This window comes from Dipteris shenzhenensis, chromosome 4 (genome assembly GCF_047967505.1).
Source record: "Dipteris shenzhenensis isolate YYH24624 ecotype China chromosome 4, Dip_SZ_1.0, whole genome shotgun sequence".
Lineage (NCBI taxonomy): Eukaryota > Viridiplantae > Streptophyta > Polypodiopsida > Gleicheniales > Dipteridaceae > Dipteris > Dipteris shenzhenensis.
This window is the reverse complement of record NC_141599.1, coordinates 53,946,993-54,091,171: the sequence shown is the minus strand read 5'-3', so window position 1 is coordinate 54,091,171 and position 144,179 is coordinate 53,946,993. Positions and strand designations below refer to the sequence as shown.

Below are 144,179 nucleotides of genomic sequence, written 5' to 3'. Positions count from 1 at the left end.
ACCTTGCCTCTTGTCCACGTGTGTTTGATGAAGTGGTTGTTCCATGGGAGAACATCGGTTGGACAAGCTTGTTGAGGCACATTTGGATACCAAATGGAGTGGTTGTCCTATAGATTGCAGCCGCCCTTCCCAAACGGAGGGAGGTGTGCTTACGATATAAAACGAGGAGCAATTACGGTTTGAGAGCGTTCCTCATCATCTGCACAAAATTGACGACGGACTTGCAAGATGTTTGGTAAGAAGGATGGTGATTTCCTTGACACGGTTCCAACTACTGAGTCCATGGACACAGAAAGTGGGAATTTTGTGAGAGGTTGTTTTCCAATGTACATACAGACAATAAATGCAATCGTCATGCATGTTACAGTTTCTTGTGTTATCTTCTTGCCGTTGTGATGAATCTCTGCACCGTAACCAAACGCTACAATCCCAGACCATGATATTAAAGGAGTCCCAAGTGACCGTGGTTTTTGTTGTTGGTTTTCCTGTGTGCAATCTCCAAAGTAATCCAACGTACTGAAGGATTTTGTGACGTCTACATTTCAAAATCGAGATCCCAAATTCATAAACTGCTGGTAATCGTGGCACTGCATTGCACGATTATGTACTGCTACTGCATTTTGTTCTCTCTCCAAAAGTCTGCGCTGGTGGTTGCTTCTTTCATTTTCTACAAAGTTTCGCCACATGCATTCCCAAATTCATAAGCTACTGGTAATCCTGGTGCTACATTGCATGATTATGTACTGCTACTGCGTTTTGTTCTCTCTCCAAAACTCTGCGCTAGTTGCTTCTTCCATTTTCTGCAAAGTTTCGCCACATTTTTTTTTAGACATTCATATTTGGAGGATCGTTTTGCACGACTAAAACAATGGATTGACGAGCAATCTTCAGCCAGTGCGAGTCCCTTGCTTTGTATTTGTGCACTCTGTGGCTCCTCACCTTTACGCTTCCTCGCCTAGAAGGCATCTAGCATATTTTTCCTATTACACCACATAAGTCTAGCAATTTCCCGCAGTCCCCTGTACCATTCCTTGCAGGAGGCTGAAGCATAATAGCTCACTGACGTAGCCTATTGTCACTGAAAATCTCTGAGCAGCATTTCGAAAACGCGGGCCGCCGGAAGATCTTTATACTTGCTGTCCATGTCCAAAACCCCTCTTGGCTCTACTGCTTGCACTCCTTGCAATTAAACGTTCATACGAGAAACTATGTAACTTTCCACTAAGAATCTCCCCAACTTTGCACTACAACTCTCTCCCTAATCCCACTTTCAGAAAGTACGAAAATTTAAATACGCCAAACGCTACATCTCCCAAACCACTAAGACAGCATTATGCAACCCACCCCCCTCTAACATATTATGCTCGGCTCTTCAAGCAAACATCATGCAATTGTCTCTTCAACTAAGTGAACCCAAATACAAACGAAACAATCAATCCCTTACATCTTGTGAAACGATGTTGTAGATACAAAGGCAAGCATGTATTTATTAATGTTTGCCCCTCCTTCCAACTATAGAAGAAGGAGTGCTTAAAGACGAGGACATTGAAGAAAATGATGCAAACGTGCATGATGTACCAACCAATTCCCGAGCGTTAGTCCCATCCAACCATAAAGTTGGCCAGTCGAATTCACTACCCGTCTTGAAAATAGCCGAGTTGTCAAAGTATGCGAGCCATTGTTTTGCATTCGAGGGCCGTGGACTGGCAAAATACGAGACGCACAGAGCAAAGGATGCTCCATATGCCACATACATGCGTGTAGACTTTACTGACTTTGAGTGTGATGAGACAATAACACTCCATGTACCTCACAACTTCGTTTTCTAGCTGAAGGAGTTTCTAGAAGTTGATGAGTTTTATCGAGTAGAAGGGCCAACTATAGCAAAGAAAAACGGTGGTGAGGGTGGAACATGCGATGTAACCTTGCACGTCGACGCAACTAGTGTCCTTAAAGCTGAGCCATTTGATGGAACTCTTCACCTTGTGCCAGAGAAGACCATCAATGTTTATGTTCCTTGGGTTGTGCAGCAAATGCAAACTGGGAGAGTCCCATTCACATCGGTAATGGAAACGCTTGCCTTCGTTGTAGTGAAGGTAGACCTAGACATGTCAGCCACTGAGCAAATGATAATCACAGATGGTCCAAACCCAGAGGACCATGCCACAGTAATCCCCGCCCATGCAAACCTTTGTGCAGTTATGCAAGAGTGAGCCTACTGCTAACAGTACTTGGTTGAATGTAGTTGACATGCATAGCAGATCATCGGAACATTTTCTCTCGCCTGATCCAAGAGTTCGCTAATGGCAGTGTTGTGATGTACGTTGCCCGGAATATCTCATACATGTGTGCACGGCATTCATTGGCCCTTTTTTATTTTACGATACTCACAAAAGTACCCGAGGGTAGACTATGAACAAGGCTCCTCTCCGCATTTGCGCACCAAGTTTCTGACTTAGGTTATGATCAAAAGGTGATACTAGCCCGACAAATATCCTTCTTTTCGATTTGGGAAAAAATTATTGCTGCACCTAAGCTTTGTCATTCTAACCCAAGTATGCATGCTATCCATGGCTACAGGACAATGGTGTGCTACAGGTTGTCGACTTGAATGGGCCTTTGGTGGAGTTTCAATGTGCAGGATCGCGTGTCAGCCGTGATCCCACTCACACTTTCTATTACTTGTGTGGAGTCCCGCAACAGGACTTTTGTCGATGTGAAAATCCATAACGGTTGTGTGGATGATGTCCTTTGCTTGCACCTCCCCTTCATCGACTACTATACACACAGCGTTGCTGCAACTAGAAGATTGCTCCTCGACCGATGCCCCTCTAGCGATTTTACAATCAGTTGCACTGGTTTTGTGACAACGTTTAACTCCGGTGCTTAAGTCATCCGGTTGCTGAATGACTTCTTGTTGCATTCACCAAATCCACTTGACATTGTAAATAATCAAAAATAAAACCTGGGGAAACAATGTACATATTAGTTCAACATTGAAGCATCGTATTAAGCTTGCAATAATACAAAAAACTTTGAATTGTCTCCTCCGTGCTATACTTGTCAAGCAATCAAGATTTAGGTTTGCATCCATAGACTCTCCACACAAAAAATTTGAAACGTTGTTAAGTTGCCTACATGACCACTTGCTCACCACGAACCAAAGCATTGCACATCAGAAAGTCTTTTTGGCAACACAAACATAAGAAGACAAAATCCACTAGTAGCTGTAGGGTTCCCTACTGCCATCGGTGCATAACAAACTAGGAAAAGCCTTTCCCAATGGGTGATAATTCGCACGAAGCAGACAAGAAGTTTGACATCAACAAGTTCGACCTTGCTTGGGACATGGAATTCATCAATGCAAATGAATGTTGCACAAACTTGCTTGTTTGCTTCACACACATTTTAAAAGGACAACCACATGAAGAAGTAACCCGAATTTGGCATGGGCACCTCCCTCAAGTTGAGGAGCATTTGCAAACAAGCAATATACAACAAGACCCCACACCACTGTGTTCTACCACTCCTTCCTGGCGACCACCTGAAAGTACACACAACCCAAACAACTCAAAGGAGCTATGGCATGCTTGCATCACCAAGGCTTCACAAGCTTACGGCATCCACTTTAAGGTCTTGCATTGGACTGGTGCCATGCCTCCGGAGGTGGTAGACATTGGGCTACCTACAGCAAAGGCCCAGCACGAAATATTCATAAATTACTGCCACGACCCCCCTAGGATTCTTTCGTTGGTTCCCATCACAAGAAAAAGGACATACACAACTTGGACAAGAAATGATGAGGTAGAACTACGTGTGCTATTGCAAGAATCCACGGGGCTACCAACAGGAGAAGCAGCAAAGTATTTTTTGCAAAGAAGGCCTAATGCAAGGTATTCCGTCCATGCAGTTCGCGACAAGATTTACAAAATTTGGGCTTCAGTGCCAACAGCACCCATGGCTACAAAAGAAGTGCCTCGTCTGTGAGATCCACTAATAGAGACATCCATCCCCACTGCACGTCAATGCATGGGGCAAGTACCTAACACGAAACTAGTGTCACAAAGCCATAAAAGGAAACAGGGGAAACCAGATCCACAACGTGCATACATGGCAAAAATTAAAGATAGCCCAAGCTTCCTGTGCAGATGTTGCAATAACCTAGGTTTCCATGCGAAGCTCCAAAAACTCACTCGGCCAAAATTGGCCCTCCTCCACAATGTTGGAGTGGACCTTGCTGACGAATTCATCAACCAGCGGTGCATTTGCTCTAATTGCTACAACCAAGCATGCCGACAGCTAACACCAAAATTTTCAACATCGTACATGCCCCTTGCAGCGAAGAGCCCATACACAACCACTCTCAACCGCATCAAGGAAAGGCTAGTTGCTATTCAAATACCTTTTGTGCAGATTCGGGAGTTGACATATGAAGGGCAGTACGGCTTGCATGGGAGCATTATAAATGTTTTTGCAGATGTAGATAGGGCTCATTGTTGCCAAGATTCCTATCTGAGAACGCTACAGTTTTGATCGCCATAAGGAGGCTTCAATATGCACATCACTACATGAGCAGCCTGGTGCGACCGATGACAACCATGCATGCACTGCATGAGCTCTTGCAAAAACCTCTTTACAAAGACATCAACATTGAAATGAACCCATTGTGGTTGTCACATATTATGATGCTACAAGCTGAGCATGAACAAGACAAAGCACATGAAGGTCCGAACATCACAAATCCACAGCAATGCGAGCTAGCAACAAACACCCTGGTGCATGGCATATACACTAGCCAACAAGTAGTCAACTACCAAGACAAGCCAATATCTATTGCCCCTTTAGAAGGCTTCTCGCCCCACTAGGCCTTTTTAAAGATAGGTACTGCGAGGAGCTCGCTTTCCCAACACTATTCTATGGGGAGCCTCGTGCATACAAAGTTCCCGGAAGAACAAGCTACCAAGAGATTGCAAAGTGGGAGTTGCAACATGTGGATAGGCATTTCGCTACATGCATTGATAATCTTTTCTTCAAAACAATGAAAGTTCTTGTTCGCCAAGTTCTCTCTTTCACGTGGGTGCACATGTGCAAAGGCCAACTATGAGGCTCAGTGATACAAGCCAAGGATGCGCTCGTCGACACCAACATAGAGAGGTTGTTACAATCAAAGATTGGATTTTGTGACTTCACATGCTTGTGAACATTAGCTGACTACAAGCATCGCCTAAAAAGAGAACTGTTTGCAATGATAAGGCAACTCGGACCACCGACATTCTTCGTCACATTCTCAGCTGCTGAGCGGTTGTGGGAGCCTTTGCTTGAATGCTTGGCGAAGGTGCAAATCTTCCACATGTGAAGTTGCAGGAATCCTCAACAAATGAAATTCACAACATGATATATTTTGACCCCATCACAACAACCTGGTACTACGTGCACAAGTTCCAGGCTATGAAATGTTTGCTAAGGAAAGACCCTAACATAATAGGCCAAGTTACAAACTTCTTCTTTGTCACTAAGTTCCAAAATAGGGAAAACCAACATGACCATGGCCTGTTATGGGTTGGGGATGTGCCCCTCCACCGCTCCAATGATAACAAATCCATTGAGGATTTCATTGACAAACACATCACAACAGACTCTTCACTTCTTACCCCCCTACATAAAGACATACAAACACATAGACACAAGCGTACATGTAAGAAAAGAGGAAAGCTATGCAGGTTTAGTTTCCCATGCCCATTGATGAGCACGACAAGGATTCTTGAGCTGACAAGAAGCGATGAGGACTTGGCACCACACAAGCCCAAGATGAAGGAAATATCAGATCTACTTTTACAACCTTCCACACTTGCAATGGGCTTTGACACATTCCTTCGCACACTAAAACTAACAAATGATGCATACCTACTTGCACTGTGCAGCAAGCTCTCTGAGCCAATGGTATTCTTACATAGGAACCCCATCAACATTTACACTAACAATTTCAACAAAAAAATAATAGACCTCTGGCATGCAAACATAGACATCCAATTCATTCTCAACCCTCATGGGGCAGCATCTTACTGCACATCATACCTCACCAAGAATGATAAGGAAACAAGCAACGCTATTCGAGACGCACTGAAAGCAAGCACACAAAACAATGACCCAGCAAATGAGCAAATTCGCAAGGTTGGGAATGCTATACTAAACACACAGTATATTAGTGCACAACAAGCAGCCTACCTTTGCCTGTCCCTACCACTTACTAGCGCAACATGGCAATTTCGTTACATTAACACCAGTCCATGTGAGGAATGCACGATGCTATTGAAAAGGCATGCCCAACTGGAGCACGACACCCCTATAACACAAAAAAGTCTAGAAAGCACGGGCGCATTATACGCTTTAACAATTACAACAAGAACAAAGACCCAAAGAATCACTACAAGGAGCTGTGCTTGCTCTTCCTTCCATTTCAAAACCATGAATACCAACTCTCTAATGAGCATCCAACATGGCATGACATGGACCATTCTAATGCAAGTGTCATTAATGCAAACAAAGCAACTTCATCCACCACCTCGAGCAGGCGAACATACTCAACCAACATGAGCATAGCACACAACAAAGACAACATGTTTGACCTTGCTAACGAGATGGACCTCCGCAAAACACCAAACACAAAACGATCAAATCAACACAATGGCCCTGCAATTATGCCAAAAGACACATTCCATTCCATTGTATGAGCCATGAACAAACAACAACGAGCAATCCTTGATGAGATTATGTTAAAGAAAATGTTGCACAAGAACCATGTCTTCCATCTTTTCTTGTCTGGGGACGCTCGAACAAGGAAAACATTCACACTACTAGTACTAGTACAAGCCCTCACTCGATTCTACTCTCACAAACAAACATCTAATGTAGAACTACCAAGGGTTTTGCTCTTGGCATACACAGGGAGAGCTGCACATGCAATCCACGGCATGACCATGCATGCGGCATTGTAGCTTCCTTTGCTAACATCATCCTACACCTCCTTATCGACAGAGACACTACAAACACTGTCTGAGCAATACAAAAACGTAGAGCTGCTCGTAATTGACGAGATATCATTGGTCAACATAAATATGTTTGTGGTTGTAGACATGCGCATGCATGAAATCAAGCATAACCATGACATGCCTTTCGCGGGCGTGGATGTGCTGCTTTGTGGGGACCTACACCAAGTAAGCCCAACGAAGGACTCATGGGTCTTCCTAGAAAGAAGCACAAGCACAACACTGCTAGGTTCATTTTGGAGAACACACGTGCTATACTATGAACTACGCACACCCATGCGACAAACAAACGAAGATTTCACATGACTCCTCAAACAAGATAAGGATTGGGATGAAAACAGAGATAGATCTAGAGATGCTAAACAAAAACAACTTGCATGACCCACCGCAAAAACACAAAGTACCACACCTATTCTACACAAACGTGGCAAAGGATAAACACAACGAGTATGTGTTTGAGACGCTCGACACAAAGCCACTGATCTACAAGGTGATAGACACTAGACACAAGAGATGCTCCAAGGGTATAAAAATACCATCAGACACTAGGGTCACAACTAGCCTTCATAGTGAGCTTCACTTGAAACCAAGAATGATAGTGGAGATTTGCTCGGGAAACCTAGACGTTGCTGATGGGATTGTCAACGGTGAGGATGGAACATTCAAGGGTGACAACCATGGCCAACAACAATCAGTCCTTTGGATAGAATTCCCAAACCCACAAACAGGGGTGAAGACACATTCTGATAATAAAAAACTTTTTACACCTAATCTGCCACGATCCTGGACACCTATAGTACGGGTTACATGTGAGTTTCAAATAGGCAAAAACCACTTGAACACAGTCACATGCACTCAGTTCCTAGTATAACCAGTAGCTGCTCGAACAATATATCAATCACAAGGGCCAACAATGGACAATCTTGCATTCGACCCAATAGGAATCAAAACACATGGACTCATCTACATTGCACTCTCCAGGGTTCGCAACCCCACAAACCTATACCTACTGGCATGGCTCCACAAAGACCATATCAGAGTGGACCCACCAGTGTAGCAAGAGATCGAAAGACTCCGCAAAGAACGTGCATGGACATTCGAGTGCAAGGACTTCGACAAGCAAACTTGTAGTAATGGGACATTACAGTCGCTCAACACAAGATCAACCGTCTTGCACGCAGACAATATCCTATGCTACGAAAAAATGATGGGCGCAACGATACTTTGCCTACAAGAAACAAGGCATAACATGGCAAACCCATTAAAAATACCACGATTCTCATCAATAACGACAAACAATGGGCTCGGCCTTGCATCATACTACAAGCCCACAGTTAAACTACAAAGAGTCAAGAAACTCATGATGGAGGGTTGTGAGTGCTTGCTAACAATATTTCACACCAAAAAGGATCATGACGTCACCATCTTGAAAATCTACAAGTCTTAAAAAACAGCAACTTCAATCTTGCTCTAGACACTCCAAAACATCCTGCAACACATCCCCAAAGAAATAAGCACGTACATAGTGGGAGACTTCAACATACATTTCGAAACACAATCGAGGGACACAAGCTGACTACAAGATTTCATGGACCACCACAACATGCAACAACTAATGACAATTCCAACAACAATCTACGGCTCCACAATCGACCACATCTTGACCAACACAACAAAACAAACACCCAGCGCATCATCATCTTTCATATACTGGTCTGACCATTCCTTAATAATGACAAACCTTGCCAACAAATACGACAAATAAACACAACAACAACACTCCACACAATCACACCATCATCAAGAAACAAAAAACATTGTACAATAGGCCCCCTGGAAATTTCCTTGTTAAGACTTTTATCATTACAGCAGGCAGCCTAGAGCGAAGTTGCCCTTTTCATCACAATCTTACAGATTGATCTTCAAAAGATAAATAGTGAGGGTTTTGAAAAGCAATCCTTTCATGTTTCCCTTTTGGATAAAAGCGGCCCTTGTGCGCTTCATCTCACAGGCATTAGATGAATGGTGCAAATTCTTATTTTGTGCCACGATAGAGTGAGTTTGTATTAGATACTTAGTTTGTATATTATGCAATTTGCACCATGATTTAGGAGAAAGGATGTATAGTTTTCCGCAGTGCAAATGGTGATCTTTGCATAAACCAATTTTTGGAAAGCCAGCGAGCCCTGGTCACATGTGTATAGGCTCCACAGGGACCTTATAGACTATCTCTACTTTCACAAAAAAGGGTTCGACATTGCTCTCATTACTCTAGGGTCTAGCGACACTTACTAGTAGGAAGCAGTAGCAAACATTGTAGGTCCGTGGGCAAAGCTAGATAACGACAGGCAGGCATTGCCACTCTAGAAAAGGCTACTTCAAAGCTGGCGGCACCATGGACAACGAGGAGAGGGGAAGGGCGGCAACCTTGAGTTTCGAGCGACTGTCAAAGGTGGAGTGAAGGTAGTGATGGAACTGGAGAACAGGAGGGGAGAGGAACTGGGGGGGGAACTGGTGTATATACTAATAAGCAGCGCACGAAGGAGGCAGTGGAAACTGAAGGAGTTAGGGGAGGTGTGAGGAACCCAAGCAGTTTGAAGTGATCGAAGGCAATGGCAGGGTACGTGCTAAGGATTTGGAAAAAAGACAATCGATCAATTAAGATTTTCTAAAACGCCCTTCAACTGAACTGCAACATCAGTTGAACTGCTTTGAGGCAGGTTCCTCAAAATTTTCTTGCAGTACTCGATCAAAGTGAGGCTACGATTGTGGTGGTTGCTGATGATGGCGATGCAACTGTTGCTGATCATAATATGGAGGGAAAACAGGGTTGGGAGGAACTACAACAGAAGGGCTGCATTCAATGTGAGGCTCAAAGTGGCGAGTGGAGGGTTGAGAGAAGGGAAAGGAGGGTTGCGACAGGGTTCGAGAGCAGCAAGCATCAGACCAAGGTGAGGATAGATAGTAATCGAAAGCTTGTACCTGTAATAATTATGCCATTCAGCTCCAAACAAGAAGGCATAAGTAGGAATTTTCCACAAACATATATCTTTGTCCATTCCATTTGCAAATTCAATGCAAAAAAAGGGATCACGATTTGAATACGGATTTGATATGATAAGCCTTGCAATCACCCCATGCTGCGTGATTGGTAATGTTGGAAATGAAATCTAGGACTTGAGAGGTCGATGAAGAGAAGAAAAGTTTCTTTTGGGAACATGCAACCAGGTTGAGCAACCTAAATGACTTTTGGTGATTCCTTCATTAGAGAAAAGCAATCCTTTCATGTTTCGCTTTTGGAGTTTCCATGATAAAAACGGCCCTTGTGCCCTTCATCTGGTAGTATTACCCCAACCACACAGGCATTAGATGAATGGTGTGAATTCTTATTTTGTGTTGCGATAGAGTGAGTTTGTATTAGATACTTAGTTTGTATATTACATGATTTGCACCATGGTTTCGGAGAAAGGATGTGCAGTTTTCTGCAGTGCAAATGGTGATCTTTGCATAAACCAATTTTTGGGAAGCCAGCCAACCCTGGTTGTGTATAGGCTCGATAGGGACCTTGACTATCTCTACTTTCACAAAAAAGGGTTCGATGTTGCTATCATTGCTCTAGGGTTTAGCGATACTTACCAATAGGAAGTGGTAGCAAACATTGTAGGTTCATGGGCAAAGCTAGATAACGATAGGCAGGTGTTGCCACTCTAGAAAAAGCTACTGTCAAACCTGGTGGCACCATGGATAACGAGGAGATGGGAAGGGTAGCGACCTTGAGTTTTGAGCGACTATCAAACGTGGAGTCGAAGGTAGTGATGGGCTAGATAATGACAGGTGGGCATTGCCGCTCTAGAAAAAGCTACTGTCAAAGTTGGTAGCACCATGGACAACGAGGAGATGGGAAGGGGAGCGACCTTGAGTTTCAAGCGACTGTCAAAGGTGGAGTCAAAGGTAGTGATGGAAGTGGAGAACAGGAGGGGAGAGGAACTAGGGGGGAACTGGTGGATATAGTATAAACAGCATGAAGGAGGCAGTGGAAACTGAAGGAGTTGGGGGAGGTGTGAGGAACCCAAGCAGTTTGAAGTGATCAAAGAAGGTAGTGGCAGGGTATGCACTAAGGATTTGGAAAATCGATCTATTCATATTTTCTAAAATGCCCTTCAACTAAATTGTGACATCGGTTGAACTGCTTTGAGGCAAGTTCCTCAAAATTTTCTTGTAGTACTCAATCAAAGTGAGGCTGCAATTGTGGTGGTTGTTGATGATGGCGATGCAACTGTTGCTGATCATAATATGGATGGAAAATAGGGTTGGGAGGAACTACAACAGAAGGGGTGCATTCAAATTGAGGCTCAAAGTGGCAAGTGGAGGGTTGAGAGACGGGAAAGGAGGGTTGTGACAGGGTTCAAGGCCAGAAATGTAGGGTTCAGAGCAGGCATCGAACCAAGGTGAGGATAGATAGTAGTCTAAAACTTGTACCTGTAATAATTATGCCCTTCAGCTCCAAACAAGAAGGCGTAAGCAGGGATTTTCTGCAAACATATTTTTTTGTCCATTCCATTTGCAAATTAAATGCGAAAAAAGGGATCGCAACATTTGAATACAGATTGATATGATAAACCTTGCAATCACCTCTCGTTGTGTGATTGGTAATGTTGCAAATGAAATCTAGGATTGCAACCAGAACTTGAGAGGTCAATGAAGAGAAGGAAAGCTTCTTTTGGAACATGCAACCATGTTGAGCAACTTGAATGACACGGTTGGTAGTTCCTTCATTAGAGAGAGTGAGGGCATGACTTAAAGGTTGTAATCAAAGATTTTAAATTCCTAAGGTCCACTTTCTTTTTTACAGAAGATAGGTGCTTGGAGGAAGGAGAAGACAAGATGAAGGAAAATGTATGCATGGGGAGGGATACGCTCATAGTGGGAAGGAAAGAAATTGAAGCTAGGTAAGCAATGGTGATGGTGATGGCATTGGCATTGGTGATGGTGATGGTGATGGTGATAGTGATGGTGATGGTGATGGAGCAGCAGAAGGAAGAATACAGTGATGGAACATTTGGGATGAAGATGGGATCCATTCTTTGTGTACACCTATGTGAACAAATCCAAGATTGGAGGCTTCTCTGAACAGAATTGTACCTGCTGATGGGATTCGATTCCAGTAGAGTTTAGGAGGGCATGTGGTCGATTTTATGTGGAGGGCAGTAGCCTCCATCACAGTATAGAAGTCCTTCACCAAAGCTGAATGAGGCAGATGGTTCTTAATAGATTTTGCACTTTAGAGGGCTTATCACGCAGGCAAATCAGACGTGACTAACTCCTTGATCTTGTGAAGCTTAAGCCTGAGCCCTAAGCTTGAGCCCCCAGCGGATGGAGATAGTTGCTTCATCCCTAAGACACCCTTCCTTACTTGTAATAGCTTGATATTCTAATGCATCTAGAGTGTTGGAGAGCCTTCCCAAGTCAAAGCATGGTACAAATAAGAAAGTGCCTTTTGAGCATGGAAGGGCCACTTAGATGGTGTGCATATGAAACCGCCTTCGTTTGTTTCACCTTAGAAGCTCTACTAACTCTGTGCTCAACCCTTTTTTTAGGACCTATAATTGCTTATCTTGCTCAACTCATAATAGTCGGGGGGGTGTGTGTGTATACCCTGTGTATACATACATATTCCATACATATATATATATTTATTTATTTATTTAGTCCTTCCTTGTCCCTATAGTTACTTATGCATGGTGCTTATCCTATGGTTAGTTATCCTTATCCCCATAGTTACTTATGGATTGTGTTTTGCCCCGCTCTCACATGTCACGTTTGGCTATATATATAACACTCATGACTTACGTAGATCCCCCTAAAATTTATATTTTTATCCCTTGTCCCTTTAGTCTCTTTAAATTTGCCCCCTTTCAAAAAAAAAATTGTTTATTTAAATTTTCCCTTAATTTAGTCTATCCCCCCTTAATTTTTCTAGTTTTGAAATTATGTATATATTGATTTTCTTTTTTCTTTTTTTCTTTTTCCTATTAACATTTATAATTGTAGATTTATCTAATTCACTTTGGTTACTTATATACATTGTTTTACATACATACATACATACATATATATATATATATATATATGAATAATTTATTTTTTCTCAAGCATTTTATACTTTTAAGTCATTTGATTATTCCTACTCTTTTAGCTATCTCAAATCATTCCTTCTTATTATTTTCCTTCTTTATTTATTTCTTTATGTCTTACCTATTTTCCTCTCTTAATGTACCCTATCTATATATTAATATTTGGTGTCTTTTAAAGATGACATTAAATTCCCTTCTCATTTAACTATGTTAATTCGTTTAAAAAAAGGGGGTGTGTACAAACCCCTTTTTATGTTAAATTACATGGCGTAGCGGAATAGAAACTGAACAAAGAATAGAGAGTACATAGCAAACTGGAGAGGAACAAACTTTTCCTTCAATACTGATGTAGTACAGATGATAGCTCCGTCCACCCGTGCACTCCCACAGTGGAGCTTAGATGGCGATCTAGACAGATACTAGGTGAAGAGCTACTAGCTGGAAGATTTGATCTAATCTGAGCTGATTTGAACCAATGGACTGGGGAGGTTACCTCTTTATAGCTATGAGGGTAGTAGTCAAATCAACGTAGTCGGTGGAGTCGACTAGTCGACCTAGTCGATGGAGCCGACCAATCGTCCATGGAATATTCAAGGAATATTCCCTATACGGTCACCCCTAGGCCCTAGCAAGAATAAGGGGCTCCCACACAATCACCTTTCTACCATCAGCAGTCTCACTGAAGACCTCATCTAACATGCAAGTCAAGATCCATCCAGTGTCCCGGGCTCACACATGGCTTCTCCTCATATGGGGGCCTTACAACTTGAGCACCTTGGACCACTGGTGGTTACTACGAGGGAGGGGCATTGAGCATATCTAACATTTTATTCATTTATGCTTAATTATTGACTCGTTATTAAAGCTTTAAAAGAGGGTGCCGATGTTTCTCTCCTTGTTAAAATTTTCTTTTTTTACTTAAGTGCCTTTCATGGGTGTGGATTACCCTCGGATTACCTCCAATCTTTAATACAATTAAGGGTTGTGGATTAACCCCCTTCATGAATTATTTTTTTACATTCATTTTTTAGAGTGGTCAACCCCTTCATTAGTTATTTGTCCTTAAGGGATGTGGTGAACCCCCCTTCTTTAACTATCCTTAAGGGATGTGGATTACTCCCCTTAATTAATTAATTGTATTTTTCAAGGATATTGATTACCCCTTAATTAATCAATTAATTTGATTAATTCACGGATGTGGATTACCCCCTTCTCTTTAATGTGTCTTCACATTTGGGCATAGATTACCCCCTCATGAATTTTGTCATTTTTTCATAATTCTTTAGAATCTATGGGAATGTCTTTGTTCCTAGGTAAAGCAATAAAAAGCCAGGTAGCACAGGTATTAACTGTCTTCCCAAATTAAGCTTTATTGTTCTAGCATATGGTTTATTTGGATGGTGGTAGGTAAGTGGACCTTGACCTCAGAACCAGGACTACCTGATGGATTCAACACTTTGTACTATTTTTGGGTTCCTTTGTCAAAACCAATATTATTATAAATTCTCAATTTGTTGATATTTGTGCAAACTCTCAATTGGTTACAACTCTCACTTTAGGAATCTCATATATTTTAATCATTGTCTCATATATAACAATATATCCAAATAATGGAATCAATTGTATGGCTTATTTATTGATGGAATTTTAAAATCTGAACACACACATTGATTTTCCAACTAACCTTTGGTTGGGCTAGTGTCATACAATTAATTCACATTCATTGGATAAATCTTTGGGGTATGTTGCAAATTTATCCAACATCCCTATCCCACCTTTGGGTACACAATGCATCCTCTCCTACTTCAAAGGTCTTGACTTTCACAAAAAGCTTCCATATTTTGAGAAGCAAGGAATCCATGAAAAAGCCCCCTTATGCTTTCTCTATCACCTCTATTAATGATTGGATTTTCCTCCTGCTACAATCTAAAAAAGATAAAGTTAACTTCCTGGAAGCCAAGAAAATTACTTATTTCTCTACCCCTCATTGACTGTCAGCAGGATGCACTCAATCTTCACTTCTACTTCTCTACACTTCCCTTTATAGTGAATAAGCTTTTTTCCCTTAATGGTCTCCCCTCAATCCCCCTTGAAATAACTCTCCAAAAATTATCAATCGTCTCTTAGACTTTGACAACCTTGATCATAATGAAAAAGAAGCTATTGCCTCCTTAAACTCCCAACCTTCTGTAGCCTCCTCTTCTCCTCAAAAGTCTTATCTCAAGCATTCTCAAGTGTTATTCCTCTCCCCCCCCCCCCCCCCCCCCCCGTAAACTTGAACTTGACTCCATTACGTTGGAGCATAAACTATGGGATTTCAACTTTATCAACCATTGAGCCCCTTTCTCGATTACCTCCTTAGTGCTCTTCTGCAGTTTTCCTCCCAAAGTGGTAGACCAATGCAAAACCCTTGCTCTACAATCCAAACATCTTTTGTCCAATGACTTTTCTTTGATCTATCCCAAGTTAAGCTTTCTAATGTTGATTCTCCAAAATGCTCTAATATTGCCTTAATTGCTAGAACTAAAGGTCCCATTAATCAAGACAAAGTTCCTGAACTCAAGAAATTTTTGAAGAATTGATGGAATAATTTTAGACATTTTACGAAGTGCCAATGCAAAAGATGTGACCCTAATTCTCCATGCTTATCCTCCATCATTTGGCTTGACCACTTGTTATGGTTTGTGTTCCAAAATCTTTCTAGCTTCTTCCCCTTCTCCTTTGGACTTGCCTTGATTTATGCTTTCATTGGTTTGGTTGCCTTGTTCCCCTCAGACTCGGAATCTTCCACTCTACTCCCCCAATACTCTATTGCTTCGTCGACTCCACAACACTACTATTGCCAATATGGATTTCAATACTGATGGTGAACAAGTAAGATTCATTACCAAAAAAGCTAATGATTTGTCATTACTTAATAGACATAAAAAAATATCTAAATGGTTTATTCATCTTTTTTTTGTCAACAAGCTATTTGATTTTATTTCACTAGAAAAGGTCTTTGTGGAAGTTTTTGATAGATTTGAGATTAAGAAATCCTTTTCTACGTTTAATATCAGCTTTGGTTGGAGATATTCCAAAAATTTGGCTACAACATTCTACAAACCTTTGGATACTTTTATAATTTCCAATGGAATCCATGTCTTGCATTTGTGCTACCGCTAAAAGGTTTTAACCTTTTATGTAAAACTTTAGTGACTTTGGTTCCCACGTATTATCAACTGACCCCAAGCTATGTAGACACCATGTTCTCCAAGACTTTATGAAAAAAGGGCCTTAACCATATTCCCTCTATCTCTGAGTGAATCCCTATCTTGTTATCAATGAATTATGTTTGGCATGGTCCAAACTTTGTAATTGGATGTGCATCAATACCTCTTTAGACCATAATAATTTCATTAAGGAAATTGTCCATTAGGACTTTAAAACCATCTTTCCTAACCATAGGTTTAACCAAAAACCTTGGTTCTTTGACCAAAATATCATGGATGAAGTTGAATATCTTAGTGACCACCTCTATATCTCTAGGTTTGATGTGCAAAAAATTAATAAGACTTGATGTAAAACAAAGACTTATGTCTCCTGAATTCTCACTGACCCTTGTAATAGAAAAAGAGGTCTTCGAAAGCATAGCACTTTATTCATTATCTTATAAAATTTCTCTCCCTTCCAAACTTACTTCCCCTATTTATTGGGCACTTATAAAGTAAATAAAAGTGCTTTTAGATGGCTTACTATTGCCCATAACTACATCTTCTCCAATATTACTGACATCATCACCAAGCTACTTAAAGCTCTTCATTGTGGAATGCAAGAGTATAATGAAATACTTAATAAAGATATTTGGGTCTTTACTCATATTTATACCAATGCCTATTGGATTACCCACAATCAATATGACTTCCTGATCAATCTACCAAAACATATCTTCTCAGTTTTGACCATTGACATTATGCCTTGTTATGAAGCTATTCCTCACCAAGGAAGTAATAGACTTAAATTGACTCTATCTAAAATTTTATCAAAATTTTACAAACATCTGGTTATCTAGTTTCGAAAATTCTAGGAAACATTTTGTGCTTACTAAGAAAAATAAAGAGTGTACTATTAATTTTAAAGATTTTATTAATCTTAACCTCTTTGTTTTAGACAATTGTTTTACTAAGCTTGGTGATACTATCTTTCTACAAGCCAAAGGAATCTCGATGGGGTGTTCTTGTTCATCACTTTGGTAAAACTTATACCTTGCTTGGTTTGAGTTACAATTTATTCTTAAATTATCCAAACTTAGAGAAATTCAAAAGCTTAAAGCATTTTATCTCTCATCTTTATTCATGGGTGATTTAATTTTTATTAATAATGATGTTGTTGTGAATTTTCTTTCCTATAATAGGTCCATTGACCAAGCTGACCCAATCAGTATTTTTATTAATAATGACTTTGATGTGAATCGCCTTTCCCATTATAGGTCCATTAACCAAGCTGACCGGATGAGTATTTACCCATTGGATATCATTGCTATCAAACCCACTTATGACACTTATTTTATCAATTATCTTAACACTTCAATTACACTTTTGAGACCTTTTATTGGAGACTATGAGACATACCTTTTGGAAAAAGATAATTTGCCTTGTATTAATGTCTCCTTCATCCATGTGCAGGAAATAGACCCAAAAGTTGTGCATATAAAGTTTGTGTGTCGCAAGTATTGCCCCTTATTTGCAATGCTTCACTTTGTTCTTACACTTATATAGATTTGGTTGGGCTAATCGGCTTGTTTGCTAAAAATGGATTCAATCCTAACTTGATCACCAAAAATCTCCTTAACTTCTTGAAAAGGAAGACTTTTCTTGGATTACACTTTGGGGTTATTGCACTTATTAATCTCTTTGGTGAGGGGCAATCTCCACATGGTGGCCGTACCCCTCACCATGTGGTCTTACCCTCCGGGTTGGGGGTGGACCCCACACACACACACACACACGTGTGCATGCGCACGTGTGCATGTGCACATGCACACACACACCCACACGCACACACATGCACACACAAAGAGATATGCATGTATAAACACACATATAGTTTGATATACACGTACACACATACATGCGCACGCACACACATGCACACAGAGGTACACACTCACATACACATCTATTACATAACCTTAGAAAATTGCACACACACAAATTATTTGTCTCTTTGTACATAAGATAGTCATATCCATACTAGCATGCATTAATTTTTTTAATTGTCATGATTGCAGGGAACTATCTCATTGATGGAAGAATGACACATGATGGCTACCAATATAAGGGCTCTTCATTTTTGTTTGGGGTGTAAATCCTTTTTTGTAGCTTCTTCAAAATATTTTTTTGGTTCCCACTCTTAATGCACTGATTCCTTTTGGTACCTTCAACCATTTTCTAATAAAGTTGGTGGTTGCCCCTCTTTAATCTTATATTTCATGCAAATGGTAGTAAAAAGGCTTCCCTCCCCACTTCTTGAACTTAATTCCCTGAACAAAAATTTTAGAACTCTTATAATTTTCGTATGAATATAAGATTTTATCTTCTCCCCCCCTTCCCCCCTCATTTATGAGCTTTATCTTAATATTACCCCCTTAATCTTTTTCTCTTTAGTAATTGATGGCACACCTTTTTTAATTTAATTTGTATAACTTACCCCCCCCCTTCCCAAATTTCTCCAACTCACTACTTACACGTATAAGTGCACATCTCCTTCGTATCCTTCATGTACCTCATAATTCACTTAACTACCTCCCAATGCCCAACTAACAACTGCCACTGCAAATACAATGTCTTGTCTAGTAGCTATCATAGCATACATAAGACTCCCAACCATTGATGCATAAGGAACCTTGACCATCATGGCCCTCTCCTCATCTGATTTAGGACTAGCTGCGTGACTCAGTTTCACATATGGAGGTAATGGAGTACTTACTTCCTTCCCCCGCTCCATATTGAAATGCTGCAACACTTTTGTAACATACTCCTTCTGTGAAAGCCAAAGGAGTTTCCTACTCTGGTCACGCCTGATGCGCATACCAAGAATATGACCTGCAGGTCCCAAATCCTTATGACATGTAAAGGCCTCATGCAACTTGGCCTTTAATTCATCCAGCTCATAAGTGTTCTTGCTAGCCAATAGCATATCATCTACATAAAGTTCTAGGAGTATCAATCTATTATCCTTAGCCCTTTTATTGTAGAGGCAGTGATAAATCTCATTCCTTCTAAAACCTTGGGATCGAATGAAAGAATCCAACTTTTGATACCATTCTCTAATATATTCCTTAAGGATATAGAGACTCTTTTTCAGCTTGCAAACCAAATGCTGTTTGCCCTTTTCTTCAAAGCCTTCCAACTGTACCATGTAAATTTCCTCATGCAGATCCCCATGCAAGAAAGTTATCTTCACATCAGTCTACATAAGCTTCATATCCTCTACTGCCAAAAGTCCACATATGCATCTAATGTGTCCCTCTTCAAAACCAAAGAGAAGATCTCATTAAAGTCCACACCCTTCTCTTGCTTGAACCCTTTAGCAACTAAATAGGGCTTGTACTTAGGCACATCATCACCTATGACCTTCATCTTATAGACCCATTTACATGGCAATGCTTTATTTCCATGTGACAAAGAAACCAAGTCCCAAGTCTTATTCTTCATGAGTGAACTCATTTCTGATTGCATAGCATACTCCCACTTGCATTGATCCTCGTGTATCATAGTCTCTCTATAGCAAGAAGGCTCCCCGCAATCAGCAAGCATCACATAGTCTGCCTCTAGAACAAATCTATCAAGCGGTCTAGACATTCTAGTTGATCTTCTCAAGGGCATTTCAGCTTGTTATCCCACCTGCATATTTGCCACATTTGGCTCATCATTTCCACCAATAGATGATCCATCATCTACCCTTGATTGTGTACCTATGGGAGTACCTGGTGGCACCATTTCTTGCACATTCGATGCATGGACAGCTTGCTATCTATCAACATATGTGGGTGATTCACATCCTGGAAAGTGATTCTCCTCATTTCCGCATCCCTCATGGGTGTCTTATGCATCTTCTTCTCATTGAAGACTACATCATGTCTTTGTATGATCTTCTTGGCTTCTGGATCCTAGAGATGGATAGCCCATCTCTCCACTTTCACCATAACCCAAAACGATGCATTTCCAGGACTTAGGATCTAGCTTCTTTGAAAGCTTCCTCCTTTGGTCCGAAAGTTGAATTGTGAGTGTTTTCCGGGGCTAGAGATGTGTGAGTATTTTCGGAAACATTGTGCTAGAAAAGGTTCCTAGGATTGGTCCCCCTTGAGAGTGGAATGTGCTGGTGCAAACAAATCATCAATCAAAGGTCACGAGTGAAAGTTATGAGCAAATTATTGTGAAACTTAGGCCATACAAGAGTGCAAATTAACGAGTTATAGGAATGCCAAAATGGTTTGTAATGGGCTAAAAAAATACTATGTAGCGTGGCATTGTTTTGTTTGAAATTTTGGTTCAAACTGGGTTCAATTTGGGTCCCAGATGGGTGACTTATGGAGGGTCAAATTAATGCCAAAATTAGGCCTTTTGAGGAGGGGGTCTTGTCCTTAAGTTTTGATGTGAATGTGCTTAAACTTAAAGAAACTAAACCTAACTTAGTCAGTCTAACTAGCTAAATAACCTAATGATCCGATTAACCTAACTAACCTATTTATCCAATTACTCTAACTCGCCAATTAACTCAACTAACCTAACTGTTAATTAATGTAGACTTGGTTAATCTAACTACCCAATTAGTCCAACTAACATAACCTAAAATACCCCCAATTAACCTAACCTTTAGTTAATATAACCTAATACTAACTATAGTTAGCATAACCCTAACTAACAATTAACATAACCTAGCCTAGCCTAACCTTATTGTAGTTAGTGGGTCGGTTAGGGTCAGGTTTCAAGCTTTTTTTTTTCGCAAATGGTGAGTGGATGGCTAGGTCATCGCTACGAGAAGGGCTCAAAGCAAACTCGACGATGAGGATGGGAGTAGGGTGGTGTTCGATGGAGAGGGAGGATGGTCTTGCGTAGGGCTCAAAATTTGGAAGAGGAGGGAGGCTAGATGTGGAAGAAGAAGAATGAAGGGGTGGAGAGGGTTTTTGGCCTGCCATGCATAGGCCTTCGTGAAGGTTGTCGCTTTGAGATGGGAAAAATAAAATTATTGTTATTATTTATGCTTTGTTACATGTTAGTTTGTGGTTGGTGCACTTGTTGGGTGGATTCATTGTTCTTTTGGGTGTTTGAAATTCCCATTGGCTGCTCCCAACGTTGACAGAGAGTATTGATGATTCAGGATCCCCTCTTATGACTTTTGGGCCATCCACAATTTCCCCTCTTATGACTTGATAGTTCATGGTGGTTTGTTTTCTGCACACACTTGCATATGTCTACTTTTTACTTAAGATGCTAGTCTCCCCTATAGTAGTGCCAAACGTTGGCTCTATCCCACGACTTTCATAGATGAGTAGGGTGTGCAATGTTCTGAGGCTTTTTGTCACCTAAAAATATCTTGATTTTGTCGTTTTCATAGTATACATGTAGCTTAGGACCTTGGGTTGTATTTCGATGAGAGATGTAGGCTCAAGTGTGAAAAGCAAACATTGTGCATGCTTGTGTGAAAGGAGCACTCATCAACATAGTTGGGGGAATGAAAGCTTTCGCCAAGGAACACTCATCAGCATAGTTGGGGGAATGAAGGCTTTTGCCTCCATTGGGAGTTTTAAGGTTTAGAAAGAGTTTTAGGGTTCAAAAGGAGGCTTTAGAGTTCAAAAGAAGGTTCCAAGGGTTAGAAGGGGCTTCAAGGTTCAGAAGGAGGTTCAACGCTAGAAGGGGGATCCAGGGTCCAAACTACAGTACATGTTGGAGAACTCATCTACCTCATAGATGTTGGAGGTCAAGGGTTGAGGAACTAGTCTAAGAGTGTAAGGGTTTATTGGAAGCATAGGAATGGGAGAGAAGGAAGGTGTATGAACATGGGGGTGGGTGAGAGAGAGAAGAAGGGAGGAAGAGAGGAAGGGGAGGAGTTGCAAGGTTGGGGGATAGGGGAGAAGGAGGCAAGGTTAGGACATGCTTTTGGACGCGGAGTACAAGGGAGCATGGACACTTGGAGACAATTCCATATAACACCAAAATAGAACTCCCCAAAAAGTGTGAGCTTCATGCATGTTGGATTGTTAAGAGAGATTATTTCAAGCCTTATGTAAGTACAAGTGGAGCTTTGCTGCTACTCCACATTCTGTGCTACTTGAGTCCATGTTGACACAGAGTTAACAAAAAGTCTCATCTCCTCTTTGTGGTCTTCTCCCCACTCTCTCTTTCAAGTACGTAGCACTTGTCACTCTCTAGCTTTAGGCTATACATGATCACTTTTGTTCAATTGTGCACTCTTCTCAAGTTCTTGACACCCACAGCATCATTAAGATAGAAACCTTCATGGAAAGTTGAGTCATGTCCAGCCAAACTCTTGTGAAGGACTTGCCCTTCTTGCCCACAAAGTAGAAGTCTCTTGGCCTTGTTCTTGTAGTTGTGACCTTACAATCCTATAAGTTGTATCCTTGCTAAGAGGTATCTGAAAGTTTGGAATAATGTAAGGGGATAAAGAAGGCTAAATGGATAGGTGATATAATGATGAATTAACTTCACATTGAAGGATGAATTAACTTCACATTAAAAACAAGATGAAGAGGCTAGGTGGTAGATCCAAAAGATAAGCATCATCATAGACATGCTTGATGATCTTAAAAGGTCCAAAGCTTAGGGGTTGAAACCTTGTCATGAGAAGAATCCTTTAATCTTTCTTTGGGAAGATGGAGATAAACCATGTCAATAACTTCTTAGTGAGCACTTTGTTTACTCTCATTTGGCTAGGTGTAGACACTTGGCTTGCTCTAAAATATTATGCACCAATTAATATCAAATAAATGCTTGGAGAGGGCTTGGAGAAAGCTTTTCTTTTGGAGAAATCTCAGGCAGCTTTAAAAGAGTTGTATTTAAAGGTTGGGGCTTACATGGCCATATCCATAAGGATTTTTTAAGAATGTTTTTATTGCAAATAAAATGTATCTTTTGTACTAAAGTTGCTTAGAAGCATCCAAAATGTACAAAATGCATTTTTTAAACCGATATTTGGGTATCAATTGACCAGTGCTATACTGCACAGTATATTTATACATGGCATGGTGCATGCAGAACACATTGCATAATGAAGATATAACCACATGGTGTCATCTGGTTACATTGCACAGTGTTTCTAAATACCACACAATATATAGACATGTGATGACTACCACGTGTTTAGTTTTTGATGCTTTTTGGCACATGTTCATGGTCGCTCCTCATTGGCTGGGGACACCACATAGTATAACAACATACCATGCAGTATAGTTGGGGTGGGTCTATAACAAACGCGCCCTTCATATTGCAAATATCCCGCTCTGCAGATTGCCTTTTTGAATAACTATTTTCGATGGGTTTTCTATGTTTTTTAAAGGCTTTTTTTCAATTTTTAGGTTGTCAACTTGCCCTTCTTGCCCACAAAGTAGAAGTCTCTTGACCTTGTTCTTGTGGTTATGACCTTACAATTTGACAAGCTGTATCCTTTCCAGGAGGTATTTAAAAGTCTAGGATAATGTTACGGGGTAAAGAAGACTAAATGGGGTTGAAATCATTTGAGACAGGTGATTATAATGATGAATTTCACAGTGAAAATAGACAGAGGAAGAGGCCAGGTGGTAGATCCAAAAGATAAGCATCATCATAGACGTGCTTGATGATCTTAAAAGGTCCACAGCTTAGGGGTTGTACCTTGTCATGAGAGGAATCCTTCAATCTTTCAGGTTAATGTTTCAAAGTTGGCATGATGGCTCGCTATTGCTAGTCAAATTCACCTCAATTTTATCCATTGTATATGTATTTTATGTGTGTGTGTGTGTGCATGCGTGTGTGCACAAATAGAACCGATTGGCTTCCAAGTGATGGCGTACTTTGGCTGGTTGGGTCACATCATTTACAACCTTCCCAACTAGATATGTGATTGCTAATGCTGATCTAGACATATTGGTTGCGTGCTACTGTTATATGTTTTTGTTCTATTATACCATCTTGATAATGACCTTTTGCATGATAAAGAAATTAGATTATGCAGGCTGTAGGGTTTAGACCATTGTCATATATTTGCTATCATAGAGTTTTGAATATAGATAGCTATTAGTGGTTTGATATTTGAAGGTGTGAATTTTTGTTCATTGATTTCATGAAAAATTTAAATACTTTGCATGCAAGATTAGGAGATTGATTCATTTAAAGTTTAAATATTTTAGTATTTATAGCATTACGACAATTGTGTTGCAACTTGCATGCAAAGTAAATACTTTTGTAGTGTGTATACTTTTTATGTTTCAACTTCATTGTTTAGACGAGATCCAAAACTTGAATATGTTGCATGCAGCATCACGACAACTGTGTTGCAACATGGATAAATGTACATGACTATTTAATATTTATGTAATGTGTCTAATTGTAATCATTTATGTTTTATTGTTTACACCAAATCAAGTCCCTATCGAATTCTTATTGCATGCTTTACAACCATTCGAGATGTCAACCTGGGATAGAGAGAGAGAGAGGAGCTAAAGTTTGAGATTCAGATGCTTGTTTGTCAGTTGTGAACTTAACATATTTTTAGATTGAAAGGTGAGGATATTTAGGGTATCACATCTACTGAATATTTGCAAGATCAGATGCAAGACAAGCTCTCTGAAACCATTTACAATGCTTGGCTAGGATGTGGACCAATGCTAAAGTCTAAGGTGCATGACATAGTGGAGAATTTCTTACCCTGAGCATTGGGAAATGTTATTGGACAGTTAAAAATAGTTTAGAAAACTTGAAATATAAACTTACCTGTCAATGGACTAGAGATGCTCAATTGATGGATGGCCAAATGGAAAGAATCAAGAAGTTGTGTTTGAAGTAAAAATGCAAGAGAGAGAGGAGAAGTAGGAAAGATGAGTACTAGTTCCCTCATCCATTTGACCTGGATGGCTAGTGCGGCAAAGGCAAACATTGACCCTACATAGTAGGGGGGAGGTCATGAATTGATACATGCATGCAATTTGCCGACTTATGTTCATGCAATATGCACTTCCCATTAGTAGTAATGCAATTTCATGAACTATATGAAGGGGGAATTGAATCAAAGGTATATCAGGTACATGTTGGGTGTGCAAGCTTTTAGACCCACAATGTCATATGCTGGCAACAAAAGTAAGTGCAACAATGCCATAGTGCCGATTGCACTAAAGATAGAGCTAGCGATGATTGTGATGCACAAAGCCATGTGTCAAGCCATAGGCTACACACACGACCAAGAAATTTGGTGCATTGGTCCTTTCTTTAATGGAGGTAGTATCATGACATGTTAGCATGTCTTCCTACCTCCTTTGGATCATGCAACAAATGCATGAACACTAGAAATCTTGGAGAAGATGCACGCCTGGATTGGAATTCTCTGCTCACTAAGATGCAAGCATGAGCATACACTTTCTTATATTGCTGCAATTGTAATTGCATTGAGAGCACTGCATGAGCAGGGTTACACACACAAATATGAACACTTGCAATTATCTGTTGCATTTCATAGGGGATGGTATTGATTGGGAAAAGAGTCTACATTGGACAGAGAGTAAGTCGTACAATATCCTACATATGCTTCCCCGAACAAATATCCTTGGTTTACAGCAAAGCTATGTGCAACTAATGCACATTCAAAACCCAAGGGGGAATGGTTGTATGGTTCGGATTGCTATGCTATAGGTTGGTTATTTAGAGAGCTAGCCAATTTCCTCATAGATTGTGCAGACACTTGAAAGACACTATATATACACCATCTACAATCAAGCTCCTGATGGATATGCAAACGGCTCCATGCAATCCTAACAAGAAGGAAAGAGCTACAATGTATGATATTCTAACAAGATTTCACATGCACAATGTAGCTGAGAATGTCGCAATGTGACCCATAGATCAGATGAACACTTGCTTTTGACATTGTATATATTTGACACCATGTGTCTAGAATTTTGACAGGTTTTGTAAACTTTTCAAGTTCAAAGTTGTACATTACTTTCTTGTTCAATTTCCTTTCACGTATGTAGTATGTCTAGCACGGTTTAACTACACTTTCCTTAACGTTTTTCTATGTGCAACATTTTAATTGTTTGTTTAATTTGATGCTTTTTGCATTTGTGATTAGTCAACACAAGCTGTTTATGAGGCACAAGACAAAGTATTCGAGCAAAAGTGCCATGAGACAATTAATGGACGTGGCTGATGCAACCTTACAACCAACCAGGATAATAGAGGCACATGCAATCGCATAAGTGAGTCTCTACCACAACCTTGAAGGCTAGAAGTGGGGTCACATTAAAACAGTTGTGTGTCTAACAAGGAGGTAGAAGCCCTACGGTCCAAAACAAGTGTCGGCCATGGACGATGGCCTAGCAAGAACCATAGCAATTGTGCCATTCATGAGAATGTTGAATATATTTTTGAGATGGTGTATTCAAAGAAGCCACATAGTGGCACTATTCCAATGTACCTTACAAAGATATCATACGTGAAGTTTGTGCTAGGACATTTCGTGGACTTCACTTCGTACGGTTGAACACATGAGCAATAATGCATCACAATAGTTGCACATACTGTGGAGGTAACGCTGCCTAGGGTAGCTTCACTGCACAAACATTGAAAGTCTACTTTGAGTGAGCGAATGGAAAACATGTTATAAAATGCATTGCGTTTTTTGAAGGAATTCAAAAGCAAAAGCATGTTTATATATTAAGAGTTATATTGAAATTTCCTTACTTGTGTAGCCTCAATGAGTTATAGTGACTTATTCTACAGACGCATGAGCCTAAAAATGTGGAGGGACAACAAGTTGGGTAAGGTGAGCAAGGTCCAGGCCCCCTAAGAGGAGATCTTGCCTTCCAGCCTTTCATGATTCAAGATGTTATTTTTGAACATGGGTGGGTGCTGCAAGACAATGAACAGCTATGTGAAGAAAAAAATGGTTGAATTCGTTGCTTTCACAGACCAAACAAAGGCTAGATATAGAGAATGCATACACAAAGCAATGATGGATTGTTGTCGCTTATCATCAACAAATGCGAGATGCGCAAGCCGTGCTGCAGCACATCGAGCAGGGGATAAGGTTGCAGCATTAGATCCAAATTTTGTAAGTCTTGCTATGTGAAGGCCCACTTCCATTACTTACATTCAAGGTGGGCCGTTGTGTTCGATATGCCAAGATTGATTCGATACAGCCATCGGGTACTATGCTCTCCCCTTTTACCATAGATTTCACTTGGCATGCCTTGTAAATATTTTGAAGGTCAAGGACACATGTGCAACATGCAATATGCCAATGAGATGTTAGTTGTATGATATTCTTGGCATTGGAGCCATGTATTTAACTAATTCGAGATGAAGGTTGTGAATCTAGATGGATTTGAAAATTTTGGGTATAAAAATTTGGAATATGTACATGACAGCTTATTTTATTTTGAAATACAACCCATTTTGTAAACTTTATGACATTGAATCTATCAACTGTTATATTTTTGAAGTCGTGCATTTGCACATATCTACTGTATCATAGTCTAGGGGTGATGATTGGAATCACATCTGGAGAGGGAGGATGCAAGGGGTGCAAAGGCAGCATCATGGAGGATAAACAACAGACCACTCTATGTATGGTTGCAACATCCTACCATCTCTTGCATTGAAAACATGTAAAAGGGAAGCGTGGGCGATCTCTTCAACAACATATCTCTTGCATTGAAAGAATAGATTGATGAAGCTTTTATGGGCGTGTAAATCTTGCGTGAATGTATGAGTACCAATTTACATGCAATAATGAGTGTATGGTTCTGCTAAGCAAGTCGCAATGTATATACACACACATATATCTTTGCAGAATTCATGTGTAAGCCACAAGATTTGGAGTTTCACTCATGCTTAGGAATTAGGAAACGATTTGTGGCTTCAATCATGTCCAAGAGGATGTTTCTTTCCAATTTTGCTTCAATCAATAGATGGCTCCATCAAGTTGTTGCCTAGCCATGGATTCCCTTACCCTCTTCATGCGATTTTTTGTGCAAATGCTTTGCCCCTCTATCAATCTCAGTGGTCACTCATCTAGATAAATCATTGAGTAAAGTAATCATAAACCCAAGTCAAGCAGTGCCTATGGTTGAGGGGGTCTTGGAACTTGAAAGTTTATTTCATGCAATTAAAGCCATTTTAAGATCCAACCTTGAGACCCAGTGAAGTGAGTCTCTATTGTAGACGGGTCATGCTACTCGTAATGTTTCAATTGGAAGTGTATTTACAAGTAAAATGTTCGGTAATGTTGCTAGTAATTAAGTGTTTGGAAGTGTTATTTGCAATTGGAAGTATAGAGCATATGTTTGAATTGCAATTTTGCAAGTATCAATTGCAAGTATCAACTGAAAAATTTTAATAACACACTTCACAAAAAACTACTTTTAAATCACTTAATGAAAATGATAAATGCTCCAACATTTTCACATTGTAAAAAATGCAATACTCTAAATGCGTCATATGAAACAAGCCACTTTTAACATCTACTTATGCAATGGTGCCCATGTTTTGAGGCATCTCAGGTTCTATTTTCAGTAGCGGTCATTACCGTGGGACCATGATTTTATTCTTTAAGGAGAGGTTTTGACGTGGAGCAATTTTGGAGGTTTGGGAAGAGCAAGGGGTAGCTTCGTGGAGGTTCGGAAGAGGTTCCTAGATGTTCAAGAGTGGAGCAAGAGGAGTGTTGCACTATGACACATGGTGACGAGGATAGTTATGCTATGACATGTCCTGGGTGAGGCCGTGATTGCACGCAGAGGCGCCAACGTGACATGTGAGTCATCGTGCGCCAGAGTGCCAAACTGCTAGATTGTGCATTGCACAAAGACTACGCGGCCCGCTGAGTCCTCGTGCGCTAACACGTAGACACGCTAACCCACAAACGCGCTAGCCCGCAGATGTACTGACGCCCAAACCTGTAGACACGCTCACACGTTGACACGTAGAGACAAACAGTGCCAGACGCTGCCAGACTGCACGACACAGGTAGAGAGAGGGAGTAAATGTTGTTGACATGTAGAGAGAGAGAGAGAGAGAATACAATATTATTTATATATATGATATATATATATATATATATATATATATATATATGTTTTATATATATTGTATATATGTATATTATATATATATATATATATATAACACAGAATACAATATAATATATATAAACTATAATTAAATATAATATATTACAATATAATATATATTACAAGCACAAAGGTATCTCCCCCTCCCTCCCTCTTTATTTCTTAGCCTTTCCTAAATGCCCTCGACAATCATTGATGTTAGGCTTGGGAGATTCAATCACAAGGGGGAACAATATAGAGGTGGTGTTCTGTTGTTGCTTCCTAACCAAGCTTTCACTTTTAGAAAGGGGTTCCTTCAACAAACTACATCAATCTTTTAAGGTCATCTTCCAGCACTAGCGAGCTCCCATTTTTTAGCCTTTGTTTAGCACAGTTGCAGAGTCTTGACAAAACTAGAAAGATCACCACAACTTCCTTCTTGCTCCCCCATATAACAAGGCAAACCATGAAGCAATAGAAGTCAAAAGACCAGACTAGCAACTTTTGGTGATGCTGTCAAAGAAGCCTCCTTAGCTGTTGGATCTCTACCTGATGGTGATTTCTACAAAGCTTTCATCTATCGCAAATGGTGATCCCTACAAAGCTTCCATCTATACTTACTCCATTTGTTGCACCTTACAAGCAAAGTTTGTCACTAATTCGTGGCTTTCTGTAGGTGCTTGATTTTCAAAAGAAAGCTGGAGATGTTGGGTTATATAGAGGAAGGTTGATGGTCAATTTGTGGAAAATTTATCCACGTTAGAAGTGATGCGTGTGTACAATTGTCCAGAAGCTGGTAGAGGGTCACAAAACTCAGCAAGTACTAGATATTACTAAGTTTCCTACCAAACATCCAAATTGATAACAATGAGATGAGCTAGGGGTCTTCATTCAATTTGGAATGTGTTTTGCTGGCCATTTGTAGTGCTTGATGGCATACTTTCCCTATTTGCACGTGGTGAGACGAGGTGATCTTTGGCGCATGGTATGAGACCGTCAACTTGAGGCACATTGGCAGATGAAAATAGAGATGAATCATAGAAAGTGGCTGACATAATTGATTTCTAGAAGCTCCATGAGACGAGCTAGGGGTCTTAATTCAATTTGGAATGTGTTTTGCTGGCCATTTGTAGTGCTTGATGGCATACTTTCCCTATTTGCACGTGGTGAGACGAGGTGATCTTTGGCGCATGGTATGAGACCGTCAACTTGAGGCACATTGGTAGATGAAAATAGAGATGAATCATAGAAAGTGGCCGAGATAATTGATTTCTAGAAGCTCCAAATCCAAGCAAGCGATCTTGCTATTGGAATCATCTCCTCCTACTTTTGTTGTTTTGGTAAAGCCTTCCTTTGGGTAAGATTTTTGCATAGATGAACAGGTAGAAAAACCTCTCTCATATGTAAGCTTTTTGGTGAAGCCTTCCTTAGCTTTTTGCATAGATGAACAAGCAAAAAAACTTTTATAAGGCGTAGTGCTTCTTGAGACACTACTACTCCAAAAGACGCAATGCATCACTTCCAATAGTTGTGTGCATGCATTGTTATGATTTCCTTTAGCTCCAGTGAAAGGTATTTGGTGCTCATATTCAAAGGCACATTAAAGATATTAGCTCCCAGTTCCGAATGGCCCAATCCCAAGCTTTATTGTATTCACCACTGGGATACATTCAATCTAAGAGTCTATTTGGTATTTTGCTGAAATCATGTTCTGTAGACCATATGCACATTGCAATTGTAGAGATATTGGGGTTTTAATTCGATTTGAAAACTGATAGCAATGAGATGAGCTAGGGGTTTTAATTCATTTGAATCATGTTTTGCTAGCCATTTGTAGTGCTTGATGGCATATTATGGAAAGGCTTATAAAGTGGTGTAGAGGGAGGTTGATTGAGCCATTGGCAATGAAAATTCTCTTAATCTCAAAGCGAGAGTCTAAAAGCTTGCATCAATAGGTTCCCTTTTGATGTGACAAAATTAGAGGCCTTCTCTTCTCAATCTCTATTTTCCTTATTTGTGACTTACCATGTGTGCCTCACCATGCATGGTTGTAGCATTGTGCTACCTTTTTTATTAAGCTGCCAAAGGATGAGAAGTTTCTTTGCAAACTATTGATTGCTGAATTGGCAAGGTCATTTACATGCTTATTGCCCAATGAGACACGTTCTCTTGCTATTAATCTCATTTTGGATTCATAATTTTTATTGGTAATTATTCCATGTTGCCTGAAGGACAGTTATATTAAAAGTGGAGTATTGTGAGAGCAATATTATTTGGAAATAGCATTTGATGTAAAAGTACCTATCATAAATTTGATATTCTTTTAATTGATTTGTGATTGCAAATCAAAACTCGCTTTCTTTGCAAGCTCTCACTCATCTCATCCATTTGCAATGGCGGTATCACTCCCCTTTTTCCTTCTCATCTTAGTTGCCACCCTCGATGCCGCGTCCACCTCCTCTTGGGCGCATCTCCTCCGTCAACATCACATGGCCACTCATTTAGCTGAATCATTGAGTAAGCTGAGCATAGAGCCAATCCAAGCAGTTCCTACGATGGAGGGAGTCTTGAGACTTGAAATGCTATTCTTGAAATTAAATGCATTTTAGATCCCACCTAGAGACTCGGCGGAGCGGGTCTCTAACCTATCATAAACGGCTCATGCTACTCGTCTACTTTAACCAGATGTTCTCCCCCTCGTGATACACCATGTGGTATGTCAATCATACCATGCAATATCATGTAGATATATTGCGCGGTATTGTCACAAACCATGTGGGGTCATGATATACCGCGTGGTATATTTACAAAATATAGTGCGGTGAGTTCAAATACTGTGTGGGGGTCGCCTATAGTCGATCTCAATAAAAAACTCAACTAGGTCATTTTCAATCGCTCCAGGTCCAATATAAAAACATTTCCAACGTTTAAAAATGCCGTTTTAAACCAATCGGTTTCTAACTCTTGCAAATCCCTGCATATCCAAAGGAAGAACTAATTGGTAGCCATAGGAACTCTAAAAAGTCTTTGGTAGCCATAGGAACTCTAAAAAGTGTCTTGCCTATAGAAGGGTGGGAGACATGATTATAGGCATGCTTCATGTAAGGCAAATAAAAAGACTCTTGCCTATAGAAGAGTGGAAGACATGATTATAGGCAAGCTTCATGTAAGGCAAATCATCATCCCAAAGCTTGAGCTCATGTTGGAAATATATTCTTATCATTTGAACCAAGGTATGATTTACAACTTTAGTTTGACCATTCAATGAGGATGCCATGTAGTAGAATGCTTAAGAGAAGTGTCTAGGCTTTGGAATTTGTATCACTAATAGTCACTAATAATGGACCGAAATTGATTGCTTGAGGGAAGAGCATGTTTTATCAATGGCAATGAAGATGGCCATTTTAAAAAACCTATCAACCACAATCATTATACAATCATGTTGCCTTCGAGTAGAGGAAGACTTGAGATGAAATCCATGCTGATGCACTTCCAAGGCATTGAGGGTAATGAAAGAGGCTGATATATAAAATAATATGCTTCTTTAAAGACTTCTTTTATTCACATGCTTCGCAACCCATGAACAACATGGTTCCTATGAGGCTAACAAAAGTACCACTGAAGAGAAGATGCAAAAGAGTCTTATTGACTCCAAAACGATCGATTGTCGAGATGGTATGATTCTCTTTGACAAGTTGCATTCTCCAAGGACTTTGAGGGACATAAAGCTCATTATCCACCATTATGCTTAGCGCCCCCCTTTGCCTCCATAGCTTTCATGCTGCCACATTCTCCCTTTGCCTCCTCCCCTTCCTCTCCCCACTTCACCCCTCGCCATGCTCCTACACCGCCCCCTCCCTTGCTACCGCTATCCCTTCAATCGCCTCCATCCCTTCCCCAACTCCTCCTTCACCCTCCAACCCCTTCCTCCAACTCCAACTCCACTCCCTCCCAGTTCTTTCCTCTAGCTCCACTCCTCCCATCTCCCCTAATGCCTGCCCCTCCCACCTCTGTTCCCCTCCCAGCACTCACCTCATCATCCCCTTCTAGCTTGTGCCTTGGCCCTATGTTGTTAGGTTACGTTAACTTACCTTATGAAGGTGCACCTAATTAATCTACATTTTGAAATGCAACTAGAAAACATGGTGGGGGGGGGATAAGTTACAAATAATCGATCTTGATCTTCCATCTCAAATAGCGAGGATTAGTAAGCAATGACTTGGCATCACGTGTGTGGCTATGGCTGTCCGTGGTGGACTATGCATAGTGGAGCGTGGCAATGGCTTTGGCTCTACTTGGAAATCTTGTGAAGAAATGTTGGCTTTGGTATCATGGTCATGGGATATGAGTGAGATTCTTTTGAAAATTTGAACAGATCCTCAGAATCAGGAATGACTGGCTGGCTGTCCATGGTGGACTATCGTGGAGCTGCTGGCTATGGCTATGGCTACGGCTGCTGGAATTTGGAATGGCTATGGCTGCTCAGCAGCTCTTGCTCCCAAATTTCGTCTGCATTTGCTCACCAGCGCCTCTAGTCAGCACCACCTGCCTTCAGCCTCCAAACCTATCGTCACCCTTAAGCGATCCACTTTCCCTTTGCGAGCCCTCCTCGCCCTCTCCGCTGCAGCTGCTGTCTCCTTCTTGCGAAAAAGGTCATCCCCCCGCTTTCTCGCCTTTCCTACTCATGCGGGTTGTTTTTAATTCAGAAATTGCAGTTGCATGCTTGCAGGAATCGAGCGTTTCAGAAGGTGTCCGAGGCCAGAGTTTCCATGTCTACACAGATGGATCGAGCCTCTCGACAGAAAGTTATTGATAGCCATTTGCACGTTTGGGCTCCTATAGAACAGGTGGAACAGCGGTGCACCGTTACGAATTGCTGGGAATCGCAATACGAGAATGTAATTGATTTAAGCGACAACTATGTTATTTTTGGAACCTTACATTGCGTTGGCCGTTCGATGGCTCGGTCTTATATGGCAGGCACAGGAATACCCTTTTTTCCCTGGGCAAGAGCCGACAATTCCAGGGAACGTTGAGCTTCTACTGCAGGTAGCTAAAAAACTATAGTTAAGGAGCAACATTAGGGCGTATACATCAAGCGTAGTGAAGTGTTTCGTCCGGTGCGCACTTTTTGTTTAATGGAGCGGCATTTCAGAGCTAGCGAGTTGGACCACTCTTTTATAGAATTATATTGTCTTTAATCAAATACTTTTCTCCTTGCAAACTAAAATGTTTTAATACTGTAACAATCCGTTCCGGGCTGTAAATGAATTTTGGTACCATTCCGAATTTTGGTACCATTCAGAGGACGAATTGGTGCATTTTTTAATGGAGAATTAAAACAAGAGCGCGCTCGGCAGCGCTGCCTTTTCTAACTTTTATGGAGAAGATCGATAGTTGATGTGTGTGGGGAGAGAGAGCGCGCTAAGAATAGAAAGAGTTGATGGAGGGGATGCGTGTCCAAAATTGATTGTTGTGAGGATGAGGATGAGTGTCCAAAATTATTGGGAGGACACTTTTTATGAAAGGTGGTAGTAGAGCGGCTGCCTTGCAAGACCATCACACATACAAAAGGAAGCAATTCCAAATCCCTTGATGGTGAAGTAGGAAACAGAACTTTACATCGATAATGGAAAAATACATCAAACTCAGGCTTCAAGATTAATCAAAGCAACATCACGGTGGTTAAAAAACCACTTGCTAAAGACATGAAGTTGGCTATCGCCACTAAAACTTATTTGCAGGAACAGGGAGCAAACGTCTTTGAACGTTCTACTAAGGAGAACCAACACTGCTAAGGTTTTATTACGGAATGGAAAGAAAGGAAGTTTTGAAAAGCATCTTCAAAAGACCAGAATGATCTATGCGCTTAGTTTTTAAAAACATTTTCAAAAGATCAAGAGAGCTTGCTCCTACACCAACTCCAAATGAAGCAACAGCTCCTCCGTGTGCATGCATGTATGGAAAGAACACTTCAGATCACAAAAAAATAAACATATATGTACAGCCCAAAAAAAAAGTATTGATGTAGAAAAACCTGCCAATGATTGTACCTACACCTGCAGCGTACTACGGCTGAGGTAAGGCACCCAAGATGGGCTTGTATGCTGTATTACCTGCTGTAGAGTCTTCCTCTCCGCCCTTTGCCTCCTGTAAGCTTCAATAGCTACAAGGATGAGCCAATCTGTTCCTCCTCCAGTGCCCCACCAATGACTGTTCTACTTTGACGCACATCTGCCCCAACAGTGAACATCCAGAAGACTTATGCGATCAATAGAGCTCCATCTGCTCTTCACCCTCAGAGAAGATCTGCAGGCTGAGTACCAATGTATAGATAGGGCCAACCAGCCCACATATTTGCTGACTGTCTCTTCCTACTGGCCCACATATTGCCAACCAGTCCTACAGCTGTTGCTGCTGCCACTGCCAACCAGGATGGTTGCCCTATAAAATGGCCCCAGCCCTGGCTCTATTTGTGAAGTCTTGCCCCAGCCCATTGGCCTCTCTATGGGCACTTGGCTGGGACAAGCAACCTAGGACAAGAGCAGACACAGCCAGCACAGGTCACCACATTTTTCCACCCCTAGATAGTGGATGCATGATCTTATATTTTATGGTAGATCAAGCCCTAGCTTTTGTGTAAAGCCATGGGGTGGCATGTATGGTTCACTGTGTGTGACCAGCAGTTAGTTGCTGCTTTTCAGTGCATGCATTCGTAGGCAGTGATTGACATTCCATTGATGCAATTCATCACTTGTGTTTGTATTGGTTCTATCTGTATTATGGGGGGACATCACAGTGTAGGGAGGCTCCTTGTATGATTATGCTCTCCTAATCCCTGCTAAAGGCTTTGAATTGCAGGGGTTGCTTACTGAACTGAAGCTGAAGGGGAAGTGAGTGCGTGAGGCTGCCTGTATAGACTTCTGCCCTACTCCTGCTTTGCATTAAATGGATAAGTGTGTGTAAATAGAGTGCAGTCTGTAAATTGACCTGGTCTTTCCCTTCAGTCTGTCAGCAGTCACTTGCTTTTCCCTTCAATCTATAAACAGGTCTTCTCTAGATAGACTGTCGCCAATTTGTCCTTACCATCTATAAATAGGAAGCTTCTGCTGCATGGTTTTGCTATTTGGAAGCTCTTTACCGCTGCGCATAGGCTGTATATGGCAGATGCATCTAGATGCCCATGACACGATGCCTGCCCAAGAGCAGGCTCTTAGGGAGGAGAACTGGTGGGGTGAGGCTGGGAGGTGGCTTGTGGATTAGAGACTGGATGTGGGGTTTGGGAGGGTTCAAGAGACGAGAGAGAGTCTTGGGAAGGAGGCCGGGGGGGAATCTCTGGGGAGGCTGGGTCTGACAGGGCTCTCTGAGGAGACCCTGCTACTTCTACTGTGGGGGGATTTTTAATTAACGATCAATCTTGGGGTGTACATAGGCTTTGGGAGGGAGAGTCTGAAGAGGGAATGCGTCGCATCTGTACCTCCATTGTGACGTGTGTCTACTCTAGCTATGGATGGACGAAAGAAATCGGCAATAGTGTCTTACCCCCCCCCCCCCCCCCCCGGCCCCCCTCCCCCCAGCGCACCTCTCCCCAACCTGCTCTGCCCCAAGCCAGAGCAAGGTGATGCAGTTAGTTGATAGAAAAGATTGATTTCAAGTGTTTGTTTCACTACTGGGCAGTGCTGTAGATATTTGTAAGGGGGCCAGTGGGGCAAGTGTGCCTGGTCTTTCTCTGAAAGATACTAATCCCATGCTTTCTTGTGCAGGCAATGAAAGAAGGCTCTGTGGATGGAGCGTTGATTGTTCAACCCATTAATCACAAATTTGATCACTCATATGTCACAAGGTGAGAATATTCCTAAGCTCCCAAATGAAGCTTAAATATTGAAAGGCTATGACTCCTGCAAGTGAATGCAGTTGGGGCAATCGTGATACTGAGTACTTGTAAAGTTTTTGTATCTAATCTCAAAACTCTTTGGTGGTTGTGACTAACATTTTTGTATTGAATAATTATTTTGGAGAATTTTAATGCTGTAGATATATACAACAACTGTGAGTTATCTTTGGCCTTGTATGATCCTGCAAATTGTCAAAGAATGGTCTATGTTCTAACCCTTATCCATCATTTATCTTAAGCGTAGATCGTGTAGGGAGGATAGTAAGGAGCATTGAATGGTGGATATACATTTTTTCATGTTAAGAGAAGAAGTAAATCTTCTTTTGGTCGGAAATGGTATAATGGTTATAACTGCTGAGTCTAATGTATGCCCAAGCCTTCTAATTTCTTGACATGACGTAGCACAAGCTGGCAAATACTGCCATTAAGTGATATTTTCTAGATATGGCTTTCTATTTTGGAGAGACTAAATGAAATCTTCACGAGCTGCTGTAGCTTACACATAGCTGGAGTAATTTTGGTTGGCTTTCCTTTGTTGCTAGCTTTCATCCCGTGATTCTGGCAACCTCTCCTAGACGTTTTCCTCGGAAGAGGACACAGGGTGCTGCCTGGATGGTGGAGTAGCACAATGATTTCCTGGCCCATATGGTCTTCCTGTCCACCCAATAGGTGGGGAAATTATTTTATGGAGAAGGCGTGCTGCCTGTTTGTTAGCCAGGCTACTGTCACTATCAGATCCTTTGTGCTGAAGGACAGCTCCACAGATATGGAAATCCTCTGCAGGTCGCCTGCTTAAGTCTATATTATAGAATACCGGAGAGGGCATGTTGCACAAGATCCCATCAATCACACCATAACCATAAAATGAACCTTGAGGGCCACTTGTGGAGATTGTACCCGTTTAATGGACTTTGGGGTATCCTTAGTCCCTCATCTTAGACCCTCACAACAGGCCATCTTGGATGGCTGCCTCTATTGTCGATCAGATGTCCTACTCCTCTTATGTGTGCTAGCATCTTGAGGCACTCCTTCAGCTGCTATTGGAGGCGAATCCATATCCCCAATGACCTGGTTGGGCCTCTATCCCATCCGAATAGCAGAGTGCAGCATAGTTTTGATGATTATTGAAGTCTGTCAAGTTATTGAACATTCTGGCATAGGTTGAAAGAGCACATTTTTGGTGACTTTTGATACAGTACCACCACTTTCGGCATAGGTATGCCAAAGATTTCGAAGCATGACATTAGGCCAGCCGCCAATACAGGTGATCAAGGCCAGCATTGGTACTCATCATCAGTTATCAGCTCCTGTGCAGGTTATCAAGGATTGGCCGTGGTACATGTGAGCAATGAGCAGTCCTGAATTCTCTTTTCGGCAGTTTCTTATCGTTTCGGTTTTCTTTTTACATCGTGGATTCCAGCACAGTTCTTGAATCCTAGCTTCAGTTTTATTTGTCGGATGTCCCTTTCGTATCTGTGACATATTCCAGAACTTGGACAGTCCGACGCCAATTTCGGACCAACTTCATAATTCATCTCCTCTCACAGAAGTGGCATGCCAGATCTTGGATTCCATGTCATCACCTGGATCCCGGATTCTACGTCATTCCATGTCAGTACGTGGATTTTGGATTCCACATCCTTGGCATACAGATCTGGTGCATGATCCTGTGCACACTTGTGATTCCGGCACAGACCATCATACTTAGGGCTCAAGCATTTTCTAGGGCCACACACGCTTTACATGATATAATCATATGAACGTAACTACACAAAGCTCTAGATTTACCTTGACTAGCCAGTTGATGAGCAAGTAGTCTCAAAAGTCGGCGGGCTAGAGAAGAATGATAGTCAAGAGTGGTTGTTGAAGCAGTTTACATGATAGGGGGCACTTGAAGATCTGTTCCAAAGGTTCTTGTTTGCTACCCTATGTCAACTTGCAAGGCCATTTTTGGCTGCTACCTTGAGAAGGTGCAATGAGAAAACCCTTCCTTGCATTGCTCATTTGTCAGCGTGTGCCATCATTTTGCCCCGTCTCAATAGAAGGGCCATTCAGCTGTCACCGCATTGTCCAAGGATTCTTGTAGTTCAAGCCTGTCACAGGCTGTCCATCCACACAACATTTTCCATCCCTTCCATTGATACTGGTGTGAGTTGATACCAACATAAGCAGAAGGCTCTTTCAACCCCTCCTCGTCACCCAATAACATGCCTGTCTAGGTAGCTATGATATCCAAACAACCCAGCTAAACAAATCCGAATTTAGAAGGATAAAATTTCACATTCTTGATTGGAGTCTTTGGAAGGGAAAATCGACTTGAGAGGTTGCAAGCAATGCATATCAGCATTTTATCGCAAGGTTCCTAAGCCTTTTCTGAGGGTAACACCCACTCTTTTGACTGCACATTTCAATTAGGCAGGCAAGGGCTTCCATTTTAGAAGTTCATATTAGATTTCATAGACATGGCTCCCAATGATGCCCAAAGGTAGGTGCCCCGGATAATTCACAATTGACTCCTTTTGGTAACCATCCACAATTTACTGTATCCCCAATTGCCTTCTTCTGGTAACCATCCACAATTTACTGTATGCCATTACAGTTGATGTGTTGCATCAAGTATTTTTCCCTTTTAGGTTTATTGAGAAGATTGCCATGCATCAGATACTAGGTGGTCTCCAAAGATTGTCATGCATCAGATTTTAGATGGTCTCCAAGCCTTGATACACTTTGCCTCACAGTTTGTGCATTGCAAGCAAGAAACAGTTTGCACAGTCGGGTTACATATGCTGGTGGTTGTACTTTACATATTCAGTTGTCAAATATAATGGAGATGCAAATGAATGAGGTGTCACAGGCGGGAAATAATTATAGGAAGGCCTAGGAAAATAGAAACCCAACATCTATGGAGAGTGCAGTTTATGCCAATGCTTGTAATGCAGCCCAGCTGCTCCAACGAAAATAGCAGCCCAAATGATGGAAACAAATATGTACAGCAAGAGAAAGAGCAATGTTAATTTAGAAGAACACAGGTGATAGCAAAGGATACCAAAGTAAATTTGGACACAACGACAAGGAGTGAGTCATGAAGCAAGAGCACAAAATGCATAACAGTTTTAGTCGTGAAGATGCATCACCAGATATTCATGAGCGTGAGATTCAAGAACACATGACTTAGAAAGGAGACACCAATAGGGCCCCCAGTGAGAAAAAAGCCCCTATTAATTAATTAGTTGGTGTGGGGGAAGGGGGAATGGTATATGATGGCAAAATATTCAGGGATAAAGGGGGGAGGGCTTGAATTAATTAAATAAAGGGGGGGGGGGGGAGGGGCAATAATTAGTCTCATGTCGGGTGGAGGGGGAGAGCTTGAATTAAAAAAAGGGGGGAGGGGGAGGGGCATTAAAGAGGGAGGGACGTGTGAGATTGGAGAGGGGGGGCCACTTATTAAGAGGGGTAGGTTTCTAGACCCATTTTTAGGTTTTGGACCTGTTTGTTTTTACAGGTTTTAAACAAGCTGCCTTCTGTTTTGAAGCTCCTACAGATAACCTTAATCTGGAAGCCACATTTTCTGCTGTCCTGGATAATTTTGACCTGTTTTGGACTCTGGAGCTGTTTTGAAGAAGGCTACTGCTGTTTTGGATACGTTTCCACTACAATTCCCTGATTTTGCGAAGGACTAAGTAGGTTTTGTCAGATTTGCAGTCCACTTACTTGTGGTTGCATTTGGTGAGGCTTTGCTTCATTTCTGCTCGCCTTTGGAGTATCTTTTTCCCTCAGAATCTTGGGTTTTTTCGTCTCCATTGCTTGCATTTGTTGGCCCTTGTGCGAAGGGGATTTTTTCTTTACTGACGTGGTTCAAAACTGCTATCAACTGTCCCTGGAAGCAACCCTTCAAACACTTCTAATGAACTATATGCACCTGTTTTCAAACCCAGTCATGGACTGATCTGAGTTTTTTGCAAAAAACACATCTCTAATGATAAAAAAGCCTTTTGCATTTGTGGATCGTAGAGATGGTAACCCTTACTTTCACTTCCATAGCTAACAAAAAGGCATTTCACTGCTTTATCATCCATTTTGTCTCTTTTCTGCTTAGGTATGTGTGCATATGTTATGCAGCCAAACACCCTCAGGTAGTCAACCTTGGGTTTCTTGTCATGCCAAGCCTTAAAGGGTGTGATGGTTTTCTACGGATGGTGTCCTCTTCGGACCACATACGTCAGTTTGTATGAGTTGCAATTTTCTGACGGCTCTAATCGATTCATCCCTTTGACGAGCATTCCTATGCATAACTGCAAACTTTATAGTTCACATGGCCAAACCTAGCATGCCATAATTCTGCATTTTTCAATGCTTAACTGATGCCACACATGCATTTGACATGTTGCTGTCATGTTTGTCCAGCTGGTACAAAGCCTATATTTAAAAGTGCCTGTAGTAACTATCAATCTGATAGTCCTTTTCTATATCCCTGACAATGCACTTATCATCCTCAAAAATGAAAGAAAAACATATTTTCCCAAAAGAGGACACGAATAGCAAATTCTTATTGATTAACAACATTTCGAAGGCATAGATCAACTGAGGTCAACAAAATCCTTCCAAGTCCCTTGATAGGGTAAGAAGAATTGTTTGCACAAGACATTCTTTTGCCAACTGGAGCAGGCTGTAAATCAGCAAATAAACTCGTCCTTGAAGTGATATGCCTGGATCACTGCCAAAATATAAAAAACTTCGTCTAAAGTAACACTAATGCTCAGTGCACTGATCTCAAGATGCGATCATAACTGCATACTAGAAAGGACCACTCTTCAGCCACATAGTTTGCTAAAGCATTATCCTTGTCAGAATCTGAAGCATGAGAAACTGAAATTGACATTCTTCTCTTTCTCCAATGTTTTCCTGCATTCAATGATGTGGTGACCTGGATTTTTACAATAATGACATTTGCCCTTCTTTGCTTTGCCTCCATCATCCTTTGCCTTGTTAGATGGCTGTCTTGCAGCAGCCCAGGACTGCATACCACCTTTAAAATTGCCTTGACTCTTGTTCTGGAAAGCAAGAGCTTGATCACTGCCACGGGAAAAGGAAGATTTGTACTTCCTTGGCTGTTCCCCCCGCGCAACAAAAACCCACAAGCTCCTAAAACTGAAGAGGCTGAGCATTGCAAAGACAAAGCGAGAGAATTGTGGGAACTAGGTAGGACTCCGACAATGATTGCAACATCCTGGAGATCAAATCTTTTTCAGAGACAATCTCATCTATATTCAGGAGTTGCTCACTAAGATCTTGGATCGTAGTCAGATAATTAAACATACTATCACCCTCATTCATGTTCAGATTCTCAAGCTGCTTTAGGATAAATGAAACGCTTGCCTCATCCTTTGCCTGACACATTGTCTAAAAGACATTGCATGCACGCAAAGAAGTCCTGCAGGACATGATGTGTGGAATGATAAACCTTTTCACTGACAAAGAAATTAAGGCAAGAACCCTGACATGCATCCCATCTTCTCTAGTCAGATGTGGCAGCTAGAACTGCAGTTTGATATGCTGCAGCATATGTTCTACTAGATGTGACTGGTGCATTAGGTGTTCCGTCTCCGGGAAAGGGTTCATCCCCATTCACTAGTCCCCATAATCCTTTTGCAACCATCACAATTTATTTATTTTTCAAGAAAATTACTTCATTAAGTATGAATGAAAACTGCGAGAGCAAGCTCAAATGCGGGAGTACATCATGCAATGCATGAGGAAAAAACAGCTCAAAGTGAGCTAATCCCATACAGCTCCACCAAACAGATTATCATTATGTGCCATTCCCAGACAAATGCACAAGCAGCCGACAAGATTCACGTACTGTGAATGGTATTGCACCAATTAAGTACATTGTTCCACATGCACAATCTGGCTCAAATCTGACTTGTCCCTGCGGATCAGGATTTACAGCCTGCACAACAGATTTTGGATCAGAATTTACTTGCACAGTAGACCTTTGATGCCCTAGATCAGGGTCATGAACAGCCCATCGCACAGGATGATGTGGAAGATACTGTCGGGGACAAAAGAACAGCTGTACAAGTTCAATGGTGGTTGATGCAAGGATAGTAAACTGTCCGCACCTCGTTCCAATAGAACAAGGGCTGGTTCAAGAGGCTTAAAAGGAGCCCAATATGCCGATTTAGTGTGGATGAGCACTCTTTGTGAGCAGAAGAACCTAACAGCTTTCAGGAGTGCTCAAGGCATTGGTGGACGAGAGCCATGGAGTCAGGATCGGATCGATCCATGGAGTCAGAGCCATTGGATGAGAGCCATGGAGTCAGAATCGGATCAACACTTGCGAATTAGGTGGATCTGTCCTCTGACATAAAGGCTAAGTGGGTGTACAAGCTTAAGAGGAAATCTAATGGTACCATTGACAGCTACAAAGCAAGGTTAGTTGCCAAAGATATTCTGAGCAGAAGGGGATAGATTATGATGAAACCTTTGCTCCCACATCCAAAATGACCACAATTAGGTGTGCTATTTCATTGGCTCTCATCAGGGTAGGGAAATGCATTAGTCGGACATTAAAACAGCCTTTCTGAATGGGGACTTGCATGAGGAAGTGTCTGTGAGTCAACTGATTGGTTTCAAGATGCCTGGTCAGGAATATGGAGTACGTAGGCTGTGTTTGGCACTTTACGGGCTCAAACAAGCTCCACGGGCTTGGTATGAGAAGATTCATACTTATTTGATCAGACAGGGCCTAAGCAACAGTCCAATTGAGAGTACCCTTTATTTTAAGACGGACAGGGGAGGGATTTGTTGATGTTATCCTCTATGTGGATGACATGCTGCTCACAGGCGCCAGGGGCTATTCCATTACTATTTGGGATTTCAGTTTATGTAGTAAAAAGAGTGCATTGTAATGAAACGGTCCAAGTATATAAATGGGCTGTTACATAGGTTCGGAATGCAAAATTGTAAGTCAATTTCAACTCTGGTTGAACGTGGATTTAAGCCGTCATTGCATGACAATATGGAGTCTTTTGATGTCACTCTATACAGCCATGTTGTTGGCTGCCTCATTTCTCTATGCAACACACATCTTGACATTCAATATATGGTGTCATAGGCGATCAAACATAGACGTGGTCCGAAGCCCACTCATTGCCATTTTCAGATATTTGCAGGGCACTCAACATTAGGATTGTTGTATGCTATCCCTACAGGAGGTGAAGGTGACCCTGAAGGAGCTGCAGACTGAGCTTGAGTGGCAGCCCACCTAGGTTGGTTTCCAGACAGCAAGCTGGAGAAGATCTTTGGATGCAAAGTCTACTGATGCTCGAGGTGGAGCACGCGGGCTCGAGTCTAGAGATAGCCGGCAGATAGGAGAAGGACCTTGTGGTAAGCTTAATCAGAGGACCACACCATTGGTGGGACTCTAGATCTCTCTCTTTTGTATTGTGTCCATAGCTTTGGACGGAAATATATTATTTTGGTGTTTCTCTATCTGGCTGGTTCATTGTCTATTGATGAGTCTGCACATCTATTCTATGCACATTAAGTTAAGAAGTTTGTGATTCCACACCCCACTCCACACTGTGTGAGCTCTTGGGAAACTCTATCAGTCTTCTGCTGTGCGTAATTACAGCATCATTCTTAATCCCTTCATATCCAACCATGACTAGAGACCTAGGTTGAAACCCGTACATAAGCATAATTCCTTCATATCCAACCATGACTAGAGACCTACGTTGAAACCCATACATAAGCATAAAAGGATTGAAACCTGTACTAGAATGCTTAGCACTGTTATAAGCAAATTCAATCATGGGTAAATATTCTTCCCATGAAGACTGTCTCTTGGAAACATATGCATGAAGCATATCTTCCAGTAGTTGATTTACTTTTTTTGTATGGCCATCGGATTGTGCATGGTCCGAGGAACTCATACTCAAAGGAGTCTCCAACTTCTCAAACACTAAAGTCCAAAAGTTGCTAGAAAACTTGGAAGTCCCTATCACTGACTATGTCAAGTGGCAAACCATAGAGTTTAAACAATTGGTCCACAAACTGGTGAGCCAATTGAGTAGTTGATATGGTTGATCTTGTAGGTAAAAATCTAGCCATCTTTGTCAGTCTATCAACGACAACCCATATGGCATCATGACCTATGCGGCTTCTTAGCAAACGCGTAATAAAATCCATGGAGCTACTTTCCCATTTATTACCGAATATGTCCAATGGCTGTAATAAACCCGTGCTCCTAAGCCTTTTAGCCTTAGTCGTTTGACAAACTCGGCAACCTACGACATAGTCTTTAACAAACGGGTTTCATCTTAGGCCAATAAAAAGTGTGTTTCACAAGAGACAAAGTCCGGTGTACCGCTGGATGTCTTGCACTAGGTGCATCATGACACTCCCTAAGTATCTTAGATTGATCAAAGATCCCCAAAGCCTGGTACACAAATCTTATCATTTCGGAACAGCAAGCCATTCTGAATCATCCACTAACCTCCTGCCGCTTGCACTGCGGCCGGCACAATCACTGAGTCTTGGTCAATCATGGAGCTTCCATCCTGGACCTTCTGCCAATATAAACCGAAATGACTATCAGTTGCGTAAAGCCCTCTCAAGGATTGAAATAGGTAAGAAGATATCTAGGTAATGATAAAGCATTTACCATCTTAATTCGGCTTAAGGCATCAGCTACATTATTCAATGAACCCTTCCGATACCTAATCTCAAAATCAAAATCTTGCATTAACTCTGCCCATCGTGCTTTCCGGCCCCTCAAATCATTGCCATCACATACATACTTGATTGGTTGGTGATGAGTCAACATGTGAAATCGAGAACCATACAGGTAGTGTCTCCACACCTATAGTGCATACACTACTGAATAAAGCTCTTTTTCCATCGTCGGCCAACGACATTGAGTGTCATCGAACTTTTTACTTTCAAATGCAACGGGTCTTCCTTCTTGGAATACCGCTGCCCCTATTGCAAAATCACTAGCATCAGTCTCTAAGACATAAGGTCTACTAGGATCGGGCAATACAAGAGGAGGAGCTTCCTTGATACAAAGTTTCAAAGTATTAAAAGCCTTGTTCAAATATTCATTCCAAGAGATAGGTTGGTTTGACTTAGGTCCCCGACCTTTCAACGCGTTGGTCAAGGGAGTCGTGATTTTAGAATAATCACGTACCGATTTCCTTAAAAAGATAGTAAAGCCCAAGAAAGAACGAAGTTGCTTGACAGTTTGGGGAATTGGTCATTCTAAAACCTTTTGAATACGATCTAGGTCAATGCTAATCCATTCCCGTGAAATCTTGTGTCCTAAATAAATGATTTCCTTCATAAAGAAGTCACATTTACTTTTCTTGGCATACAACAGATTCTGTCTTAGTAAAGCCAAGACAATCCTTAGATGAGATATATGATCCTCTAAGGTCTTGCTGTAAACCAAGATATCATCAAGAAACACAACAACTAACTTGCCCAAGTATTCTCAGAATAGGTTATTCATCATTTGTTGGACGGTTGCTAGAGCATTAATCAATCCAAAATGTAAAATAAGGCATTCATAATGACCATATCTCATCCTAAAAGCTGTCCTCTCAACATGTTTCACAAAGATGCGTATCTGGTGATAACCAGCACGCAAATTAATCTTAGAAAAATACTTCGCTCCTACAAGTCTGTCTATCAGGTGATTAGATCTAGGCAGAGGGTACCGATTCTTAATTGTTACTTTATTCAGATGCCTATAGTCCACACACATCGCCAAGTATTATCTTTCTTTTTTCGAAGCAAGACTACTATCCATCTTTCGTTCCCAAAATTGTTTCCCTGTTGGAAGACGAAACTCATAAGTGTGATCACTCGGTGTCGTGTCCAGCCCCAATTTCTTAAGTTTGTGATGAACAAAATTGTGAGAGCTTCCTGGATCGAGAAAGAATGTGAACTCGTTGTTCCTTTACTTCGCCATAAGCATGGAACATATCATTAGGACCAAACAACGTATGACTAAAGGTACAATTACAGAAAATAGGGCAAGTAAGAACATTGATAGAAATACTTGTAGCGTTGGCAGCTTTAGACTTAGAACCTTGTCCCTGCTTTGATTTTGAGACTGAGGGTTGTGGGTTACCACTGAGTTTGGTGCAAATTCGCTTTTGTGTGTCCCTGTTCCTCGCAATGGAAACACCGGAGCGGTAAAGCATGAAGGAACCGATCTCGGCAGCTGCCCTTAGTCGGATTAGATCGTTTCTTTGAGGGATTGTCCTGGGACTTTCCCTCATTGGTGCCAGAAGATTGCTGAGTAAACTTACGTTAATTCTTCGCATTGTTGTCATACGCAGTTGCACTCTTTGCAAGTATCATCGTATCATCATAAAGGCGTGCAAACAAGATAGCTTTCTTCAAGGACGTAGCTTTATTATTCTTTACTTGGAGATTGTAGGAATTTGGTAAACCGGCCACAAAATATCCAAGCAAAGTGGTGGAATCCATCTTTGATGCGCGTGTTTGTAGATTTCTAAACTTCTGTAGATAGGTCTCGAACGTGAGATTGTTCCTGATCGTATGGAGGTCTTTGAATTTGCTCACAATATCGTAGTCGTCCTCCTTCTAGATCTCCTTCTTGAAGGTATCCTCGAAATCAGCCCATGTGGTGGGTTGGGGCCGCAGTTTCTTCCACCACAGGAGGGCTTTAGCCAACCGCCAATTGAATCTTTTTATCGTCTCGCAGTACGGATGAAATTTGAAGTGGACTTGCCACTTGTGAAGCCATGTGTCCACCACTTCTTTATTCCTAGCCTTCTGTTCCCCGAATATTGATCCGGAGTGATATCCAGGCCTAGAACAGAGGCCATAGCATCCACGTGTGTAAGGGCCTGCATAGTAGTAGTCTGTTATAAAATAAGAGGGAATGAATCACTCAAACCTCCACCCAAGATCTCTCCAACTCTTACACACACTCAACTCAGATAGATGATCACAGATGCAACAAACACTCACTCAGAAATAAATATGGACGGAGAGAGAGAGAGAGAGAGAGAGAGAGAGAGAGAGAGAGAGTATATTCATCCACCGGATGGTGGGTAGAAAAATAGCTCCAAGGGAGCGGTACAAAACACAGCAAAGTGCTGGAGAATATTGATGGACTCTCTCTCTCACCAACTGCTCCAGATCTGAGTGCTGAACACAGCCTTGGAGAGGAGCTTTCAGTCTTGTACTGGATGCTGGAACCAATGGAGGAGTGGGCCTTTTATAGGCACTGCTCAGACCCCTTCAGTTGACCGACGAGCAGGGTCGGTACCCTGTCTGGTGGCCGACCACATGGGCCCTAGTAAACCGACCAGGGTTGGCCCTGGTCGGTGGCCTTGGTAGGGCCGACTTGGCGAGCCACAGGCCCCTATTTAAGGGCGCCCTAGGCGGCCAGTCAATGCTGCTCCTGGTGCCTCTATGTGAGGCCTCGAGCCCTTTTATTCCTGCTGTTGCAGATTGCAACCAGCCCGTGTGCTGGTTGCCTATGATGCCGGCCTGAGTCTCTCTCTCCCCAGCCCTCCTACCTCTCACTGCCCCTTGTCCCCTCAAATCGAAGGGGCTCACAGGTGGGCACAGTGAGTTTCTAACACTCCCCCTCAATGTCACAACTGTGGGCCAATCCCCATTCATTTGATGAGGTGCTCCATCTGTTCTCGAGGAAGTGCCTTCGTGAAGAGGTCAGACAAGTTGTCGGCGGTTGGGCAGTACATAAGCTCGATCACGTCGTCGATGATGAGCTCTCGAACAAAGTGGTAATGAACTTCGATGTGCTTGGTCCACGCATGGTACACTGGATTCTTGGCAATGGCTATACAACTCTGATTGTCGCACATCAGCACTATTGCGTCAACCTGACACACGTCCATGTCCTCCAGAATCCACCTTAACCATAGTGTCTCACAAGCTGTTGTACACGCGGCTCTGTACTCTACCTTTGTAGATGAAAGGGCCACTGTGGGTTGCTTCTTACTCAGCCAAGAGATGGCACCGGATGCAAGTAAAAAACAATACCCTATTGTTGATCTTCTGGTATCAGCATCACCCGCCCAATCACTGTCACAGAACCTGCCTTGTTTGATGCCTTTGGTGTAGGTGATCCCATAGGTGCAAGTACCCTTTAGATACCTCAGCACTCGTAAACCTGCATCCCAATGACTCTTCCTGGAAGAAGCAGAGAACTGACATAATAGCCCAACTACATAACAAATATCAGGTCGAGTATTGGTAAGGTAAAGCAAGCTTCCTACCAATCGTCGGTACAAAGGAGTATCGACTGGCTGAGATGTGTGGTGAACACTTACCGACCTCCATGGGAGTTACTACTGTCTTGCAATCCTCCATCTGAAATCTCTTCCGAAGTTCTCTGCAATATTTCTCCTGTGAAATGAAGATCCTGTCTTTGGCCTGCTTTACTTCTATCCCAATGAAGTAGTGTAATAACCCAAGGTCAGTCATCTCAAACTCAGACATGAGTAGCTCCTTGACCTGAGAAATCTTCTTGACATGGTCACCTGTCAAGATAAGATCATCAACATAGAGGATGAGTACCAATCGCAACCCCTTCTCAATGAACAAGTAAAGGTTTGCCTTAGAAGGACTCCGACTTAGCCCTATCTTCTGAAAGAATACATCCATCCTTTGGTACCAAGCTCTGGGGGCCTGTTTCAGCCCGTATAACTCTTCAACTTGCAGACCTTTAATGGGGACCCTGGATCTTGAAAGCCCGGTGGTTGCTCCGCGTATACCTCCTCCTCCAGGGTTCCATTAAGGAATGTGGACTTCACGTCCATTTGAAAAATAGGCCACTGGAATTGGGCAGCAAGGGCAATCACTGTTCGGATAGTAACCATGCGAGCTGTGGGAGCAAAAGTTTCATCAAAATCCATGCCTTCAGTTTGAGCAAAACCTTTGACCACCAACCTTGCTTTATACTTATCCAAGCTGCCCTCTGATTTGTATTTAAGTTTGTATACCCACTTAGTGCCGATGACTTTCCGTCGTGGGGGCCTGGCCACTAAGTCCCAGGTATTGTTCTTCAGGATAACATCCATCTATGCCCGCATGGTAGCCTGCCATTCTGGATTGTCCTTCGCCTCCTCGAAGGTCCTTGGCTCTTCAAGCTGAGCCACCAACGCAAAATTCACGGATGGGGTCTTCTGAAGACGTTGGGACCGTCACAATCCGGAATTGCTACTCTGTATTTCGGTGACCGGAGAGTCTTCCAATGTCTGTAGGTACAATTGGGGCAACCTCTTCTGCTTCTCAGTGGGAGGAGGAACTGGAACTGCTTTTGGAACATCCTACTCTTCCTCAATACCTTGTGGAACACCAGCTTCCGATTTCTTCACCTCTTGGATGGTCAACCTAGGGCGGGGTGGGTTTGGGGGTTGAACAATCTCCTCCTCCTCTATCTGAGGCTCCTTCTGGGGTTGAGATTCCTTTTCTTCGAAGATGACATCCCGACTGATAAGGATCTGCTTCTTTACTGGGTCGAAGAGTTGATAGGCCTTGGATTCTTCGCTATACCCAACAAAGATACATTTTCTGCTCCGGGAATCAAGCTTGGTCCTTTCTTCCTTGTGCACATGCACTCATGCGTTAGAACCAAAATGCGAAGATGAGTGATAGAGGGCTTCTTACCATAAAATGCCTCATATGGAGTCTTGTCCTTGACGGCCTTCGTCTTGGTCCTGTTGAGAATGTGTACAGCTGTATTGATAGCTTCACTCCAATAGGCTTTAGAAAGGTTCCTCCCTCGAAGCATAGCAAGCCCTGTCTCCGTGGTGGTTCTATGCTTCCTCTCGGCTACCCCGTTTTGGTGAGAAGTATGTGCTGTGGTGAGTTGTCGCTTGATCCCATGCTTGCGACAAAATGTGTTAAACTCATTTGAGGTGAATTCTCCCCCCCTGTCTGTACGGAACGTCTTGACATCCTCCCCTGTCTCCTTGTCAACTCTGGCCTTCCAGTCCTTGAACTTCTCGAAAGCCTGTGACTTTTTAGCCAAACAATACACCCAGGTCATTCTACTGAAATCATCCACAAAGAGAAGTGAGTACCTGGATCTTGCCCATGATGCTATAGACATTGGGCCACAAATGTCGGCATGAACCAACTCAAGTGGTTTGCTGGCCCGAAACGAGGCCTCTTGTGGGAACTTGTCCCTGTACTGCTTGCCTTCTAGACAAGCCCTACAGACACCATCATTGTCTGTAATAGGTGGAAGTCCATCCACCATCTTCAATTTTGACATTTTAGCCAAGGTTCCATAGCTGACGTGACCAAAGCGCTCACGCCAAAGCTTGGACTTTCCGTTGTCTTCATGAACCAACATTGCACTGAGGCGGTACAGTCCATTTTCTTCAACTCCTTGGGCCACCATCTGTCCATTTGCTTTGGATGTCACGGTGACCTTGCCGTCTTCAAAGAGAACTGACATGTTGTTCTTGTCCATCTGACTTACAGATAGTAAGTTCTTGCAAAGGTTGGGTACATAAAGTACGCCAGAGATATCCTTCTCCTCACCTGCGGTCGTAATGAAAGGAATGCTACCAATGCCCTTCACAGGACATGTCCGGCTATCCCCGACAGAAACTTTGGAATTCGGGTGTGTACTTTCCATGGTTTTGAACCAAGTCTTTCTGTTAGACATGTGCTTTGAAGCACCATTGTCAACATACCAACCCTCTTTACCTTCATTGACTGCATACGCTGAACAATGTTCACTGATTAAAAACAACTGTCCAGTCGTTACATTGGCAGAATTATTCTTAGGCTTTTCTTTGTTCCTGGCTTCTCTCTTCCGCTTCTGATCTGCCTTCTTCTTTCGGCATTCTTTGGCGGAGTGGCCAAGCTTTTCACAGTAAAAGCACTTCATTTTCTTCTTTCGGTCAGCGTCCTCTAACTTCTTGAACTCCTTTGGCTTGCCTTTTCCAGGCGTCTTTGGCCACTAATGCCTTCTTGTCAGTTTGCGTAAAGAGTTTCTCTCGAGCCTCCTCTTGAAGCAGGAGTGGGCCAAGCTCTTCAAAAGTGATTGGCTTAGTCCATTGACCCACAGTGATCGTAGTCACAAAACTTTTGAAACTCCGTGGCAACTTGTGGAGTGTGAGCAACGCCAATTGACTCGAGTCCACCTTCCGACCAACCGTTGCGAGCTGGTCCCGCACGACTTTCACCTTTGTCAGATGGTCATGCACACTATCACCCTCATCCATATCAAGATTATAAAGTTGATGCTGAAGAGTAATGATACGGGCTGTATTATCGGTTTCATACAGCTCCTTTAGTATGGCCCATGCCTCTGAAGACGTCTCTGCCAACTGGATATGAGGAATCACAACATTTGATGTCGTGCCAATTAGCATTGCTAAGGCTTGAGCATCCCTCTCCTCCCATGCACTGAGTTCATCCGCATCTGCTTCAAATAAAACATCACCTCCTTTGTCCACAATGTCCTCCGGCTTCATCTCGGTACCAATCACTATCTTCCATAGCTTCCGTGCCACTAGATGGCTTCGGATCTTGACTTTCCAAATTGGATAGTTTGTCCCATCGAGCTTTCCAGCTTCACCAAAATTGGGAATGAATGAAGAAGGAAGATGATTGGAGGAGGAGGAAGGACGAGCAGTGGGTGTAGAGGCTTCTAAACGTTGATCCATCTCGGTGAATAGCAAACTGAAAAACTGAAGCAAAAAAAAGATGTACTGACCTCCCGTGCTGGCTTGAGCTGAAAACAGAATCGCCTTTCTACCAAGGTACTCCTTCCTTCAGAGAGTGCTTTGATGATGAAGAGTTGAGAGCCTATGGCTCTGATACCATGTTATAAAATAAGAGGGAATGAATCACTCAAACCTCCACCCAAGATCTCTCCAACTCTTACACACACTCAACTCAGATAGATGATCATAGATGCAACAAACACTCACTCAGAAATAAATATGGACGGAGAGAGAGAGAGAGAGAGTATATTCATGCACCGGATGGTGGGCAGAAAAATAGCTCCAAGGGAGCAGTACAAAACACAGCAAAGTGTTGGAGAATATTGATGGACTCTCTCTCTCACCAACTGCTCCATATCTGAGTGCTGAACACAGCCTTGGAGAGGAGCTTTCAGTCTTGCATTGTATGCTGGAACCAATGGAGGAGTGGGCCTTTTATAGGCACTGCCCAGGCCCCTTCAGTTGACCGACCAGCAGGGTCGGTACCTTGTCTGGTGGCCGACCACATGGGCCCTAGTAAACCGAGCGGGGTTGGCCCTGGTCGGTGGCCCTGGTTGGGCCGACTTGGCCAGTCACAGGCCCCTATTTAAAGGCGCCCTGGGCGGCCAGTCAATGCTGCTCCTGGTGCCTCTATGTGAGGCCTAGAGCCCTTTTATTCCTACTGTTGCAGACTGCAACCAGCCTGTGTGCTGGTTGCCTATGATGCCGGGCCTGAGTCTCTCTCTCCCCAGCCCTCCTACCTCTCACTGCCCCTTGTCCCCTGAAATCGGGGGCTCACAGGTGGGCACAGTGAGTTTCTAACATAGTTATCATCGTAATCGAAGCCTCAAAGGTCTTAAGCTGATGAGCCAAATTGGTAAGGTCAGTAGTAGATGCTTTGAAATGGCGATCCAGGCCTGTGAGGAAATCCTAGAAAGCGTGCTTGGTGACGAGGTCATCAGAGAGCCCTTGGTCATCCCCACCTAGTAGATCCATCATATGCTCCTCGGAACAACAGGGATATTCGCATCAGCCATCGAGGGAAAGATGCGTGGAGAAAGGAAAGAAGCGGAGGCTGAAATTGAATTAGAAGAGGAAACAGCAAGGGCGTTGAAGGTGGAGACTGTAGGCTATCTCATGGGCTATCCATAGATGCCACTTATACCTTGGTATGAGCGTTGTAGGCTTAGTTATAGTCAGTTAGGACTATTGGTACAATTAGTTTATGTACCATCTAGGTCAATTAGGACACTTAGTCCAGTTAGGGCAGGTATCCCTAGGGTTTTGTTATGTTGGCTCTCCCTTGAGCCTCCACACTTCAGTTTGCAGCAATCTATTACAGCATCTCGTTTTTCTCCATTGTGCTTCCATTTTTGAGCTTCCATTGCCTCCAACACCCAACAGTGGTATCAGAGCAGGTTGGGAATCCATTCCCTCAGCCATTGACAGCTTTCCCAAGCTGTTTGGCAGCCTCTAGAGCTCTCATTCTTGCTGGTCTTGCTGGTTTTCACACTCCCACGAGTGTTTGAGGCCTTTCCAAGCACTTCTGTTGCGAAAAACCTCGGTCTGACATGAGAAGCTCGCAATTGGGAGCAACTCTAGCCAAGGGAACTGATTTTCGGTGCATTTTCAAGCTTGCTGCAGCAAAAAACGACCACACGCGAGCATTTACGACATCTGTACGGAATTTTGTACCTGCCAGAAAAAATCCATACGCATGTTAGAATTCATACGGAAATCCGTACGCATGTCAGAATCTGTACGGAAATCCGTACATCTGCCAGCATTCGTACGAAAATCCGTACATCTGTCAGAATCAGTTCGGAACATTGTATGGGCTATCAAAAAAATTTGCACGTGTGGAATCGTACGATTGTCAAAAATCCGTACGGGAGCCGCCTCGGGATGCGCGCCAATCATTTCTGAGGGTTTTCAACATTTTGGAGCTGCCTCGAGCTGAGTGCCAGCGCTTGGAGCCATTTGGAGCTGCTGAATTAATCCGGAGACTTCTCTTTGAGCCCTTCCCTCCTCATTTGGCATCCCTTTGCCTTGGGCTGCGAGCTTCTCTCCATTGGATCTCTTTCACTCCATTTCTATGTGCTCTCCTCCTCGTGGGAGCACTTCTTTTGCTGTAATTCTCATTTCCAGCCCTCCTTTGCTCGCATTCAAAGCCTTTCATTGCTGTCCTTTCGGGCTACATCATGGGGTAAGCCGTTGTTGCATTGGCTTTTTCCAATTTCTGCTTCGTTTGCATTTTGGAAAGGCCTCGTGTTGCTTTGGAAGGTCTCGTGTTGCCTTTGGGGATTTTTCTTGCAGACCTTACGCAGCCCAACTTGTCAATGAAGCAGAAGAGAGGGCTGGCTAAGGTTCATTCTTACGATTTCGACATTGAGTACAGGAAAGGGAAAGAAAAAGTGGGTGTAGATGCCTTATCTAGTATGTGGGCTTGCAGTTTGTTTGCCATTTCTACATCTACCAGGAGTGGATTCATGGTATTCAGGAAGAATACATGTAGGATTCTAAGGAAGCTCCCATATTTGTGGAGTTACAAAGGCCATCTAGCCAGGGGCATGCTGAATTTAAGCTGCATAATGGGCTGTTGTGGTGCAAGGACAGAATTTATTTGGTGCCAGATTCAAAGTGTCGACTGCTGGTCTTACAGGAAATGCACTCATCTCCTATGACAGGACATGCGGGTATTACTAAGACATATGAAAAGGTCAAACAGAGCTTTATCTGGGATGGCTTGTGGCGGGATGTAGTTAAATTTGTCAGTGAATGTTTGCCCTGCCAGCAGAATAAAGTGGACAGCCGGTCACCCGCGGGTCTCTTGCAGCCATTACCTATTCCAGAAGGCAAATGGACTTATGTTGCTATGTATTTTATCAAGCTTTGAGGCTTGGGCAGATTGGCAGATTTTTGGCACTTGATTTTGAGAGGTTGCCTTTCTCTCATTTGCTTTGCCAGTTGGTGCATTTGCCTGTATTTCAGCACCATGTTTGGTGGCAAAGATGATTTGTTTGGGCTGATTGGGGCCAATGACAAGCTTGATGGCACCAATTATCCCATGTGGTCATACATGATGGGACATGTTTTGGTTGCCAAGAATCTATGGCATATTGTTTCAGGTTCTAAGGCCAGGCCTACACACACTGTTACTGGTGCTACACCTGCAGCCTCTGCTTCTTCAGGTGATGGGTCTTCAGGTGATGGTTCTACTGCTACAGCTAGGACTCCTGCATCTCTTGCTCCAGGTGCTTGCCTCCTTCACAGGAGCAAATTTAGTGGGATGGTCGTGATGCCAAAGCATATGCCTTGATTGCTCTTTCAGTGAAACGGGTTATTATCCCTCATATTCGGTCTTGCAAGACAGCTAAGCAAGCATGGGATCAGCTTGCATCTTTGTATCAGGTGCAGAATGAGGCGAGGGTTGCCTATCTCCGCAGGCAGTTGAAAGATTTAAAGCTTGATGAGGGTGGTAACATGGATGCCTATCTCACTAATGTGAAGGATTTGAAAGAGCAATTGGCCAACATTGATGAGATTATGCTTGATTCTCAGCTGGTTTCTAATACCCTTGATGGGTTGCCTGATTCATATCAAGGCTTTGCTACTACATTGAGGTTGGTTGCAAGTTGCTCTTGCTTCTGTTTCTGGTGGTATTGCCACTCTAGAGCATGTGCTTTATGTTCCAGGCATTCGTAAGAACCACATTTCTATTTCAGCCATTGCTACATGTGGCTTTTAGGTTATTTTTGATGGTGTGAGATGTGCAGTGTATGATGTTACACATGCCTCTACCTTGGTTTTGACTGGCACATTGTCTAGCGGTCTTTACAGACTTGATGCTTATGACAAATGTTTAGATGATGATGCTGCACTTGCCGATGCACATGCCTTTGCTATTGATTCTACCATGGCAGATACTCATTTGTGACATGAGAGGTTTGGACTCCTCAATTTTGATGTTTCTTCATGCTTCAAGCACTTTATTGCCTTGGCTGAGAATGAGAGTGGGCTGCACATTGCTCACATTAATACAGACAGGGGGGGTGAATACATGTCGAAGGAGTTTGCTGTTTTTTTGGCTTCCCGTGGCATAAATCATCGATGCACGGTGCCTTATACTGCTCACCAGAATCCCGTGGCTGAGCGAAAGAATAGATCAACGATGGAAATGGCTAGATGCATGTTGAAAGGCAAACATTTTCCTAATAAGTTGTGGTTGGATGCGGTCATGTGTGCAAATTATATCTTGAATAGATGTCCTACAAAGGCATTGCAGACTATCACACCTTATGTTCCTGGATTCATCTAGGTATATATCTTGATTGAGAAGTACATTCTTGACATCCATTTAGTGGATTCGCCATGTCTTGAAGTATACCTTGTCCAAAAGTCTTGATTGATAAATGCATACTTAACATCCATTAGTTGGATTTCTTAGCCATAATGAGCTTTTAATGTCAAGGCCGTCTTGAGATCAATCATGTTTGCAACATCTCTCCTCAAAGTGAAGGCCCTCCTCCGCGATTAGCCTTTGGAAACTAGGGTGGTTGTAGTTGGTCCACACTTCCATCTGCATGGTGCTTCACTCTATACACTTCTTATAGTGAATTTCATTTTTCACATAAGGCAAGCAAGTTAAGAAATCCATTCCAACCGATAGAAGAGTATATCTCTTGCATAGCCAACCGATAGAGACGAGTATACTGAAGAGATTTCAGAAACTTTTGAACTCCAGATGGCAGCTTATTCTTGGGTATTGATGAGAACATAAGCTTTGCGTTGCTTACTAAGTTATTTTTATGTTTATTTTTCTCATTTACTGTTCTTTTGCTTGTTCTATAAAAAGTTTTAATTTGTAAGATTGGATATATTTTAGTCTTATGCTATATATATATATATACATATATATACATCTCTCTCTCTCTCTCTATATATATATATATATATATACACACACACATACACATACACATACACATACACATACACATACACGTACATGTATGTATGTATATGTATATGTAGATATAAACATACACACCTCTTGCATAGATTGCGATCATTTTGGTTTGTATTTTTTCTTCTTTGACATACTTTTTTTTTTTGTGAAAGCACATTACTATATTATTAACATGAAATCAATGTACATGACATTAGACTCCAAAGGAGAGCCCAATGGAAGAACTCAAAAACAGTCAGAAAACACTTCAAGGCTAGTAGCATCCAAGTCCCTTGCAGCATAACTATCATATAAGGATTGCTTGAGGGACATTCTGAAGAAAACATATGCCTAAGGAAATTGTTGACCCATCCTAGAATGCAATCTCTGTGTCCAAATGGTCCATAGTACCCAAAAGCGACTCATGAAAATTTGGAAAGCCAAATTGCCATTGAAACAGAGGCTTTTCTTTTGGAGATGTTTAGTGGGAGCTTTTTCCATTGGAGTGAAATTGGCAGCACGTCCATTGCTTCCCCTTCTTGCCCCCGTTGCTCTCATCACCGTGAGACAGTTCCTCATCTATTATGGTCTTGCCCGCACTCTCGCATATTGATCACTCATGTTTCTCATTTGCTGCGGCTTCGGTTTCCCTCTATCAGATTTGGGAAACTCTTCTGGATGTTTGGATGCCTCTCATCTCAGATGTCTCCATTCCTCTTCTTTGACATACACATACACATACACATACACATACACATACATACATACATACATACATACATACATACATACATGTATGTATATATGTATATGTATATGTAGATATAAACACACACACCTCTTGCATAGATTGCGATCATTTTGGTTTGTATTTTTTCTTCTTTAAAGGCTTGTGTTCATTGGCTTTCGTGGGTAGGTTGGGAAGTGGTCATGGAATGCAAGGTGCTCCAAGTGAAACTGATTTGGAGGGTATGTCTTGTTGTCTGCATGTCTCCTTCTTGCTTCTCTCCTTAAGGCTTGTCGTGTGAAAGGGACGGGGTTTTGTGTGTATGAATATCATTGAGAACTAGGATATGTAATTCGTTTCGATTTTGTTACAGACAAGGTTATTGTAACACACATCTAGTTATATTTACAATAAGTGTATTAATCCTTAACACATTATATTCCATCTTTGCTAGAGAGATATCAAGTGCCTGTGAAACATGTCGTGTAGTTTCTTCTTGTTTGACATTAATTGCATCTCTTAAATATTCACCAATATACATAGATGGGCTGATGCATGCAAAATTATGCCATGCTGTAGTGTTTTGCAGAGATATCCAAGCAAATTTGTTGGTTGTTGTCTTGCTGATCCAACAGAGGGAGGTGGTGGAGTCGTAGAGTTGGAACGCCTTGTGACAAAGGTAGTAAATTGGTTATTTAGGGAGGGCAAGTTAGAGGAGGCAAATCTGATAAAAGTTTGGGTGTGGCATTGCAAGGTTTTATTTGTAGGCTTTCTATCAGCTGTAGAGCTGTTGTAATTCAAGGGCATAAGCTGTAGTAAATAAGATGTATAAAGTATTGGAAAATTGGATCATGAACTATGGATTAGTGCTTTCTTTTCGAGTGATGAATCTTTTGCATATCATCTTGTTTGGGGGGGGGGGTCACTCATAAAGCACATTAGTACATGGTGATAGGCAGATTTCGAGGACCCCAATTTTGAACTGCTATTGACAGGAACTAGGTGGAAATATTGTATATCTTATGTCATGTTTTGCATGCTAGGACTAGATGTTTATTTGCATGAAGATAGAAACTGATTGGTAGTGGTAGATAGGCTAGTAGAGGTGTGGGTAAAGAGCATGCAGATAAAAAAAGCAGTTGCACGTCCCCCAAAAAACTAGCAGTCACTATTTTTGCGATAACTTTTGATCTGTAACTCGGATTTAGGAGATTTTGTTATTGTTGCGAAGCTGAGATCAAGATCTACGACTTTTTAGAGGAAGTTTGGGTCTAAATTGGCAGGAAAGGGGATAAAAAATTCAGAATATGACAAGCAACCTGTTTCTGTTGGGAAAGGCGTAGGAAAGCTGATGGTTTTGAGCAGTGGAAGAAGGTTGTGAGTGCCTTGGGATTGGAAGAAGGGTGGTGCTCCTACTTTGTGCAAAACCGGAGTCTTCTTGGTGTATGAGAGCCTCCTTCGATCGTTGTTCTTGTGTGCAGAAGCGAAAATTAATACTGTGTGTTGTAGAAGTCATGATCGTTGCAAGATGTGTTGATGAACTATAGAAGTGGATGACCCTTTTCTAGTGTTTGGTATATGCTTGTGTGCTAGAGGCCTATCTGGTTTCTCTCATCATAGTTTTGGAGCCGCGGCAAGGAGTTTCCTCAGGATTTCTTGGTGATTGAGGAAAAGTACTTAACGTCACGTATATAGATGTTGTTGCAAGAGCGAGATGGCCCAATAATTTCCCAAGTTTCTTGGATTGCCTAATAAGGATGCTTCTCAATTTGTCGAAGACGTGGAGTTCACAGCACTGCTAAAAGGCAAAGATGGACCAGGAGTTCTTTTGCAAATCCTAGGCAATTGTCTACATGGTGAAGCAACGATATGGTTTCAGAATTTTGTTCAAGGTGTTTCGGGAACCCAAAATCGGGATGTCGAATATCAGTCGGTAAGAGCTGCATTTCTAGTTCACTATGCATATGAAAGGGATCCTAATCAAATCAGGAAGAGTTGTGTAACCATTAGCAAGCGCCCAATAGAAAAGTAGACCTCAACTATGCAATCGGATACGATGTAATGAAATTAGAGGAGACCAATGATGTGATGGGTCCTATATGGACTGGTTGGTCTGGTGTTGGACAAGGGGAAGAGTGCTCTAGCAACTTCAAAATTGTCTTTCTCTGCAATGTTACCAGCCCAATCTCCATCAGTATAACCATGCAAGCATATTTTGCCTGCCTTGGTATAAAAAAATGTTGCCATCTGTTGTTAATCCTTGCATCCAAACCTTAGGATTTCACAAAAGATTAATTCTTAGGTTATTTTTACATGAGTGGTTAGGTCTAGCAGGTTGGTTAGGTTTAGTAGGTGGGGTTAGGAAGATGATTTTCAGTTCTTCACATTTGGAAAAGACAGCATAACCAGAGATGCAATGCAAAGACAGCTAATCGAAGCAAGCTAATCGAAGCACTCATTGAAGCTATCATGTGGGGTATATGGCAATGCACTCAATCCTTCCGTGTGGAGGAAATTGGAAAGCAAAACACAATGCTTGTGTAGAATAAAAACCATGGGGACAAATGGAACTTATGTGATTATGGAGCTTTGTGATGATAATCTTGCCAGGATGGATTACCACCCACATGACCCTGGGGGTGCCACGACACCCAAAGCAAAGGAATATATCACATTTCTTTTTGCCCTTGGTGGCATGCATGATGGAGTATGTCCTTTTTCTACCAAGAGGCCTTGGTGCCTAACCATGATTTGCAATTTTGAGGAGGGATGGATTGTAATGAAGGCCAAGATGGGGCGAGAACTCAAACCAGCTTCAATTGACTTCAATCCAGCTCCGAAACACCTCCAGAAGCAACACATCCAGTGTAGTGGCTAGCGGGAGGAATTGGCAGCTAGGAGAAGGGAAGGAAGAGAGAGATAACGGGCTGGAATCAGAGAGAAAGAAAGAGCAGGAGGATCACGGACATAAGAGAGAAGGTGAGCAGCTAGCAATGAGCATTGGGGAGTCTAAATGGGCCGTACAAACAGCCAAAACAGCCTTGGGCTGTGTGAAAACAGTCCGTACAGCAATAACCACACCTTGGGATGCGTACTAACTGATCTGTACAGCAGCGATGAATGCTCCGTACAATCAGCCTTGGGATGTGTACCCCTTCCGTACAGCCAGCAATTAAGACCTTGGGAGTCGTGCAGCCAGCCTTGATCTACGTGCAACGCAGCCATAAAGATCGTACAGCTAATCTTGGGAAGCGTGCCTGCAGCAAAAGACAACCGTACAAATGCACAAAGGGCCCACCAGCAGCCTGTAACGCAGTATGGCTGCTTCAAATCACCAACACCAGGTCCCTATAGCCGTACGGTGACCTCGATGAGCGTGCAATAGCCGTACAACCTGCAGTGTGCATAGGACTCCGTACAGCCAATGATCAAAGCGCCTTGGGATTCGTGCCAAAAATGTGAGCAAAGGAGCAGCCTTGAAAATCGTGCAACAGCAAGCAACGTGGGGAAAACGCGATCTCCAAAAAAATGCGTGAAAAATGAATCCCCCCCATAGAAAACGTACGTTGGCCTTGGAAGGAGAGGAAGAGGGTAGGTATGTATGAGGGAATGCCATGTGGCCCCCCTCATTAAAGCTCTAACCCTTGCAAACCAATGGAACATTGGTTTGCCCCTCACATTAAAATCCTAACCCCTTTTAACCAATGAAACATTGGTTTCCTTGGGCCTAACTTTAAGACCCCTCTAAACCTTGCCTTGCCCCTAGCAAGTAGGCCTAGTGTGTGCACCTAGGGACTTCTGGGAAGTGTTGCTTTCCTTGGCTAGCCCCCTAAGCCAAAGTTAGTCACGGTTCATAACTTCACGTCCCTGTGACAACTACACTTGCTATCAGTGGCTAGGAGGCTTGTGTGATCTGATTGGAAGAACACCGTGATCCCGCTCTGAGAAGGGTTGGGCCTTGTGCCTGAAGATTGTCTCTGCATCCTGAGTAAGTGCTCCTTGTGACCGACTGCCTCATGGATGAAAGCAGCGAAGCACCCTTGGTCTGGGTATGAGAGAAGTTTGGATAGTAGCCCAAAACCGCCCTAAACAGGCAATGGTATCGACCGCGGATCTCGGAGTACACAGGGCATTTGAACCTCCTCTGACTCTACCTCCCGTTGATCACATAATGTGCATAGGCGTCTCTCCCTGGGTATCCCCTCAGCTCGTTCGCTCTCGATGCGGAGTCAGACTCGAAACTGTCCGATAGAGATCCTTAGTGAGTGTGGCAAGTGGATCCGAGTGTACTCTAGTGGGACAATGAAGCCCTCCTCAGAGATGCGTAGGCAGTGGTCTCCAAAGATTTCTTAAGAGCTGCTGCCCCCTGCCCAACCAACATGCTCCGGTGTTGGAGAGCATTAGAAGAAAGCTCCTTTTCTGGAGCTTAGCCAAACTTGACTTGGCATCCAGAGTGGTGGTGGTTAACGAGGTTCTTCTAGCCATAGCATGGTTCGTATGCTCTTGTTGGTGCCACTCTAGGGATTGTATCACTCAGCTCAAGAGGCCTGTACGAAACTTTTTATGGAGTGGTCTAGATGGCACAACTGATGTTACAGCCAAGGTGGCTTGGGAGACCTTGATTCTTTCTACAAGAGAAAGGGGTTTGAATATCATTGACGCGGATCTATAGTGCAAAGCCTTACTCTGCAAGGTCGTTGTGAGAGGACTTATGCCAGGGCAAGAGCCTTGAAAGGACTTTTTTATCAGATGCATACAATCTCGCACACCCACTTCAGGAGATGATTGGATACACAGTACCATATGGGTTTTCACCACAGCCCACCTCAGATCTTCTTCTTCCCCTCTTATGGTTGCTATCCTGAAAGCATGGGCCAGCTTCTGGAGTACTCTTCGTAGGATTCCCCCGTCCACCTGTGAAGAGATTGAAAGGCAGCCTATCATGTGGAACGACAATATTTTGGATAAGCATGGCAGACGACTTGGAGCTTCTCTTTACATGCAGTGGCCCAGATGGGAGAGGGGCCCTGCATCTACTGTGGGAGCATGGAAAGCCTTTAGAAGGCTTCCTGCAGACCGACAGGCCCAGGTGGTTCATAATTTCAGAGGGAGTGCAGGGAGAGTTCAACAGATTGATGCAGCCTTGCCCTTGGATTGGGTGGACACAGATGACATGCCTTTTACTTGTTCCACCTAGATGGGGGCTTTTTCCAGATCGGGCATTCCTTTGCAGGTGATTTATTTACGTAACACACATGAGGATGCCCTAGTCTTTGATGTTTCTTCGGGGGGCAGGCTGTCAAAGTCCACAGACGATATATTGTTGGAGGTACTATTTCAGCCAGTCAGGATAGTGGGCGTCATGTAGCATGGCTCTCTTTCAGAGTGGTACTTGGATCCTGACCCGCTACTCATTGCCCTGGGCTTATGGAGGCTGTGGCTCTATGGAGGTGTCCCAATTAAGTTGTTGCAGTGGGACCCTGGGGAATGGGAGTGGATAGATGAAGGCACCGAGAGAAGGGCATCCCCTTCTCTCGTTACACGGTCAGTAATGTCAGGAAATTCGAGCTCAGTTGTAGGGGTTGGAGGCCCACCAGAGCTCCTCATTGGGAGAATTATCAGATTTCTGCAGACTTGCATAAAATTTTTTGGCAGAGGCTCTGGAAATCCCACCGGAATAGAAAAATCACTCTCTTCTTTTGGCTTTTTATTCATGGTGGGATAGCAGTGAACCATTGGAGATCTAGGTTCAGGACTGACCCTACTTGCCCTCGTTGCCTTTCTGCTTCGGAGACAATACATCACTACCTTTGGGATTGCAGACAGGCGAGAATCATATGGAAGGGGATTGCAAGACTTTTCAGCACTTCTGCTCGCCTCCCCTTCTATATGACTTGGGGATCAATGGCTTGGCTCACTCTTTCAGGGCCCCAGGTTTTCTTCGAGAGACATGACTCGTCTTGGGCTCTACACATCCGACGACACCTTGTGGAGTCGTCCTCTTTAGAGGATGTTCCGGCCACTCTCTTCAGGGCTGCTCATTCCTCGGTTGACTCTCCATGGGAAGTTTTAGCTAGCATTGCAGCATGGCACATTTGGAGAGCGAGACGCACTGAGGCTATGGAGGGTTGTTAGGTTCACCCTTCTCAGATCTTGGCTAGTACTTGGACAGATACGGTACACACTCTGATGGCGATATGGGTGACCATGCAGGGATCCTCTCGAGCAGCCTTCTCCAGGAGAGTTACTTTTCTCAGGGATTGGAGAGACTCTCCCTTCCTTGCTGAGACTTCTACAGGGTTGAGTTGGCATTTTCAGCCTTAGCCTTGGTTTCTTTCTACCTCATTCTTCTGAGGTGTTTTTTATTACATGCTTAGCATGTTCTATTTCCACACAGAGCTTGCTCTAGCGAGTTTCTTTCTTACTTAATAGAAGTCTCTTTTTTGCCCAAAAAAAAAAAAAAACCAACATGTTGGCAGCCAAAAGGTACCCAAGAAACCTATGAAGACACGATGAGCCAGCCCTACAAACTGTTAGGAGATAGTTGCTCCTTCACTACGCCACCACCTTATGAATTGCTACGTAGCTGCTGCATGGCAGCGTGCCAAGTGGCAAAGACAATAACCCTTCTAGATTTTGCAAGACCCCCCTACGGGGTTTACACAAATACTGTAAGATTTCCAACATCCCCCCTTAAACTAAGTAGGGGTAGAAAGAGTATGATAAGGACAATGAAATAACCTAGCCATTCACAGAGATTTTGCTGAAAAAGAACACAAGATAGTGCCACCACCGACAAAGGGCCTGAAAACTCAAAGACATAGATAAACGACCAAAGATACCACCACATAGGCTGAACTGCTTACTACAAGCTGCAGTAATCTATAGAGGATCAAAGGACTCCAAACATTGCTCAAGAGCTATTGCCAACTGACATGCTGCCAGTCAAGAGGCACCTGAGAAACCATGAAGACTCTGATGAGCCAGGCCTATGAACTGTTTGGAGAGAGTTGCTTTCACTACGTCACTACCTTATGAATTGCTATGTGGCTTTTGTATTGCGGCCTACCAATTGGCAAAGAGGTCAACCCTTCTAGTTGGGTTAAATATGAGAAGTCTTAAAGTTCTAGCAAGCCTAGGATACATTCAATGTTCTAGGTCTGTTTGTGTATTAATTTTGTGCACGGGTAGAGGGGTCACGGGGCAAGAAATTGGAAAGAAAGATTAAGATCTATTTAACTAAAATATTATATTTTATTACCTATATGTTTTAGGCTAGATTTTATTTAAGTTAAAAGCTATCTACGCAAGTTGAAATCAAAAAGTTAATTTTAGCTTTTCATTGCTTTTCTTGTGTTCAGTTGTTTCGGAATAGGTGTTTGCCTTCTTTCTTGTTTATTCTTGCTTGTTGCATGCTTGAGCCATTGTATGTTCTTGCTTTCTTATATGGCCTCCCGAAGAGGTTGATACATCTTTCTTTCTTTCTTTCTACTTCTACCTTCCTCTTTGCCTTCCACCGGTGTTCGTGTTGTACAAAAGCTCCTTTTAGGCTGAATTTTAAAACAGATTTCAACTCCTGCATCCGTCATTGCTAGCGCTTGAAATCGGTTATAATCCTATATAAAAGTTGCTACTTGTTTTGGAACCCCCCCCCCCCCCCCCCCCCCCCCCCCCCCCCCCGCCTTCCCCCTTCTTATCGGTTAGCCATAGCTATCCTAGGGGAACAACATAATACTCTATCTACGAGCTACTTGTAAACATCATAATAGGTTAATGTATAGACATGGGGACACACATGGTGTAGGCTATACCCATCGTAGGCCCCCACGATTATCACTCTGAGCTAGAGGTCGGGCAAATCCTGGACTAATGATCTCCCAACACAAGACTACATGTCACATACCATGCAGCCCCATGTTCGCATAGATGTCGTTACAGAATCAGGGACCTAGAGGAGCTCCTTCCTAGTTGGGTATTCTCAGGAGGCCCACTCTAGAGATTGTCCCAAATGAGCTAAGATTGACACCTTATACAGCCATAGGATGTCTTAGATATCTCAACCCTAGGACATTGTACCAACATGCGAGTTGAGATGTAGTACGATCTCAGATCAGTCAATGACATAAAATCCTTAGAGAGACGATTGGTAATGTATATAAATGTAAATTGTTGATTGTTATCTTGTGTTGAAATTGTTTGGTCAATAATTTTGTGGTCAAGGTCTTTCACGATGGGGTCTGAGACGACTGGAAGGCTCTAGGAATGCACATTAATGCGTGTCGATTTGTTAGCCATGCACCTAGGGGTAATTGCCTAGGGACAAGAATGTGGTTTAATAAATCAGATGAAGACCCAAAGGGACTAAGGTTTAAAAATGCATGGGGGGGATTAGTACCTAGTAAGTAGCTAGGAATAGCAAGGAGTCTTGTAGGGTATCAGGGACATCATGATCCACGCCTTGAAAGGAAAAGAACACGAGTCACATTTGATACACACAACCCAAGGTGGGAAGAGTATGTAGAAGCATGGTATGTAGGGTGTCATTGGTTGGTAGATGATTCTGCTCTCAGACACTCCTAGGTCGTTCCAATTGCAATTGTTTGGATTCTAATATTTTGGGTATCCAAACCAGGATATGGGAGGCTACATAGAAGGATGCCATGGCTAGATGGAGGTTTGGTGAGTGATGCAACAAAAAATAGGTGGGTTGAACTGATTTGGCCAAATTGGGAAGCTTGTGTTATAGCTCGTTGTTACTCGGCTTGGGAATGTGTGCAGTGGTGGCTCTCTGAAGGATCGAATGGCAGTTCTGTTAGAATTCTTGGCATCTCCTCTCTGTAATATAGGGAGTGAGGGCTGATTTGTGGCTGGTTAAGGGCTGAAGTAAGGCCTGATTAAGAGGTTGGTTAGGGGCTACTGGTAAGGGCTACATATGGCCAGCCTTAGCAGACTAGTTGGGCCAGCCAACCAGGGGGGGTTAGCTAACCAGACCAGGTTGGATTAATTGACCAGCCAATCAAGGTCAGGTTGGGCTAGAAATAGGGCTTATTTTACCCTTTGTATTCAGTCATTCAGAGGCACAGTTCCTGCCGTCGATTTTTGGAGTATTCCAAGGCGCAGTTTAGCCTTGGTTGTGACCTTCGTGATCTTCCTTGGCTGCAGCTCAGCTTTGGTTGTGATCTTCTTGAAGTGGTTTTCTCAGCAGTAAACAGCAGAGTTTTCCAGCACATCACGTGCAGTCTCTTGTAGTCCAATGTGCATTATTTTCTCTCTAATCACACTTTTGTACCTCTCTCCTCTCTTGCATATTTTTCACTGCGTTTTTGACATGGTATCAGAGCACAAGGCAGTCTAAAGCCTTGGGCTAGGAGAGTGCACATGAAAGTTATTGGTTGCTTGTGATCGGAGCAAGAGTGGATGATTCGGAACAAGGAGGAGGAGCTAGAAGGAAGCATCGTTGAAAGACAGCCACCTTGCAAGCAGAATGCAGCCTCTTCTTTCTTTTCTTTCCCACTCACCCTCCCTTTCCAAGAGTAAGCTTACACCCCTGAGATGACAAATTTACTTGAGAGGGCTGAGAAGCCATAAACATCCCTATCCTTCCTACGTTCCCTGTGGACCGTCCAACTACGGCATATGGAAGGTAATGATGGAGTCAGTGTTGCAGTCCTATGACTTCACTGCTTTCATTTTAGCTGTCAGGCCAAATCCGGATGAGGAGGACCTTGTCATCATTGACTGGAAGGAGCAGGAGACCTTGGCATAGTTGTGGGATCGTGTCAATGCCATGCCCAAGTACGTTCCTTCATCGTCCTCAACTGTACACCCTGGCACGTGATCCAGACTTTGGGAGCACTTGGCCTCTCTCTACAGCAAGGGATCACCCTTGAAGCGCGTCTCCTTGGAAGTGCAGATGCGTGTGCTGAATGTCTGAGAAGTCTACAGCCATGCGGGAGCACATCAACAAGCTGTAAGCTCTTCAGTAGGAGGTCCTTCAAGCCGGGAAGGAGATATCATCCAAAGATGTGGCCATCACCTTACTTTCTCATCTCTCCTTCTTGCTCGAAGAAGATATCGCTAAAAAATATGGCCAAGAATGGATTCTAGATAGTGGTTCTTCCAGGCGCATGATGCAAAAAATAAGCTTTTATCTCCGCCACAGAGAAAGAGGAAAGGAGTAACAAGGCAGCCTTGTCGTACAGAGCAGGAAAGGGATATGACCACCAATGAGCATGTGCCTGGCACTCCTTGTATACAAAGTGAAGACCCTCGAATCCTTCTATCTGAGAAGCCCATCTTGTGCATGGTGCCTAGGCGACTCCACCTTGTTCTAAGCCTTCTTGAAAATCCTAGAGCAGGACTCCGATAATCTGAGACCCCTCATAGGCCCAATACATTGCCTCGCAAAATGTGAAGATGTTCTCTAGGATACTGCATTCCTAAACAAAACCGGTCTGTGTGTCATGTATGATGTCAGCAAGATGGGGCCGCAGCGGCAGCCTCAAGATGTTGGCTAAGATATTATTGTCAACAAGGTGCTCAGATGCGATTGCACAATATGTGTTTTGCGCGCCCCCCCCCCCCCCCCCCCTTCCTTCGGGATCAAACAAATCATCCGTCTACTCATTGACTGGGAAGCAAGCCACTAGAGTGGAAAATCTCCTGAAAAGCCAAACGCATGGGAGTGTGGATGCACTCCTATAAGCACATAAAGGATCGTGTCAATCCATTGTCGCCTCACTTTCCCTCTAAATCTCCCTACTGAAACCCCCCAACACGCCGCTCCCCCCCCCTGCACCACCCACGATGACAGCTTATACTTGGGTGCTGATGAGAACATAAGTGTAGATTTGCTTACTAAGTTATTTTTATTTTTATTTTTCTTATTTACTGATAACTTAGTTTAAATTCACTTACAAACTACAATTTATAAGATTGCATATATTCTAGTCTTGTGAAGGTACATATTTCTAGTCCAGAGCTTGCACATGGACATCACCAAAGGTTAGACCTTACTTTTGGAGTGCTTTCTACTTATGAAAGAGTTGGTTTTCATTGTTCAATTGGAGATACTAATGTTGCTCGTGGGTAACATGACAATGATAGTGTTTACGTGGGAGATTTCTACTAGTTTCTTGAGGATTACTGGTTCATCCATCCTCTCTAGCTGAGTTTTGGCTTTTACATACGGTTAGTGGTGGTTTCACATCATCTTTGGCGTCTTCATAATATTTTGGCATATGCTAATGGCAATTACATGTTATATTCCTTCTATTTGTTTTGGGGGGTCATAGTATTTCATTAGACTCTCCCAAGAATGGTTCCGTCTAAACTTTTGGGGATATCAATGTGTTCAAAGTCCAGCATTATTGAAATACATAGATATGTTAGGTCTCAGCTTTGGCAGGGGGTGATCCTCATTTAAACTTCACACCCCATTTAGTGTTGCTGTTAATGTGCTCCCATGCATAGTTGCTAGCTGAAACAGAAACAGAAGAAACGGAAACGGGAAAAACTAGGGAAACGGAAGAAACGGCAATATTATTTCTATGATTCTAAATTCCTATGATGATAGATCTATCTAGTATCATCTATTATTCATGAATGATGCTTCAACAATCAACATGTGTCATGAACTAAGTTCTAACTTCTAACTTCTATAGTTACTAGAAACGGCCGTTTCTAGCTTGGAAACAGAAATGGCGAAACAGAAACAGCGTTTTTTGAGGTCCCATCCACTCATCCATCATCTGGTATAATTGGTGCTCCATCATCACGTCGAAGAGCTCTGGTGTTCACTTCTCCACCCTTGTGGAGGCAAAATGGAGGATTCAAACTGGGTGGGTGCAATGCTCCCTTTACGGGGCTGCAAGACCAGGATGGTCAACTCCAGGGGTATGGGGTAAGAATCCAGAATCTCCAAATAGTTTCAAGGTCCCAACTGTCAGAACTCTTGTGGCAACGGCCTCCTAGCACGCATGCAAGCCTATAGACTCATGGATCTGACCCTGCTTCCCGGAATTGTGGGACGAGGAGGTTGAGTCCTGGCTGCCTAGGGCGCTGACTTGCTGCTGAGGAGAGGTCAATGGAGGAGTCTTTGCCTTGCCCTTGCTCGCGGAAGCGGGATCAGCTGTAGTGCCTGGCGAGGTGCTGGAGGAAGAAGCTGCAGCTAATGGAGGGGTAGGGGAGGGGGCCGGAGGGGAGGGGCGGGTAGTCAGGGTAATCACCGGGGAAGGAGCAAGCCAAGGTGAAACAAGAGGGGGAGGCTCGGGAGGGGGCTGCGAAGAGGAGCTGGTGGGTCCACGGGAGGGGGAGAAGAAGGCAGTGGAGTTTGCTTCTGTCCCCTGGGAAGGGTGCTGCAGTGGTAGCGTTTGCGTCCTCTAAGGCTCCTCCTCCAATCTCGGAGGGGGGTGGGCCCGAGAGGCTCTGGGAGTCTCTGACATCGGCTCTGGCTACGTAGGGGGGTTATGCGGTGGACATGGAGTCTCCTCCGGAGGGGCTTGAGGAATGTCCTGAGGTCCGCTATCTCCCTCTCTGGATCACGTGATACCTGTGGGCCTCCAATTGGATCTCCTTGTGATTGCGTAGCTGTATGTGCTTGCCTCTTACGGTTGGCACGATATTGTTGATTCTTTTTGGCTTACTTACTCTTCTTCTTTGCCCCCACCTTAGTCCATCTACCCTCTGAAGGTTCTACCCAGGGGGTTTGCGGCTCTGGCTGTTGTCTCTGAGACTCTTGCTACGTTCGCCTAGGTGGCCTCCGAGTCCCCTCCCCTCTCATGTCGCTATGCTGTCCCTGTGCCTCTTGGGGGGAGGGATGAGTCTAGTGCTGGCCACGTGTGCAATCGTGAGCAAGGTGCCCCATCTATCTACACCTCAAACACTGGCTTGGTAAGTTTGAAACCTCCAAGCGCTGACGAAGAGTACCCCCTCCAAAGTCTCCAGGAGAATCACGTCTGGGAGGGTATCCAGGCTCTCTACCACAAGTTTGAGTCGAGGAACCCCATCATTTGTCACTACTGCCGCCTCCGACTCTGCTGGGTACTCCAAAACTGTGCCAAACGCTTGTCCAATGGAAGAAAGGATGGACCTGTATTCCCTCGGAAGTCTTGGGAAGCGGAGAGTCACTTGAAAGCGAGGAACATGATGAGTTGAGTCCATGTCCTCCACCTTGAAGCCATGATACCAAGGGATGAGAGAAACCAAGTGGGGTCTCAGAAGGATAGGGCTACGCTCCATGAGAGTCAGATTAGTATCTGGGGAGCCTAGCTGGAGGAAAACTCCGCGTCCATAGATAGTGACCTCTTGAATGTGGTCACCAATGACCATCTAGTGCCAGGCTGGCCTGAATCCAATCCCGAATCTGCCTCCTCAAGGGAATGAGGCCTACTATCCTGCCTATAATTGTTACGCTCTAGCCGAGGTAGCATGACCTCGGAAGAATCAGTCGACATTTCCCTTATAGGATCTATCTTTGTAATATATGTGTTTGCGCTTTATGTAAATGATTGGGAGGGATTAATGTCAAGGTCCTAGGTGAGGGCTGATAGCACCAGACTAGATAGGTCTGAGACCAAGGGCCTAGTGCAAAGAATGTGCCTAGGGGCAAGGAATTAAATGCATCCCAAGAGAGGGGTGAAATGTTGCATTAGGAAGGCCCTATATGGATGACATGTGGCATCTAGATCTATCTAGGGATTTGGGGTCTGTCAAGGTTAGTGAGAGAATTGAAGAATGGATTTTTTTTACGTGATTTCGATTCAGCTCTCTCTATCTCTTGCTTGAAGCCTTGGCAGAATTGGCTGGGTGGAAACTTGAAGGTGCTACTCCCGTGATCTGTGGAGAAGAGAAAGGCAAATTAGTGTAACACTTGGTATCAGAGCGCAAGGCAAAGGAAGAGGTTCGTGAGCTTTGACGGAAGCTACGGACGAACAACAGTGATGGATTGTTGAGCGTGACGTCCAACGGAGACACAGGCTGTTAGGTGACTGGTCACGATAAGGGAGCGCAGACACGCGGTGCATGATTGAGCGACGAGTATAATCTGCGACGAATTAGGATAATTGGGTAGCGGGACCTTCTGTAATCGGAACCTGTTTCAGAGAAGGTACGACTTTCGTCGACGACAAACGCCTCATGACCTTCAGGGAGTTCATCGATGGTCGCAGGAGCCTCCGTTTTGCCCGTCAACCTGGTGATTGTTTTGTCGCAAAACCAGACACACAGAAGTGGTGCAAAACCAGACGCTGTGGCTGTGGGGAATTAAAGGTCGCTTGCGAAGGGTGGTTCAAAGCATGGTGGTGAGCCTGCAAGACTGTCTATCGTGGGATTTGCATCAAAGAGCCAAGTGAGCCGTACCTGCGAATAGTTGGAGCAGTCGGGATCGTCGAAAAGATCAGGGGGGCTTTTCTTTCCGTGCAGTTTTTTTTTTTCTGTTTCCTATGGTCCTGTGAATTCTGCACTGTAGAAAAAAAAAGACACAACAAAGGAGAAAAAAAAAAAAAAAAAAAAAAAAACCTCCCTTTCAACAAATGGAAGCAGAAGGACAGACTTCAAGAATAAATCCTAGCGAGTCTAGAGTTCAGTCAACACAACCAATGTCACATCAGGCAGCACCTACATTGGTTGGTAGGATTTCAATATTAGAGGATGCTTTACAGCAGATTATGAACCAGCAACTTCAGGCGAATGCTGGTCAAAATGAGATTAGGGAGATGGTGCAAGCCTTGTCGGCTAGACCGTCTAGGATTGATAAGGGCAAAGCTCTAGCTGAGCCAGAGCCCAGTGTACATTCCTTAGAGCGCGCAAGGGTCAAAGTGCCTAATATCGCTAATTATAGACCGGAGAAGTATGCTGGTCGGATGACCGAGCGCAGCTCTGATGTGATCGAGGTTTGGTTGCACAAGTGGGAAGAAGCCTTCGCCATTTGTGAGATTAAATCCGATCTAAAGAAAATCCGCGAGGCCACACACCTGTTTATTGAGGCAGCGGACAGATGGTGGATAAAGCAACAGAAGGATCAAGTTGCTCCAACCACCTGGGAAGGGTTTAAAACTGAGTTCAAGAAACACTTTCTCCCACCTGATGAAGAATCCCGAGCTTGGGATGCTTATAGAAATCTTCGTCAGAGGAGCTTGTCAGTGGCAGAGTACACTGACAAATTTAGGGAATGTGTTATGAAAATAACAGACCCTCTCCCTATGTCGGTTCAGTTAAAAGATTATATCTATGGACTGAACGACAAAATCAAAATGGAAGTTCGGGCTAAATATGTAACTACACTAGATGAATCTATAGCAGTAGCCCTGAACTATGAGGATGCCAGAGGCAGGTCTGGTGGATTTGTGCAGGCAGGGACTCAGTATGAGCACCCGAGGAAAGGGGGATTTCAGAGGAAATGGGTCTCAAAGACAAGTGTCTCGCAGCCAAGTGGCCAAACCAAGCAGGTGAAGCCGGTTGAGGGACCAACAAAAACAAGTACCACCGTTGGGGTGAAAAGGAAAATAACTCCAATGGCAGCCCGGGCTTGGTCAAAGTCCTCGTTGACCCCTGAACAAAAAGAGAAAGCTAGAAAAGAAGGATTGTGCTTCGGCTGCCTTCAGCGACATCAGTGGAAGGATTGTCCACTGAATAAAGATCGTCGCACGGCTAGTATGATAATATCTGAATGCGACGTGGAAATGCAGGAGAGTCCCAGTGCGGAGCATATGCAGATGCAACTGGCGGGACCTTCTCAGAGGTTAGTACCTTGTTTGTTATGTGTATCTGTTGCTAAGTTAGTGACGAGTGCACCTGATAACATCCTATCTAAGCCCGCAGCAACGGGGTATACAGCCTTCAATGATACGGAGTTAATCAAAATGAAAGGGCAAGTGGCCAGTCATGATGTCATTGTGTTGTTTGACTCAGCGTCAACTCACAATGTGATGAACTCCAAGCTCGTGAAGAGGCTGAAATTAAAAACAAGTCCATCTGACTATGCGTACACAGTCAGGATGGCAGATGGAAGTTCAACTGAAGTATGGGACCAAAGGGTTACCTAGTTGGAGCTTCGGATTCAGGACTATGCTGAGAAGCTTGATTTTGAAATGACCAAGCTTGCTCATGCAGATATAGCCTTGGGAATGGCGTGGCATTCTAGGAAGAATCCAGCCATTGATTGGAAAAAGCACGTATATCAATTCAAGATGAATGATGTGCTTTATGTCTTGCGAGGTGGAAAAGATATACCTCAGGGACCGTTGGTTTCCGTGATGGAAATCAGAAAGGTTGAAGTAGAGTTTTTATACCTTTGACCAGCATCGGTAGAGTCGATGAATGATTCTTCGACTAGCACTGATGTTACGCAAAGTGGTGAAATGGCCAAGCTAGCTAATCTTATAACAGAGGAGTTCTCTGAATGTTTTAGGGATGAACTACCTTATGGGTTACCTCCAGAGCGGAATGTTCAGCATAAGATGGAACTGATCCCGGGGGCAGAACCTGTAAATAGACCTCCCTATAGAATGAGTTTTACTGAAGAAGCAGAGGTGCGTAGGCAACTGGAAGAATACCTCAAGTTGGGGCAGATTCAACCAAGTTTCTCACCTTTTGCTTCGCCAGTGATATTAAAGAGGAAAAAGGATGATACGTTTCGCCTCTGTATAGATTACAGAGCATTGAATAATATCACTGTTAAGCACAGGTATCCGATGGCTCGGATTGATGATTTGCTAGATGCATTACATGGAGCCGTGATTTTCAGCAAGATAGATCTTAAGTGCGGCTATCATCAGATCCGGATTAGAGCCGAGGATGTGCATAAAACCGCTTTTAGGAGCAGGTTTGGTCATTATGAGTTTTTGGTAATGCCCTTCGGACTTACCAATGCTCCAGCGACCTTCGTCATGCTTATGAACGATTTACTACGTCCGTATATCGGAAAGTTCGTAGTACATTTTATTGACGATATCCTGATATTCAGTAAAAGTGTTACTGAGCATCGTGAACACTTAAGAGTAGTGTTCAGTACTTTGAGGAAAGCCAGTCTTTATGTGAATAAAAAGAAAACTATACTGTGTATGGTTAGGCTTGAGTACTTAGGGTTCATAATTACTCCACAGGGGGTAGAAATGGATCCGAAGAAAGTGGCTGCGATACTAACTTGGCCAATCCCTCAGAGTCTGACCGCGTTGCGATCATTCTTGGGATTTGTCCAGTTTTATAGAAGGCATATCAAAGGATATTCCGGAATAGTATCGCCCTTGACTGATCTGACCTCAGATAAAGTACCTTTTATTTGGGGACAGAATCAACAAGAAAGTTTTAACACCATAAAACAAGCCGTGGCCACAGGACCGGTGTTAAAAATAGTTGATCCCCAGAAACCGTTGTTCCTAGAAACCGATGCGAGTGGCATTGCGGTAGGAGCAGTTCTCCTTCAAGAGGGAAGGCCAGTAGCCTTTGAAAGCAAGAACCTTTCTCCCTCTCAAAGGAATTGGCCAACTCATGAATTGGAGTTGTATGCTGTTATCCATGCTTTGAAAACATGGAGGCATTATCTGTATGGTTCAGAGTTTTATGTGGATGTAGATCATGATACTCTGAAACATTTTTGTAAACAGCCTGACTTGAGGGGCCGCCAAGCTAGGTGGGCAGAGCTCATGCAGGAGTTTAATCTAACGATTCGGTACCGAAGAGGAAAAGACAATAAGGTAGCTGATGCGTTGTCTCGCATTATGCACAACCTGAGTTTCACGGTATTAGAGAGTGCTCTAATGACCGAGATCAGAGAAACTCAGAAGGTGGACGAGTTTGTCCAGAGCTTATGGCCTAAGGCTCATGTGTTAAAACCCGGGGAAAGTGAAAAGGATGACCTGGCATCCAGAAAAGGCCAAACTTATGCAAGATATACCATAAGGGATGGTATGCTAGTTAGAAATGGCAAGGTTGTAGTACCTGGTCAGAATGATCTCAGGCAGAGAGTCATTCGACAATGCCATGATAGCCCGTGTGCGGGACATCCAGGTGTCGAGAAGACATATGATCTCGTGAAGCGAGACTTCTTTTTGCCAAAGATGAAAAAGCATATTCATGAATATGTGACACGGTGTTTCTCGTGTCAGGTAAGTAAGGCCGAGCGGGTGAAGCCACCCGGACTTTTACAGCCCTTGGAAATACCACTAAGTAAGTGGGAGAGCATTTCCATGGATTTTATTGTAGGACTACCTGCAACACAAGGAGGGTATAATTCTATCCTTGTGGTGGTTGATCGTCTAACCAAGATGGCTCACTTCATTCCGACTAGAGAGTCTATTAGTGCCCCGCAAGTAGCGGATTTATTTATTAGACATATATTTCGTCTGCATGGATTGCCTAGATCCATAGTGTCAGACAGAGATGTCAGGTTTACCGGTCACTTTTGGACAGCGGTATTTGAGACACTAAGGACGGAGTTGGGAATGAGTAGTGGGGATCATCCTGAGACGGATGGTCAGACGGAGAGAGTCAACCAAACTTTAGAGGATATGCTGAGGGCATATGTATCATTGAGGCAACATACATGGGACAAGTGGTTGCCATTGTTGGAATTTGCCTACAATGATCGAAAACATTCATCTACTGGGTTCAGTCCGTTTGAACTGAACTATGGTTATAGACCAGCCAATCCGACTATAGTTGGAGTACCTCAGAAAGTGCCTAGTGCCGCGAACTTTGTAGTTCAGATGCGGGAGATGCTAGCACTTGCGAGAGCTAATATCCGCCAGGCTATGGATAGAGCCAAGGTGTATGCGGATGAAAATCGGTCTATAAGAGTATTTGAAGAAGGAGAAAAAGTTTTTCTCAGAATTCCTTCGCACTCGAAGTCGTTGACTTCAGGAGAGTGTGCTAAGTTATCACCTCGATACTGTGGACCGTGGTTAATTCTGAAAAGAATAGGCAGTGTAGCCTATAAATTAGAATTGCCACAGGGGTGTAAGGTGCACCCGGTTTTTCATCTTTCACGTTTAAAGAAATTTTTACATACTGGTGACTCACTAATCGAAGGTGTGGTTTTGTTTCAGGAGATAGAGGATATTGCAAGGCGCAAACCAACAAGAATCCTGGACCGAGGAACAATGCAAATACGAAATCGGAAGATACCCACGGTGTTGGTTGCATGGCATGGTCAGCCTCTATCCGAAGCTACCTGGGAATCCGTATATCAGTTGCGGAGAGTGTTCCCAGACTTTATCATCGAGGACGCTGATGTCTGAAGAGGGAAGGAATGTTACGCTCTAGCCGAGGTAGCATGACCTCGGAAGAATCAGTCGACATTTCCCTTATAGGATCTATCTTTGTAATATATGTGTTTGCGCTTTATGTAAATGATCGGGAGGGATTAATGTCAAGGTCCTAGGTGAGGGCTGATAGCACCAGACTAGATAGGTCTGAGACCAAGGGCCTAGTGCAAAGAATGTGCCTAGGGGCAAGGAATTAAATGCATCCCAAGAGAGGGGTGAAATGTTGCATTAGGAAGGCCCTATATGGATGACATGTGGCATCTAGATCTATCTAGGGATTTGGGGTCTGTCAAGGTTAGTGAGAGAATTGAAGAATGGATTTTTTTTACGTGATTTCGATTCAGCTCTCTCTATCTCTTGCTTGAAGCCTTGGCAGAATTGGCTGGGTGGAAACTTGAAGGTGCTACTCCCGTGATCTGTGGAGAAGAGAAAGGCAAATTAGTGTAACAATAATAGCCTTGTCCTGTAAGAGATTAACTGCCTATTGTACCTGTTGCTTATCTGCTAGTGAGAGAAGAACTTTGACAGCTGGGGGAGTTGAGGGTGCTGCCATAGAGCCCCTCTGGCTAGACCAAAGGTCACCACCAAGGTCCCTGTCACTAGCTTCAAGCAATGAACTGCACCACTTGCAAAAGGCGGGAAAGAAAGAGAAGAAGAAAGAAGCAAAAGGTGCCCGTGAGATGAAGCCCACCAAGAAACCATCCCAGCCACAATGAAGGAAGTGTCTATGAATCGTCGAATGGTACTTCCAAGTTTGCCCGCCCTTGAGGAGAGCTAGTGGAGCACCAAAGGAGGTGGCTAGGTCGGCTGATCACTCACTACCAGCCCAAAGACCAAGGCCTGGCTGAAAGAAGTTGAGTTGACGCCCAATGAGCCACCTATACACCATTCTTCAAGGCAGGCTATGCGAGACGGTTGCCAATCTGCCTGGGGCCAAAAACTGCGGTTTCTGGTAACTATGCGAGTCCCATCTGTATTTTCATGTTACAATCTTAGTGTGGATTTATTAAAGGTGATCCACTGCTTTCTCCTACTAGACGATTAATTTTAGCAGATTTTCTCTTTTACCTAGAAGCATTTTGAGGTCATGTACAATACTCTTTATCTTGAAGGATCGATGGTCCCTTACCAATCCGAAATAGATCCTAAGCTTGTCCAAGTTTATAGCTGCATCTCATTCACAGGCCAGGCAGCTGCACACCTCCAGATAAGTTTTGAAAAATCAGGCAGGATTAAGAACGCCCATGCAAGTTGTAGATTGATGTTATTCAATGTTCTGGAAACAGTGGTTGAATTTTGTTGCAATAATCTGATGGACAGAGATTGGAATGTGATGTGAATTCTATGCTTGCTTGTCATAGGAGGGATATCAAGCTGCTCGATTCAATCCTTATCTCTGGCCTTCTGATGAAAAGGTAATTTTTTTGCATTTAGTAGGAATAAGAATCCAACCTTCTGTTTCAAAAAGAGAATGCATTACTGCAATGGACATCAAAAAGCTTTTTTATTGCCTTCAATAAGTCAGTCTTAAACAAATGTTAAGAAAGGCTAGTTTTCACTGGCTATTTGGTGTTTTTCTTAAAAGAATACTATTGCCACAAAAAAGAATGCACGTTTTCAAGTAGATGTGTGTTGATATGAAGACATCGTGTTTGCCTATGCTATGCTATCTTTTGGGTTTGATTATGTTGGCAAAATTGGCAATGAGATTTTTTGTATTTGGTTAGTTGTTCTACAGATGACCAATAATGTTGGCAAAGCAATGTTCAAAAAGGCTGGAGAGCTTGGTATACCAGTGGGTTTCATGTGTTTCAAGGTATTACAAAAGTGTTCACAGGGTACAATATCGTGGATCTTTTGACAACAGTGAGTGCTGTTTTTTCATCCTGCAAGATCTCAGGAGCTTAGAATAGGAGTTGATTTTTGTTATCAGGGTCGTGCCTTTCTAGTTTGGAAAATTTCTGTCCTGGGTTTGCTCTGCTGTTTGTTTTCTCACTGGAAAGGGGGTGCTGTAGTGGATTGGACCTTTTAATCGGCTGCATGTGTACTGCATTCCAGACCTATTTAACGGGTCCATACAATGTTGCCAATGGTGTGAGGAGTGTGAGCCTTACCAATGTGTTTCTAGAGAAAGCAGCACCAATTGACGTCTGCTAAGGTTCAGATTTATATTCTCAAGAGAGATCCAACATGTTTCTAGAGAAGAACAGAACATACAACTTGCCAATGGTGTAGAAAAGAGCAGGGAAGCAGCACCAATTGATGTCCACTGAGGTTCAGATTTATTCTCAAGAGAGATTATTCATATAAACAAAAAAACACATTCTTTGAGGGTCAGACTTGACCTTTCTCAAGGCTTCATTTGTTGGAAGTCTTGGGAATGCCCCACCTGTGAGCTCCCAAATGAGGAGAGCTCCAGAGCTTGACAGGTACCTACAGGATGTTTGAGTGTAGATTGTGTGACAAGGGCACATGTAGGGGGATTGAGAGAGGCTGCCACGTGGGCAGCAATCGAAGATCTTCCTGGAGCAACCACGTGGGCCACCAAACCCACCAGAGCTGGTTGTCCCACAGGTGAATATGCCTCATACAATTCTTTGCGCTTAACCTAAGTGGGGGGATTCTCTTGCTTCTCATTTAAACCATATGAAAAGCCTAACTACTTAACTCTGAGGTGTTAAGGACAAAAAGAATATATAAAAGTCCTAGTGTAGACAGCCCAAGGGTGGGACGGACTGTCGTACGCTGATTCAGTGTACCAATTGCCCTATCTGAATGCTACAAACCCCCCTCCATGGTATGGCTGAAATACTTTTGAAACGTCATAGATGTACCTGGAATGGATACCATGTTCGTCCAATAAGGATGTAGCAACCTATGAAAATACATTATATAGGATCAAGTCACAAATGGAGTTTAAGTGTAAAGCTTGCCAAAAAGCTTCAAATTTGGGTCGTGGTAATGCTTTATTGAAGATATTTGCCAAATTTTCTTGTGTTAGAACATAATACAAGTGAATATCTCTTGTTGACAATTTTTCTCTGACGTAATGATAATGTACCTCAATGTGCTTAGTCCAAGCATTAAACATTTGATTTCCACAATAGCTCTTAAAGCTGCCCTATACTCAACGTCACAGCTAGAAGTGGCAGATGTAGGCTGTTTTTTGTCGAACCGCGATATGCATGAAGTGCCAAACATAAAATAGTTGCCAATGTGTGACACTCTAGTGTTATAACATCCTACCCAGTCACTATCTCTAAAAGCGTTTAGAATTAGAGGAAAAGGAGGCAATAGACCATCCTCAATGTACCTCAATGTGCTTAGTCCAAGCATTAAACATTTGATTTCATGCAATTGCCAAAGCACTCTGATTATTGGTAGATAGTGGTAGGAGATGTTTGACAACAGATTTGCAAGTAGTTTTTGAAGTCAAATACATTCCACAATAGCTCTTAAAGTTGCCTTATACTCAACGTCACAGCTAGAAGTAGCAGCTGCGTACCTCAATGTGCTTAGTCCAAGCATTAAACATTTGATTTCATGCAATTGCCAAAGCACTCTAATTATTGGTGTAGACGTAATGATAACGTACCTAAATGTGCTTTTAGTCCAAGCATTAAACATTTGATTTCATGCAATTGTCATTAGAGTGTTTTTAACCTCTAGAAGATGCTCTGACATGATGAAGTTGTATGCAAAATGTGTCTTTGAATACTTAAAGAGGTCTGTGGAGGCAATATAGTGTTGTCGTGTGATAAAACCAATGATATCCTTTGCAAAATCAATTATTGGATGCACCTAGGCAAGCTTTCCAATGTCCTTCAGCAAGTTATTTAAACAGCCTGCCATGCAAGGACCAAAAGTGAGCTTTGAATATCGTGCCTCCAGAATTCGACCTGCTGCCCTATTGGAATTCTCCCCATCTGCTATGAACTAAATGCCATATTCAGCCCCTACCTCATTGATTGCTTCACTCCACAACGGGTCTCACTACTGATCCATAGTGCTCTCGTCTCCTCGAGCTCCTTCCCCTCGATCTCATCGGGTGCTGGCTTGGATGCATAAAAATCAGTGACATGTATCTGTGCTCGGTCTAACAAGGCATGTGAGACTATCATCGAGGTACTGGGGCCTGGTGATGAGACCATGCTCCAATATCCTCAAAAAGTGGTCATGATAGAACTGGGTCTTAGTGGGGAACCCTTGATTCCTCCCCAAGCCCGAGATGTGTGAAGCTGGAGGATTGACACAAGCATGAGGCAATGGTAGTTGCATATACAGCAAGGGAATCACCCAAGTGAGGTGGAGAGATACGCTCAAATAGATAATGAACACCTACCAAATGGCCGACTCAAGGCCAACAATATGGTCGACCAAGGGTTTGTCATCCAACCAGGTCTAGTCGGTTGACCCGACCAAGGTTAGGCCTTGAAATGGCTTGGCCAGATGGCCCTAGAGGCTGAGCCATGCAGCCCTATAAACAGCCTTGGAATAGGCCTCCAAATAAAGGAATACCTAGCTTGAATTGGGTGGGCACACCCACAAAACCGCCCTCACTCAATATGAGATGCACATAATTCCAATATCATCTACCTCTTCCTCCTTACTAGGGTGCCATGGAAGCTTGTCTCTTGCCCTTTTTAAGACTAGCAGTGGTAATTGAAATAGAAGGCATTGCAGAAATTGGAATATTAGTAAACATTGTACTTTCACCTTGTGCAAATCCAGGCATAAAAGCTCGAGCACCATGCTTGCCACGTTGCAAACGTGCACTTGCCAATGCTTCAAGCGTAAAAGAACAGTGTCCGACACTGCAGCAGAGATGCTAATGCCTTTATTTTGTGCTCCGAACAAGTGAGCTTGCACTGTTGCTGAACTATCTTTGGCTGGACACTATAGCGGCATCTCCATTTGTGTGAACCTCTTGCAAGCAACTCCTCGGGATTTACAAGATCCACTGCCTTCCACCAAGGGAATTGGGCATCAAGGCGTGCAAATAGGCAAATATTTAATACATTGATAAAGCAATTAATTATCACCAAATTGTGCGACCTGCACACAACAATACGAGTATGTACCTGCAGGCTACTTCACTGAGCACTCTCATTGCTTAGCTTGTAGGACCTAGGTGGAGTTGTGTGCAGTTTGATACCACTGAAGGGATGTGTGGGAGCAGAAATGTGGAGAGGAACTGAGAACGGAAAGTGTGTTGCAGCAACAATACAACTGAAGTGAAAGTACAAGCCCATGAATGCTAACCTTAGTGTGGTCATCTACTTGTGATATATCAAGTGGATACATAAGCCACACAATTCTAGGAGTGAATGTGTGGCCTGTTGGTGGCTGCACGATGTTAGTAGTGGGTTAGTGTGGACACCTCGCCCACGGGGCACTTTTGTCCCTTGGGTAAGCTAGGACTAGTTAGGGTTGTTATTTTTCTTTGAGGGTACATAGCCCTAAATGTGTGCGCTGTATTTCATTCTTGCAATATATGCATCTCATTTTGCTTCATCCCTCCTCACTCCAATCTCAATCCTTCCCCCATTTCTGACATTTGGCATCAAAGCAGGCTGCCTTAGCCTCCCCTGCACCTTCTTGCTTGATTCCAAGCCTAAGAGAAAAGTTTTGTCCTTGTGAAAGCTGCTGGTCGGCTCTATTATGTACAGACGACTTCATTCTGGAGCTCGTTTTCAACATGCGCCTACTATATTGAAGCTCTCCTATCTCGATGCCACTGTTTTGAGTCTTGTTGCTGGCAACCTTTTGAAGGAGATTTCCCAGTTCAGTGTTTACTTCTTTCTGGCCTAGCTGCCACATTTGGAGGCTTCAAACCTGCTCATAAGGGTTTCGACCACCTTGGCGCCTCCTATTCTGCTATTGCTGCTACTGTTCCTGATCTGGTGTGAAGACTCTGTTTAAAGGCTTCTGTCACTAATTTCTGTCAGACCAACCAGATTTTGAGCTATTGACCTGCTATTTGGCCCGCTTCCTTTAGACCATTGACGCTTGCCTCTGTTTTGGGCATTCTTTTGGTGGTTGGTATATTGTTTGGCCATAGTTGACCCCCGAGCGGTCATGCTGGAAGCACCCTTGTGCACCATGTGGCCTTGCTGAGCTCTATTTGCTTGTGAACGCATAACGGTGCGTAATGTCTTCTAAGACATCAATCCGTTTTCTGTGTATAGAGAAGATTTAGTTGATGTGTGCATATTTCCCTGTGGCAGAGCAGGCCCAACTGACAAGAGCCTTTAGACAAGGATTGCCGCTCTTTGCTCACCCACAAGCTCGGTTGACGAAGTCTCGTCTTCCTTTTTCTCTACTTGTGAGTTTATGAATGCTAAATGGATAGGTATTTTCTATGGAACAAAGTCAGCTATTACTTGCCATTTGTTTCTTGGACATAAAGAAGTCCATGGTTTAAATTGGGAAATCTTCGGCTTAAGGCCTATACCCACTAACAGTTAGGGAGAACTAGTTTAGGCTGTTAATGGTGACACAATCTCTATTCTAACTCTCTCTCAGATCACGGGCGATGGCACTAGTTATTTCCACCCAGCCATACTCTCATGGATCGCATTTTTCAACAGATATGTGTCTTTGTTTTTCCTCATGCATATCCACAAGACCCACAACTCCCTAGATGGTTCCCCTTGCCACATGTCATCATTTTATCCCTTTTCACTTGGTACACCATTTACCCCTCTCTTGGGGCACATCAAAACCATTTGCCCCTTGGCATTATTGCACATTTAGGTGCACCTAGGCCTTAGCACACAGAACCACCTAGTCAATGCCATTTCACCCTCACCTAGGACCTTGGCAGTTACTTCTCTTGACCATTTCATTTACGCACATTAAATATTACATAAGTCGGTCATCTAAGAGAAAATGCCTACCGATCTTTCCGAGGTCATGCTATCTCGGCTAGAGCATAACATTCCTTCCCTCTTCAAGCATCAGCGTCCTCGATGATGAAATCTGGAAACACTCTCGGTAACTGGTATACGGATTCCCAGGTAGCTTCCGATAGCCATTCAACCAACACCATGGGTATCTTCCGATTTCGTATTTGCATTGTTCCTCGGTCCAGGATTCTTGTTGGTTTGCGTCTTGCATTATCCTCTATCTCCTGAAACAAAACCACACACCTTCGATTAGTGAGTCACCAATATGCAAAAATTTCTTTAAACGAGAAACATGAAACACTGGGTGCACCTTACACCCCGGTGGTAATTCTAATTTATAGGCTACCTTGCCTATTCTTTTCAGAATTAACCACGGCCCACAGTATCGAGGTGATAACTTAGCACACTCTCCTGAAGTCAACGACTTCGAGTGCGAAGGAACTCTGAGAAAAACTTTTTCTCCTTAAATACTCTTATAGATCGGTTTTCATCCGCATACACCTTGGCTTTATCCATAGCCTGGCGGATATTAGCTCTCGCAAGTGCTAGCATCTCTCGCATCTGAACCACAAAGTTCGCGGCACTAGGCACTTTCTGAGGTACTCCAACTATAGTTGGATTTGCTGGTCTATAACCATAGTTTAGTTCAAACGGACTGAACGCAGTAGAGGAATGTTTCCTATCATTGTAGGCAAACTCCAACAATGGCAACCACTTGTCCCACGTATGTTGCCTCAATGACACATATGCTCTCAGCATATCCTCTAAAGTCTGGTTGACTCTCTCCGTCTGACCATCCGTCTGAGGATGATCCCCACAACTCATTCCCAACTTAGTCCTTGTGTCTCAAATACCAATGTCCGAAAATGACCGGTAAATTTGACATCTCTGTCTGACACTATGGATCTAGGCAATCCATGCAGACGAAATATATGTCTAATAAACAAATCCGCCACTTGCGGGACACTAACAGACTCCCTAGTCGGAATGAAGTGAGCCATCTTGGTTAGACGATCAACCACCACAAGGATAGAATCATACGGTATATCCTCCTTGTGTCGTAGGCAGCCCTACAATAAAGTCCATGGAAATGCTCTCCCACTTACTTAGTGGTACTTCCAAGGGCTGTAAAAGTCCGGGTGGCTTCACCTGCTCGGCCTTGCTTACCTGACTCGAAAAACACCGTGTCACATATTCATGAATATGCTTTTTCATCTTTGGCCAAAAGAAATCTCGCTTCACGAGATCATATGTCTTCTCGGCCCCTGGGTGTCTCGCACACGGGCTATCATGGCATTGTCGAATGACTCTCTGCCTGAGATCATTTTGACTAGGTACTACAACCTTGCCATTTCTTTTCAGCATACCATCCCCTATGATATATCTTGCATAAGTTTGGCCTTTTTTGGATGCCAGGTCATCCTTTTCATTTTCCCCGGGTTTTAACACATGAGCTTTAGGCCATAAGCTCTGGACAAACTCGTCCACCTTTTGAGTTTCTCTAATCTCGGTCATTAGAGCACTCTCTAATACCGTGAAACTCAGGTTGTGCATAGTGCGAGACAACGCATCAGCAACCTTATTGTCTTTTCCTCTTCGGTACCGAATCGTTAAATTAAACTCCTGCATGAGCTCTGCCCACCTGGCTTGGCGGCCCCTCAAGTCAGGCTGTTTACTAAAATGTTTCAGAGTATCATGATCCACATCCACATAAAACTCTGAACCATACAAATAACGCCTCCATGTTTTCAAAGCATGGATAACAGCATGCAACTCTAATTCATGAGTTGGCCAATTCCTTTGAGAGGGAGAAAGGTTCTTGCTTTCAAAGGCTACTGGCCTTCCCTCTTGAAGGAGAACTGCTTCTACCGCAATGCCACTTGCATCGGTTTCTAAGAACAACGGTTTCTGGGGATCAACTACTTTTAACACCGGTCCTGTGACCACAGCTTGTTTTATGGTGTTAAAACTTTCTTGTTGATTCTGTCCCCAAATAAAAGGTACTTTATCTGAGGTCAGATCAGTCAATGGCGATACTATTCCGGAATATCCTTTGATATGCCTTCTATAAAACTAGACAAATCCCAAGAATGATCGCAACGCGGTCAGACTTTGAGGGATTGGCCAAGTTAGTATCACAGCCACTTTCTTCGGATCCATTTCTACCCCCTGTGGAGTAATTATGAACCCTAAATATTCAAGCCTAACCATACACAATATAGTTTTCTTTTTATTTACATAAAGACTGGCTTTCCTCAAAGTACTGAACACTATTCTTAAGTGTTCACGATGCTCAGTAATACTTTTACTGAATATCAGGATATCGTCAATAAAATGTACTACAAACTTTCTGATATACGGACGCAGTAAATCGTTCATAAGCATGACGAATGTAGCCGGAGCATTGGTAAGTCCGAAGGGCATTACCAAAAACTCATAATGACCAAACCTGCTTCTGAAAGCGGTTTTATGCACATCCTCGGCTCTAATCCGGATCTGATGGTAGCCACACTTAAGATCTATCTTGCTGAAAATCACGGCTCCATGTAATGCATCTAGCAAATCATCAATCCGAGCCATCGGATACCTGTGCTTAACAGTGATATTATTCAATGCCCTGTAATCTATACAGAGGCGAAACGTATCATCCTTTTTCTTCTTTAATATCACTGGCGAAGCAAAAGGTGAGAAACTTGGTTGAATCTGCCCCAACTTGAGGTATTCTTCCAGTTGTCTACGCACCTCCGCCTCTTCAGTAAAACTCATTCTATAGGGAGGTCTATTTACAGGTTCTGCCCCCGAGATCAGTTCAATCTTATGGTGAACTTTCCGCTCTGGAGGTAACCCATAAGGTAGTTCATTGCTAAAACATTCAGAGAACTTCTGTGATATCTCTTTAGCCAACTCGGCCATCTTCCCATCTTGGGTAGCCTCAGTGCTAGTCGATGCATCATCAATCGACTCTACCGATGCTATACACGGACACAGAAACTCTTTCGGAGTCCTCTGAATTTCCATGGCTGAAATTAGTGGTCCTCGAGGTAAATCCTTCTCACGTGGCAAAACTTATTCTACCCCGTTCATCTTGAACTGGTAAATATGCTTCTTCCAATCAATGGCTGGATTTTTCCGAAAATGCCAAGCCATGCCTAGGGCTATATCTGCGTGAGCAAGTCTGGTCAATTCAAAGTCCAGCTTCTCGACATAGTCCTAAATTCGAAGTTCCAACTGGGTAACCCTTTGGTCCCATACTTCAGTTGAACTTCCATCCGCCATCCTGGCTGTATAAGCATAGTCAGACGGACTAGTTTTCAACTTGAGCCTCTTAATAAGCTTTGAGTTGATTACATTGTGTGTTGACGCTGAGTCAAACAACACAATCACATCATGACTGGCTACTTGCCCTTTCATTTTAATCAACTCGGGCTCATTGAAAACCGTATACCCCGTTGCTGCGGGCTTTGAAAGGATGTTATCAGGTGCACCGCTTACTAACTTAGTAACAGACACACTTAACAACACAGGTACTAACCTCTGAGAAGGTCCCGCCAATTGCATCTGCATATGTTCCGCATTGGGACTCTCCTGCATTTCCGCGTCGCATTCAGATATTATCATATTGGTCGTGCGACGGTCTTTATTCAGTGGACAATCTTTCCACTGATGTCACTGAAGGCAGCCAAAGCACAATCCCTCTTTTCTAGCTTTCTCTTTTTGTTCAGGGGTCAACGAGGACTTTGACCAAGCTCGGGCTGCCATTGGAGTTATTTTTCTTTTCACCCCAACGATGGTACTTGTTTTTGCTGGTCCCTCAACCGGCTTCACCTGCTTGGTTTGGCCACTTGGCTGCAAGACACTTGTCTTTGAAGTCCATTTCCTTTGAAATCCCCCTTTTCTCGGGTACTCATGCTGAGTCCCTGCCTGCACAAATCCACTAGATCTGCCTCTGGCATCCTCATAGTTCAGGGCTACTGCAATAGTTTCATCTAATGTAGTCACATATTTAGCCCGAACTTCCATTTTGATCTTGTCGTTCAGTCCATAGATATAGTCTTTTAACTGAACCGACATAGGGAGAGGGTCCGTTATTTTCATGACACATTCCCTGAATTTGTCAGTGTACTCTGCCACCAACAGACTCCTTTGACGAAGATTTCTATAAGCATCCCAAGCTCGGGACTCTTCATCAGGTGGAAGAAAGTGTTTCTTAAATTCAGCTTTAAACCCTTCCCAGGTGGTAGGAACAACTTGATCCTTCTGTTGCTTTATCCACCATCTATCCGCTGCCTCAATAAACAGGTGAGTGGCCTCACGGATTTTCTTTAGATCAGATCTGATTTCACAAATGGCGAAGGCTTCTTCCCACTTGTGTAACCAAACCTCGATCACATGAACTGCGCTCGGTCATCCGACCAGCGTACTTCTCCGGTCTATAGTTAGCGACATTAGGCACCTTGACCCTCGCACGCTCTGATGAATGTATACTGGGCTCTGGCTCTGCTGGAGCTTTGCCCTTATCAATCCTAGATGGTCTAGCCGACAAGGCTTGCACCATCTTCCTAATCTCGTTCTGACCAGCATTCACTTGAAGCTGCTGGTTCATAATTTGTTGTAAAGCATCTTCTAATACCGAAATCCTACCGACCAGAGTAGGTGTTGTGTGATGGGACATTTGTTGTGTAGACCGTGCTCTAGACTCACCAGGATTCACTCTAGAATTTTGTCCTTCTGCCTCCATAGTTTCAAAAGGGAAAATAGTTTTTTTTTTTTTAAATTTCCCTTTTGTTATGCAGAAAAAATAAACGACAGTCCTTGCTATACAGAACGAATCGATTGCAACTCAAAAATTTTTTTATAAAAGAGAGAAAAGCGCTCCCTGGAAGCTCCACGCAGACTGAGTATGGGCGTTCCTTCAGAAGATCCCGTGCCTTATTTTTTCTGTGCGCAATTCTGTCACGTCAAAAGCATTTGCTGCTAACTGCGCTCAAAGTTATAATGGTAAATATATGGCCTGCAACTGCGGCTTTGTTCTGGTCATTCCAATTCATCAGGACAGTTATGATACGCAGGTCATCGCCCCGCTCTGCCTTCACTTGACTCCACACAGTCGCTCGTCGGTGCTCCACCAAGGAGGTCTAGGCATGGAATTCGTTGACTGACCGAATCCCCGTAGGCTTAGTTTCCGGTATAAGCACTACCCCGCAAGGCCCGTCCGTAGAGGGTGCGCCACACTATCACAACTCATGTGTTCCGCTCGTCGAAGGCCTCCCTCACAACAACTCAACCAGCGCGCTATTTTGCCTGGAACCAGTGCCTCGTCGTCACGTACCACCACGAAGATCATCGTCACGGGCAATGACCTTGCAATCCGTCGCACGTCACGAGCAGCCACAAAATTTTTTTCTCCGCCTGTTGTCCGTCATAGCCTACGAACCCCTTCCTTTACCTTGAGCTCTGATACCAATTGACACAATCTCTATTCTAACTCTCTCTCAGATCACGGGCGATGGCACTAGTTATTTCCACCCAGCCATACTCTCATGGATCGCATTTTTCAACAGATACGTGTCTTTGTTTTTCCTCATGCATATCCACAAGACCCACAACTCCCTAGATGGTTCCCCTTGCCATATGTCATCATTTTAGCCCTTTTCACTTGGTACACCATTTACCCCTCTCTTGGGGCACATTAAAACCATTTGCCCCTTGGCATTATTGCACATTTAGGTGCACCTAGGCCTTAGCACACAGAACCACCTAGTCAATGCCATTTCACCCTCACCTAGGACCTTGGCAGTTACTTCTCTTGACCATTTCATTTACGCACATTAAATATTACATAAGTCAGTCATCTAAGAGAAAATGCCCACCGATCTTTCCAAGGTCATGCTATCTCGGCTAGAGCATAACAAATGGAGTGTCCACACAAGTGTGAATCTGTTAATGGCTTGTTAAAAATACTTGTAAATTTAACCCCTGCAAAAGAGGTACTTCAAGTAATTCTGTTAAGAGAAATAAGTTGGAATGTAGAAATTTAATGGTTAAGGGTGAGGAGTGGGAAAATGCCACATTAAGCAAGATTCTTGTTAAGAAATTTTCACGGTCAAGGTCAACTCAAAACTATACAACATGGTTACTTGTTTGAAAGGTCTTAAAAAGAAGAATCCATTGTGACCTTAACTTTAAAGAATAGATTTTGGATTGGTGAAATAAACCATATTGTATGAAAAAAACCCGAAACTTTTAGTCAAGCCTACTTAGTGCATAACATGGTGTGTACCAATGGGAATGTGGTTCCCTTGTTAAGGTTATCTTTAACTTAACGAAATTACTAACATAACCTGTTACTTAACTCTGTGGGAAAGGGCCCTTAGTGTAATTTCTATACTTCTAATTCCCTTTACTTTGAAGAGTATGTATGGAAGTGTGTAGATATGGATTTTTTGTAATCTAGCTTTTAATTCTCTTTATTCTTAATAGTATTGAAGTTTGTAGAGATGGATTTTTTGCAATCTAGCTTTGTTATATTTCTCATTGAATAGACCATTACAAAAAGGCCATAGTGCCACGTGTTGTAATGATGGCCCAATAAGATTTTTGCAAGGCTTCATTTTTGTTGTATTCACATTCAATAATTGAACCTGTCAATCTTGTATGTGAAAAACAGTCCATGACCATCGTGGATAGAGCTGAAAAAGACGTTCCAATTGAATTCATTTAATGGCATCTAGATGATAAAGAGGCCAACCTTAATGCAATATCATAATCAGAACATGGCGTTCTTGTATGGAGTTCACCCTCTTGTATGGAGTTCAACCATCGTTGAGGGATATTTCTTTGCTCAATCTTGATACATGTATGTATGTTTTCACAGGGTCTTCTTCTTCATATTGCGGAAATTGAGGAGTTATGCTCTGAATTTGGAGAAACCAAAGTCATTATTGACCATTTTGGGTTTTGCAAGCCACCTATGTATTGCATTTCTTTACTCTATGTTTGACATGTGATGTCATTGTTAATTTTCCATACTAGATGTCCATTGCTATATCAAAGTCATAATGTACTTTCATTGAAGTTGTGAACTATCTGCTGTAGTATTTACGGGTGGTTACCATGTGGACTTCGGAAAAGGGCTGGGTCATCAAGCATAATTACTCTTTTTGTGCAATACAAGAAACAATATTTTAGCATTTATTTGGAGTACTTTTCCCTTTAACTTTGCTCTATTGGAGTCTCATGCTTGGTTGGCTTTGTTTGGCAGAAACGAGTTTGAATCAAAAGCGTGGAATTGTCTTTTGAATTTGTCAAAGTTTCCAAATGTAAGTGACTGTCTTGTTGCTTCATGCATGCAATACAATCGTTGTGTGTGTGTGTGTGTGTATGTGTGTGTGTGTGAGAGAGAGAGAGAGAGAGAGAGAGAGAGAGAGAGAGAGAGAGAGAGAGATTTTATTAAAGTCTTCGGAAGACTGATGGGTCTATGATACTGTGAAAAACTTGGTACAAACGAGTTGTGGTGGTGGAGCTACTAAAACGAGCATCCATACCAATGCAAAATGCAAAAAATGCAGAATGTCAATACTAAGTCCTAAGTACAACATAGTCATGTTGGCAGTCGACTATTTCATCATCATCATCATCATCATCATCAACATCAGGACATCAGGGTGGATGAAGCAATGGGTGCATGAAATCGGCGATAGAGTGTTGTCGGCCACTCAAAGGGCAGCCCTGGCATGTCTCATGGTCATAGCTCTGTGTCTAACCAGGACTACTGTGACCCCGTCGGGCGGGACCCTTGCGGAAATCCACAAAGCAACAGTAAACCCTCTGCTTCCGTGCCTTCGCCTCCTCGATGATACATCTGAGCATGAGAATGTAGTCCATGGTCCCATGATCACACCGGAATCTGGCCTGCCCTACTGCTTAAAGTTCTCGACACTCTGCAAATCTGCTGACCTCGGAATCAAGTACTGATGCATAAATCTTGGACATGACATGTCCAATCATAATGGTCTTGTAGTTCTCCGGGCTCATGGGATCCCCTGCCTTGTGAATGGGTGAAATAGTGTTTATGGTCCAGGTGCGTGGAAACCCCAAATAAACAGCTTCATTTTGCTAAGATCGAGGCTAGGAGGTTAATCCCATATGCAATGAACTTAGTGCATAGTCCCTCATGATCCTTCGCTCGGTCATTATGAAGTTCCATTACGGCATCCTTTATCCCCCCTTAGTGAAGAGGGTGCAGGATGTGGGGTGTGGCATATGTGAGAGGTTAGGGACTGGCTGATTTGGGATATCATAGAGTGTGCGTGCATAATCAAGCCACACCTGAGTGTCAGTGAGTGGTGAGGGGGACCGTCCCTCTAGAAATCTCCATTAAAAGTCCTTATAGTTGTTACTGCACAAAATGTTCAGTAGCTTCTCCTCGTTCCAGCGAACAAAGTCTAGTTTCTTTCTGTGTATCAATCAACGGCACTCGCGTAGCGTCTTTGGTTCGCTCGGAAGACTTTTTTTGGTTTCGAATCTGAGCTGACGGCGCAAAGCCTTACACTCATCATCGTACCAGCTATTACAGGGTACGGTCCCAGGGGGTGGTGGGTGGAAGAGTAGCCTTGTGTAGTGAGCGGGTGACTAGGGCAGCACGATCCTCTAATAGGGGTATGAAGTCAATGTAGGCGAGAAGTATGTACAGACGGCCAGAGGAAGTAGGTGAGTGGTCGCGATCAAAGCGTATATCATGGTAGGTAGAGTAAGAACTCAGTGGGGTGGAAAGTGCTGTGCGACGGGGAGTGGAAATGCTAAAGAAAAGATAGGTATGATCAGTCCCTAGAGGGAGAGGTGCTTTGGTAAAGTCAGTGATGCGAGATGTGAAGGCAGGGGATCCCATGATGTAGTCAACAACACTGGAGCCTCTCCCATGTGGAAAGCACGTGAAACCACCTAAGGCGGGCCATCTGTCAAGACCATTATAAATAATGAGATCATTCATCCTGCCGAGGTCTAATAGGGCGTGCCCATAAGATGTGAACGGTCCTTGTTTGTCAGCGGAAACCCGTAGCATACCTGCCTTCTCAAGATCAATGTCTGGCAGTAGAGTGGAATCATTCTTGAAGTTGAGGAGTGGTGCTTGATGAGCGCCTGTCCTCACGTTGAAGTCCCCAACTAGGAGGACTTCTCCGTGGCTAGAGAAGTCAACAATGGACTGATAAAGAGCAGCAAATGGAGATGTCTCATCCTCCTGAGATTAGGGATAAAAACTGAAAAGCTAGGCAGAGCTCTTGATGCTGATCAAATGTTCGAAGGGAATCCAGTGCAAGTTACTCCTTTGATTGGAAAGCTTCGTGTCCATGTGCAGAGCTATGTAGGTCAGGAGGACTTCTTAATCTCTCCTCTCAAGCAACATGATGTTGTACTTGGTACACCGTGGTTCCATCGAAAGGAAGTAACGGTAGAATACCTTGAGAGGGTGCTGAGTTTTATCCATAGGGGGAAAAACCAGCATTTAGTTGCTAGGAATAAATGGGAGACTATCCCCATTGTATCTGATGTTACATGTGGTAAAGCAATAAAGTCTGCAATTTTCGTGTACATGGTTTTTGTAAAAAAAAAAGAGAATGATATGCATGCTGAAATGAATGATGCAGATAAATATAAATTTCAATTTCTTGTAAACTTTAAAGATTGCTTTTCCGATGCTTTGCCAGGGGAGTTACCCCTAGAGAGACCAGAAGATCATCAGATAGAGTTAATGCCTGGTAGTGAGCCACCAAATAGACCACCTTATAGAGTCAGTGCGACTCAAAGAGAGGAGATTATGGCTCAGGTGCAGGACTTGCTGTCCAAAGGGTTGATTCAGCCCAGCTCGTCTCCGTTTTGCTCACTAGTACTTCTAGTATAGAAGAAAGATGGTTCTTTTCGAATGTGCATTGATTATTGTGCATTGAATAAGATGACCATCAAAAATAGATTTCCGATACCCCGCATAGATGATGTGCTTGACTAGCTCAGAGGAGCAACAATTTTCAGCAGGATAGACTTGAAGAGTGGCTATCATCAAGTCAGAATACAACCACAAGATGTGCATAAGACAACTTTTCGCACTACATTCGGGTTGTATGAATACTTAGTGATGCCTTTTGGGTTGACAAATGCTCCAGCCACATTCAATAGAATGATGGATGGCATCTTCCGAAAGTACAGGCATTTCACGGGTACTTCCTTTGATGATATCCTAGTCTTTTCAAAGACAGAAGAAGAGCACAAGGAACATCTTGCTTTGGTATTTCAAGAACTTCGAAATCATCAGCTTTTTGCCAATAGCAAGAAAAGTGAATTCTTTTTGGAAGAGATCCATTATTTGGGGTATATAATATCCAAGAATGGGATACAGATGGATCCTACAAAGATCCGAGCCATCCAAGAATGGCCTGAGTTGAAAACTGTGGATGAAGTCCGTAGTTTTTTGGGACTTTGCTTCTATTATAGGAGATTCATCAGGCATTTTGCTGATATCGCAGCTCCATTACATGACCTTACTAAGGAAAATGCAGCCTTCACATGGGGAATATAACAGAAGAAAGCATTCAATACACTCAAGGAGAAGTTGACTACAGAGCCTATTCTTGTAGTCCCGGATCTTTATCAACCTTTTGATATTGATTGCGATGCTTGTGGAGAGTGTGTTGGGGCTGCATTACATCAGAATGGACATGTAATAGCATACGAGAGCCGAAGATTGCGTGATGCTGAAAGATATCTGGGAATCTATGAAAAAGAATTGTTGGTTGTAGTTCATGCTGTGAACACATGGAAGCATTATCTTTTGGGTGCAGATTTTATTGTTAAAACAGATCACCAAAGTCTGAGATATTTTTCTAACTTAGACAAAACTTTTCGAGAAGCATATGAAATGGGCAAATATGCTGTCAATGTATCATTTTCAGATTGTCCATACCCCAGGAATTCGGAACAGAGTGGCAGATGCCTTGTCCCGAAGATCCCAAGTCAACAATGTGACTATTGCTTATCATCAGGACCTGGAAGGCATGAGGGAGCAATATGCTAATGATGCAGATTTTGGCGAGATTTTACAGCAAATGCAAGAGGGGCAGTCCACCAGTCACTATTCCCTGAAAGATGGGTAACTAATAAAAGATGACTGCCTATGCATCACCCAGGAGATGAGGGAAAAGATTTTGGAGAAATGCCATGCACCTCCCTATGTTGGACATAGAGGAATTACAGCAACAACTCTAGCACTAGAGAGGTATTTGTTTTGGCCAGGGATGCGGAAAGATATACATCAGTTTGTTACTGAATACCTTAATGTCAAAAAGTGAAGTATGATAGATGGAAGGCACCTGGCCTACTTATGCCTCTTCCCGTGCCTCAGGCACCGTGGGAAAGTATTACAATGGACTTCATTTTTAATTTGCCAAGATCAAAGTCAGGGAATGATGGGATTTGGACTATCATTGATAGATTCAGCAAGCAAGTTCATTTCATTCCGGTTCGTAAAACCATAAAGGTAGATCATATGGCTAAGCTTTTCATTGCACAGATCTTTAAGTACCATGGTATGCTTAAGTCCATTGTCAGTGATCGAGATCCCAGAATGACCAATCTATTCTGGAGAGCTTTATTTGATAATATGGGGACGAATCTGAATTTTTCTTTTTCTTTCCATCCCTAGACAGATAGTCAAAGTGAAGTAGCAAATTCTACAGCATTGGATATGTTGAAATGCTACGTAGGTGACCAAGGTTTAGACTGGGAAAAGTACCTACCATTGGTAGAGTTTGCTTACAATAATACAGTACACAGCTCTACAGGGAAAGCCCGCTTTGAGGTCATCTATGGCAAGGTGATTATGCCGCCTATCCTGAGGACCAAGGATGAAATATTTGTAGCTGATCAGTTTGTGAGAGACCTCCAGACAGCTTATAGCCAAGTCCGGACAGCAATTGAAAGGTCTCAAGAGAAGCATAAAAGAGCTGCAGATAAGCATAGGAGACAGTTAGATCTCAAGGAAGGGGATTGGGTACTTTTAAAGTCCGAGAAAGCTAGGCTCCGTAAGCTCAAAGGCAAACAGAAAGTGTATGCAAAGCTATCTCTCAGGTACTATGGCTCTTTCAGGGTTACAGAAAGAATAAATAAGGTTGCATACAGGTTAGCATTGCCAGAACATTGGAGGATTCACAATGCATTCCATGTGCGTCTTCTAAAGAAATTTCAGGGGCTAGAGCCTATCGAAGCAATATCAGAGGATCCACCAGAAGTGGATGAGCTAGAGGAGGTTCTTCAGCCACAGCAGATTGTGTAGCATACCGTACGCAAAGGCCCTCAAGGCAAAGAATTTTACAGGTATCTTGTAAAATTCAAGAATTATACGGCATTGGATGCCAAGTGGATGGATGAAGACATGTTGTCCGATCATCCACAGCTTTTGGATGTTTACAAGGAAGCTTTTCAGTTGAGGTCAACTGAATAGAAGCCGAGGGAATGTCACCACAATGTAAATATCCTAAGTCAAAGTACACTTGACCATTTATTTGATCATAATTAAAGAGTTTTTCCATATGGGATAATTATGGTCAAAATAGTTTTTCTATTGGTCAAAGAATTAACTACGGTCACAGATACTTGACTTTGGTCAAGTAAGCCTGATCTCGGTCAACAAGACGTGGTTTATACCAAGAAGGTTAACTGCGGTTAACCAAGATGTGCCAACTTCGGTTGGAGAGACTTGACTATAATTAAGACGCCTCGACCCTTGGTCAAAGCCTCTTAATTATGATCAAGAGCGTTGACTTCGGTCAACCAGAGAATAAATATATATTTTTATATTTGTAATGTGTGCACATGTGTTCAGTGGGGATGCCCACCGTGACTAGAATTAGTCCACAGTGCGTTATTTGCATGCAAAGCGCTAACAATTAATGGGTACCATGGTGGTGCGCTTTAATTAATTGTTGCAGGTACTAGGAAGAGTTATTTTTCTAAGCGCAATGGAGCCTAAGAAGAGTCTAGGAGGCGGTTCGCGTGATCAAGTGCTTTGAAGACTCCAGAGTTGCCCTTAGTGGCATGTAATTAGGAAAGTAATGTAGAATTTGACAAGTGGCTTGTTGCCAAGAAGGAGAGCCAGCCTGAGAGCTCATGTAATGAAAATTCACGTTTTGAATTTGTATGCTCAGCTTCCACGCTGAACTATGTACTCATAATTCTCTTTGCAAGTAATAAAATCCTTCGGGGGGGTCTAGCCCGACTGTTGTCCTGGGCCCTAGGACTGTGTAGAGAGAGAGAGAGAGAGAGAGAGAGAGAGAGAGAATGAGAGTGTAGTGAAAAGAGAGTGTCTGCTGCTATTACGTGACGCTTTCCACGAAGAAATGTAACACAGAGCTGTTCGTAGAGAACTGAGCGACAGGGCAGGTTACCTTCTGGGTTCCAACCTTAGTGCGTGGAATCCCACGTACTCTGATGTTGAGAGCCTTGTTGACTCTCTGCTGCGGCTCTAAGAGAGTAGTCGAAACGGTTACCCTTGCAGGTTCTCGTTTGGCTACGTCGACCCATTTGGACGTCTCCTCGATGGCAGATTGCATGCTCGCAATCTGTGCCTTCACAACTGGGGTGCTCCCTGGGACTGTGCGTATAGCAGTGACCTCCTATTGGAGCTGTGAGATCTCCTGTTTCAGTCCCTGAATAAGATCAGCCTGGAATTGGGACGATGGTTTTGATGGCCTAGGTAGTGGGAAAGCCTTTATTGAAGAGCTAGGTCAACATCGGAGCAATTATTCCTCAACCATGAATTAGGAGTTTTATTTGAAGACTTCATGGTCTTTGGCTCTTTCATTCTGTAGTTATTGTGGTGAAGTGTGTGGAAGTAATAGGGTGGGAATTACCAGATAGTCTAGCATAGGCTAGTTGGGGACGTCGTAGAGGGTGTCGGTGTAGGCCTTTCAAAGATTGGGATCTTGGATGGGACATGTTAATAGGCAGATTTCGAGGACCCCAATTTTGAACTGCTAGTGATAGGAACTAGGTGAAATTGATACCAGGTCATGTTTTGCATGCTAGGACTAGATGCTTATTTGCATGAAGATAGAAACTAATGGTTTATTGTGGAACTAGTGGTAGATAGGTCAGTGGAGGCGTAGGCAAAAAACATATAGAAAAAAGAAGCAGTTGCACCTCCCAGAAAAAGCAGCATCACTATTTTTGCAATAGCTTTAGATCCGTAACTCAGATTTGGGACTTTTTGTTATCGTTGCAAAGCTGAGATTGAGACCTACTACTTTCTAGAAGAGGTCGGGGTTTAAATCGTCAGGAGAGAGGGTCAAAAACTCAGAATACGATAGGTGATCTATTTTGGTTATGAAAGGTGTATTAAAGTTGTTGTGAATACTTCATATTCTTATGCCTCAGTTTGACCACACCACTAGTTGCCACCAAAGAACTCTCTTCATTTGATTCCTCGATGGTGCCGGTGGTTGTCACAGCACCCCAAAGTTGAGTTGTCTTTCTTGTGTTGTGTATTGTCTCGTTGTCCCCACATCCTGTTTCTGTTCTGATTTTGAATGACTTCTAGAAAAGAAAAATTTGTTGCCCTGTGCACATGTATGGCTCTAGGTGGAGTGTGTGCTTCAGATCTCAATTCTTCTGTACTGCTCGCCCATAAAGTGTTACTACAATAGGAAAATAACAAATGGGCCACTGTGGTAGGAAAGTTTGCGCACATGCATTCTTTGCTGTCATAATTGCAGTATTTGTAGAACAGCCTGCAGGAAAGCATTGTCTGAATTTTTGGAGAGGTAGATAAAAGATGAATAGAATGTATTGACATAATTCATACTGCATATATACATGCCCGCACAGACCTGTGTGTATGTGTGTGTGCATGTGTGTGTGTTTGGGGGTGTGGGGTTGTGGGGGGGTGAGGGGCTTTACCCATACTGGTGCACATTTAACACTGTTAATATCTATTTTTTTGGTCAATTTTAGGTTTATGTGAAAGTCAGTGCATTCTTCCGAGTTTCCAGAGAACCCTATCCTTACAAAGACTCATGGTCTCTTTTAAAAGACCTGTTTACCACTTTTGGTGCTAAAAGACTCCTCTGGGGCAGGTAAATGTTTTCATGTTGATATAACCTGTCAATGCATTCTAATACTATTATGAGTGCACAGATGAACGTTGGAGCTGGTAGGCTGTAATATGTATTTACAGGGATTTCAGCCCAATGGGACACCATTGCGTGATTGTGTTCATGTAAATCACTATTTCTTTGAAAAATACTTAAAAACAGGGAATGGTGTCATTATGCCTTATCTGGATTAGCGTCATTACTAGTCTGGCCCCTATCTGTATAGCGGTTTGACAGTATTTCATTTGTGGGTGCAGTGACTTCCCATATGTGGTCAGTGAGTGTGGCTATTCAAATGCGAAGAATGTTATCACTGTAGCCAAAGAAACTCTTAGTATCTCTAGTGAGGACCTGGAATGGATCATGGGGCGAACGGCCATGGAGCTCTTCAGGGATGGATGGGTGGAGGCCTAACTTTTTTGTGCTGTTCATAGATCGTTCCAACGTAGGTTAAGTCACTACATAAATGCAACTAGAGGACTTTGAATATCTTTAGGTTTTGGCAAGCAGGGTATCTTTCTGCAGCTGGATCCTCGTTAATCTATTTTAATTGTGTATTGAAATGTGAGCTACAGAATTGTAGAATCGTAATGTTTTGTCAGGTTTATTTTGAAAATTTTAGAACTAAGACTTTTTTATAAAGAAGTATATGTTTGGAGCTTGAACAAATAGCTGGGAATCTTTATATACTTTGGCAAAAGATGCCCCTCCGCCCGCCCCCCCAATAAATCCGTAAGGCACTGAGAAGACCGGCCAGCTCGCTTTGCTGGGTCTCAGCTCCTTGACTAGGGTACCTTGGAAGCAGGTGCCAACAACCATTGTGGACTATACAACCAACGGATTCCTTGATTGTGAAATTAAATGCCAGGTACATACCACAAGTTAACACTCGTCGAATTTGCCAAATCCTTTATGTTATTGATTGTGTGCAGTGCAAATCCTCTGTGCTGAATGGCAGCTCCATAACCAGTGGGCAATCATCTACTGGTCCTCGTGCATGTGGCATGTATTGTCCCTCCATAGCTGGTCATGTCATGACCTATGGCGAGGCCTCCATGAGACACCAGACAGAAAATTTTCCAGGATCAAACGCTAGTCCACAATTGAGATTGAAATTTGGACACCTGCTCCAACCAGTCTCTCCTGTGAGGGGGTCCAGGGGAAGGCAGCTCGCTATAGGTGTCTGTTAATGCAGGTGGTTGGCAAAATATGTATTAATGTTAAGGTACTGGCAAGGAGTTTTGACGTATTGAACATGGTTGAGCTTGTTACTGAATATCCATCTTTCCAGCAGCCAGTAAAAGCAATACAATGGTTGTGAAAGATCTTGTTATATGTCTAAATCAACTTAGACGATTTTCTAACCATGAGAACTTAAATAGCTGATGGTTCTATCCTACGACATACTCATCTTTGAGGTGCCCTTGTGAGTAGGAATTTGTTTGAAAGGATCAATTATCATTGTTGCGGTGGAAGGATGCTGACCATGTAATAGGATGGGCCAAGGCATCAGTCCAAGCAATTTCCATGGAGATTTAACCACAGTGAGCTCCATGTGTGTTGATTTGCAACTCTAGGAGCATAAGTTGACCATGGATGTGGTCGCTTCAATACATGTGGCACGAACATTGCACATACACATGGTATCTAGATCATGGCACGTGGTAAACAAAGGAGTTATGAGGACTCGGGAGCATTGATCTTTGTTGAACATGCAGTGTGTGGTGGCAAGCTTAAATTGCATTCACACAAATACAAATGCATATTCACTTAGAAATGTATGTGGTCATTCATGGTAATATGCATGAACACAATCATAAAAACATATGCATTGTGTACAAATGCATGCAATAATAATATGCGCATGGAAAAGTATCTCCTAAACATTAGGAAGCATAGGCTTATATAAGTCCTTGTGTGGTCGATCGCATGAGCCTATTATTGATTGTCCATCAATATCTTGTATCTTGTGTTGGCTTCTTGGTAGCATTCTTCTTTGCTCCTTTTTCTCTAGGTTCTATGGAACTCGTTTTTTTCTCCCTTTGTAGCCTACTTGTTTTCCATTGTTTTGGGATTTTGCTCAAGCTGTTGTAAAGATAGAATCGCTTCCTACAAAGACTAGGTAGGGTAAAGGGGCTAGTCTTGTGCACCCCTATCTTTTCCATAGTGTAAGGGGTTGCCCCTATGGTTTTTTTGACCTTTTTCATGCCTCCTTATTGGGTCTTTCCATGGAGAAAATAGGGGAAGATTCTGACATTTTAAAGGCACTCGGCTCTTTATTTATCCCTTTACCCCTAGTATCACAGGTAAAAAATATCATGAGTTTCAAAGATTTTATTTGATGCATATTGAAGAGAATGTGTAAGAATTGTAAGATAAGTGGGGGTGACATTAATTTTCATTATCTCAGTTCTAAATTTTTATGGTCTTTAATCTGAGTGTGGTTTGGATGGCCCAAGGATATAAAGCAAGGAAGATGGTTTATATGATATATCAATAGGAAGAGATAGACAAGGTTGAGTTTTTTAAAGTTTTGTTTTGCACTACCAACTCTACATTTGTATCAACCTTTCTTGTCTTAAATAGGAAGAGATAGACAAGGTTGAGTTTTTTAAAGTTTTGTTTTGCACTACCAACTCTACATTTGTATCAACCTTTCTTGTCTTACTCTTTGTTTGGTTTTGGCCTACCAATTGTGCATTTGAAGGAATGTGCCCCTTAGATGTTAAGAAATGAGAGCGGCTTTTGCTCATGATGTTGCTCATCTCCCCTTTTCTTTTGGATTGCTAATTCTCTTTTTTTATTAAACCTAGGAGGAATTTTTTTTCTTGAATCTCATTAAGGATTTTACTTCTCTTTCTCTCTTCTTCCTCCAAGTTTATCTTTTTTCTCATACAATCATTTTCCCATTCTTCATTGACATTGCTTTTCAACGGATTCTAGTATCTTCTATCACTTTATAACACCAAGTGTGTGTCTACGCATTGCATTCATGGGCTCCACCCCATTGCGCGCAACACAATGATCTTCGAATACATCAATCCTTAGAACATCGAAATAAATAGTCTTTTTTGCCTTTCAAAATTGAGACCTACAATATACACCCATAGTGAGTGGAGCACATGGGCATCCCTCAATAGTTGAAATAAAGCTTCAAAAGTGTTGTTTATTGATCCATGTAGCACATTAGTAATCTTATGTCCCTTTCCTCAACTCTTTAAGTATGACATAAATTTTCCTCTAACCATTTTTACTAAAAATCAAAGCATTTCGGAATAAAGAACATATGCTCCAGCATAAAAAATCCTACTAAAATGATGACTTGAAAAATTTCCTAACCATCCTTACAAAAAATCACTGTGATTCAAAAAAAGAACACATACTTCAAACTCGTAAAATAAATAATTACTTAAAAATGATGACTTTTGTTTTGAACCTAATGAGAGAAGAAATACCAAGTGCATGTTCTTAAAATGAAAAAGAATATGAGCATCACTTGTGCGTCACCATTCATCGATGATCAATGACCATCTAGTGTTAGAATTTCAAGTGCTCACGGATGTAGTTGTGCACAACGGACAACAATTTCCCATAAATTGTAGAATAAAATAGAGAGATAGAGCAGCAAATGTACTTCCAAAGGTACACAGTTTATAGTCACCACAAGAGTGGCTAAACTACTTCAGGATGAAGCCACAAACATCTAGCAAAGTGCTGGGCAAATTATAGTTTGAAAAGATTGATTACAATTGTGGTATATATGCGAAAGAAGGCCATAGATGAACTAATCTTGTGTGCCTTCAAATAAAGGCTTTAGTGGGATGCAATTAGTAAGGCAGGAGCCTCAATTGTATAAGGCAATCTTGTACCCTGGAATTGGCCAACCAGTTCACTTTTTGGGTGTGACTTCTGGGTGAACTTGTTCTGGTATTTGACCCAATGTGCTAGTTGTCTGTTTGAATTCCTTCTAAGATTTGTTTGAAATACTATTAATTATTTATTTTATTCTATACATAAACCAACCTATTATTTAAGTGGAAAATTGTCTACCTTCGGGTTAATAGGCGACTTGGGTAAGGTCACCAGAGCTCGAGTTGAGACAAGCTTGGATTGAGACCATGCAAGCAAAAGGGAAAAAGCTTTTGGTAGACACCAATAAGAGAAGCTGTGCGCATCTACAAAGGGCCAAGGAATGAATATGCGCCAATTAGCAAAAGCGGTCTAACAATCAACGAGGATGAGTTAGAAAGGCGGTTAGCTCGATCTCCTCAGTCGAAGCATAGTTTAAGTATTTAGAAGCAGACTGTGACTTGTAAGGACTTATGACCCGGATAGTCTTCTTCTGTGTATACAGGCTGGAAATGCTAAGTTTGAGCTGCTAGCCTATAGAGTCTTGAGTCGAAGCCAAGGTGAGCAAGAGTGAACATAGAGTCTAGTATTTTGAGTCGAAAACAAGGTGAGCAAAAGCGAGCATAGAGTCTAGCATTTTGGTATGTAGCTCTGACCTATTTGTATCCATAGACCTTTGCGAATTAATAAAGTTACTTATATTGAATTTTGTTATATTTTTGTTTTAGTCACAGTCCACGAGTGAGATATCACCCATCCTCATACGGTCTACCCATGTACCCCCCATTGTTAGTAATTATTATTGGCATCTATTTCTACACCTTGCACGGAGTAGGAAGCCCAACAAAGCAACCTGAGGACTCCAAGAGTGAGCATCTTCTTGTTGAGCTATGCACACATGTACATCGAGTTGGGCATGCCAATTAAGTCAAACTTGGGGTGAGAAAAAAGAACATCAATTTTGGCAATCCTACTAGGATAGGGGCGCTAAAAGGTTGAATGGGAATAGATTGGGGATAGGAATTTATAGAACTGAGTACATAGATTCTCAAACAATAGTACGTGTTTGCTCGAGTGGAGCTACAATAGTTGCTCGATTTGGCAAACTACCATACAAGATTCCTTTTAGGACAGTCCGAGAATTTTAGTATCTTGCATACTTATTTGACGACTAAGATTTGGACTGAGAAATCCTCTAAGGCAGCCCCTTCATATTATCCAGACAATAAGCAATGTCTAATACATGCTTGGTGAGGAGAGAACCATATGTGACCAGAGGAGATTGGCAGAATTTGGATGACCAAGAGGCTTTCATGAATTGTAAGCCAGTAAGGGATGAGCATTGGGACCATGGGGAGATATCAGAGAGCCACCCGAACAAAAGCACAAGGTAGACAATGACTTGGCCATGTGCACAAGGTAGACAATGTTTAATCAACTAGCGGTAAATAAGAAATTTGCTAGAGAAGATATCATGGGTTCCATTTATCATTTTGCCATAGTCCAACTTTGCATTCTTGCCCCCCCCCCCCCCCCCCCCTTCTCCACCCAACCGGTTGGGGGGGTGGGTAAGTGGAAATCTCCCATCGTCTTGGCTCCACAGCCTCCCCTTCTACCTCCTCGCCTCAGGCTCCCCTCACGATCAGCAACGCGAGACAGAGAGAGAGAGAGAGAAGAAAGAAAGAAAGATATATTAACATCCACAGGAGGCCTCACGAGCCTATGGGACAAAGTACATAAAAAGCGAACTCATACAAGCATCAATGGACTGAAGCAAAGGGTAAGCTAGGACCCTTGCTGAGTACTAATCTATGCTAACAGAATCATAATCATAGAAAAAGTTAACTACAACTACATAGTGGGCCAGATCAATCAATCTATATAGGCACTGGGACGAAACCAAAGCCTGGTACAGTGATGGCTCTCTGTTTGATTGCAAAGATGTCTCGTATTTATGTCTGTCGAGCTGTCTCGCGCTGCGATGGGGGACACGGTCTCCTAGCTCTGTAGACTCTCTAGGCTATGTCTAGAGTGACCCTCGTCTCTGTTGGTCTTCCCTGACCCACTTGTGTTGATCCTTGCGCATCATAGCCTCTCTGTAGCAAGAAGGCTCCTCGCAATCAGGAAGCATCACATAGTCTATCCTTAGAACAAATCTCCCAGGCGGTCTAGACACTCTAGATATTATTCTCAAGGGCATTTCAGCTGTCTGCATATCAGCAACATTTGGCTCATCATTGCCACCAATAGATGATCCATCATCTGTCTTTGATTGTGTACCTGTGGGAGTACTTGGTGGCACCATTTTCTTGGTGCATGGACAACTTGTTGTCTATCAACATATGCAGGTGGATTCACATCTTGGAAAGTGATTCTCGTCATTTCCACATCCCTCATGGGTGTCTTATGCATCTTCTTCTCATTGAAGACCACATCATGGCTTCGTATAATCTTCTTTGCTTCTGGATCCCAGAGACGATAGTCCATCTCTCCTCTTTCACCTTAATCCAGAAAGATGCATTTCCTAGACTTAGGATCTAGCTTCTTCCAAAGCTCTTTTGGCACATGTGCATATACCTCACACCCAAATATGCGTAAATGAGAGTAAGAGGGCTTCTTGCTACCCCATGCCTCTTCAGGAATACCACCATCCAAACTCTTACTAGGTGATCTATTGATCACATGCAATGCAGTCTTCATTGCCTCAACCCAAAAACCACAAGAAAGACTTGCATTGGAAAGCATACATTGCAACCTTCCCTGAATGGTGCGGTCCATCTATTCTGCAAATAGATTCTGCTCTGGAGTACAAGGGGACGTGAGCTTCCTCTTGATCCCACGTGTATCACCAAAATGCTAAAAGTCATGAGAGATATACTCTCCACCATTATCAGTCCGTAGGTATTTAAGCATTCTACCTGACTGATTTTCAGCCAAAGCCAACCATTTTTGAAATACCTAGAACACATTGCTTTTCCAAGCTATAGCAGAAGTCCACACTTTCCTAGTTGCATCATCAATGAATATCACATAGTATTCAGCTCCACTTAATGACCGTGTAGGCATGGGACCACATATGTCTGAATGAACCAGATCAAGCTTTTCAAGCTCATTCTTTCCCCTTCTTTTATGGGCTGATTTAGTCTGCTTCCCATAGAGGCAGTGCTCACAAAATTCAAAATCAAAAAAACTCAAATGCAGTACATAACCCAAATGGCATAAGAGTTTCATTCCATTCTAGCTCATGTGCCCCAGCTGGCAATGCCACAAAGAAGTACTTGACTGCTCAGTTATTGTAACAACATGATCAGACACCCCTGATACATGTAAGGGATACAATGTCCCACACTTGGCACCCCTTGCCAAAACCATAGAGCCCTTTTGAATTTTCCAACTCTGAAAGCCAAACGTGGTCTGAAAACCAGATGAATATAAGAGGAGTATTGCCTTAATCTTTGCATCAAAATTCATTTTCTGAGCTTGAAGCTAGCTGAAAATAATATTGCATTCATTCAAGTGAGAAGCAATGGAGACCACTTTCTTCATTTGAAGCTCAAACAACCTCTTCATGAGGTAAACTTTATTAGAGGCAGTTTCCTTCTCATAGGTGGCACATAATTTCTTCCACAAATCTTCCGTACTCTGCTCATTTACTACTGTGAAATAAACTGACTCTACAAGATGAAGTCTAACAGTAGACTTTTCTAATGCGTCCAGCTCATTCCAATCATCCTCAGACATATTTGCAGGCTTAGCTTCAATCCCTGCCAAGGGTTTAGTCTACTTCTTTTCAATAAGCACATCCCTTATCTGTTCTTTCCACAAAGAAAAGTTTGTTCCATCAAATGTTTTAATGCTGAAAAACTCCTTTTCAAACATGGAAGAGGATGCCATTATGCAAATGAAACAAAATCCCAAATGCTAGTACCTGCAAGAGAGAAATCACACCAAATACTAGGTGCACCTAATATGTATGCCTTAATGAAGGATAGTGTTACCAAAACTCAAGGCTCAAAGCATCAAAAAATGCATCTGCCTCATGAGCATATACTATGCATCCATATGAGCAAATCTAGCCCAAAAGAAAATGTCAACCCACAATGACAAAACAGTGGCTAATATAATGCCAACAAGAGCCAAGTGTCTCAAGCATAAACACCATCCATGGACATAAGCATTAATAATGTCTCATCCAAGAGTCATAGCACAACCTGTGCATCCATTGCAATATGTCAAAGCTATCCCTCAACATAAAATAGCATTTGTTTGCTAAACGTCTATCAATAAAGCATCCCACAAGGCAATCTAGGCATATCAGTGCATCCAACAAGGATTGCAATGCATCCAAATGACCTGTAAAGCATCCACTACAACGCAATGCAAACCACAAATGAGTGCACATGGCTCAGACTGCAATCAACGTGATTTGCATAAGGTATATCCAAGAAATCACGGCCCCACGGTAATGATTGCTAGTGAAAATAGAACCTGGGATGTCTCAAAATATGGGCGTCACTGCATAATCGAACTCAGCAAGACAATCTGCAAATATCTCTCTTCTACCACAACTCTGAAATCTCATCCAAGGATGGAGTAAGAGCCAGTCGACCCTTGCATTTACTTGCAAAAATGACGCTTAGAAAACTTAACCTTAGCCAAAATGCCACATGGCAATCAATGAGAAGGTCTTGGAAACTTTGAGAAATTTCCTTAAGAGACGACGGAAAAACACGGAGAATCACAACTCCCTCAATTCTTCACGGAGTGGCAAGCAGCTTTGTAGACATATGTTTCAAGCAGTCGCGGATCCAACGGGATAGACAAATCTGCAAATGGAGGCCCGGATGTTGAGTTTCCATTCACACAGGAAATGACAAAATGAAGACCTTGGAGTAGACAAAGCTTTACTACAGCTTCAAAACTTCACGGAATCAGAAGTAGTTTCACAGATAGAAGTTTTGGACTGCTCTGAATCCACTGGGAGTGTCTGAAGTGCGAATGGTGGCCTGGATATGGAGATCCAACACACGAAATCTGTGCAAAAAATTGAATTTCGTCACTTTTTTCAGGAGGTGTAACTTTTCACTGAAAACTTGGATGACAGAGATGTAAAAATAAAAAATGAAGTACTCAAAGTCTTCTACAACTTTGCTTTTGATCTCAGGGCGAGATTCAGCTTCTAGAGAAAGATATCTTCATCACAAGACTCTCAGGTCTAAAATAGACTATCTTTTTGCCTCCAAAACCACTTGTTGGTTTGCAAAAATCAGAGAACTTTCCAAAGGTTTCTATAAGGTCTCTGCACATCTAGATAAAGGTAAAGACACCCAATGAAGCTTCTCCTTCCTCACGTAGAGCTGTAGGAGGCAGACTTCAGGCTCTAGGCTCACACTCGGGCTCAGCTAGAACACCCATGCTCTGATATCAGTTGAGAGATCTCAACAACGGAAGTGGAATGGAAGAGGGTGAGAGAAAGGGAGAGCCAGAAGAGAGAGCCACACAAGTTTTGGTGGGTGTAGAACACCCTAATCTTCTATGTCATCCATATATATATGTGTTTGAGTATTGTACATAACCAGGGTTAAGGTACAGTGGCCTTTAACCCCCACAGGCCCTGGGATCCTTAGCCATCAACATGGTGGAGTTATGCCCAGAAGAGGATCCTAAAGCCCATCTTGGTATTTCGTGGACGGCGCAAGACCATCTGCACCTCGTTTGGCTGACCTAATGTATGAATGGATGCCTTTTGGTCTTTGTAATAATCCCCACATGTATCAGCGGACGGCAACGAGTGATGACCACAAGTACCACACAAGGTGGTGGAGAGGTCAGCAGGGTGACTCAAAGACAAGACCATGAAGCAGCAACATGGAGACACACGACATGGATGCCTCATACCAGGAAAAAGACCATGGGATCACAATAGAGGAAGAGGATGCTATACAGGAAGATGATGAACTTGCTGTGAGCACAGTGATGGTATTGAAGAAGACACTCATGAATTTGCGAAAGAAGAGGATGACCACATGGATGATGAACTGGCTGAGTATAGTGATGATACTGGAGAAGGCACTCATGGATTTGCAAAAGAAGAGGATGACCACCTATTGACTGATGTCACTCACAGGCGAGTGGTGTCAAAAATGACTCTTGGAAGGGTAACTGAATCCATTGTGCATCCTGACCAACCTAGAGGGGCAAGAGACTGGACAACTTGAAGGAACCGTCCACATTCGCACTAGAGTCTAGAACTTTAGACCTACAAGGCAAGCCTGTGCACAGCATACAGGGAGAAGAAGATGCCGCAGACCTTGCCCTACTCGACTTAACCTATCAGAAGCTGACCTTCCAACGAGACAGGAGGTTCCTGAAACTACATACGAGGTGGATGGACTACCATACAAAGGAATGCTCAAGCAAGCACAAAAGGGCAAAAAGAGAATGAGCCCAAGTGCTACCCCGACATCTCAACCATTTGACGAAGACACCTAGCCATCCTTTCCGACGTCTTGGATGGAAGTAGTGGGGGGGTTTTATTTGGATAATACTCCTGCGCACCAAGAAGTGGGAGCAAAGGAACTAAACAACTCCATATTAGCAAGCATACATTAGGTTGACCATGCTAGGGATTGGGGGTACCTTAACATTGGGACCGAGGACCAACCACAACACCTCAAGGTAGCCAGTTGGGTCTGCGAGCATGATTATCTCCTTGCTGCATTGTCTGACTTTTTTCAAGAGTATGTCGATGTCTTTGCCTAGTCATATAAGGATTTAAAGGGAGTACCTGCTGAGTTCATGGAACGTCGCATCGATCTATATCCAAAAGAAGACTCGGTGATCAAGGGACCATATCGCATGAATCCTAACTATGGCAGTTGTCCATGCTTATAGTCAAAAGATGGAGCAAGCGGGGTTGATCTACCCTATTGACTACTCTGAATGGCTCAATGGCATTGTAGTGGTGTCCAAAAGAGAGACAGAGAGACTGGCAGGATAGGTTCCCTCTCCCCTTCACTGACAAGGTGCTAGAAATTGTAGCTGGTCATGCTCTATACTCCTTCATGGATGGATACAATGGGTACAACTAGGTTCGGGTACAAGAGCAAGATTAGTTAAAGACTACCTTCATCACCCGTATGCTTACTAGATGATGCTGTCTAGTCTATGCAATGCACCGACAACCTTTCAACGTTTTGTCACCAAACTCTTCCAAGAGAACATCGAAAAGTTTCTTGAGGTATTCTTGGATGACTTCTAGGTGTTCAATGGTAAGAATGCTTCTCACCTCAAATCTACTGTTCAAACTGATCACATGAGTAAGTTGAGGTGGGTTTTTGATAAGTGTAAAGAAGCTAGGTTGTGCTTAAATCCTGACAAACGCTTCTTCCTCGCCTTGCGAGGTTCTCCTTGGCCACATTGTCTCAGATGAGGGAATGACCATGGACCCAGCGAAGGTGGAAGTGATATTGACCTTGCGTGTTCCTCACACACCTAGAGAAGTCAAGTCATTTTTGGGACATGTGGGTTATTAAAGAAGATTCATAAGGTTTTATGCCGACATAGTGGTGGTGCTGATGGAACAGCTTCACCAAGAGTAGTCCTTCCACTGGTCCGAACCTCAACAACTGACATTTGACAACCTCAAGGACCATCTAGTGAAGGCACCCATCTTGTAGCAACCTCAATGGGATGTCATTATCCAAGTGTGCTGGCAATTGGTGCAATATTGGCCCAAAAAGATAATGTGTTCTGGGTTGTGGTGGCCAAAGCTATTCCAAGAATGCTATTCTCATGTGTCTCATTGCGACTCATGTCAAAGAGGTGGACCCAAGCCTACCCAATGGTAGTACCTCCCCCTTCAGCCATCATGTACCACCCTTCTATAGATGGGGATTGGATTTTGTTGGACCCATCTCTCGTGCAACTCGAAGAGGGAACAAGTACACCCCGATTGCTCTACTGACTATGGCACTAAATGGGTGGAGGTGAAGGCTACAAAGGCCTGCATTGCTCAAGTTGTTGCCTCATTCTTGTATGATCAAATCATCTTTAGCTTTGGATGACTTGTGGAATTGATGAATGACAACGGTACCCTCTTTCTCAATGATGTCGTTATTGACCTCATCACCCAACTGTAAATTGCTCACAAGACCTCTAGTTCATACTACCCTCGAGCCAAGGGTTTGGCCGAGAGTTCCATTTGGACATGTCTCATCGGTTATGTCTTCATTCCTTGGTAGGTTAGGATATTCTACTACCAGCTACTCTTTTCGCTTACAGAGGAGCATACGAGGCTAGCACTAGATATTCACCATTCCAGCTAGTTTACAGCTTGAGTTTATGGCCTGGAGGTAGTTATGCCCTATGAGTTCCACACGAACACTACTAGAGTCATGGTAGAGATGGATGATAACTTGGAGGTATGCACACTCGAGTGATTATCGGATCTTGAAGCCTTGGATGAACATCGTCTCGTGAAGCAATCCTTGCTCAGGAAGTATGGCAAAGGAGGCAAAAAGCATGGCATAAAGAAATCTCAGAAAGAGGGAATTCCAAGTTGGCAACTTGGTCTTGTTATATTCCAGTAAGTTCCTGAAGCATAAGACCAAAATTTTCAATGGCTGGATAGGTCCATTCTTTATCATAAGGATTATTCCTAGTGGAGGGGTCTGCTTGGCCACCTTATAGGGCAAGGTTACCAGCACCCATGAATGGCTCATGGGTAAAGAAGTATCATCCTCATTGAGTCTCTCTATGGATAAGGATTTCCATTCGTATTATTTGGATTTTTATTTATTAAAAAAGAAATGTATCCCTTTTCCTAAACTTGCCAAGGTTGTACTCTCTACCAAGTTGTGCTCCTTTGGTGGGAGATTAATAAATACTAAGGCTTTTTTCTCCTTCTTGGCTAGATGGAAATAGCAAGGGCTATGGACAAGTGGCTAGTGTAACCACTTCCATTCATTCCACATGGGGATCTAGAACACCTCTCTCCTCCTTACTCCCTCTTCACCCCTTTGTCACCCCTTGTTCACCCATGTTCACCTCTCTATCACCCCTTGTTCACCCCTATGCTCACCCCTATGTTCACGTGAGTGCACTTCACCCATATTCACCCTATGTTCACCCCATGTTCACCCATGTTCACTCTTATGTCACCCCTGTTCACCTCATGTTCGCTCCTATGTTCACCTCATGTTCACTCCTATGTTCACCCAAGTTCACCCCAGTTCACCCATGTTCACCTCTATGTCACCCCTTGTTCACCCCTATGCTCATCCCTATGTTCACCCATGTTCACCCCTAGTTCACCCAGGTTCACTCCTATGTCACCCCTTGTTCACCTCTCTCTAAACCTTAGAACCTCCTTCTAAACCCTAAACCTCCCTCTAACACTTAAACTCCCAATGGAGGCAAAAGCCTTCATTACCCCAACCATGATGATGCACATTCCTTTCACACATCCATACACTATGTTTGCTTACCACACTTAAGCCTATGTCTCTCACCGGAATACGATTCGAGGTCCTAAGTTACACTTATACTACAAACGATAACACCAAAATATCTGTAGGTGACAAAAAGCCTCGAAACCCTACATACTGAGAATATTCTACTCTTCCTGCAGAAGCTGTGGGGAGAAAGAGCCAACACATATCCACTCTTGGCAATGGAAATGCTAGGGTTGGTGGACTTAAATCTGACTAATGTCAAAAAAAGGAAAAGATAGCACAAAACATACAAGGAACTCAGAAAATTGTTTATAGAGTAGAAATGTTGTACATAGTTTCTATTTCAGTAGCAGATGGCAACAACCCTGATGCATGAGATGAAGATCAGCTTATAACAACATCTGATAGTGTTCCAACTTTAGTCGGGTAATAGTAAAAAACAAACATAGTTTAAAAAATGATGTGGTGGATAGGGCCACTACTACTGGCTGTTAGGGATAGTTATAACTGTCCCTACACTTACAAAATTATCCACTATTTACTAATGTAACTCCCCTTTACTAGGGTCCTAGTGGACAGAAATGGATGGATGCTATTGCTGTTAGAGAGAAGTTTGCTTTGTCTAACTCTAAGATTGTAGTAATTAGAAATTTGATTTGATTGGATGAATCAGCAGGGAGGAGTGGCCTACTAGCCCCTTTTTCAAGGACATTAATTTCTTTAAAGGGTTTGTATGGAAAAATGGAAAGCCATTTTCAAAGCTTAATCTTAAGGATTTCTATGAGGGAACTTCAATATATGGTGCGATGGCGGCAAGAGATCATTGCAAGTATGTTGCCCCTCTAGATAGAGCAGAAATCTGGGCAATGAGACTTAGAAAAATTTGGAAAGTTACACCATCCCATAAAATGTCTTTCTACTATGGAGAGTTTTGATAGGGAAAATGCTAGTTAGAGAAAGGATTTCAAGATGGAATTCGAGAGTTTCACAACTTTGCCCATTGTGTGGAAGACAGATAGAAACCCAGTTTGATTTGTTAGGCATTTGTTTGGTGATTGCTTATGGTTCGTGCCTTTTGGAGGGGTGCAGTGAGAAGTTTCTCTTTAGTTTAGATTCATTTTCATGTCAGATAGAAGATTGCATTGCTTGGTGATAAAAATGGTATGAATGATAATCTTTATGAGCTTTGGCAATTGGTGAGAGGATTAGTTATCTCTAAGATTTGGGCTTTCAGGAATCGGGTAGCTTTCAAGAAGATTCTGGTGTCTAGATTATCTGTGGAGGACTTTAAGGTGGACTTCAGAACTCCTCACTTCTTTAGATAGAGAAAGTTTTTCATTAAATTTGTGGACCATTTTTTGATGTAATTATAGGCCTTACAGTACAGTCCTTTTGCTGAAGGCTTACCTTTTCTCTTGTACTTTTTTCTCTGTTAATAAATTCCAACCTTTTCTCGCAAAAAAAAAGGAGATAGAAAAATACAAGCTGCATTGAAAATATATCTCTAACTCACTCAAGCTAGCAATGGCCACAAGGCAAAGTCAACGACTAAGAAAACTACATGCACCAATGATGACAGACTAGTACAACTGCAAGGCAAGTAGCTCCTACCCCAGGTAGTTAGCAAATAAGAATTGATGCTACAACACCAAACTCGCAGTGACAAATCAACACACAAGCATTGTGAATGATGGATGACGGATTAGACCTTGCAACTAGCAAAAAGAAACAAGCTTCTATAGATCAAGCACCCCTGACATAGGGCTAGGCACAACACTAGTGACGTCAATGACTTCTACTACAGAAGTCACAAGGCAAAACCAGTGCACGCACAGTCGAAAGAGTTCCTGACATTGGCCATAGTGCAATGCCCAACACTAACAAAGAGATACAAGAAGTCAAGTGTAACAAGATGAATGCTCAACATTCATCCAGTTGACTAAGAAGACCTATTAGTCACAAGACGATGCTTCAATAGACTACAACAACAAGCCACAAACGGACCACATGCAGATGTTGGCAACACTCACGAAGTAGCAGTATACATGTTGAGGAGTATTTTGGCACCTATGAAGATCATGGACCAATAGTAATATGAGTAAACATTAGTAGGAACCAAGAAAGAAGTTATAAGCGACTTTTAGCATGTCTTTGGAACTGGTATTCTAAATCATGGTACTTTGACTACAGTCTGGTAGTATGAAGATTGTGTATACCTTTTGGGTAACTTCTATGTAGATACTGTGTATTATTCGGCCGGCTTCTAACCAAAAGGACATATCTTTTTGCAATTCCAATGTTCAAGGGTTCTTTAATCCAAACCGTATTTTCTAATCACAACTTGTCTTTTCGACTATGATGTGAATGTTTGTATTTTTACTGGTTGGAAGATCCAGTGAATTAATATTCAAGGTTGAATGTACCCTAAACACATTTGGTGATCTTATAGTTGGTTTGGGTCCTGAAAAGGACTCCTAATTGAAGCAAAGGAAAAAATATGATGCTGCAGTTCTACCAATCTCAAAAAGTCTTATGGAGAATGAATCACATACAATTCAGAAGGTTGTATCATAGACCATGTAGTTTACTACTTGCTACCCACAAGGGAATGGGCAAGTGGAGAGAGCAAACATAATTGTTGTGAATGGACAAAAGTGATCGGATGGCGATTCTACCACTATTCCCATGAGGTTCATCAAGATGCAGCTACGGCGATGTCTGTAACATGAAGCAAGGCAAACACAAGCTGTGCTCAGTTCTTCAAGTAAGCACGCATTGTCATCTTATTCATTTCGCCTTGCCACAAAACAAGGTGATGGAGGATGGTCGAAATCAGTCTGACCCTACTTTCTGACTTGTGTTGGGTGGCATGCTGATTATGTAGGCGAAAGACATTCCAACTCTTTTCTTCATTTTCATGGGGAAAGATCCAATGAATGTCAGACGAAGGGGATCAACCATCTTTGCCTAACCAAGTTGGCAGGCTTTACTTCACAAGAAATAGAGCGAGATCTGAAGTGAAAAGCTAGCCAGGATGGGGATCCATTGGCTACAGAAGAAACACTGAAGACCCAGATTAGGTTCCCATTGAATAGAGTTCTTCTTTGAACTCGATCGACAGTGCTGAATACAAAGATGCTACGAATGAGCTTCAGGTATTAAATTCATTCATCCTTCTTACACCTTTATCTGAACTACTTATGGTACTCATTTTGCTACCGGTTTGTGTATTATTGCCCGTGACATTTGTTTAACCCATTGCCACCTCAACCACAAAGGAGAGCTTTCAAAATGAACGGGATTTTTCTCTCATGGAAGAGAACACTTGATCTCTCAATCTCTCACACTCTCACACAAGGATTACTATGTCTCAGTAGAAGACAAGGGAGCTTTGATACCATGACAAAATATGAAGAGGGGACAGGAGAAAAGTGGAGATGAGGAGAGAGGGCATAGCTAGAGAGCACACCACAAATGACTAACTGTACACTAGATTTAGTTGAAAATAAAGAATATATACAAATGCTTTTAGGGTTAGCGTTAAGGCATTTAACCCTTTCCTTTATAGCACTCTATTGGGTTAGTGCTATGCATATATGATCACATGATGTTGAGCATGGTTTCTCAATATTACTACCTCAGGTGTAATGGCCAAGCTGAGTCTATCAATCACAAAGGTTGTCAATTCTAATCACATTGATTGGGATACCAAATTACATGCAGCATCATGGGCATATAGAATGTATTATAAGGTCTCAACCCATCTTACTCCATTTCATATGGCCTTTGGAGTGGAAGTTGTTGTCTTAGTCTAGTTTTTGGTCCTAAATTTATGGATAGCTGTAGAGAGAGTGAACTAGGGGAACCTCATGCAATACAATACAGACTCAAACAACTTACTAAAATAGATGAATTGCATTTAAGAATTGTGTGGACATAGCAGGTAATTCAAAGGAGGAGGAAGGTTTGGCATGATAGCAAGTACGTTATGCCCAAAAATTCAAAGAAGGTAATGCTTGTGTTGTTATACAATATACTGGACAATAAGATGTATCCTCATTTCAAATTTGGTTGGGACGATCCATATAAGTTAGTGGATGTTCATGACAATTGGATGACTTGGAAGGCAAGGAGATTCTTGAGTTGATCAATGGGAGCTAAGTTAAGCCTTACCATAGTGCTACAATGAGTTTAGTGATAGTGGACAGTGAATAGAGAATTAATTAGATGCCATGTGGAATTGAGTCTCTTAAACTCACCACTATTGGCACTACTTATGATGATTATGGCTAATGGGTTTTGACCAAGGAGTCACATGGGAAGCTTCAATTAGGTGCACATCATTTGCAGTGAGCTATTGGAGCATGCATGACAATGCATCCTGCTTCTCTTGTCTCTCCCATTATACATTCTCATACCTACAAACTACCTTACAACTCCTTCAACAAGCTCAGCTATCCTATATTCCATGTTTTCCCTCTGTTTTCCTCACTATGCTTATGTTTCCACCACAACCATGCCTTCATCTACATCTAACAGGGGTGACTGAGCTACCAAAAGGTAGTGAGTAGCTTTATAGCTGCAAGGATCATACACCATCAAGAAACCTATGCTCACTGTGAAGATGCTCAAGAGGAAATCTTGGACATGGAAAACTTGCCATGGATAGATTTGTGGAGTCCTAGAGTCACACATAGATATTGAATTCTTATATGAAACAGACAACCACAACATCGGTGTCTTAGGAAGAAGAATCCATCTATATAGATGGTTCTACATGGAATTTTGTAGGCTAACTTCAATGCCAATAGCACGCACAGCAAACAAAACACATCATCCATGTGCTACATGTCCAGCAAATTGATGTGCACATTTCTTCCAAAGTTATTTGGCTTTCTTCTTTGATTCATGGCACTCCTTTGATCCAACAGAGTGGCACAGGGAGGATGTTGTGCTGCTTGATGAAAGCAGCCTGTACCAAATGTCTGAATCTCAAAAGCTATATGCAAAGCCCATATGTGTACCTAGTGGTAGTATTAGTTACACCCTTATGTTTAATGAAGGATTCCTTATGTCCTCCTGATAACCTTAAATATCCACTTCTACACCATGTATCATGGTGTCCCAAACTTTTTTATCACTGCCCTTTGCCAAAGAGACCACATATTTATGGGCACTTGGACTCTCAGGCAATTTCAATTTCTTAACTAATGAGTAGTTTAAGAAATTATGTGTTGCACTATCATCGACCATCAATCTTACTCTTTACCCCTTAATTTTTCCATGCATCCTCATTAAATCATGAGGACCAAAGGTGGGCTGCCACATTGTTGATAATAGACAACACATGTGAGTGCCATCCTCATGATAGATCTCTACATTAGTGTACTTTTTAGTACCATTAAGCAGCAACACTTGCACCGCATGTACTTGTTTTTGTGGAGGTCTATTTGGGGCTTAAGCTCCTGCTTATTTATTTTTAGGGCAATTCTAAGCAGCATGGTCTTTGCCCAAACATTTGAAGCAAATATTTTCCACCTAGCCCTTTCATAATCCTCTTTCTTTAAGAGAGGATAATTTTGTGTTTGAGGTTTCTTAGATGGTGCGTGAGGAACCTCCTTCTTAAAGTGCCCCTTCCTTTTTAAATTGGTAAATTTGTTGAACTTAGAACAAAACCTATTTGTTTTGAAGTTTCAACTTTGGATTTCCCCATTGTATCGTCGTATATTTGGGCATACTTAATTGCTTCCTCAAAGGTTTTAGGAGAATTTCTTTTCCCCTCAACCTTATAAGATCTCTCATGAAACCCCTTATCTTTTGGAATTCATCACTTCCCTTCAGCTTAAGAACTACCTCCCTATAGTTCACTATGTACTGGACTAGAGTGTTTTTACCTATTGCGCAACTGTCCCAAGCCTCCCATGCTCTTTCTAATTCATTTTTAGGTAAAACCTCTTTTAAGAAGGCTTGTTCAAACTTAGCCCAATACTTAGGAATTCTATCATTTTCTCTGAGGCTCATCTACCATTTATAGGCTTTATTTCCAAGGGAAAGACTTGCTTCCATGACGTGATTTTCAGGAGGGGTATTCCTGAGTTGATGGAAGTCTTCCCACTTTTACAAGAACGTACTAATTGCATCTTCATTGCGCTCCTTTTCTTCCCCATTGAAAATTGGCGGTTTCAAGTCCTTAAGGATGTTAGAGGTTTCTCTAAGTCGAGAGGTGGACCTCTCAACTTGATGATTAGGAGTCAGTGATTTTTTTGTAGTAGCTACCAATTGAGAATCAGCTAACTTGGTTATTGCTTTAGCTAGGGTTTTTAATGTATCACTAATAGTTCCTAGCTATGTTTCTATATTTTGTGTTTGAGTTTCAAGTTTAGTGAATTCCATATACAAAATTCCATAATCACCATAATCTATGTCCTCCATTTCCACGTTATCCTCTTGAGTTTCATTTTGTACCTCCTCATGTATTTTCTCTCCAGCTAGAGCTTTTCCTTTCCTAGCCTTTTCCTTAGCTTGTCTAACCATATCGTCCCTTTTTGGAGTTGTCATTTTAAAGATGTGTATTTTCTAGAAATTATAAAGCAAAGCGCTTTATGTCAAAGAGAAAAATATGATGCCCACTTCCTTGGTTTTTGTTCGATGGGCTTTAATTCATCTTTGAGGTTGGCATGCTTTCTTTGTTTCATTTGTGCTATAATAATGGACCAAAAAAGGGAGTGCTATAGCATCACCTAAGGGTTACTTTTTATCCATGAAAGAAACAAGTTGGTGCAACCTAGGTCATACAAGTCTAGGTCATGTGGAGTGGTTTGTGTCTCTTTCCTTGATAAAAAAGTTGCACTACCTCTGATAGTAACTACAAAGGTTGTTGCCATAGTGCTGTAGAGCAGCCCCTAGGTTGCACCATCATTCTTTTTTACTTTTGAGCCATTAAATTTGATCCACTTATTTTTATGTAGAATTATTCTACTATATGTTCACATGTCCTTAATGGGATCTTTGATATAGTCCCTTCCATTGTAAGTACTTTTACTATAAGTTTCACATATCCTTAACAAACTACTAGGCTTCAACACAGATTCATTCTTATGTTTCAAGTCTCAAACTCAAACACCCTTGTAAAAGGGATAATGTATTAAAGCTACATGCAATCCATCAAATCTTTTTAATCGTGTATCATCAATAGGATTTCATCCATTATATGTTTATTTGTCTTTAATAGTATGTCTAAAAATTCATGTATCTTAAATATTATTTCTCTCATGTGTTCCAATATCTTCAAAAGGATACCTTTATTTATGTCCAAACTTGAGCATTGATTTGTATTTCTCAAACACAATTTCACTCCACCTATTCGTTAGAATGAAAATTTTTTGCCATAAGTGGGCCAAACATAAGGTCTTTCCACATATTCTTAAGAATGAAAATTTTGGCCATACGTTGGCAAGTCTATGGAACAAGGGTAAGGCCAAAGTCTAGTTCAGTGCATTAGGTCTTGATTAATGCTTCTTTAGGCTTGAATATTTAATGTATTAACTTCACGACTATTATTTATGCTTGAATATTTAATGTATTAAGTTCATGACTTAGGATTTTATGAAGTTATATCTAACATGTCCCACATTTAATGGAAATTAATATCCTACATAACACAACAAAGTATCATCATATCCCTTCCCAAAATCATTGCTACCTGGCAACTCTCCTGGCATTTTCACTGCCTTGCATTTGAGTTAGCTATGATGAAGAATGTTGCCTGCCTTTGCACTGTCTTAGAGTTACCGTCAACATGATCTAATTTCATGGACCCCAAAACTTGAGACTTGGAGATTCCCATATCATAACAGTGGTAGCTGTCTTGTCCACTCTCAACGCGAGTAAGAGCTGGTCCCCATAGACCGGTAAAAGAAGTCTTCTTGGAGGTTCAATTTGTTCCCTTTGTCTTCTGCAGGCCTTATGATGGAATAGGATATATTCACCTTCCTACATTTACTGCAAGAATTGACACAACATCTTTAAATTCAAACCCTATTCAAACATTAAATCATTGAAATAAGATTTATACTTTTTAGCATTATCAAAAACAATATTACTTCTTTTCGATGCAAAAGACATAAAATCACTAATAAAAGTAAGTTCACAGAGATATACCTCGCATTCTTCTTGCTATAGTAGTCGTTCCAATTTCATTGAACAAATAAGAGGAGAGCTGTGCACATCATGTTCTCCTTGAATCTAGAAGACTCTACCCTCTTTTTCAAACATAATGGAGTTATTAAGATAGCTCCACTATAAGCTATGCCCAAGTCTATAAACCATTCTCGACCAAGCACTACGTTTGTTTGACCGAGATGCATGATTTGGAAAGCTAGCTTAACTTGTGATGTATTAACTTTCTTCTTGGCTTGAAGCCTTTGTAGTATTCCTCGATAGGACCACTAGACATCGTTTCATACTAGGTATGGGCATTATCAATTTAAAGTAATGCCATTTGGATTAACAAATGCTCCAACAACTTTCATGACAATTCTGAATAGTGTCTTGAGGCCATATTTAGGGAGATTTTTTGTAGTATTTTTAGATGATATCCTTACTTATAATAAAACAAAAAAAAAGCATTTGGAACATTTGTGAAAAGTGTTTCAGCTGCTTAGAGATCATTCACTCTTTGCTAAAGAATCCAAATGTGAATTCATTGCAAAAGAAGTGAAATACTTAGGACATATAATATCCTAAGAAGGGGTTCATATAGACCCTGACAAAGTAAGGGCCATGTTTCAGCTTCCAGATCATATAGAGGACTGAAGAGCCATGCAACCAAAATCACAATTTACTTAATCGTATTGCCTCCAACCACGACCAAAATCATTTGAGTCACGTAAATTAAATCATTCCAACAATGAGCTACCCTCCTTGATCAAAACAAAGACACTGCCACTATCTCCTCTTGAGACACGAAGAGATTGTGCACTATCAGTTCGTATAGAAAACTTTAGAGGAGGTTGCGCGGAAATGCTTCTTGCCACAGAATATGCTACAATTTGTAGAGACTGGAACAGTCCTTGAAATACCACTAAACTAAGCTTTTGGCTAAGGAAGTCGATGCTTTCAGCTATTTCAATAGAGTCGATAAGCTGTGGCATGCCAATCACTCCTTCCTCAAACTTTATCTGAATGGAAACATTTTGACCATAAAAAGTTTGTTACTAACACAATATTGGAAGGAGTTCCAAAAACACTTAAAGCTAGATTATCAGACAGAACTATGCCATAGGAAAACTGTAGGAAAGTTGTAACTTGTTGTATAACCTATAGTAGTGTATATTCAAGTGATGTTTAGCAATATCGATTTTCTCTACAGCAGACAAATAGTTTTTCGAGGATGCCACGACCCCTACGACGGCCTCCCTTGAGATGAAATCTACTAGGTTATTGTTCCTTCGTGATTCGGAATGCAAAAACCATTATTCGATGTACATCAACTAGGGTCTATCTTTAGCAGGCCATTCTTTCAGTGTTAAAGTTGAGTGAGGGGGGGGACAGCTTACTCTCTTGACATGCAGTTAAACTCTTCCTATGCTTTTGGCATTGTAGCTTTTATGACTATAAGCCCCATCTATATGTAGTTGTTTAGGATGTGCAGTGATACACCTTACCTCGATTCATCTTTGAGTGGTTCATTGATGCACTATGGAGCTCTATCGTGTCTTAGTAGATGGAGAGATGTTTTGCTAGAGATTGATGAATGGAGCTGCTACGTTTCCATGGATGGTACAATTGGAGTTGGATAAGCCGAGTTGCTAGAGATTGATGAATGGAGTTGCTTCGTTTCCATGGATGGTACAATTGGAGTTGGATAAGCCAACTTGGATAAGATGAGCACAGTATGGCATAGCTTGTGGTTTCACCGTCTAAGCTTTGTCTCATCGAATCCAAGAATGATGCTTCAATCCAAGAGTGGTAGCTAGAAGCCATTTGATAAGAATGAATTCTACCAATGGTACAAATTGCCTAGATCTAATCTAATGGCCCAGTGCTCATAATCATTTCTCTCCTTAATAGATTAATAAATGTTAGTTCAGCTTGCTGACTGGGGGCAACTTAGAAAGATGGGGTTTGACAAATTGTCCTAAGTTTCTAGACAGGAGGAGTTGTGCTTGATCAATTTTTGCTTGATGTGTTGCGTTATTATGCTTATCATTTGATGTAGATTTTATCACTCAATGATTGCTATCTTAGCAAACAAATGTCAAACTTGTGAGATCGTGCTAAGCCTAGTCTAAATCCATGAAGAGCAAGATGATCAAGGAGGATCAAAGCACACAAGGAATTCTATGAGAAAGACCAGGTTTGCACATACAACTCAATTCTATTCCAACTTTCAAGTAGATTATTTCATAGCCTCAAGGGCTTATCTCCGATCCTCACTTAGGTCCACATGTCAACACCTTATTCTTGCAATCTACCCATCCAATCTCCTATTTTCTTTCTCCATATCACTCTTTTTTCCTCTTAGCCTCACTCACTATCACTCTAGTGCTCCATGGCACCACAATTCTCAAAAACCCCTTGGTGCCAACATGGCTATTGTAAGGTGGTCGGATGCGGGATTACAAATTTCATCTCCACTCTTCCTTTGTCTGCCTATGTGTCCAGGCAACTTTGGCCTTATAGCTACTTTTGATCTTCACCTTGAGTGCATCATATGGCCTCAGAGGGTGGAATGCAACACTTTTTCTTGAGCTGAAAGAGGTGAAACATATAATAGTGTCTTTCGTGTTTCTTCATTTGGTAACCTACATCTAGAATACTCATATGTTGTGCTCAACACATAGAGATTGGTTTATTGATCATTTTTCCTTTCTACATTCACTATAAAATTCCTTATGGATTAAAAGTTATGCTCATTTAAAATTGTGAGTCAAATTTTGACGATGAATTAGCTTTGTGGATGATGTGGTAGTGTGCATTAACATGCTGCTAACAAAATTATGTAATCCTTGATCTAATCTCAACTTGGAAACTTGACCCTTACTTGCCACATGGCATCTGAGGATAAGGTCTTCCATGTGGTATGCTGGCTAATCCTTGATCTAATCTCAACTTGGAAACTTGACCCTTACCTACCACATGGCATCTGAGGATAAGGTCTTCCATGTGGCAAAATTTGAACCAAGGCCTTGACTCAACCTCTAACTCAACGAATCCTATAGACCATGTGGCATTTCCACGTGGCCTAGGTTAGGAAACCTTGGAAGAAAGATGATGTAGGGTGCTTGATGATGATGGCGAGGTGGTTTGATGTTGACTTCTGTAGATAATGCTATGCATTGTTGTTAACAATACAGTCGCCTATTGTTCTTGAAGTTGGCTGTGTGTTCTTCATTTGTTGAATTGATGTAGAAGTCTCTATGTGCTTTTACATCCACTTTGTTGTGCTACATTAGTAGCGGTTGCTAGTATTTAGGTGAGTTCTTGCCCTTTTCTTAATCCGCTCTCAGTTCTTAGCTCCTATTGTGAAACTACACTGTTTCTTCCTCACATGCCATGCCGGTCGCTTTGCATATGTCTATTGCTATGGCTAGTCATTTGAGCTTTGACTCCCATGCATAGATGTTTTTATCAAAGGTATGCTGATATATTAATATAAAATCTTGGCGAAAGTTTATCAACCTCATTTTTTAAGTTTCACAATGTTGATAGAATGTAGTACACTTTTATACATTTTCCTTTGAATTTTTAAAGAATATTCTTGAACATTGAAATTGGAGAAAGATACATCCTTTTCATTAGGACCCAGCCAAATAATACATAGTATCCACATAGAAGTTACCCAAAAGGTATACACAGTCTAATACTGCTAGACTGTAGTCAAAGTACCATGATTCAGACTACCAGTTTGAAAGTCATGCTCAAAGGTAGTTATAATTGCTTTCTTGGTTCCTACTAGTAGCTACTCATGTTATTGTTGGCCCATGATCTGTTGGAGGTGCAAATCTCTCATGGACAAAGGGGATAAGAAGAAGGAGAAAGGGTTGAATTATCCCACATACAAAGGTGTGTGGAAGATGAAGGGACATAAATAGTCCAAGTTACCCCTCCTATCTTCAATTCCCCCAAGCTTGCCTTTTGTGGAGGTTGGAGGGCTGGCTAGGCAAGGGTGCCTTATGGCAGGGGTGGGGACCTGCCATACACACATGCCAGAGCCTCTGTAGTGGCCATGAAGGTTGTGCACTTCCGTGAGGTGCTAGCGGTCTTGGCGGGGGGCACGCTAGGCACATGCTCTTGGATTCTAACATGGTATCAGAGCCCGGGTCTGATCCCCGGCCACCTCTCTCCATGATCGATTGGAGGGGGGTGTTGGAGGTGCAAATCTCTCATGGACAAAGGGGATAAGAAGAAGGAGAAAGGGTTGAATTATCCCACATACAAAGGTGTGTGGAAGATGAAGGGACATAAATAGTCCAAGTTACCCCTCCTATCTTCAATTCCCCCAAGCTTGCCTTTTGTGGAGGTTGGAGGGCTGGCTAGGCAAGGGTGCCTTATGGCAGGGGTGGGGACCTGCCATACACACATGCCAGAGCCTCCGTAGTGGCCATGAAGGTTGTGCACTTTCTGAGGTGCTAGCGGTCTTGGCGGGGGGCACGCTAGGCACATGCTCTTGGATTCTAACATGATCTTCCTAGGACTTATGCCTAACCTATGACTTAGGCTAAGTGCAAAACTACCCCTCAACACTTGGCACTTCTGATGGAGAGGATTTTCCAAAAATTTGAAGACACGAACCCTTCAGATTAAGTACTTCTTCATGCATTCGAGGTCTATGGTCTAACATTTGAGATCAATGCTTTCCTTTTGATAGCATGCTGGTCTGCTACATCATCAGCCTCACTGGTGACTTTGGGATGTGGAATGTCTTCCACTTTAGTTGCATCATCAGCTTCGAGCTGTGCTGTGTCTCCCTTTTCCATGGTCATATGTAAATCTCTAGCCTTGTGGGGATCATCAACAGCATCATCGTTTGTCTTCTCGGCTTCTTGCTTTGGAGAAAAATGAAGTCTTGACTTCGGAGTGGTGAAGGCATCAACTGTGTCTTCAACCTATAGCAAGCTTTTCCCTAGGGCATATTTCAGTTGGTCTGCAATTGTTGTATTTCCTTGGCCATAATCTCATACGTGTATGCAGCAAAAGCAAAAAATTCATAAGGCCATTTTGCAACAATGTGTAGCCGATTTTTTATATTCATCCACAATTGTTGTGACATTTCCATCAGCTATATTTTTAAGTCTTGGATGTCTATACTAGACATAAAAATTCCATCCACCTCCTCAACCATCGACTATAGCTGCTTTTCAACATTTTTTGGTGCATGGATTCTCTCTTCAAGTATAGTATTTTCCACTCATTAGGAAAAAAGGGAGCTCATTTTGGGACCCTATAAGAAATTTGCTATTTTCTCTTTTATCTCTCTTATAAAATGTGGAGTAAGCAATAAAATACGTATATTTATCAGTTCAGGACTACAGGTGTGTTAGTCTAGGGAGGAATAAAAAAGTCCTTTTGAATAATTGAGAAGACGCTGCATTAAACTCTCCATATAGATTCTCTCTCCATATAGATTATGCATCTCTTTTGATAGCGTTCTGGCGGCCTCTCATAAAGAACCCATCACGCCATCACTAATATGTTTTTTTTCAAATCTTTAAATGGTTACCACAAAAGATTCGATGAGTTTTATAGAAAGCAAACAAGATGAAGAACCAGCCCTCACAAAATGGATGCGTGCAACCATGCTGCTGAAGAAGAACCTCAAAAGAAGTGACTACACCATTTGCACATTGATTTAGAAGAACAATATGCACCACTACAGAAAAGAGGAAAGGTTCCGCTTGTAAATGCTGAGCGAAAGGAAAACATGAGAAGAGCAGGTTCCCAGCATATCGACTTATGGTGCGATGGATAGATTTACCCAAAATGTCCATTGAGAAATTTGACACCTCCATTTTCTAATCCAACAACGCTATTGAGGTTTGTGGGTGACAAGAACAATGGAATGTATGGATACATTTTGACTCAACATTCAACTACAAAAATGTACAAGACATTGTATGTCTGAGAAAGAATGGATAAGGCGCAAGAAATGTCGATAAATTCAGACTTGAAAGAGCAGCTACAAAGGGAAATCAAAGAGCATTCAAAGACAAAGAATGAGCTATGAAGAGCAAGAATGAAGAGCACAGTTCTTAGAGACAAACAACGAAGCAAGAGAATTTGAAACATTGTGGAGTTAAAAGCTGGCACTGGAAGATGTAAGCACATAGTACAGAAAGCAAGGTAAGAGTACATCTTATTTAGCCATTGTATTTGTATATGTGTGTTTGTTTTGCAAGAAAATTTATGATATTGCAAAGTGTACTTGTTGCAGGAAAAAATTGAGACCTAACATTGATTCTAATTTAATTCCCGTCAAACAAATGAAGGGTTTAGTCTCCACTGTTGTTGCAAAGAACATGATGGAGGAAAATAAGTTTAAGAAGGTAAAATGTGAAGTCCTTGAATACTTTGTATCAAAAAGTAAATTTGATATCACAAAAATTCAACAGGCCCTTAATGTGAGCGGAGTGAGTAGAAAGGGATATGCTTCAATATTTAGAGTTGTGTCATCAACATTAAAAGATCAATGATAAAACATGTGTTGTTACCAACACCAGCACAAGTGTGGAAGGAACGAGGTCATCTCAACCAAGAAATTGATAAGTTCATTAGATAATACTTTCGTACCGAAAGTTTATATGAAAGTGAAAAGGGAAGCACTACATATGATGCTTGGAATAATATTCTTGTAGATCTTGAACAATTGCTGAGACTAATGGTTGAGTTCTATAGTATCACATTTGAAGAATGTAAAGGAGTTTTGAAGTTTGTTGTGAAATTGTCAAGGAAAAAAAGATAGAGTTTCTATCACTTTGATGAATCGAGCACTTGATCAATCGATCACAAAGTCCATCTCAAAGTACTTTAGTGTCCAATCGAAAAAGCACATATGGTGGTTGGGCTCATTTGAGGTATGTAAACTATCGCCTTTCAAATTAGTCTTTGTTCGAAATGTTATAAATTTTATATCATATATCTTGCAAACCTGTGTTTTTGAATTACAAGTGAAGACTAAGGACCATGCAGTACTTTATTGGTGGGTATTTCATTAAACACATATACCATTAATTATAAAGAGTCAAGTCCAAGGATGCCATCTTCATATCTAGGGAAGGGTGATTTTCAAATTGAATGGCATATGGCAAGTGACCTAAAGACACTGAAGTGTATGTTCAATATAAGCAAAGGGGGTAACTCAATGTCTCCTTGCTTGTACTACAATGAACCAGTGCCAGTCTTAGATTCTAAATGGTGGAAAAGAGCACCCAATAGAGATAAAGTAGATAAAAATTTCAAAGCAGTTCTTGAGATTCATTATGCAATGTTCACATTGCATGCATTATGTAGGATCATTGAGAAACTAGTTTTCCTATATATTGGATTTGCATGGAAACTTTGCCCCAAGAGCAAAAGAAAAGAGGCACTACAATCATTAAAGGCAGTGCTATCAGAAATTGGTCTCCATGGAGGAGATGAACATATTACAAAGGATCTTTAAAAATCTACAAATGGAAAAGATGTTCCTATCAAGCCATCTATTGGTGGAGTAAAGGCTAGAAGATTTTTGTCTCATCCAGAGAAAAGAAAAATAAATGGCAATAAAACAACATGCGTATCAAGGATAAAGTATAACTTGTGGAGAAAAGTACACAATGCTGTCAAAGATCATTAGGCAGACGGATTGGCAAGAGATGTCAAGGCAGAAGTGTGGAAATGCTTAGATAAGCTTTTTGCTTTTTGTGACCAAGCTACCTTTAGCAAAAATGATCAACAAGCATTTGAAGAAGCGGTAAAGAGATTTGAAAAGGAAATGAAAGAGGCTTGGACAACATGTAACATCATTCATTACATGGTAAGAACAATATCCTGTTTTTGTGCATGTTTCTTTTTTAGCAAACAATATTAGTTTTATATATTCTAATGCCCACTTGCCTATGTATCAAAACAGCATGTATTCTACAACAATCACCTTCCTTTCTTTGTAAAAAAATATAGATGCCCTTCAATTTGGTCCACACAGGGAATGGAGAAATCACACTACATGGCACAGAATACATTCTTTAGACATACGCAACATTTAGGAGGAAAACAGAAAGCCAATAGTTTAAAAGAAGTCTTCGTAATTGGCGGTTTGAGTACAGGTGATGGAACTCATAGCGAGGATTGGAGTTAGTGCAAGGGTACCGATCGAGATGTCGCATAGTGCATTATATATGGCCATGGGTCAATTTTGTATTTGCTTTTATTATTGCAAGTTTGAGCAATGTATTTTGTAGTGGACATAATTCATTTTTGGGCCCTAAGATGGCTATGTAAAGAAAATCTCTCATTTTGGAAGAGAGGGATAATTTTAGCTCCTTGTGCTTTTATGAAATATCATAAATACTCTAGATGAGGAAGCGTGAGCCACTCATCTAAGGGGGGGAGATTGTACCCAGTCTGCTATCGTTTTCGTGGTGTGATTGTCCTCTTCTTCTCCAATTGATTAAGTGGGGAATTTGTGTTGAAGATAATTACCTTTATGGTTTCACTCCTCTCTTTCCTTCTCTCATTTTACTCTCTTTTATCCTCTCTTTTTCTCTCTTTTTTCTCCTCTCTTTTCCCCTCTCTTTTCCTCTCTTTTTCTCTCTTTTTCTCTCTTTTCTCCTCTCTTTCCCCCTCTCTTTTCTCCTCTCTTTCCTTCTCTCTTTTCCTCTCTTTTCCCCTCTCTTTTCCCCTCTTTTCCTCTCTTTTCTCCTCTCTTTCCTTCTCTCTTTTTCCCCATGTGAAGCTTCAATAGTTTGACATTGAGCAAGTAGATACAAACTTCTGTCACTCTAATTCAAAGAATACAGGAGGATGTGAATGCTTACTCAATGTCAGGTTGTCACTCTATTTTTTATTTTGCCCCAATGATTACATGCATGATGGAAAGAGAGCATGCTCGATGGTAATCTTCTTTTTTTCTTTTCTTCAGTTCATCATGTGGCCAGGAATCTCTAGGAAGGTCAACCACCAAGGGGCCAGCCCCATACCACTCACAAGCATGAGTGGAAGAAAGCAATGAAGGCAGCGAAGGTGGACCCCAGTCTGCAGCACGTGGAGGCACGAAGGATCCAAATGGAGCAATATGGAAATGTGCATTTTGAAGCCAAGGGTGTTGAATCATGGGAGGCCCAATTTGTAAGTATCGATCTCAAATTATATTGTGTTTATGTGGTTTATTAGGAGGTTGTTTATTTGTACTAACCCCCCCGCAAATTGTGTCATCTTGTAGCTTGATATCATGGTGGGCAAGTACCCTACTCCTGTCAAGACAGCCTACCACCACCACCATCACAGTGGAGATACATGGAGGCACTTCTATGATGACGAGTTGATTATTAAGAAGCAGTATATCCGGGCTATTGGAGCACCCCCCCAGGTATTTAAAAGTACTTAAATAATGTCAATATTGTTAATAAAGATTTGCTTTTTCATACATTGATACATGTTGTCCCTCATTTACAGGGCCTTGGGGCTGATTAGGAAGAAGAATGTGAGGAAGAAGGCCACAAAGAAGGGAGTGAAGAAGGGAGCAAAGAAGAGAGAGAGGACGCAGAGAACTTAGATTAGTCGTAGAAGTAGTGCTAGCTACTCTTTTTTGTACTTGAAGCCATTGGCTTGGCTTCGTGCCTCTCTTGTATCTACACTTCTCTTATTTTTTGTACTTGAAGCCACAGGACGTGGCTTGGCTTCGTGCTATATGTACATACAAGCAATTTTTGGGCTATGAATTAATATACACTCCTTTTATTTTTTTGGCTTTCAATTTCCTTGTGCAACGTCCTATTAATGAATCCCTTGTGAACTAAACATTTTGGAGTTGTAATGTTTTATTCGTAATTGTAATCATCGGCTACAGACGTGCTTGGAATCGTGCTAATTAAAATGCGGTTGGCTGTAAGAATTGAATTGCACACTATGGAAATGGGATTCTTGTAACCACACAACATACACAACATACACAACATTCTATTCAACCACACAAAATTTTGCTTTTATTTTTATAAAAAAATCAGCAAAGCGTTTATAAGGGCATTTATGAATGTGTCTTTCTTTTTTTTAATAATTTCTATAGAGCATCTAAAAGCACATCTATAAGTGCGTCAGTCTATCATATAGATGCGCCTATAGACGTGGGTCTATAAACGCGCCTGTAAGTTTTTTTAAAGATAAGGAAACACGTCTGTGTGCACGTCTATGTGTGCTTTGTGGTGTTGTGATTGTCTCATGATATTTAAGACACTCCCTCTCTCTCTTTAGATGAAATCAATCAAAATACTCACTGGCGCTCTCACAGTCCAAAATAATACATGAAATCGCTCTCACAGTCCAAAATAATACATGAAATATAGAGAGGAAACTAGAGACAGTCTTGACAAGATGTACTCCCGCACTTGAGCTTGCTCTGCGGTTTTTATTCATACTTAATGAAGTACTTTTCTTGAAAAAAAAAAAACAAGTGACAAGTAGTGGGTCTGGGCATAGAGGACATATCTGGTGGCATCTAACCTGGGATATCATATAAATAGCATGTATTGTAGCATTGTCTTCAAAGAAGCGACATGTGGAGTCAGTAGACCTCAACCTAGGCAACCCTGTGTTTTTAATCAGAATGTTTGGGTGTGATTGTGGATAGTTGTTTTGAAGTCAACAGAATTTCAAAACTTGCTCTACTAAGTGACTAAAGCTCAAGAATCTTTTTCATGGTGGATCACTGACTACTTGTACCACTAGGTATGCTTCTAGATATTGTTGTCACCATTAGTAATTGTTAGTCTACTCATAATTCCCATGGAAAGGAATGCCTAGCTAATATTACTTAGTACACCTTGGTTAAAAAATGACAAAGTATTACATGATTGGGGTTTTGAGTTGATGATTATCAAGATTGGAGAATCAAAAGTTCAAAATCCAACAAATTTGAGAAAAGTTTCAAGTAGTTGCAGACCAAAAGCTTGGATATTCAAGATCATTTTCCACAAGATGTTGAAACTCAACTAATGGAACTTCAAATATTGCCTATTGGAGAGCTCAATCTGTTTCAAGTGGTTGCTAAGCTCAAGAAAAAAATGAAGGCTGAAAAACTAGTAGAAAAATAGAATCTGTATCATCTTACCAAATTTCAATGGTTGCATACCATGACTTCTTATGAATGAAATATACAAGTCTTGTTCATTGCAAAAAAAAAAAAGTTACATTTAATGACACCTATTGATGAACAAGGTTTAGCACTTAGCTTCTCTAGCCATTTGTGATTTACAAATATCTTTGAGTGTCTCCATTGAGCATGTCTTTGTGCTGCATTTGAGTTCTCCAAAATCTACCTCCTTCTTTCCTTTTTGCCTTACGGATACTGGACTACCGACAAGTACAATTTCAAATATCTCTTGGACCTTAAAATAGAATATATATAAAAAAGTACTACATTGTACTAATATTGTGAAACTAAAAAAATGGTCTTGAAAACTTTCGCCAAGATGTTATATTAATATATAAGCATAACTTCAATAAAAACATCCCTACTGAGATTAGTCTGTTAATCACACATAAGCTGACAGGACATTTAGAAAAAAAGAGAAAACCTACTTGATTTTAGTGATTACAATTACAGCTACCAATCCTAATACCAAGCTTACTCACCAAAAATTTCTATAGAAGTTTTTAAATTGTTTCCTAGAGGACTTACCACCCAAAGTTCATAGGATAGAAATACTACCAAGTAATACTCCACCCTGTAAGCCACTGTACAGAGTGAATTAGACAGAGCAAATGAAATTCAAAGACAAGCAGAGGAATTGATACAATGAGGATTGCTAATTCCTAGCAGCTCTCTTTACAAAGGACTTGTCTTATTGGTAAAAAAGAAGAATGGAACTTACCAAATGTGCATTGATTATCATGCACTAAACAAGTTCATTGTGAAAATCAAGAACCCAATTCCTAAGGTAGATGACCTTTTAGATAAATTGAGAGGGGACAAGGTCATTAGTAAAATTGATCTTAAATACAGTTATCATTAAGTTTGTATGGTAGAAGAGGACATATACAAGACTACCTTTTGCACTCGAACGACTCATTATGAATTCCTAGTTTTTTCTTTTGGGCTAACTAATGCTCCGACTATTGAATAGGGTCTTTCTTAAACACAAAGACTACGTAGAGGTATATTTCAATGATAGTTTGAAGTTTAGTAAAGACATAGAGGAACACCAGAAACATTTCAAATTAGTTTTACACTCTTGAAAAAAGAACCAATTTAGTTTCTTATTAAATAGAATATTTGAGTCACATATTATCAGTTGGGTGATGGATCCAAGTGACCCGAAAAAGATTAAATGTATAGTCACATGGCCAAGACCTTGAGATATACATGAATTAAGATCATTCTTGGCATTATGTAGCTTTTATACAAAGTTTGTCAACAACTTTGCATTCCTTGCACACCCATTGACACAATTTCTTAGAAAAGCAAGACATTTTCATTGGACAAAGCGACAAGATAAATCTTTTGCAGCTTTAAAAGAAGCTCTTGCAAAAGCTCTTCTGTTACAATTACTTGAATTTTCTAGATCATTCTTTGCAGTTGTGGCAGACAGGTGCTAGTGGTTATGGGATTAGAGCAGTAGATGGGCACCATATAGCTTATGATAAAACTAGTAAAGTGCAATTATGGCACATATAATAAATAATTAATTGTTGTTTTTTATGCATTAAGGATGTGGAAACATTATTTAATGGGAGGTGAATTTCAGTTCAAGATGCACCATCCAAGTATCAAATACTTGTTGACCTAGCCACTCATATTAGAGAGCCACATCAAATGGGCATCATTATACAAAACTTTCAACCCATGATTCAATATGAACTTGGCAAAGAAAATGTAGTTGTTGATGCTCTAAGCAAGAAACCAAGTATATACTACTATAGAAATTCAGCCTTTCAAAAATATGAGGAATTATTATCAAGGGGATCTAGAATTTTTTGATATGTGGAACAAATTAGAGAATGGAATCCTATGTCAAAATATTCATGCAATGACAAACACCTCTTTTATAAAAACAAGCTAGACCCTTGAGACAAATCGTGATGGAAGAAATGCACCAACCACCATGTATGAGACATAGGGGAGTGATTGCTACTTTACAAGTGATGGCAAGAGAATCTTATTGGCCTACTAGAAAGAAAGAAGTGGCAAGGCTTATGAGACTTTAAAAGAAGGCGATCATGTCCTTTTGAGGATTGAGTGTTAAAAAATGGCTAGTCATCAAAATGACTCCGCGATTTTACGGACTACTTCGAAAATCCTTGACCTTGCACATAGGCTTGAATTACCAAATCATTGAAAATCTAAGACACTTTTCACATTGCCCATTCAAGGGACCTCCAGCTTCACATTAAGTCTATGAATATGCCCTATTGATTCTTGATGAAGAAGAAATACTTGAACCCGATTGCATCGTTGATCATCAACAAATCACAACCTAAAAGGATAATGTTTATCTCAAGTATTTGCTCAAACCTAAGAAGATGATGTTGAGTGGGTGCCTACATAATCCTATTGATCTTTTCCAACCCTCATCAATAACAATAAGCAAACACACAATTGAGGTCAACTGCAATCCAAGCAAGAGGGATGCTCTAGAATTGTATTTCTCACATTACTTGCTATGGATACTATTTTTTCTTTAATTGTGTTGACTATGGCAAAGCAAACCCTAGAACCACACCGAGCGCAAGGAAATTCTAGATGACCATATTGTGAAAAATTCCATGTTAATACCGATGTCGCTAGTGTTATTGGTGTTGGGTTTGATTATTGTACTACAATTAAATTAGGATTGATTGATTCATTCAATTGATTGTTACACAACTATTATAATTGTAGCTTGATGAAACTACTAACAAGGATTACAGTAAGTGCAATACCAATATGACATGTTGCACAACGCATGCTATATGGCCACATAACTAGGGCAATGTTTTTGTTAGTGGACACAATTCATTTTTTGATAAATCAAAGAGGGATACTTATGGCTCCTCATGGAACATCTTAAATACTCTAGATAAGGAAGTGTGAGCACCCTTATATAAGGGGATCTGACTATACCTAGTCGGTTGTCATTGACTCTTTGTACTTTGGTTCTCTCTGTCAAATTATCAAGTGGTGCTTAATGTATTGGAAAATTTCTCTTTTTTTGGTTTCAACCTCCCTTTGGATAAAAACCTAGCTCCCAAAAATAACTTAAAGACAATTAATCCTTTTTAGGTTAAGTCTATGTGCATTTTGCCCGTAGCACACACTCTTGAGTTTATAACATACCATTCTAGAAGCTCGAAGCTTAATAACAAATATCAGGTAGAGCTCAAATTGCATTCAATGAAATTTAATACCACAATTTCTACCAAGGCATGAAAATTACAGTCCTCATGTTGATTAAAATTTAAGGTTTCTTTATTAAAGTTTGAGGTTTCCTACCACCAAGGAATGAAAATAACAGTTCCAAATTTTGAAACATCCACGAGTTGAAGAACTATTAATAATAAGCATTTTCTGAATTTCAGGACAAGACAACTAGCTCCCTTCTAAACATTGAGCGGGGGTGTTTGGGAGATTTTACGGAGGATGATATTCTGCAATATGCTAAACAGCTCTACACATGTTTAGATGCACCGCCCTTGACAGTAGACGTCGTGTGTGCATGATGTCCCTTGATTGGTCTCCATGCTCATCTACGCTGCTTAGCAACGACGGCTGAGTTCTCCCAATCTTTTGGTACATCAAACCTTCTCCGTTTCTTGCATGCTAAGGTGGTTGTACTTCCTTGATGCCTCTTTCCTCTTGGTACTGCATGAAGTGTCTTGTGTGCTGCCTTACATTCCGCATCAAACCATTTGTTACATGGGAGGCCTTTTCCGCAATTCCTTCCTTTGTGAGTTATCCCCATATGGAGCGTGGTTGCCTCAATCATTGCGTCTCTGAGCCCAACTCCTGCCTGGGTTGGCTGGCTATACATTTGTCCTTAAGATGTCATCCAAAGTGCTTGCATACATCTTCCTTTGGGCTTGTTTGAGATGGAATGCCCAGTCACCTCGTTGATCTCATGTGATGTGGCAACACTTAGGTATAGTGGTCGGAGTCCAGGAGGAGAGATCCAACCATGAAATTACTGTGACAAAGCATCCAAGCTGACTGAGGCAAGTCTACCACAAGTCCTGAGCATGTCTGCCTGGGAAAGGCTGTGTGCCATTGGGTCATTTGTGTACTGTCCATAAGCCTGAGAAGTCCTCTACCCTGTGGTTTCACCTCTGTATCCACTGAGCATTTATGCCATAGAGGGTCTGTCTCTCTCTACATCCTTTTCATATGGTTTCAGGAAAGGGTCAATAAGCTGAGCATGTGAATTTCCAATTCGTGCATTCAAGTCTCCCACAATCATCTCCCTGCTGAAAGCAGCTCTGTCTGGGTATGTAAACAGCCTGCAACAAGCAACGAAAGTCACCCATTTTGTACCTGTATCCAAATGTATCTTTTGTTTACATCGCGACATCGCTTTAGCATACCGTGATTGTTGCTTGTAAATGCAAGCTACCCACCTTGTCCACGCATATTGTAGTAAGGCTGCCACACACAGTGAAGTACAAAGGCCTCCATGGGGAGAATTCTGCATGCATCATGTGCCCACGTCTCAGCCAGAAAAATAATATCCACATCCTACAATGCAAGCTACCCACCTTGTCCACGCATATTGTAATAAGGCTGCCACACAGAGTGAAATACAAAGGCCACCGTAGGTCGAATTCTGAGTGCATCATATGCCCACGTCTCAGCCAGAAAAATAATATCCACATCCTACATAATATCTCCCAATCTGGCTCCCTTGTGCCATGGAAAGCCCAAAACCAATGTTAAGTGCAAGCTGCTTGTGCATCTCATGGCTCCCGCTTCCCTAGAGGGCCGGTGAAGCTAGTGTCATATTATCATATAGCATTTAGGACTGCATGGAGAACATGAAAATTAGTAACTATTCAGCCCTTTCTTAACAATACGAGACATGGTCCTTACCATTTTAAAACTCTTTTATGATTCTTTTCCATGGTCAAGTTCCCATAGTTGTCACCCTATCAAAAGATAGCATCATACTTAGATCCCTTTTCCGTAAAGTGCCCATCTCCATCTACGCCCCAGTCATTTCATTAAACGTACAAGGTGACTATCTCTATTTCTCACCTTTGCATAGAGTAGCCATGTTTGATGCGAGATGTTAACAACAGTTTGGTAACTTGAAAAGAATTAAAAACATCCTTTTCAAGGGTTTAAAAAATGTTTTTTATAGTTTTAACTTTTGATGAATCCAAATATCTTCAAGGTACATAGTATAAGTGAAACAGCATGAGAAAAATATTGGCACGAAAGAAAATGTTTTTTTTTTCCCTCTCAACAACTCATATTGCTATAATCTTTGAATATGTAGCACAACCCCCCCCGCCCCCCCCCCCCCATCCATGATATCAATTTTTTTTTCCGAAGGCTTTCCTAAAACCCACAAAGCAACAATAGAGCCACTACCTTCGTACTCTCGGCTGCGATAAGAGTGAAGATGTGGTCCAAGGTGAAGTAGTTTCTCCTAATAAGCTTGGCCCATGACCTCAACCGTTGTTCCTCTGCCCATGAGCTAACATGACGACTCCGTATAATTTCACCAATGTATCATTTGGATCCAAGGCATTTACTAGTTTATGTATGAGTATAGTAGTGTGCCATAAAACAACACTTCAATGCTAAAAGAGTTAACTATCTATCAAGCTAAATGCATACATAATAAAAAGCACAAGCCCTCAAAGTATTACTACATATATTCATAGGGACATTAGCCAACACATCCTTCTAGCTTTAAACTCATCAGATGAGGAACCTCGACTGCAAACTCCTTAGGAAGCTTTTCAAAAACCTTTCTACAAAAACCACCCACGATGGCAGCAACAGCCGTCTCCTTATCAATACCTCTTTGTTGAAAATAAAAGAGTTGATCTTCGCTAATTTTGGACGTGCTTGCCTCATGCTCAACCCTGGCAGAAAGACCCTTTACCTGTCATGCAAAAAGTTCAGAGATATGTGAAATAGTTTATGTAGCGTTATGGAATAGAGGGTGCAGTAGACGAACAGGAAAATTTAAAACCTCATAATCTTTTTCTCAATGACGTCAATGGCCATTTGACTTGATAACCATATTGTCTACGGTTGCCTTAAAAGATGGTATAAGGTTTGCCACAGACGAACAACGGACACCCGTGCACCAGTACATGTTAATTTTCAAATTTCAAAAATGATTTATATACACAGCCTTGCATCGGCTTCTGTAAGTTGTGTTCTCATTAATTGTGCACAATAAAGCTCCCACTTATTTCCACATTTTACTAAAATTCATCAACTAGTACAAAAGTGTTGGAGTACTAGTGCAAAAGTGTTCGAGTACAAGTACAAAATTATTATTACAAGGCATGTGATAGAGTCTCTATCAAATATGCTCTATGCTGTAACCTCAACTTCAGAAGTCAATATGTCATTAGAGTAGGAAACATTTTGTTATTGTGAAGCAACACGCAAGATTTGGATTGGAAACATTATACTACTAGTTGTAAGACCCCTATATAATTGACCTAGGATGAAGCATTAAACAGGAACATAAAGACAGTGGCATCTAGCTCACCGCCCAACAACGAAGCTATTTAGGCATCAAATAATGGCTCAACATGCAAAGCCCTAGCATCCAATACCACCATATGAACCACATGCCATAAATTGGCCATGCCTCATAAATACTATTATTCCCCCATGAGATTCCTAATCCCTATCTCTGGTTAGCAAACGTTAAGTTAGACCTGTTAAACCTGTTACAGCCTCAGCATGTAACATACTTTCCCCCTCAAGAAACATTCATGTCCTCACCAATGCATACGGAAAATTGACTCTTCAGACCATTTACTCCCACATAACCAACTTTACACTTAATCAAGTACACATAATAGACCGTATTTCAACATCGTGTAGTATGTTGATCTACAACCAACTCACATTGCAATGAAAAATACCTAGTCGTGTCCTCAACGTTAGGAATCTTCTCCACTGGCATAATCCCCAAATGTTCTTTCCAACGATTGACCTGAAACACATGGTTAATCTTGATTCTAGGAGGTAGTGCCAACCCGTGAGCCACATCACTTATCGATATTCTTTGTGATCTGATAAGGACCACAACACCAAGAATACCACTTGTAATGCTTGCCAGTTCTCATTGTCTTAGAGTCCTTGGGAACTTCAAGGTACACCTACATGCCCTCCGATAAAATTCTCAAAGTCCTGCTTTGGTTGGCAGAAGGCACTATTTAAGCACGCACCACCTCAAAATGTGGTCTTTCCCCAACTAGTACAGCTGCCCAGCAATAAATTGGAAAGGGGCTGTTTGAATGATCTGCTTCATCTGGGGTCATCCCTTCAGGGGAGTTCCCCAGTAGACAACAGATGGACAATGTTTGCATACCATGGTGAGAAGCACTCCACTGCAAACAAGCATTCATCCTTTAGTACTGTGACCCCGAAAAGGCCAACATCTGGCCATTCATCCTCAACCCCCCAAAAAGGCCATCTGACTTGATAACCATATTGTCTACGGTTGCCTTAAAATATGGTATAAGGTCTGACACAGACGAACAACAAACACCCGTGCACCAGTACATGAACAACTTGCACCAGCAAATGTACGATGTTTTAATTTTCAAATTTCAAAAATGATTTATATACACAGCCTTCCGTCGGCTTCTGTAATTGTGTTCTCATTCATTGTGCACAATAAAACTCCCACTTATTTCCACATTTTACTAAAATTCATCTACTAGTACAAAAGTGTTCAAGTACTAGTGCAAACGTGTTCAAGTACAATTACAAAATTATTATTACAAGGCATGTGATATAGTCTCTATCAAATATGCTCTATGCTGTAGCCTCAACTTCATTAGAGTAGGAAACGTTTTGTTATTGTGAAGCAACAAGCAAGATTTGGATTGGAAATATTATCCTACTAATAGTCGTATAAGTATCTCAACTCTAGATTATCTCGTGCTACAGTTTATGGCTGTCTACATACAAGATTTTTCTAACAAGAAGTTTTCAAAGTGTTGTAAGACCCTATATAATTTACCTAGGATGAAGCATCAAACAGGAACATAAAGACAGTGGCATCTAGCTCACTGCCCAACAACGAGGCTATTTAGGCATCAAATAATGGCTCAACATGCAAAGCCCTAGCATCAAGTACATGAACAACTTGCACCAGTACATGAACAACTTGCACCAGCAAATGTACGATGTTTTAATTTTCAAATTTCAAAAATGATTTATATACACAGCCTTGCGTCGGCTTCTGTAATTGTGTTCTCATTCATTGTGCACAATAAAGCTCCCACTTATTTCCACATTTTACTAAAATTCATCTACAAGTACAAAAGTGTTCGAGTACTAGTGCAAACGTGTTCAAGTACAATTACAAAATTATTATTACAAGGCATGTGATATAGTCTCTATCAAATATGCTCTATGCTGTAGCCTCAACTTCATTAGAGTAGGAAACGTTTTGTTATTGTGAAGCAACAAGCAAGATTTTGGATTGGAAATATTATCCTACTAATAGTCGTATAAGTATCTCAACTCTAGATTATCTCGTGCTACAGTTTATGTCTGTCTACATACAAGATTTTTCTCACAAGAAGTTTTCAAAGTGTTGTAAGACCCCTATATAAATGACCTAGGATAAAGCATTAAACGGGAACATAAAGACAGTGGCATCTAGCTCACCGCCCAACAATGAAGCTATTTAGGCATCAAATAATGGCTCAACATGCAAAGCTCCAATACCACCATATGAACCACATGACATAAATTGCCCATGCCTCATAAATAATATTATTCCCCCATGAGATTCCTAAACCCAGTCTCTGGTTAGCAAATCTTAAGTTAGACCTGTTAAACCTGATACAGCCGCAGCATGTAACATACTTTCCCCCTCAAGAAACATTCATGTCCTCACCAATGCATACGGAAAATTGACTCTTCAAACCATTGACTCCCACATAACCGTGACTTTACACTTAATCAAGTACACATAATAGACCGTATTTCAACATCGTGTAGTATGTTGATCTACAACCAATTCACATTGCAATGAAAGATACCTAGTCGTGTCCTCAACGTTAGGAATCTTCTCCACTAGCATAATCCCCAAATGTTCTTTCCAACAATTGACCTGAAACACATGGTTAATCTTGATTCGAGGAGGTAGTGCCAACCCGTGATACACATCACTTTCTTCTTTGTTTTCTGATAAGGACCACAACACCACGAAGATCACTTAAATGCTTGCCAGTTCTTATTGTCTTAGAGTCCTTGGAAACTTCAAGGTACACCTACATGCCCTCCTATAAGACTCTCAAAGTCTTGCTTTGGTTGGCATTAAGGCACTATTTACACTTACCCTTGCAATTTTAACATATCTTGCATGCCCTGTAAGAAGTCTATGGAAGGGCGGCACTGGGCTGAATGGCTTAACCGGGAGGTACTCGTTTGGTAGGCTTGGGGCCGGCTGTTTGACATGAGTCACATCATCGCACATGGGTGTAGCAATCCTAGAACAACTTTGGCCAGCAGAACCCAGTGCACATGGGTGTAACAACTTTAGCCACCAGAACCCAACGCGCATTATCTTCCTAGCAGTAGCATCCGGGCCCATTTGACCACACCCATGCCTAAATGAGCTTCTTCAAGAAGCAGCTAAGTTTTGTGAAAAAGCACGCACCGCCTCAAAATGTGGTCTTTCCCCAACTCGTACAGCTACCTAGCAACAATTAATTTGAAAGGGGTTGTTTGAATGATCTGCTTCCTTTGGGGGTCAGCCCTTCAAGGGAGTTCCCCAGTAGACAACATATGGACAATGTTTGCATACCATGATGAGAAGCACTCCACTGCAAACAAGCATTCATCCTTTAGTACGGTGACCCTGAAAGGCCAGCATCTGGCCATTCATCCTCAACCCCTGCTGTTGCTTCTCGCAAAGAGATGCATGACAAATCATCTGCAGGTTGTTGCAATCTTCCGGCCCTTACCACATATCAAAGTCGAATTTTATAGGCAAGGAAAAGGGTTATTTGGATTAGAGGATGCACGGGCAGATAGGTCCAAGATTGCGAGACGGGATTGCTACCTAATGGTCTACAAGAACAGAGGACTCTCCCTCATCCTGCTGAGCCTCATCATCATCCCTGACCTAGGAGTCATCATCCTCATGCTCATCCTCAAGCTCAGCCTCAAGAGCATCCTCTACATCACTGTCGGAGTCCTCGTGTGATCGAAATCCAAGATACAGTTCAGGAGTGCAATCTGCCCTGAACTTGTTAAGCAAACGCAAGTTTGCATTAACAAATACAAGATCATTGACCTTCTAAACCCCAAGCCTGTTCCTCTTTTCTGTTGCAATGTTCCCAAAATTACTCCACAACCGCTCCACGGGTGAAGAGCTAGCCCCCTGGCTGAGAATACGAATGGAAATACCCTGCCACAATGGAGTATCTTCCCCATAGTCCACCCACCAACGAACGGAGGAAAACATCTGAGAGCACTGTGCAGTAGTGTCCAATCCAAGCTTGCTATATTTGCATCAACACAATCTTCGCATAACAAAGGGTAGGATAAGGTCCTCCCAGTTTAATGCTTCCAAATGCACAAACATAAGCACAAGAAAAGAGGCAATAGTTACTTGCCTTCAAACAATTGCCATACGTGACAATATGCAAATGCAGAGAGAGTATCTCACACATCTGAAAATTACATTGAGGGTTGAAAAATACACGACTCACACAACCCCAAAACAAGTCACCTAATAGCATGCCCTAGGCAGGTGAATTGCTAATTACATCAAAGAAGGCTGTCAGCCTTTATTCTCCATATTTTCCTTGCTAGGAGAATTATCCTTCTTCAGAGTACCATTACAGAAAGGATGTCCCGGTTCTCCACAACAGAAACGTCGTCCTTCAATTTTATACTTATGTCGACCCTGTGGTGAAAGGATCTGGCTCTAGGACTTGTCTTTGGCATTTTCCCCCTTCGGATGCATTCTAAAATTCGAAGTATGCTTGGGAAAAAGGAAGGATTCATCTTGCAATTGTGGAAAGCAATTTCCATTATGGTTCTTCGTTCCCACATCCTTGTAAACTAAGGAATGGGACCTCTTGCTGCTACCTTGAGCAAGTTGCTTCTTTTCGATACACTGAGTGGCAGCAATAGCCTTCTTAAGAGAGGAAGGACCAACATGCTTTTCTTCAATTCACAATTGAGCTCTAAGTCCAACAAGATTTATGCATTTGCTCAGTTTTTGACAATGTCTCCATGGCTTGAAAAGTCTCTTGGCGAGTCTGGTAGAATCGATCCAGTCTCTTGGCAAGTCGGATAGAATCGATCCCCTTGCAGGAGCAATGCTTCCTTATAATCACGAGGAAGGACATATTCGTGCAATAGTTTCTTAAAAGCTTCCCAAGTGGAAGCGCCCTTCTTCAGATAA

At 42.0% G+C, this 144,179-nt stretch overlaps 1 protein-coding gene and 1 pseudogene across 2 annotated transcripts; one reads left to right on the top strand and one right to left on the bottom strand.

Annotated features, from left to right (window-relative positions):
* Positions 1-33,839: 33,839 nt before the first annotated feature.
* Positions 33,840-101,772, top strand: LOC147903051 (catalytic/ hydrolase). Of its 2 annotated transcripts, XR_015540858.1 has the most exons (12): positions 33,840-34,129; positions 34,207-34,324; positions 34,458-34,526; positions 37,241-37,320; positions 59,357-59,456; positions 79,401-79,454; positions 79,778-79,855; positions 91,822-91,919; positions 92,209-92,266; positions 99,945-100,066; positions 100,342-100,952; positions 101,043-101,772. XR_015540858.1 is itself a non-coding variant. In XM_087373241.1 (11 exons), the coding sequence occupies exons 1-11, from the start codon at positions 33,915-33,917 to the stop codon at positions 100,496-100,498; spliced, it is 1,149 nt and encodes a 382-aa protein (XP_087229367.1). In that variant the 5' UTR covers positions 33,840-33,914; the 3' UTR covers positions 100,499-101,772. The 2 variants fall into 2 exon arrangements, 1 of the variants encoding a protein (XP_087229367.1); XM_087373241.1 differs by having other exon boundaries at positions 100,342-101,772.
* A 41,117-nt stretch (positions 101,773-142,889) lies between these two features.
* LOC147903050 (iron-sulfur cluster assembly SufBD family protein ABCI8, chloroplastic pseudogene) overlaps positions 142,890-144,179 on the bottom strand; it is a 3,514-nt pseudogene continuing 2,224 nt past the window's right edge.

Excerpts from the sequence above, each read along its gene's own strand:
- LOC147903051 (XM_087373241.1), top strand. The coding sequence starts at position 33,915 with ATGGCTATGGCTACGGCTGCTGGAATTTGGAATGGCTATGGCTGCTCA. Across the intron at positions 37,321-59,356 it reads GATCACTCATATGTCACAAG|TGTTTTGCAGAGATATCCAA; the intron begins GTGAGAATATTC and ends GCCATGCTGTAG. Across the intron at positions 79,856-91,821 it reads TGGGTTTCATGTGTTTCAAG|GGTCTTCTTCTTCATATTGC; the intron begins GTATTACAAAAG and ends ATGTTTTCACAG.